The sequence below is a fragment of the Ochlerotatus camptorhynchus genome, unplaced genomic scaffold, assembly GCF_037179485.1.
Source record: "Ochlerotatus camptorhynchus isolate MF236.1 unplaced genomic scaffold, CSIRO-AGI_Acam_v1.1 ptg000043l, whole genome shotgun sequence".
NCBI classification, from domain to species: Eukaryota; Metazoa; Arthropoda; class Insecta; order Diptera; family Culicidae; genus Ochlerotatus; species Ochlerotatus camptorhynchus.
In genome coordinates this window covers 1,093,571-1,237,749 of record NW_027040534.1, presented here as the reverse complement: position 1 = coordinate 1,237,749, position 144,179 = coordinate 1,093,571, and the positions used below count along the sequence as shown (strand labels likewise).

At 38.5% G+C, this 144,179-nt stretch overlaps 4 protein-coding genes across 4 annotated transcripts in view; all 4 read right to left on the bottom strand.

Annotated features, from left to right (window-relative positions):
• LOC135714076 (protein croquemort-like) overlaps positions 1 to 5,157 on the bottom strand; it is a 13,393-nt gene extending 8,236 nt beyond the window's left edge. The window contains exon 1 of the mRNA XM_065237349.1: positions 5,048 to 5,157. The gene's annotated coding sequence lies outside the window, so the exon portion shown is untranslated. The remainder of the gene's footprint in view (positions 1 to 5,047) is intronic.
• An 18,847-nt stretch (positions 5,158 to 24,004) lies between these two features.
• On the bottom strand, positions 24,005 to 26,720 carry LOC135714052 (protein croquemort-like). The gene is made up of 5 exons (XM_065237323.1): positions 26,523 to 26,720; positions 26,155 to 26,460; positions 25,257 to 26,098; positions 25,097 to 25,187; positions 24,005 to 24,208 (listed from the first exon to the last, which is right to left on the bottom strand). The coding sequence occupies exons 1-5, from the start codon at positions 26,652 to 26,654 to the stop codon at positions 24,095 to 24,097; spliced, it is 1,485 nt and encodes a 494-aa protein (XP_065093395.1). The 5' UTR covers positions 26,655 to 26,720; the 3' UTR covers positions 24,005 to 24,094.
• Positions 26,721 to 86,075: 59,355 nt separating this feature from the next.
• LOC135714226 (protein croquemort-like) lies at positions 86,076 to 94,175 on the bottom strand. Its single transcript, XM_065237556.1, has 5 exons — positions 94,056 to 94,175; positions 90,216 to 90,737; positions 86,714 to 87,543; positions 86,263 to 86,353; positions 86,076 to 86,187 (listed from the first exon to the last, which is right to left on the bottom strand). Exons 2-5 carry the CDS (start codon positions 90,645 to 90,647, stop codon positions 86,077 to 86,079), a joined length of 1,464 nt encoding a protein of 487 aa, XP_065093628.1. The 5' UTR covers positions 90,648 to 90,737; positions 94,056 to 94,175; the 3' UTR covers position 86,076.
• Positions 94,176 to 99,931: 5,756 nt separating this feature from the next.
• On the bottom strand, positions 99,932 to 141,776 carry Reps (RALBP1 associated Eps domain containing). Its single transcript, XM_065237522.1, has 6 exons — positions 141,017 to 141,776; positions 111,679 to 112,484; positions 110,943 to 111,609; positions 110,722 to 110,890; positions 109,978 to 110,663; positions 99,932 to 105,337 (listed from the first exon to the last, which is right to left on the bottom strand). Exons 1-6 carry the CDS (start codon positions 141,164 to 141,166, stop codon positions 104,801 to 104,803), a joined length of 3,015 nt encoding a protein of 1,004 aa, XP_065093594.1. The 5' UTR covers positions 141,167 to 141,776; the 3' UTR covers positions 99,932 to 104,800.
• Between the last annotated feature and the right edge of the window lie 2,403 nt (positions 141,777 to 144,179).

Here is a 144,179-nt window from a genome sequence, read left to right as displayed (position 1 = left end):
ATTTATTCTATAATTATTATTTAATTGAGTAATGAAAATATTCTCGTAGTCTTACGTCAATACTTGAAAAAAGTTGGGTTGCATCCGTATTTGCAACCCGACTTTTTTCAAGTATTTTATTTTTTATTTTTATTTTATATGTGTACGATTTGAAATAGGGTAGAGCGCTAATTCGTCATAATTGCCCATTTCCGTTCTATAGATCAGAAAAGATCAATAATATAAATGATTTCACCCTGCACAAATCAATAATAGGTTTGTTCCGATGCGTTAGTTTATTAGCTACAACATAAATCCTATTAGAGCGCATTGTATGAATATTTACGCTCATTGTTCTCAAGACAAAAGAAGCGCTCCTAGCGCATCCCCTTTTTCTAATTTATCCGTAGCACAAAAAAAAATCTAATGGCGTTTCAATGCGTTTGGCCGGAATTTAAAATCGTAGAACAAATTTAGAATCATGAAGCATTATTAGATTTTAAACAATATCTCAATAATTTGTGACTCTTTATCAAATCTATGGAAAGGTGAATAAATTTTGAAGGCATCTTTGACAGAAATATTCCATTTTGTGTTCAAACCCGTTCAAAAAAGAGAGGTAAAACGCGGGTTGTCCTTAGTAGGACGGATTTTAGATCAAAAACCCTACTTGAATAGGAGTATTTTTTATTGAGATTTACCGGAGGTGTTTAAAATCTTATATGTATAAACTCGAGGATGCAGTTGTACTCAAGAAAATCGTCAGTCAGCCCTGAAAAAAGAATTGAACATTGTTTGTTTTGCGTTCATGACAATGAGACAATTTTTGTTTTTCAATAAAATTACCTACGAGATTTTGTCAGTGATAATCCAGTCGGCATCGCTATCAACGAGCAAAAATGATAAGATTATAATTGATAATCCGTTTTGCAAGGTGCCTCATTTCATTGGTGCTCAAATGTCTTAGCGCCAGAGCAAAGAATGCAAACAATAAAATAGATTAATGTCGTAAGCGGGTGTCATACGTTTTGCCTAATGGAAATTTGTCATATAAACGTTTGGCATAATCACTATAAATCGACATATTTTTGAAACTAAGAGTTAATTTTCAATCAATGGTTATTCCCTCTTTTAATTGCTACTCGTTCTTTTACAGAATCAAAAACAATATTTTGCTTCAAATTTCACGTTTGTTTTCCTTCTTTCAAATATGAACTGATCTTTTAGGGCTCGGAAGCATTTCTCACAAAATCTGCTGCTAGAATATTAGCTCAAGATGCCAAGTATCATTAAGCTATTCTAAGTGCCCTCACACAATGAATGAATATTCAAAGAAGGTAGTTTTTCCTACTTTATGAAATATTCTAAGAAGGGAACCTTCTAATATTTATGAAATATTCGGAGAAGCTTAATTAAGCACAGACTATTTTACGATAGATTGACAAACATGGGACGGACCAAAAAGTGCTACCATCAGAAGGAGAAGGGATAATGCGAGGTAGCGAATATTACCAAAAACCACAAGTATTAGTGAGTTTTATGCGAATTGTATGTGAAATAATGAACAGCAAATAATCATATTGTCGAGCAGTCTACCAGCGATTTTAGGAAAATGGCAATACATTAAAAAAAATCTACTTCAGCATAAATAGGAACCTATTTTCTCGAGTAGTTAAACGTCATGTTAAACTTCTCGAATAATGTGATATATATTAATCATAGTGTTGAGCAGTTTTGGGACGACCTTCTATGCCACCAATTTCAAGAAAATTAAGCAATAAATATAAGATTTTTCAATCTTAGCAAGACCCTTTTTTCTTAAGAATTTTGATGAAAAACAGGAATCAATCCACCTATGGTGAGATTTGACCCTTTATGCCAATAGAAATTCCAGCAAAAGTGTTCATATGATGTAAGGTGATTTGAGGTATCGTATGATGGATTTCGACCCTAGTCAGAAACTGGCCACTTTCCTGAACATGACCAGATGTGACTAACGCATAGTGGAACCTTTCTGAAAAAAGACGGTAAAAACCTTTTTCTCGCCTTTCTCGATGTTTTAGCGTTTTGGTGTCTTGAAATGTTGTTTTGCATCTCAAATGCATACATTTTTTATTAAGGTGATATTATTTACAAAAACTAACTTTTGTTTTTGTAATCACTATATAATATGTTTATGTCTTGGGCAAAGTTGTAGAACTATGAATTTCATGAAACTTTGCTGAAGACACCAAGTTTCTACGTCATAAGTCTAGCGAGATGTAAGTGAATTTTTATCAGGACATTAAAATAATTTTTATTTTACTTTTTTGTACGATAAATCTTAACCCCAATCGATTCGACATGTTTTACAAAGTTTTCAACATCATCAAAATACACAACTTTTCTGAAGACAGAAATGTAAATCGCTTCATTTGCTCTGTAAAGCGATTTTAAAGGTTACTGAAACATGGTCAGCTAAATTTCATGATTTTTTTCCTGTCGATCTTGTTTTCCGTGCTGAGCACCAATGCTACCGACGCCAGCTGGACCCTACCTATCGATCCATCAACTCATGAACCGGGGACCAACGGCTTTACTTCCCTTCCGAAGAAAGTCGTGATCAGAGATATTATGCCTCACAACATCCCGGAGGCGCCTACTGGGATTGAACCCAGGCCTGCTGGGGTGAAAGGTAATCACACTAACCACTACATCACCGGCGCCGCTACTAAATTATTGTTGTCATGAAGGCAATTATTTTCTTAGATTCCTCGCTTAACATTTGAAAAGGGCCTATCAAGAGCAAAATTTCATTATGTCGAAAGTAACATTCGCACCGATCCGAGAAAAATAAAGTTCCAAATATTTCCAATTAAACACATAACTATAACCTTTCCGAAAGTGGTATTGGTTTGCGTGGGCGTACTTTGGTTCATGTGTAAAGGGCCTTAGAAAGTTTTTTTTACAAATGATTTTGTGCCGTTATCAAATGTTATGCCTGATATAATCTAATAGTGATAGCAAAGTTTAACATATTAAGTAGGTTTTTAACCATACAAAGCAGAGCGCTAGCTTTCATGCTAAAATATACTGGTTTTTGAGTCAAAAGTTATTATAAGTCGTTTGGTGGCCCCCTAATGTTACTTAAATCAAAGTGTATTTACCAGGATATTCGGAAGAATTATCAATCACGTCTCCTTACGTGCAGCCTATTCATCATTTTAGGACCACTGAAATCATCTTAGCAACAAACAGTTCGATTTATCCACTCTAATAATGAGAGAGCGAAACGATGAACGTACACTTTTCACGGGTTTCTCTGCGCTGTTACTTAAGACAAACAGCCTCTCCATAGAAATCGGGTGACTTAAGTAACATCTAAAAATATTTTGATTGATGGTGATTACGTCAAAAAGCAATTTGACTGGTAAATAAATTTAAAAATAGGATGTGATCCTATATTCGGAAAGTATGTAGTGTAATAGCAGGAGCATCGATTGACACTGATAGCTCGACTTTGTTTAGCTTTGTTACTTTCGACGTAATGAAAATTTGCTCTTGCTATCATCTTTTGGGTAGGGGAAATTCTCCCATTCTAGATAGTATTCTTAGATTGCGTGGCCGTACTTCGGTTCGCGCGTAAAGAGTCTTACAAGTTTTGTTTACAAAAATGGATAGCCCATTTTCAAATGTTACGCGAGCATTCTTAGTTGTAAATATAATTAATCGATTAAGCTTTTATCTGCTCAACTACAATAGAAAACTACTATAAAACGACTTGAAGAGGTCGCGCAACACGTTACATAAGTTAATTCCACGACGCGACGTCACCTTAGGGGTAATTAAAAAATTACGTTAATTCTTGAAGGGGGAGAGAGCCCTTGCATTTGTGACAGTATGTGGAATACATATTCGAAAATGTGTGTCACAAAGAGGGAAACTGCAAAATAATCTTAAAATTTATGGACGTCATTTTTGAATCGCCCCTTTACTCACTGTAGGCTGACCGGTACGAACACAGAATAGGCAATAATGAATGTATTCTGCTTGTTTGGTACGTAGCAGCAGTCTCAGGTAAAACTAGGTCTAATGACCTTGACATGACGGGCAGCCAGACAGACACAGGTATACGTAGTCGGTGATATATTCCGGTTTTATAGTTTGAGTAGAAACAAATAAAACAAATGAATCATTCTCAAATCTCAAACATTTTCTGTTTGAAGTTAATATATGTTAATAACTGTTAGTGTAATATTTTTTTATTATCTTCTGTGTCTCGTGTACCCAAATTCTGAATGAAACTTGTTTATGAAAGTGGAGAATCTCTAGCCCCAATGGTGGTTCGGTTCTTATTGAAAGCAACACAACGAAGCACTTCTAACTCATAAGAAGATTAGTCTAGACTAGCTATGTAGCTTTTAAATTTTACGATGAGTAAAAATTCCATCATAAGAATTGCAAACATGGTTCAGTATGTTTTCACCTTACATTCTACCAGCAACCATCATGAGCTTATGGCATTGATCTACTTTGTTTGTATTCATTGCTTAGTGTAAGACAATTGAGTGCAAATCAGTTGATTCACCTTGCAAATCGAATTATCATTTCCTCCAATCTTATCATAGTTAATAACGATGTCCGTCGGATTATCACTGACAGCGACTGCTAGTTAATTTTATTGTAAAAAGTTACAAACCTCAAGATTTCCATTTGCCTTGCATTCGTCATGCACGCAAAACAAACGAAGTTCAATACTTTTATCAGGGTTGACTGATGATTTGATTAGCTTGAGCATTATTGCTTTCTCGCTTTCATACATATAGATTTTTATCAACTTAAAAACTTCAGTAAAAATTATTTCTAGGTTTTTAGTTTATTATGTTTCGTTGTTCTGCTGTTCTGTACACAATTTCATATAGATGTACTGCAAGATGATATGCGTTCTTTATCACTATCTACTTTTGAGTTTTCTTCACTGATCCATTATAGAACCCTTTGTAACGCAAACTGGCACGCACATCAACATTTACATTATCACTTTCGATTTTCTACAAAAGCAGTGAACCGTTTATTCTGCTTTACTTACATTTTTTACTTCACAACAAAAGCCACTGATTTCATTGAAACATTATATGAAATACAATCTACACACGGTAAGATGCATACAGCTTGATTGCTGCGAATGAAGTAAGCGGATTGTTGCAATCCTCGAATGCATCACCAATCTAGTACTTCTCTTATTTTGTTCTGTCACACACATACGTGTGCAGACTCAATGGGTTTTAGCTTTCCTTATTCGACCACAGTGAGTCGCTGGTGGTGGTGTGGGGTAATCGATTTTCTTGTTTAATGGCATGAATGACTTAAAAGCCTTAAGATGCAATTTACAGTCAAATTTCGCTCGTTGAGCTATGTTTAGGTGGGCTACGTTTTAGTTGGGCTTCCGTTAGTTGGGTTGTAGCCCACCTAAATCGAAGTCAAACGTCATTTTTGACAGTGCTAATGGTGAACCGCGGTCGTGGAAATGCAACGAAGTGCAAAAATGTGAGCTTTTCTTCCGGTTTCCGAAAAACACTGAACTTCGAAAAAAAAGGCGGAATTTTGCGGACTGCCGTCAGATTTTTCCCCAGAGGATTCTATGCGTGTGTGCAGTGTAAGCTACAATGATAATTATTGGGTGGTATCTATTTACTTAAAACTTCTTTCAGTACCACTTCACACACGCACTTGTATTTTGCTAAAGAATTAAGAGATATTGCTGGAAAAACAGGAATATAGCGTTTAGTGTTATTGCGCACTTCACACCAAACTGGACAAATAAGTGTGTTTTCTCTCTTATGTTAACATACGCATTTTACTGCTATAATGTTTTTCAAATTTATAAACGTTTTGTTTGAACTTATTTCACCCGATTACAATACTTTCCAACCCAATAAGAAATCCTCTGAATATTTTCTAATCAGAATCCTCGTTTGGCTCACATTTTGACAGATCTCGCTGCTCGATTGGCTCAAGATGGCCGCTTCCGCGAATCTCTATATTATATAGGATTACTAGGTTAAACGTGGTGTTGGACATAGTGTATTCACACAATGATGCGCTATAATGCGCACTATGTCCGACGTTATGTTTTGAACGAGAGTAAAATAGAGTGTAGCGTGTGGAGTTTTCCGGTGTCCAAATTGACCGACAATATGACGTTGAAAAGAGCTTTTAAATTTTTCGAAAACATCAAAGTTAATTGATCTTTGATGTTCCAATAATAGTGCTGTTCCTATCCAACTTTCCAGACTCTGTAATAGCGGCCTATACATGGCCACTGAAAATAACTCAGAGAGAGAGAGACTTACTTCTTCTCAGTTGTATGAGATATTTCTAAAAATTGCAGGTAACTCAGCGCTGAGTTCCTGCAGTTTTTATAAATTTCTCCATACCTCTGAGTAGAAGTGACTCTCATAAAAGTATCCTTCATTGTGCTTTTTGGCACTAAAGGGTTAAACGCAATGTGGGCGGAAGCAGAACGGAAACGGTAAGTTTGACAGTTGTCACAAATGGCATCAAGATGCCTAAAATGCTGTACAGACTGCCCGCATAAACGCAAACCATCACTTGACCTTACCGATAATGGTTATAAATTGTTTATAATCCCTTCTAAACTTTAACTGAAATGGTTTTGGAACCTTACATGAACGTTTGTGTGATAAAGTTTTAACCTTATGTATTATGGTTTTTAGGAAGCGGACCTTACAAATAATGGGTCGTTAAGAACCATTCCAAATTCTTGTTTTCTCCATACATTTTCGGAAAGAGAACTATATTAGAACGTTTTTACTTATGGTTTGAGAACATTAATGATTATGGTTATGGTAGTCAGTAAGGTCCATTAATCGTTTTGTATTATCGCTCAACTTTACGTGGAATATATCGCGAACTGATAATTATTAATTTACAGGCAACCAATTCGCGATATATTCCACATAAAGTTGATCGATGTTACAAAACCATTAATGGGCCTTACTGACTACCATAACCATAACCATTAATGTTCTCAAACCATAAGTAAAAACGTTCTAATATAGTTCTCTTTCCGAAAATGTATGGAGAAAACAAAAATTTGAAATGGTAATGGTTCTTAACAACCCATTATTTGTAAGGTCCGCTTCCTAAAAACCATAATACATAAGGTTAAAACTTTATCACACAAACGTTCATGTAAGGTTTCAAAACCATTTCAGTTAAAGTTAAGGTTCATTCAATTTATGGTTCGCGTTGATGCGGATGGAGAGTTATAACATGTTATAACGGTTGTCAAATAATTGCAACACAGAAACCACCATCAAGATAGCGCTATAACATGTTATAACTCTGTAGTCTGAACGTACTATTACCTATCATTGCGCTCCCTTTCCCTTTCCTACATTGCCAATGAGATCAACCAAAATTTGTGTTTAGTTTACTCATAAATCGCAAAAAGTGCAGGAACTTAGCGATGAGTAAAATTTCCTCAATGTTTTGTTTGGTTTTTCCGGGTTTTTCCAGGAAAAAAAAATCCAGAATATGAGAAAAGTAAAGATTTGATTCTGTCAGTCTATTGGTACTACTCCTAGACTGAGAAGAATTTTCTGTAATTTTCCTCATTTCCCGGCAGATTTTTGAGGTTTTCCACAGGAAAACACTAAATTATAATTTCAAAACACTGCCAGCAGACTTGAAATAATCAAGTTTTGTCATTGTGGTGAAGTTTTCCTTGTTTTGAAGTTTTAAAACTAATGCATTAATATGCCTGATTTTTACAGAACACTTCAGATATTGAAAGATCGATAAAAATTACCGAAGTCGGTAAGTAATAATTTCTTAGTGTTAACCATCCACTCATTCCTGTGTGCACAGTAATGGATAGTTAACACTAAGAAATTTAGTGTGCTACATATAGAAATGATAGAAATACGATTAATACCCTGGACAGACTATGGCTTATATCATGTAATATAAGCTATCTTGCAATGAGCACTCATACATCTAGTTTTCACTGGAAATCCTATGTATGAGTGCTCATTGCAAGACAGCCTATATTACATGATATAAGCCATAGTCTGTCCAGAGTATAACGTCAAAAAGGTCTATAGAAGCACAACATCTTCACGGCCAATAAGATCGACCCAAATTTGAGTTCAGTTTACTGCAAAAAGTGCAGGAACTCAGCGATGAGTTAATTTGCATGTTGGAGTCCTTTTTGATTAGGTCGTAAGTAACAAACGTAAACAAATTGAAATTTTAATGCTACCGCGGGAGGCAAAATTTTAATCCGCTACCACATTTTTGTTTCATTTTCTCATCAAAAAACTATTTATCGTATGTACACACAAAGAACAAAAAATGTTGCTATAAAAATAATTCAATTTCAATTTAAAAGTTTCGCAAAACTCGTAGTTTCAATTGCGAAAATATTCAAAATGAAAATTGATTTTTTGATTTAAAAGTGTTTCTTTCAATTTCGACTTGTAATTATAAAAGTGTATTTTTTTTAAATAAAAGTTGTAGTACTATCACAAATACTTCTTCAGAGCAAAGTTTTTGACAGCACTGGACTTCTGTTTACCGCCAAATTCAACTCAAAACAAGCAGATTCCCACACTTTACTTTCACCGGTTTCTCCCAGCCCCCGGAATCGCGTTTCTGGCATGCCTCCGCTAGCTTATTTTCGACGGATTGGAGGCAATTATCACGGCAGACGGAGGGAAACAATCCAAGCAATCCAGGAGGAAATCATCAAAGTGAGATGTTTTGGAAATGGTGCGATGATGGTTTTCATTCGTTTTACTTTTGCAGTACCGGAACCAGAATGCTGCTTCCGAAGACGGTTCGCATCAGTTCTGATCCTGGATTTGCTGGCAAATATAGCGGAGTTTAACGGATATCGGGTTCAAGATTTTAACGATTTTGATCTCATCGGATTGGATGCGCAATTCATTCAGAATCTAGTAATCATGTATTAATTTATTTCAAGAGTTTGTTTTAAACATGTTTATAATTTTCAGTGGAACCGATCATCTTCTGATCGATTTTCATTCCTTCATACTACATGGGACGTATTGTAGATCTATTGTAATAACAATATTTTAAATTTAATTGAATGATATATATATATACAATACAATCGATTGTTGGCAATAGATTTTGTTGTGATTTTATATTATTTTATGGTAATTGTATAGTTATTTTTTTCCGGGCATAGCTCAATGTTACATATGACACCTACTTTTTAATGAGGTGTCAATCGCCGTATGTAACAAATTAGACAGACGCGTCAAAACTGTACATACGACCCGTTGTATTCCTAATAAAAGTGCAAATTTTGCAAATCTTCAATAAAAAACGGTTGTGGGTGATCCACAAAATGATAACTACGCTTTCCGTAAGATATTACTCATTATAATACATTTTTAAACTGCTAAAATGCGCACGATCGAATGCAAAAGGTCGTATAACATTTATTGGTTAAAAAACGTTTGTTCGATAGAAGCACTTCACGCAAATTTGAAAGTACCCATTAATGAGTAAAAAAGACCCATTTTGAAAATAAGTGACTTAACCCATTAATGAGTATTTTGTTTACTTATTAATTAGTATCTGTTACCCATTAATGAGTAACAGTTACTCATTAATGGGTAACAGATGTTCATTAATGGGTAAAAAAAATTACTAATTTCATGAGTTAAGCCACTTTTCTTCAAAATGGGTCTTTTTTTTTTACTATTAATGGGTACTTTCAAGTTAACGTGTAGTAATTTTTTTTTTATCTTTATGTGTAGTAAATGGGAATTTTGAAAGAATTATCTATTTCTTTAAAAACAATTTTTTGTTCACCAAAACAAAACACCTCGTATCTCTAATTGACAAAAATGTTATATACGACCCAATAAAAAAATACTTCATTTTTTGTTATGGAAGACCTAAAAAATCTGCCGGAAAATGAGGAAAATTAACGAAATTTTTCTCAGTCTAGGAATCCTAGTACCATTGAGAGAGATTGAGAGAATGCACTTTTCTCATATTCGGGTATTGTTTCGTGAAAAAATTAAATTTGGATTGATCTCATTGGCCGTGCAGGATGTCTACTCATTTGGCTAAATCAAATTCCCTGGGTTTTCAAGGTTTTTACAAAACTTTAACGGATAATTTCCAGGTTTATAATAATGTCGTTTTCGTTTTTGCGGTGTAGCACTGGTGTAGTGTAAGCAGGAATAAGCGCGAGTCTTTGACAGCTCAACATCATTTATTTGTAAACAAAGGTGCATACTATATCTACACCCTAAAATATTTCGGTGTACGGCAGTGTAGCACCGGTGTAGCTACACCGCAAAAACGAAAACGACATAAGAAAGCTATTTTTGGATGCTTTAAAAATATGCCTTTTTTGTAAAACAAGAACACAGCAATTAACGCAAACGTTTTTAACAATCAATTTGAAGACACAGCTTTACAATCAAATCCATTAAATATTGAAGTTTAAAGCTTACTTAATTTTAGTAAGTCTAATATCTTAAAATATGCAATGTCTTGAAGCTTCGTATTCTATGTACAAGTTCAAGGTATTGCAAATTTCAAAGTGGTGTGAAAACTGCCATAATTAAGAAAAAAATAAATGTTTATTATTTATTGTTGTTGTAAAATGTTTGTACTTAATTTTATGAAAGATCGATCTTCAGTGAAGTCCCATTAACTTCACAACAATTGTAGGAACTTTACAGAAGATCTGAAAAATGAAAGGAAATGGTGAGAGATTCACTGAAGCTTCATAAACAAACTGCGGAAACATAAGGGAAGTTAACATCCTGAAAATATGGGGAACTAACTGGAAGCTTAAAGAATTTCAAAGTGGCTCTATTAGTGTCTGAAATATTTTTAGGAGTTCCACTTTCACCCGTGTCAAGAGAACCTCAGAAATAACATGAAGAAAATTGTGGAAGCTTTTAAGATATTCTAAGTACCTCAGAAAAGCTGATGATATTCAGCGAAGTACTTCGATGACGATCACATTACTTCAAAACAATCCCATTAACTTACGGAAATTTGCAGTGATTTACAAGGAGTTCAATGGAAGTTGCTCCGAGAATTTTGTGATTGTGATATAAGAAAATTTACCTTAATTTACCGGCAAATTTTCTGTTATATATTCAATCACATAATTCTCGGAACAAATTTAGAGAAAATCAGGTAAGCATAGAAAACTTCAGGGATGTCCACATAAGTTCAGAGAAAATCAATTATGTAAGCCAAAGTCCCGTGAGCGTTTATACTTAGTATATAAAACTTAAGGAAAATTGTGGAAACTTCAAAGCAATGCAATTAATTTCAATAATATTCCAGTTTTCATAAAAAAAATACTGAGAAATTCAGCGCAGTCTAGAGAACTTTAAGGAAATTCAGAAATTTCAGAAAAAAAAACATCAGGAAAGTCTAGACTATTGCAGAAGTTATGAATTAGTGTCGATAAATTAAGATTCCATGAATTGACTTCAGTTTAGAATCCCTTCGGATACGGTTGTGTTTTAAGTTTGCTCTCTGTTTTGTGTGTGCGTTCGCTTTCATAGTTTTCGGCTGCTTTTGCCTGATTGGCGCTGGTCCTCTGCCTCCCGAACTATTATACGTGTGTGGTGTTCTTGCTTTCTGGGAAGTTATAGAATCGTGAAAGAAAACTTGACTCATCATGTTTGCGAGAATCAGAAGAGATGTCGCTATCTGCGTTGTTTTTTTTTCTTTGCTTGTGCTCCCGGACCAGAAGTTTGAGGCATCGCGAGTGAAGGCCCACGCACATTAGATCCGGATCGGACGCGTTGCGGCAAAGTGACAGCATAATCTATTGTCTAACAGTCAAATTTACGTCAACGCAACGCAAACGGATCTAATGTGGGTGGCCCTTGATAGTTTTTAATTTCAGTCTATTTACGTGTTATAAGATTTTATGAGCTGTCGTGTATATTTTCTTTTCTTTTTTTCTGTGTTTGTGAACCGAAGCAGATGGAAAAAAGCGTTTTTGCATGTAGATTTTCTTGAGAATCTAGGGAAGGAACTGATTTTCTTTGATTTTTGATAAATTTTACCGGGATTTTGGGAAAAATGAAAACGTGTCGTAAAAAAAATTGTTTTCGGGGCGGTGAACTTCCCCTTAATTGCATCAATGCTTCGGTGTAAAAAGAAAACGCGTGCTGGAGAGTAGTGGCAAGAGTGATGCATGAAACAGATTCATTGCTCAATTCCGGGTAATGAGAAAGCGGGCTCGTTGGCTAAGGTGGGCGCTATGGAAGGCGATATTTTTGAGCGACAAATTGCCTTCAACGAATTTTTCTCCATTGCTCGTCAGCAAGTCCTCATCAGTTGGCAACAAAAATGGAAAGATGGTGATTTGGGAAGATGGTTACATTCTGTTCTCCCACAGGTGTCAAACAATCCATGGTTCAAGGGGTTGCACATGACCCGCTACTTTATACGCGTTATGTCAAGGCTAATGTCCAATGACTGTTCGTTAGACTCGCACTTATATCGAATTGGGCTCTCAGGCAGCAATTTATGTGCGTGTGGCAGTGGTTATCACGATATCGAGCATGTTGTTTGGTCATGTACCCTACACCGTGTTGCCAGATCTGAGTTATCACATCCCTCAGGGCCCGAGGCAGTGTTGGAAAAGTTCGCGATATTTCACGAAGTTCACCAAGGGAAAAGTTCGTGACTCATAGTGAGTTTTCGAGAACTTTTCCATCTCTGGCCCGAGGAAAACAACCCGCGATACCGGTTAGAGATGTCTTGCCTAGCCGAGATCATGACTATTTGAATTTAAGTTATGTGTTTTTAAAACGGATAGATCTGAGGATTTAGTAGTTAGTGTCATCTTGTGTTCTCCCAAGTTGTTAGCTGCCCATCGGTGTACCCCCATGTTTGTCTTTTTCATCAGTATGTCGCTTAGTTCGAGATCAAGAGCACATTGCTCTCAAAACCTTGTATTCTCAATCCCTACCCTGCCATCCATTTGTTACAATTTGTTACCCCTAACCTCGAGATAGCCGCGAGTAATCGGCCCCCGCTTTACTATTGTAAGTTTAAAATAATGTTTTGATCTAAACAATGAATATCGGCTCCGCAAAGCTGTAGCAAATGAGCCTGGAAAAATAAACGCATTATAAAAAAAAAATTTAAAAAATTCATTCGCTTTGTATTTTCTCGAAACTATCATGGAATTATTCTAGAAATTCAGTTGAAACTTTTCTCTGAATTCTCTAAAAAAAAATATCAGCACAATAAGTATATTGTGGTGATATTTTTTTAGAGAATTCATAGAAATGAATATTTCAATGGAATTACGAGAAGTATTCTAAGTATAGAACACTTCTCGTAATCCCATTGAAATATTCTTCACAATTTCGTTAGGCTTATCTTCCGAAATCATTTTCTTTGAATTTTCATTAGAATTACCTTAAAATTATCCCCTTTGAAAAGATTTTCAGAATTTAATTTAATTCATTTCAGATTTCCTTTTGAATCTAACTCCTTCTCATGGAATTCTACTCACATTGAAAGTCTCCTAAGAAATCATTTGCATTTCTCCTCACAAATAGCTTAGATGTCTCCTCATAATTTGTTTGGTAAGCTTTCCTGGAATTATTTTCCGAATTCCTTTGAAGATCTCTTGTAGTTATTCTCAGATTTAATTGTAATCCTCCTTTTAGCATCTCCCTCACCTCCTAAGTATTCTCTAAAAAAAATCCAAGGACTTATCCTCCGGATTAGTTTTCTCCCACAAACTTCATGAAATTATCCTTAGAATGCCCTAGGATTTTCGGTCTGAAGTTTACAGGAGTTCTGCCCCTCAGAACTTCCTATGAGTTTTCATTAAAATTTACTTTGTATTGAATTCAAGGGTTTCATGAAATTCTACTCAAAATTATCTCAGACTTCACATGAAATCTATTTTGTTTTTTTCAGGACTACCTTGAAAGCGATTGCACTTGATGTTTTTCTCAAAGATTTTTTTCTCCCTTGGAATTAGGTCCTTAGAAATTATAATAAAATTCCATGAAGACAAGGGAATGCAAGGGACTTTACTCCAGAGTCTTGAAAATTTATTGAAGTATTATAACTTTTATGTTCAAAATTTCAAAAAACACCGGAGCCAAAAAAAAAAAACATTTCAAGCCTGTGAATTTTTAAAATGTATTTGTTACAAGAATCCACTCTGGATCTATAAAGTTCAACGTGTGAATGTTTTAAAATGAACTATTTTCATTAAAATATCCATAGCAAGAAAGTTATTAGATTCCCTGAGTAATGATGAGATTTTCTGAGACTTACTGGTATTTTCAGGAAAAATGAAATTATCTGAGATTTTTCCTCCCTGGCAACCCTAATAAAAAATAACCATAAACGAACGATAACCCAAATCATTGAACTATTCCACAAATTGTTTGGATGATGCCCAAAACACGTCGTTAAGCAAATTAACCATACAATTTTTATTAGGGAAGCCCACAGGCCATGAACTGTCAATTGAATATTTCATTTTAAAGGTTTTTATCGAACATAAGTGTTTATGAAATACTAATTGAATGAGTCTAAAACATCAATAATTTATTTGGTGTGCCATCAGAACGACTACGTTTCTTCTTTTAGGTCACTTTTTAGTCACTTCTTTTACAACTATAAGTCCCTGGCCAAATAGTGACTTATAGTTGTAAAATAAGTGACTAAAAAATTTATTTCTTCAACATGGTCACTAAAATCACTATTTCTGACAGCATTGATCGCTACCAGTCCTGTACTGGAATCCATAAGAAACCGAACCAAAGCGTTCCACTATTATAGGAACCAAAGTTAGCATACAGTAATTTTTACCGAAATCTCAACGGCTGAACTATTCGGTAAAATTGAGGCAGTTCAACACATGTAATTTTTTTAAAGCTACTTTAAAACAAAATCTCCTTTTAATAACCCTGGAGGGATTGGTTTTGCTTAATGTGCAGAATATGATGGGTTTAATCCCAAGCTCTCCCACAACATAATTAACCGCCATCGTTGGGTTCCGAGAGAATAAAACGCAGTTAATAACCAATAGTTGAATTGTTTAAACCATGCGTTTCGGAAAGGGTGTATACGTGAGCTAGTTTGGAAGACATTGTTGGCTGCTTTCAGAGACGATAGTTTTTGCAGAACTGCAGAAAGATATAAATCGTCGTGAGTACGAATTAATCTCCACGACTATCGACTGTCGTTGGAGTAGTCCTCAGAACTGGCCAAGTGGCCCCCCAGAGTACATCAGTGTTTTTATCACATCAGGCGTAACATTTGATAACGACACAAAGGTTGTAGGGCCCCTTACGCGCGAACCGAGGAGCGCCCACGTAGACCAACAACATCATCGGGTGGGGAAAATTTTCCCCTTCCCTATAATTGTGTTGGTTTGCGTGGGCGTGCTTCGGTTCGCGTGTGAAGGGTCTTGCAGCTTTTGTTTACAAAAGTTTTTGTGCCGTTATCAAATGTTACGCCTGACATATGGCTGGAGTAAATTGGATTATTGGGGTGAGACGGTTCCTTTTTGTTTGTTTAATTTTATTTTAAACAGGATTGGAATTTAAATTTAGGAGCTTGGCTAGCTTGGCAGCTGCCGCTTTTGCTTACTGAGTAGAAGATATCGTGAGTTCACTCCCAAGCTCCTCGATAACGAAACAATTACTATGGTCGCATCGCCTGCTTAAGCGAATCCTGACCCATCTCCTAACAAACTATCCAACTCCGTAGCATCTATGGGGACGTCGGTGAGTCGCTGGCCTCCCGTTAAGTAGATGTTACATCAACAATATCCTTCCTTTCCCCGTAACGGACAAGATGGGCGTGGCCGGAAATGGTAATTATCATGCTTTTCCTGTTCTGAACTTCGATTGGAGAACTATTCACTCCCAAATAGTTTTCCTTAAGCAATCAGAATAAGAACGTTAAAGTTGATACATGACAGTTGCCAGTATGCAATATACGAATTACTTTGTTACACACGCAACGCATGCAACGCAACATCATATTTCCTCATGGACTATAAGAATAAGAATAATCCATCCATTAAAAAAAAAAAACCAGAACGTACTTCAAACATTGGATTTATCGATATCAATTATTAATGTTATTTTAGCTCTTCGATTGAATACAAAAATTAAAATAATTAATCAATATTAACTGGATTATTTATATATTTTAATTATATTGCATTACACATCCAAATTAAAATGAAGCTGATGCAGCAGAGCAAGCAACAAGAATACATAACATTATATACATATATTTATTTTACAGGTTATAGGTTTCTTGAAATATATCAAGTATCATTCGTGCTAAAAATATTTTTTTACATAATATAACCTGGAAATTTCAGTGTTACATCCACCTTATATTGGGATCTGAGGAGACATAGAGCTGCATCTTATTGTATGTAAAATAATTATTAATTTCATTGCAGAAGACCAGATTTTTATCCATATAAATGGTTTTTTCATTTCATTTTATTTCTCCATTACATATATTTACTATACATAAATAAATACTGGGTTGGGAGGGAGCATCAGGGTATCATTTGACCGGACGATTGGAGTGGTATGACAACCGGAGTCTAGGAGGGAATAAACACTATCATTTTCTTTATCCTACCGATTCGATATTGATGGTGTGAATTCTACTCCAACAGTTTCAGGAAAATTGACGCGCCCTTCTTAGCAAACCATCCTGTAGGAAGCTTAATAAGTATTGCGAATTGCGTTATTAGATTTTTTGGATCGTATCGTTGGAAGGAGATTATTAAATTCCCGTGTATTTAGCGTAAGTGTCTCTGATTACGGGTCCACACCTCCGTTTTGGCCCTTCATACAACGATATTGTGAATACAGATCGGTAGCTTAAATTGATCTTGCTATTAAGTGGAGCTGCATACAAGACAAGATCTTTGAAGGGATGGTGGCTACCTTACATACATACATACCGTATGCGTGATAATTTTTGCACCATTGAGCAATGTCAAAATTTTAAAAAATTGTCAAAAATTTCGTTTTCGAGTTTTTTTTTTATTTATTTATTTAAAGGGAGGATGTTTCTCAGAGTCTTAAACTATGTTAATCATCGATCGAGTTTCCACTTGCTGCAATTACGGCCTCCACACGCTTCCGGAATGCACGGCAGGTTCTAATAATGTAGTCTGGATCCATTTCTCTCCAGGTACGGGTCAATGTTTGTCTGAGGCTTACTGTACTCGGGTGGCGGTTTGAACAGGCCTTGGCCTTCATGACGCGCCATATAAGTAATCCAGCGGATTAAGATCGGGGCTGGATGGTGGCCACATATCCTTCGCCTAAAACGGAAGATGTTCCTGCAACCACTTCTGAGTGCGGTTCGAGGTGTGGCACGGAGCCCCATCTTGTTGAATACAACATTTGGCTTCGGACCGTACTGTTCTTTGATCCACGGAAGAACATACTTACTTAAAATCCCGATGTAGACCTCCGTGTTGACCTGGTCGCCTTTTGGAATGAACGTCGGGTCCATTTTTTTGCCATCGGAAGCCACCAATCCAAACACCATAACGCTAGCAGGATGCTAGGTCAGATACACGTTCTTGTGCTCGTCGGCCACGTCTTTTACCGGAAAAGAACTAATATACCGGTCGGTTCTGGAATTTGATACGGGATCGACGGTAAACATGCTCTCGTCGGTGAACAGGATTACCGGATTTTTTCGCTTAAGGAAGTTCAAGATTTTCTTGCATCGTTCGACTCGTAGCTCCCGGATGCGGTTGGTAATCATGTGAGTTTTTTTCCGTGCCCTCGAATTCGCACCGCAATCTTCCTTTACGATCTTCCGTGCCGTAAAGTCACTGATCCCGTGTTCCTTTGCCATTTTCCTTATTGAACGCACTGGATTCACCCGAATCTTCCTTTTGATAGCAGCGATAACCCTCCCCAAGTAACCAAAAGTTCCGCATTCAACACTTCCAAGTTCCATAAAGTTCAAATAAAGTTCCGACAGAACATTCAAGTTCCATAAAGTTCAAATAAAGTTCCGACAGAACTTTCAAGTTCGATAAAGTTCAAATAAAGTTCCGACAGAACTTTCTAGTTCCATAAAGTTCAAATAAAGTTCCGACAGAACTTTCAAGTTCCATAAAGTTCAAATAAAGTTCCGACAGAACTTTCTAGTTCCATAAAGTTCAAATAAAGTTCCGACAGAACTTTCAAGTTCCATAAAGTTCAAATAAAGTTCCGACAGAACTATCAAGCCACATTAAGCAATCCGCACAAACCTTTTTTTGTTACAAAATTTAATGTACGTAAATATGAAATAATCAGTGGCCCGAATAAATCATAATTCTTATATTTATAGAATGTTGCATAATCCAAAAATAAAAAAATAAATTAAAAAGTAATTTCCTGGATTCGAACCCGTGTATTCGGCATGTGATCTACGATTGCTAACCTCTGCGCCACAAGTGTGATGGAATACCATGCGGGCAAACACCAATTTAAATTCATCAAGGTGTTGTGTTTCGTATTCAAGTCATTCAGCTGGCTCAGAAAACTCCAACAATAGGCGGGACAACAGCTCACTTTAATATATTTCAAATGACGTAGTGGTTCGTGCTGAGACTCTCACGCAGAAGGACTGGGTTTAATTCTTTCGACAGCTCCATTACTACTACTAATGCTGATAAATCAATACACATCAATACCTGCCTTTAGGAATAACTTTCATAAAAGTGCGAACTAAATATAGAATTGGTGTAGAGGACAAAAACCTTTTTTAATTTATTTTCTAAAAGTTCCGTTCAAGTTCCGCCAGAGGCTGCTTAGAATGCTCTTCAATTATGGTACCGGAACTTTCAAGTTCTTATAACGACTTAAAAATGAGGCTGCTTAGAATTCTATAGACCATCTTCAACCAAGGTGCTTAAGCCATAAATAGCCTTTTATCAGAACTTTTGGTTACTTGGGCGGAACCCGAGCTGACCTCGGACGACCTGTGGCCACCTTCGCGGATAGTTGTCCTATCTTTTCTCGGTCTAAAACCCTTTTGACGGTCCACCGGGACACTCCCACGGCGATTGAAATGTCTTTTTGCGACATTTGCGCGTGGGACAAATCACGAATACGCTGCCACTTCATCATGGTGCAACTGTTACACTAAGTAAATCATTTTATTTTATACGCAGCCTACTACCATAGAGGTAACTCTAAGACCACTGGGTCCCGAAGAAAATCATTATTATTTTTGGCTCACTCAGTACCAGAACAACGGTCCCAAGCAGTCCCAAGCTATTTCACTCACCCCTGCATGTTCTGCATGAATCCACACACCCCTGATGTTATCTGTCAAACTTTCATAGCGAATCAAAACAAACATAGTGTAGTAATAGAATTTCAACTAGAATAGGGTACGTTAATCGTTTGCTTGGGACCAATAGGCTACTAAAGTGGTGAGCCTATTTAAAATCGTTAGTTTCGTATTTATTGTTGCTACTACGGTATGAGCTATAGGTTACGTGCATGCAAAGAAAACCGAGGGGGGCGACACATCCAAATCTCAAGTTTAGATGCTCAACAAATCTCACACCAGCGAATCAATCTTCGAAAAATCTTCTTTTATTTGGCGCATCTACTTGCATCGTGCAGCATCTTTTTGCAGGAAATCTTCAGAATCGTCATCAATCTTCTTTCTGTCTACTCAGCGTGCGCACAGCTAGTCACAGCAAAACACAATCTTTTCTGCATCGTAGATAGAGTCGTCCCCCTCGAAGAAAACCACAGGTGCACAGGTGAAACGGGAACCTTATTTGTACGTTGGTGCAAACATTATCACGCATACGGTACATGTTTTGTTATTGAGCTCGTTGTTAGTTATTTCGATAAAAAATATCGAACACAACTAGCGGCGCCGGTGGTGTAAGGGTAAGCGTGATTGCCTCTCACCTCAAAAGCCCTGGGTTCAATCGCAGTCGGCGCCGCCAGGATTTTCTGAGGCATAAAATCTCTATCACGCACGCCTTCCTTCGGAAGAGAGTAAAACCGTTGGTCCTCGGTCCATGAGTTGATGGGTACTCAGTACGGAAAACAAGATCGACGGAAAACAAGATCGACGGAAAACAAAACAATGAAAAAACAATAAATTCTCGGTGTTCAACTACCGCAACCACTGGAAAAGTGTTCCTATTAATGCAAAATACAGTGTTGCCTACGGAGCAGCTGCTTGATCATGTCATAAGTTTACCAATCTCTTAAATAATTAATAACTATTTTCTGTCTCGTTTTACATAGAAACGATCTTCAGCAAAGTTGTAGCTGAGAAAATTTTCTATAAAAATAGCTATCGAGCTGTTTCGCATCTCAATATGGAAAATAATTAGAAGGCAATGAACAAAAAGTTAAGATTTCCCATAGTAATTAACATGTAAACTTCAAATGGTTTGTGCGAAGTCTGTTTCTAACCAAATGAGTTGTAACTTTTGGAGGCTAATCACGACCCGATTTGAAGTCATTTAAGCACTGTAGAGCGAAAAAGTCAAATTTTGCATCAGTCTAATGGGTTATATTCCAAACCCCGCTCAGTTGGAGACTTTTCTTATGTCTCATCCTAAAAGTTTGAGAAGAATTTCACAAATCCGTACAACTTGCCGAAGATATTGCTCATTATACAGCATCCAATAGTTAATATTAACAAGAAACATTATTAACCTGATTATTTTCCTATGGATCATATGGGCCCATCGATAAAAATATCCGTGTTCATATTGCGTCATCTGGATAATACATAAATATCAGGCATAACATTTGATAACGGCACAAAAGCATTTGTAAACAAACATTCTAAGACCACTTTACACGCGAACCAGAGTACGCCCACGCAAACCAATATCACTTTCGGAAAGGTGATATTGCCTTAAAAAGTTTGTTTACAAAAAATTTTGTGCCGTTATCAAATGTTACGCCTGATATGCTTGGTAGCTACTGTGTTACCTGACTTATAACGAATAAACCAATTTTCATTGATCGATTCTCTTCATCGACTCTCTCTTTCATAAATAACCCGGCTACAAAAACGTTTCCTGTCGTCTTTGTCCTATTAGATGCTAGATTGTTGCTTCTTCCATTCAATTGTGTGTCAAAAATATCCGGTAATATCTTAACACGGAGAATCGATCAATGTCTATTGAAAAGTGACGCGAGAAATATGGATACCGATAAATCAATAGACAGGGGGAAATGGATGTAATGTCGGCCTAAATGCTCCTAATTTGGGCCCATACATAAATTCTGCAATCGACTAAATTTTCAATAGCGACCAAAAATATCCATTAGTACCGCCCCAATGACGCGTTTATCTGGATAAAATTGATAAATAGCAGATTTTTAGCTATGGGCCCAATCATAGATCCATAGGCCAACATTACAGCCATTTCCCAAAGTTCAGTGCCAATATTTCAAAGATGCGTAATTGATTTTGTGAACAATGGCTTTAGCCGTCGATTTCTCGCAAATGAAATTTGAAATTTTGGCACTGAGTTTTTCTATCACAAGCCAAAAATTAAAAATTCTACCTTTTCACAATCTTTCAAAAAAGATACGCTTAATTTGGCGATACACTGTACGCCATAAATCAATCTGGTTGTTGTGTGGTTGGAGTCGGTGGAGGAGGAATTATTTAGGGATGACTAGAGAAAAATATGCGTGAAAGCATCGGGAATGCGCTCCCGGGTGTAGTGATTTGGTGGAGTACCCCAACAAACAATTGCCTATTGAAGAAACGACTTCTTGACGATTTTATTCCACTTCATGCTTAATAATACTTGTACTATTTTTAATAATAACTTGTGATCAGGCTTTGTTCACACAAATCTGGAGAATTTATTCAACCACAACATCGAAATATTTGGTGTTGAATAAGGTGTGTCGAGAAGCTTTTATTCGACTTACAAGAGTTGTAACAGAGCTTATTCGATCAAATTTTTGATTATTCAGCGTTTATTAGACATCATTCCTTCCTTAAACAGCGATGGTATAAAGGTGTATATAGACGCTTGATTCTCATGTGAAATAATGTTTAATAAGACACATTATACATTTAATTAAACGATTATTCAACTACGGGAAAATTAATCCGAAAATGAAAACGGCACAGAAGAGCAGAGTTGTGTTCTCGTTAGTGATTGTTGTGTCATTTATTTCTGTCGAAGCACGCACCCACCACACATATAGAAAATTTATTACATACATACATACACACACACATGTCGTTATATGGGATTCGAACCATGACCATCCGATCACCAGCCGCTTGCGTTGCCATCTGAGCTATCCTAGATTACATCATTTAGGCAGCTAAATAAGCAATAAAAGCTTGAATCTGAAAACCTATCAGCACTTCCAGCCGTAACTCTAGCTAATTCAAGGAGATGTGAGAATGAATAATTCATTCATAGTTGTTCTACATGAGACCAACGTTACCTCTCCATCTCTCTAATTTCGATGGAAAGGATGCTATTCTTTTCGATAGATCTATGAATTGGTTGTCGTGAGCGATACGCTTTATGATTACGATTTAAATTAATTAGGCGTAGAAAATAAATTAAAAAAGGGTTGAGGTTGGGATTGAACTCACGACCTTCTACTTGGAAAGCGGAAACGGTAACCACTATGCTACCAATTTCGGTTTGTTGTTAACCTGAAAGAGTGTTGTGGAATAATGAATGAATACGCCGTTTGTGAAGCATTTACAAAGCATGCAATTAAAACATGGACGCATAGTGGTATAAGAGCTATTATACTGACTTTATTCACCTTTATTCAGCAATATTGTTAAGCAATGCAATGAAATCTAATAATGGAGCTAGAAAACATTTATAAGACGTTTAATAAAGTATTTTATTAAAGCAATTGAAAACAGTCAAATTAAAGCGACAATGTATGCGCAAATTACACTTATTCAGTTTGTTATTAGATCAAACTTCTGGTTCTGAATCAGGAAGACAGTCAACGTTTATAAAGCTTTTAATAAGTAAATTAATCATATTAGAGCAAACGGCGGAATAAAGGTGCATCTATCGATCTCAATGAGCTTTTTTCAGCACATAATTCGACATCCTGTTTTATTCAGCATTGTACACTGTTATACAGAATTTATTCAATGTGTATGCTTATTTATGACTGTGAATTGTTTGTTGGGACGTTCCAGTTGAAGACTGTTGAAAAGTGTATTTGTGGTGATGCAAATTATGGTTTAGATGACGCATGGCTTCAAACATTTTATGTATCCAAATAAAACATATTAAATACTAAATACGCACAGGGCATCGTCTGCTGACCATTGCCGCGGATATATCGTGGGAGTCCCAGGTACCCGGTTCAAGCTTTAGTTGGCGGCGGTGGCTCTTCTTGACCTTCTACCCCCTGAGTAGTTAGTGTGAATAAGGGCGTCTATGTGATGTTTTGCTGTACCTGTTGTGGACATCTAGTGCATCCTGTTCCCTTAACTTGTTGAGGACACCATGTCTTGCCTCAAAAGTTACCCCTTTTTGAAGTACTAGTCTTCACAACATAAAGGACACCATTACGGAGCATGAGATTTGATCAAATTATTCGCAGTTCTACTTGTACAACGGCCCCGGCACACACACACACACACACACACACACACACACACACACACACACACACACACACACACACACACACACACACACACACACACACACACACACACACACACACACACACACACACACACACACACACACACACACACACACACACACACACACACACACACACACACACACACACGCGCACTGTACGCCATAAATCAATCTGCGAATGATGAGAGAAAGTAACATTTTCTTATCATCTGAAAAAAAAAACTATAATACAAGACATTTTTACACCACAATGCAACAATGCATCTTAAGACTTTGAACTTTTATTTCTCTAAATTATTTACTATAAGAATAGAAAATTTTATTGTGAAAATAATTGTACTTTTTATTTACAACCAACCCTAGACTTAAACCTAAAACAGTGTTTGCTGGTAACCATGTCATGTGATTGCTAGATCGAACTCATCAGTTTTTCCAAACGAAAATGGAGAAGTAGAGCGCCACTCCAAACATCAGCACTCCTAAGCCGAGAAGTGCGTACGCGGTGTAGATTCCTGCTGACCGTAGCGTATCGATGTACTGTTGGTGATAAGCGATTCAAGATTAGTGAAGCTCGGAGTCTATCAGTTGTAAATATCAGCTTAAACTGAAGTTTATTTATATAGAAGCAAACGAAGACCATAAAACTGATTAGTTCACTTGTGTAATTACGAAATACTGTTCAAGTAAACTCTTCCAGTTTTGCTGTGAATTAATCTAACAAATCTACTGTTGTAAAATCAAGCGACGGCAAGCCTTTCAAACCTCTATGCTATTTACATAGAACTATTTTTCGGCTCGTAAGTCCCAATTGGAATTTGTGCCCTCAACTTAGTCTTATTTGAGCGCCTATATGCCTTTCAAGAATAATTTGAAAACAAAACAAAAATCGGCATTCACGAAACCTTCACTGTTCAAAACAGGGCACTTTTCCCGTCATTTTGAAACTACTAGGTACTTATTTTTTATTGGGGACAGTTTTTCATGCAAAACATAGGTCAATTTGAGCGTTTATTTCAATAGATATTTTTTTTTCTGATCCTGTATGAAAAAAAAATAAAAAAAATTGTTCCAGACTTAAGTAGGGTGAACGCTCCGATAGTTGCGGTAAGTTAGAAGCGTTAGGTTCCTATAGTTGTGTATTGTGTCTCCATGCACAACTATAGGAACCTAACGCTTCTAACGTAACGCAACTATAGGAGCGTTTCCCCTAATAATGTGAAAATGACGGGAAAAATTCCCTAGTTTGAATGCAGAAAATTTCGTGAATGACGAATTTTTTTTAAATTAAAGTTATTGATCAAAGACACTGTGCTATACTAACTACGCTATCGGGAGGCCTTAACTACCATTATATAGGAATTCCACAGAACGTGGGACCGTTATGCGAATAGCGGAAGTAATCTAAACTTTCTAACACCGACTTACCTGTAGATCATCGATTACATCTTGAGTTAGAACTACTCTTTGCTCAACCCAGAATGCGGGTATAACAATATCAGGTAAACCGTTAGTAATACTGAAATAGCAGAATACGAATTAATATTGATATGACAACAACTACAACAACAACAAAACCGTAACTCACTCCAATCCATAGTCCTTCACATGTACATTGTACTGTAGTCTTCCGTTGACGGTCATTGGAATACCCGAGAATGGATGGATGGCGTAACGGAACTCGTGTGCTTGACGCATAGGACTTAGTCCTGTCACAGCATTCAAGTAGCTAGGATCAGCTAGATAAAAGTGTGGGAAGCTAACCAAAAGTGGTGAACCAAACTTACATCCTGATACATCTAGCACACCAGGAGCAAGAACAGGACACTCGTCAACAGCAGCGGTACATTGGCACTCGGTTTCTGGGAAGTTGTGGCCGTTATCGAAGACTCTATTATCGCCCACCCAAAGTTTTCCTTCGAGGCCATTCAATACAAAGTCACCTTCATACTTCAAGGTTATGGCTTTGCATAAATCGGTAATGAACAGGTTAAAGTCTGGAGGATTTCTTGTCTGCGCACTGGTCATCGGAGCATTAACTGCACCAGTTGAACCCCGCACTCGTCCGCATAGTCCACGATAATGTGGAACTATTGGCTCTCCGTTCCAAGTTCGCATCTCTCCAGTATTTGTCCACATGTCTGTGCCAGTATTCATACGGAAAATTCCATCGTACTCTGCACTGGTATTACGCTCAATAAAGTATCCAAATCCATCCCATTGGGGTATGTCCAGGCCTTCTGTTAATTCAGGTACTGCTTCTGCTAGGTTTATGAGAGCTGCCAACAATCTATCTTCAGTTCCGTCGAATAGGATATCCTTAACCAGGACATTTTCGTAGGCGATGCCATCTACTAGATCATTATTGTTGAGTAACGTATTCAAGAGAAAATTAAATGCAGGATCATGTTGAACCACTTTTCCGACAGTCTGGGGAAATGATCTCGTTAGTACACCAGAACAGATCATTAGCAATGAATACCTACCATCAACATCATATGCGGCGTGGTGACTCTGTCAGTGTGGAAGTCTCCAGTCGATTGCTCTGGAATATAGTGCCAAACTCGCTTCTGTTGGAAGGTGATGGTATGATCGTTGTTGAAAGTGTGATTCACTCGTTCCTGAGTCTCACTGAAGACATATGGTCCCTTTTGGACAAAGTTCGGTCGAACATTCGGATTAGTGATTTCTTCGGGATTCGTCCAATCCCATAAGTAAAAGTCGAAATACATTGGCACTGTAGATTCCATCCAATTTTCGTACACTTCGGTACCAGGCTCCATCACAAATTCCTGAAGCAAAAATTTGTAATATAACACGAATAGAGACATCACTGAACTTATTTAGTACTCACACTTCTTGCCACGGAATCTACAATCGCTGGCCATCCGAAACCGAAAAACGCTGCAAGACCAAAGATTAACACCACACCCATGAAGGACCAAACCTTCTTGGCGGTGTTGGAACAGTTGCAGCAGCAACACATGTTTCTCCAGCTTTGGATTGACTTTCAACTTCTCAACTGTACGTTATGCTGATCACTGTCAAAATCAATTTGGCGGTTAATCTACAGTGCAGTTTGGTTCCTTTTGGTCTCAACGCTTAACGCCCTCTTACCCCCAGCTGTGATAGCGCTGTAAAGATAACACAACAATTCTATCGTTAACCTTTTGTAATCTTCCATATCCTTATCTACGAATTAAGTACGAGATTTATGTTCGGTACAATGTCATATAACGCTTTTTAATGGCCAAAATCCACATACAAATCACATATCGTTGCACTGTACTTGCATGATGAATTGCTTTGATTAGTGACCGAAAACGGGTTTTAAATAGCATCACAGGGTGATAAAGATGATTGTACCACATCAATTGCGATAAACACCATTGTATAACATTGCGACTGTAAGCTGTATGTGGCTGGGGTTAAAGTTCTTTTCGGTTCACTGAAAGGGAATTAGGGATCTGGTATAAATTTTTGGCATTTTAATTACACACAACACTTATTATGACGACTTTTTGGATCTTAAAATAATAAAAAAAAACTTCAGCTTACAAGGTTTTAGCTAGATACCTAGTATGTTGGAGACTGCGGATGGTGATGGTGTCGTGGCACCGAATCTCGACCTAGTAAGGGATGTGGCCGCTATCGACGGAAAGCCACCGATACGGTAGGTGTCGGCGGCGTTGGTAAGGCTGAAGCAGGGTATCCAGTCTGTTTGAGGCTATGGACAATAGTGGTCTTGTGACACAACATTTTGACTTAGTAGAGGATGTGGCCGCTCTCGACGGAAAGTTACCGAGGTGAGGGCGAACGCTGAATGGTTGCACACGGGAGGAGCATGGACGACGGTGAACTCGAAACGCCGAATAACCGTTTGTATTGACTTCGAAAATGGAAGTGCGAAACCGTCCTTGGGCGAAATTGCCAATCTCACCAAGACACTTCGCTGCGATGGAAGCAAGTTTTCAGGTATCAGAGCAGAAAGCTTTATTCATCAAGTTTAAGTCAGAGGAGTCTGCGCGTTATGCACTAAGTAACAACAGTGTTGAATTAATTTTCCATTATGCGGATGGAAAGTCAATGAAGGTACGTATGTCACCACCGGAGGTCCCGAATAATGCTCTAGCGTTGGTGTTGGGGAAATACGGAAAAGTGGAGCGTATCGTTCGGGAGAGATCCCTGCTGAACTGGGCCTTGACAAGCACACTGGTGTGTATATGTACGCGAAAAAGAAGATTCCCTCATCGGTCCATGTCCTCAATCAGAAGGGACACATATTTATGAAGGAAACAAAAACAGGTGTTATTTATGCAATAGGGAGGGCAAGTTTGTCTAGTATACATCAGTAAGGCTGGTAGGGTAAGTCTCGAGGTAGGTACACACTTAGTGGACAGTTGCACAAACAATTATTTTTATTATAAAATCATTCACAATTTTAGACCCCTTTGTTCATTTTGATACCGTAAGGTACTGTAACATGTTCGTTGTTTTTTTTTTGTGTACAAACAATGTCGTATGACAGAGATTGTGTTATGATATTTTAGTTTGGTACTAAACTTTGATAGCTTGTTTTGCATGTGTCGGAAGCAAAGGCAGTCATTTATCATAGAAAATTCGTCGACTAAAGTGACCGCTTACAACACTTATATATAAAAAAAAAACAAATGTTACCGTTCGGTAGCAATTCTTAGTCTCTTATCCAGTAGTCCTATCCCTACCTCCCCGTGATTGCCTTGCCGGCCAGGGTTGTAGTAACCATACAGATGCGTAACTAACCCCTGTGGAACCTTGGTCGTATGCTGTCAGGGAAGGGATAGAGCTGTGCACGTTGGTCCTGAGCCGAGTTGGAATATGCCCAGAATTAATAACAAATAATCTTCGACGGGCTTTAACTCCGCAACTTCAAAGTCGTTGCGCTGCAGGAACTGCAGGAACCCCTCTTAGAAAATATGGAAAAGTATCATCTGCGGCATAAACGCTCAGGTAGGACGTGAGGTAATGTACAAGCCGGTAATCGAACCGAACAACAATGGGGTGGTAGTCCGAAGTACCTTCTCACCCCGCAAATAATGAAGCCAGTTGGATAAAGCCACTAAGAGCCATAAAGCCACTTGAAGGTCATATGACCTAATTAAATAGCAGCAATTACTGCGCGATCACACTTCTGAGTGCCGCCTACAGGGTTATCTCTCCAATACTATGCCGCTGTCTATGGACGATAGCAAAAGAGTTCGTGGGGCCATGCCAGGCGGGATTCATGGATGCCTGCACGGCCACGAACCACGATTCGGCTGGTTTTGTAGAAATGTCGCGAATGACGCATTTCGCGCCAAATCGAATCGAAGCTGGCAGCACCCTCTCAGATTTCAATAAAATTTTCTGGATGTGTAGACTTTGACTAAATAAACACTTTTGCATACTCAGTTTTTCCAAAATTTATCTAGACTAACATTTAAGAAGGGCCAAACTTTTTCTGCCGATTTTTTTCTAAAAAATATTATGGAAAAATGACAACTCCAACAAAAATATATTGTATGGATGACTTTTAAGAAATTGACCAAATTATCGAAAAAAAAAACTGAAAAAAATTTCATTTGGGACTTACGCTGAAAAAAATCGATTTTTAAATTTTAAAGTCGATTTAAAAAAAATGGTCATGTTTGATTTGAATGAAACTTTGCCTCAAGATAGGTAATTATGTTTACTACCATCCGTCGATACATTGCGAGATGGGCACTTTTAAGGAAAAAAAAGTTTTTCTTACAAAAACTTTTTCATGTCTGAAGTGATTTTTTTTTATTTGCCATTTTCACACAAAACTAAACCAGTGAAGCACAAAATCATCTCAGAACCCAATGAAGCTCCATTTGTGATTCAATTTTGTCTAATCAGCAACTAATCACTTGGATTAATCGAGAATTCCATATGAAAAGGGCTTATATCATTAGAAAATAATATAATTGATTATATAATCAATTATATTATTTTCTAATGATATAATGATATATATTGTCTACTAATATAATATAAATATAATGATATATATTGTCTACTAATGAGGCAAAATGCGATACTCCTATTGCAACTTAGAATTCTTAGCTCAAATTATCCATAAAGAATTAGGTATGAATAAAATTTAAATTGAGATCTTCTTTCGAATCAACAACGATTTGGGAAGTCAACGTATCGTATCATAATTCTATATGCCCTTCTGTTATTTATACCTAAACCATTAACATTATATACCTACCACTTAATTCTACCTATGAGCACTATAAAACTAAGGTTGATTTCATACAAGCAGCAGTCAATCTGATAACGAAAGTTGTGAAGACAAGTTGTAGTAAAATTATTATCATGGACCAAAGTAGTAAATTAATGCTCAAAGGATTGAAATGTTGTGCAAATATAAATAATCCGAGATGCAACCGAAATAAGTTACGGGCCATATCCTCTAATAAACGTGTACCGTATACTGACGATATCTTAGATGGTGCGACCATACCACATAAAATTGGGATGATATCCCGAATTGGTGGTTAGGCGCATCTTATGGTTATTGTTTATGCGGTTCGTCAACGATGGTAGAAAAAATACATTCTATGGGATATAACCATAGAGGTAACTCTAAGACTAGAAGGTCCCGAAATAACGTGCTCAACTTTTTGGCTCAGCTCTGGTACTCTCTTCGGTCCCAAGCTAATCGATTCACCCCTCGAAACATAGGAAAATCCTATAACCTCTCATTTTATCTGTCAAACTTTCATAGCGAATCAAAACAAACATAGTGTAGTACATAATGGGGTACGTTAATCGATTTGCTTGGGACCAATAGGCTAGTCAAGTAGTGAGCAAATTTAAAATCGTTAGTTTCGTATTGATTGTTGATATAACCACCACGAAATTGATGAAACGATGAGCATTTGTGAGTCATGCCGTAGCGTGATATCTCATAATAGAAGTCCAGTTATGAAAAAACGCCGATCGGTTGGAAATGAAGTAAATATCCAACCGTCAACTAGTGGGCAGCAGCATAGTGATGAGCCAGATCCATCAATGAGTGGCCATCAATCCGTAGATGAGCTAGGTAAGAACAGTCATCCTGAGGATTCTATCAACTTTTAACTGCAACCTCCTAATTGCACTTATTAATTATTTTTTCTTCTTCTTTCCTTCAGATACGGTACCATCGGTTCCATCATTGGAGTCAGTTCCATCAGCAGATGATCTGCAACGCCCATACAATGTTGAGAAGTTTAATGGCTTTGTGGAAACGTTGAATTTATCTCCAATTTCATCGAGGAACATGAGGAGCATGGATTATCGTTCAATAAAATCTCTAGAAATTACACAAGCAGTGCGAAAAAATATATTTGGCCTAGATACAGCAGACGTTAGCAAAGTAGAGGCATACGAAGAAATGATTGTGCAGCTAAAGGAGAAGTTCAATTCCCCTACAGCTGACAGAAAAGATCAGATAACAGTATTATCAGTATTGCCAAAGTCTTGGTCCGTGAATAAAGTTGTAGCAGAATTCAACGCACCAACGTACATGGATAGGCAGGTGAAGAGCCTTGTTAATGAGCAGGGTATTCTTAGCACACCCTACAAAAGAAGTGGGCATGGGATCAACGATGATACAAAAAAAAAACTAGTTAGGGCATTTTTTGATGACAATGATATTATTAGACCTATGCCTGGAACAAATGATTTTGTTTCCGAGTTCAGAAATGGACGAAAAGAACACGTTCAAAAACGCCTGTTAATGATGTCCCTCAAAGAAGCGTACATGATTTTTGTTGATAAATATAAAGATATTAATATTGGTTTCACTGTATTTACACAAATGCGACCAAAACATTGCATTTTGCTTGATTCTACTGGTATACATTATGTATGTATTTGTACAATTCATGAAAATGTAAAATTAATGATCAACAGTTTAAGAATTATGTCACAAGATGCAATAATAGAAAAAAAGCTTTGTAATATTTCTACCAGAACAACTGATTGCTTTTTCCGTGCTTGCGAAAAGTGTGCTTCCAATGAACATATTGAAGAGGAACTTACTTTGCTATTAGAATCAAATGACAAACAAGATGTTGTGTTTCAACAGCGGCTGAATACTGATCGTTGTAATTTGGAAACAATTATCAAGCCTGTTGATGAATTTGTTCCGTATCTCATTGATAAAGTTAACAAACTTATAACTCGTGACTTTATTTACAGCTTAATTCTAGCAATTTGTGATTTTTCTGAAAATTATTTATTCATTATCAAAAACGCTGCTCAAGGATATCACTGGAATAATTCTCAAGCAACAATACATCCATTTGAAGTTTATTATAAGAAAGACAATAAACTTGAAAATGTTAGCTTCATTATCATATCAGAAGTAATGACTCACGATACAGTTGCAGTTCAGTTGTTCATCTCAAAAATGATAGATTTTATTAAACAATCGATAGATTCTCTAAAATTACTTTTATGTCAGATGGAACAGCATCACAATACAAAAATAAAAAAAAAACTTTGCTAGTTTGTTTAGATTTCAGTCAAAGCATGGATTAGAAGAAGAATGGCATTTTTTTTGCAACGTTTCATGGAAAAGGTCCCAGTAATGCCATTGGTGGCACTCTCAAGCGAATGGCAAAGAGAGCTAGTCTTGCTCGAGATTATGGAAACACCATAACAACTCCACGAGAATTATATAACTGGGCAGTTGAACAAACAGATAAAAATATCACAAAACTACATTTCGAGTACATATCCACTGAACAGTACATCGAAATGTCAGAAGAACTCGAAGAATTATATAACAGCACAAAGACAATATCTGGCACACAGAAATTCCACAGTTTTGTGCCTATAACTGGTGACAAAGTAGCGGCAAAAAGGTATTCTGATTCAGAAGATGAACCAAAAATATTTAACTTGATTGGAAAAAGGCAAAAATAGCACGTTTGAAAAGGTTTAAAACATTGAAAATATATAAATAAATGATATATGAAAAATCTTGTCTTTTTTTCTCTCACATATTATCAAATTTTGCATCAGTAGTAGACAACAGAATAAGGGAATGATATTTTTTTGACAAGGTCTACATGTACAAATAGTTATAAATAGAGTTCAAGAGAGGGTGCTGCCATTTCCAAATACGATTTGGCGAGAAATGCATCATGAGTCCTTTTCATATGAAATTCTCGATTAATCAAAGTGAACTTAAGTGCTGATTAGACAAAATTGAATCGCAAATTGAGTTTCATTGGATTCTGAGATGATTTTGAGCTTCACTGGTTTAGAGTTTTGTGTGAAAATGGCAAATCAAAAAAAAAATCTGTTCAGACATGAAAAAGTTTTTGTAAGAATTTTTTTTACTTAAAAGTGCCCATCTTGCGATGTATGGACGATTGGTAGTAAACATAATTACCTATCTTGAGGCAATGTTTCATCCAAATCAAACATGGCTATTTTTTTTTTAATCGACTTTAAATTTTTTAAATCGATTTTTTTTTCAGTGTAGGTCTCAAATGAAATTTTTTCCAGTATTGTAAATAAATACTGAATAAATACAGTTAATTGTCCAACTTGGACAATTTCCTAAAAGTCATCCATACACCACATTTTTGTAGGAGTTGTCATTTTTCCATAATATTTTTTTTGAAAAAAATCGGCAGAAAAAGTTTGGCCCTTCTCAAATGTTAGTCTAGATACATTTTGGAAAAACTAAGTATGCAAAGTGGCATATTTAGTCAAGGTGCACACATCCATAAAGTTTCATTGAAATCTGAGAGGGTGCTGCCAGCTCCGAATACGATTTGGCGCGAAATGCGTCGAATACAACGTGCCCGCACATAATTTGTTCATCGATTTTAAATGCGCATACGACACAAACGACCGATTTCCGGATAAACTGACACGATTGATGAAAACGACGATAGATCGAGCAATGTAACCCCTTCGACATTCTCCCTATGATGTTGGTGAAAGAAGTCATTTCGTTTTCAAAGCCCCACCTAGGAAGCGATCAGCCTGGTAAAGCCTCTTGTATTGATCCTCGAGTTATCTTGAAGAAATCAGGACATTGTGGTTATGTTCCGAAATCCTCTCCACCAGGTTCTTTCAAAGCTCCAGATGTTCCAACTTTACAGCCAGGATGACATAAATCCATTTCAACGTTTTCTGACATTATGGATAGCATTGTCGAATTATTGAATGTGTCTGACTACATGAGGAACATAATTAGATTGATGATTCCAATGACGAAAAGTCTTTTATAGCAATTGGCTTCTAAATGGCCATTGTTTACGTCGATCATCAACTTTGATGGATAAAATTACTAACGTTTGAGAATGTTGTACTGTAGGTCCCAACCCAAGCCCATCTTTTTGTATTTCGGTCTAGTTGCCATTAGAAACACTGGAATAAGAGACCAGCGGAGAAAAAAAAGCAATCCTGGCATCACTTGAATTTGTAACTGCCTGCGAGTGACTTCGCCAATGCACCGACGAGCGAGTTCATGAGTGATTGTTAAACGATTTTAATACTCCTCCCTAATTGAAGCAAACCATTTCTAAACATTGCAGATTGGACCGCTTTTGACAGTTCGATTGGAATCATAACAGTGTCTCCGCTAGTCTCTTATTCCAGTGTTTCTAGTTGCCATCAACCATCAGTCATTTTGAGAGAGATTCAGAGCATTTACCCTTCACCGTAGTGCATCTCCCACGGTCAATCGTCGAAAAACAGCAATTCAACGGCGGTGGAGATAAATATATCAATCCCATCCCTGTGTACCTTTTCCTTGATTCCCTCCCTCTCTGTTGATAGAGTGTAGCCCGTAACCTCGAGTAAACCGCGAGGATTAACATTTCTCGGTGCATTTGTTTAAGCTTTTGATACAACCTAATACCAACAATCAATACGAAACTATCGATTTTAAATTGGCTCACTACTTGACTAGCCTGTTGGTCCCAAGCAAATCGATTAACGTGCCCCATTCTAGTATAAACTCCAGTACTACACTATGTTTGTTTTGATTCACTATGAAAGTTTGACAGATAAAATGAGGGGTTAGTGGATTTTCCTATGTTTCGAGGGGTGAATCAATTAGCTTGGGACCGAAGAGAGTACCAGAGCTGAGCCAAAAAGTTGAGCACGTTTCTTCGGGACCTAGTTGTCTTAGAGTTACCTCTATGCTAATACAGCACTGTAGGGTACACGAAACGAAAATCAATTATTTTATTCATGTTTTTCACTTATAAATTTTTGCCAAAACATCAACCTTATACATTCCATAAGACAAACCACATAGGTCCTATAAGAATGCATAAAAGGTATGTGGGTCCGCTTATACATTTCATTTGACACATGATCTTCATTAACTTTTTGCAAGGCGTCTGCTTATTAGTTGACTTATACATTTTATGAATAATCAACAATAGAAATTTGCCAAAAGGTATGAGGAGATTTCTATCCGTGTAGGATGGTGCAAAACGCACCGTTTAAGCAAAATCGTCAATTGCTGGCGTATGGAAGCTAAAATCAAGAAGGCAGTAATTGTGTATGGTTCATTGCCATGTTTTCTACGAAGATCAAGTGATTTTGAACTACAAAACGACGAATTTTCATGATTTTCTAGGTATTTTATAAATTGGTTCCAAAATTATAGCGGGGTAAAATGCCTGATTCATGGTGCAATATGCAAAGGGGTGAGGTATTTCAAATGATTATTCCTTTATGTTACATCAGAAAGAAGGTCTCAATAGAATGTTAAACCATAGAGGTAACTCTAAGACTAGAAGGTTCCGAAATAACGTGCTCTACTTTTTGGCTCAGCTCTGGTACTCTCTTCGGTCCCAAGCTAATCGATCCACCCCTCGAAACATAGGAAAAACCAATAACCCCTCATTTTATCTGTCAAACTTTCATAGCGAATCAAAACAAACATTGCGTTTGCTTGGGACCAATACGCTAGTCAAGTAGTGAGCCAATTTAAAATCGTTAGTTTCGTATTGATTGTTGGTTAAACTGTGATTCATGAAGTAAAAAATCTAAAAAATATACGAAAAGTGAATTCGTTCAATTTTTTGCTATATATGATGTTAAAAGCTTAATTTGCAGTAGACGATTTTAAAAACTGTGTCATATTTTGCACAAAATGCTATTTTCTAAGGGAATCAGTAAGTCAATATATGATTTTATGATCAAGAATTATTTGTGAAACCTCCAGTTGAAAACAAACGCAATCCGTTACCCGGAAAATGCATCTGAGGAAAAGTTATCGTTGTTTTTCTATAAGTGGGCATTTTACCCCAGGGGTGCATTATGGGCTGTTCTCCCTTACTGCCGGCAACCGCAGGTCAGTCCCATCTGCATTTTTATCAATTTCGAGTTAGGGTCGTCATTAGGTTAACTTTTCATGTATTTTCAGCTATGCTATTCAAAAAGTAAGTTTGTTCTAGAATAGGGGAAAACAACGCCAAGTCAAACTGTCCCATAGTGCAAAGTAACCGCAAGTCAGTCCCATTAGAAAAAAAATACGATTTTCACGAAATAATCAAGAGAACAAAGTGATAACTTTTTTTAAGTTTTGTTTATTAAGTAATAAGAATGTTTGATAACATTTGGTAAAGAAAACCATTTCCGCTGAAAGTTTTCGAAGTGTTTCTATGCATCTACGACTAATTGTTATATATCCGGTTAAGAAGAATGCTGCTCTGGCAAATCAGTCCTGCACGATTTGCTGTCGGCGTAGATGAGTGGTGTAATAACTTTAAGCAAAGCAGCTTCTCTATCTTCAGTTATTCCTTTGGGCAAAACCTTCCGTTTCAAGGTGTTTTCCAAAAGAAATCCGTCACACTGAATCTGCTTCCTTTGCTTTTTCGAAAATAGAGTACATCATCGATTCATCAGTTTGCTTCCGTCGACCGCATTGCTGTAAGAAAGCTCGAAGCTTCCTTTCTTGATAATAATGTGTTTTATATTTTCAATATACAGTCGAGGTTTGTACTGAATAATTATTTTATGGTCGTGCAGAAAAAGTCGCTGAACTTCATGTTCATTACCTCCACGTTTTTCTTGGCCTTTTCAACTACTGCTGAAAAATCTGGAAATGTTTTAGCTGGTTTGCTATAGCGCATGCTTTTTTCGATAGCAGCATGGACGCTATCTGCAGCCATGAACGTATGTCCAGTTTCGAAAAACTTGACATAAACTTTTCTAACACTAACAGCATTAGAGTTCTGCAGAAGTATCACGTGTTGGAACATATTCCAATTTTTGTGTTGGGCGCTGCAGTTGTCCAGCCAGAAAATTATGTCCTCATAGTCATTGAATTGCTCGATTACTTGGTGGAAACAGCTAGTTATATCGGAAGCGTGACGTCCTGCAGTCGTTCATCCCATAGACATGTTATCATAGGAAGAATCTTTGCGTATTTTCCCACGCAAAAGTTTCGTTGTAAGCCAACAAACGTTGAGAAAATACAATGCTTTTAAATCCATCAAGCCTTGGTAATTGTATCACCTAGAAAATACCAACTTCTCTCGACAGTTGGTTTATACCTGAATTGACTGTTGTTTTGTGTGCTTTACTACAGCTTGCTACCGTATACGTTCAGATCTGAATTCGAAGTGTATTGGTAACAGCACACGCACCAACGAATGAAAGCTGTATTAGAATAGTCGCATCTATACCCGATATGCTAAAATCATCGTGCTTGGAACGTAGTGAACCGAATGGGCTGTAGGATTTATACATTTCTTTATGACCAGATTTTCAATGTTTCTGTCGTCATGACAGCCTTCACAAACTGACATCCCTCAGCTTACCCAAGTGGCTGTCACGAAAAGGCAGTCACGAGACATTATATAAAATTGTTATACGGCAGTTGAGTATGGAAGAAACCCAGAAAAATGATCCCGAACAGACATGTTGGCCCGATGTCGGATCAATCGCATATGATGTTAAATCTACTCGTTTAAAATTAAATTTAAATTTGCACGTATATGGCCTCCACTTTTGTACGTACGTATTTGTACGTATTTCTTTGCATTCTATACGATTTGTTGGTTTGTATATATGTTTGTATATCGTGAAAACAACTTTGAATATATGTGCATTCTGGTTGTCTGGGTGGGCTGAAGGAATTGATATGCACCACTCTTGAATCTCTCTTAGTCGAATCCCAACTGTGCCTTCCTCGCTGTGACAATCTTCGGTTTCCATCCTCATCACCATCGACGCTTCGGTACACGACATTTCTAAAATAAATAAATATATCATAGATACAAATGTCTACGTTTAAAAAAATACTTCTTACCCGCAACTCTCGCTGTACTCGATTGTACTTTCGGCAAACTTCAACACGCTCGATATTGCTATCCGTTAAATGGAATATGTAGCTGTTTTTCTTCTTCGGTTCCTCCAGAATGAACTGATATTTAATTCGTCGTTTCAAAGGCGCCAGCTGAACTGTCTCGCTAAGAAATTCAGCTTGCCCAGAACTATCCTAATCCCAGCATCGTCCATGAATTTGGATCCTGTCATCCTTGCCGATTTTCTTTGCGCATTCTGTTTAGCATTTGCAGTCTATTGGTTTTACGCCATTAGACTTGCGCCTCTTCTTAGCAGAGTCTTCCTTCTGGATTTCTTTCTTCGTTCGCTTTTTAACTTTCGTAGCTCTTGTCGAAGATTCCTCTTCATCGAAAAAACTTCCATCTGAATCAATGGGCTCATTCGGGTAGCTATCTGAGACGGATTCTTGAAGCTCGGATGGATTTTCAATGCCACTGGCTTTGCACTCCGCTGAAATGGAACTGCTGGAACTGCTGGAACAACGGAAGCTCTTGATTTATCCACAAATTTTTCTTTATCGTTACCAAAACCATAAAACTCTTCATCAGAAAATTCATTAGACGAGCTTTCATCCGTTCCGTACATCGAAAGATAATTGAGCACCGATATTTATCAAACTTTTCAAACGCCACGAATAATCGAAACATAGTCGCTGTCAGAACACGCTAACAAACCATCGCTCATGTTGAACTCAAACAGCGTCGCTATTGGCGTTGACGACGACTCTGTAGCTCTTTACTCCTATGGAAAATCGCGTAAGCAAACGTCAGACTTTGCGTGAAACATGGCGGCTTTTGTACCATCTCTTTACTCCACCGAAAATTCCCGTAAGATACTGTCATTTTTTGCTAGAAGAGACGATTTTTCAACGGTGCCGTCAAGGCCAATTGAGATTTTTACGTCCGGTTGTATTGGTGCTATATGTGAGAACGTGTTAGTGAAAATCCGAAGAAAATGCATAACAAATCACTGTCAAACTCATTTTGATTGATCTAATTCCATACAATTTTTAGGTTAGCCAGAGGAAAATAATAAACAACTTTACACCGCGATGCACCCGCTAGTCACTAATCTCTATGCACGCTAACTCGAAAGTACCCATTAAATGAGTTTCTTGTATTCATTATTTTAAGTTATTCTAAACTGTCAAAAAATAGGTATTATCCAAAAACGAAAAGCGGGTACTTTTTCCCCATTTTTGAAAATATATTCTACTGTTTTTTTTTTTTTTTTTTTTTATAATGCGTTTATTTTTCCAGGCTCATTTGCTATAGCTTTGCGGAGCCAATATTCATTGATTAGATTACAAAATTACTTAAAACTAACGTTAGTAAAGCGGGGGCCGATTACTCGCGGCTATCTCGAGGTTAGGGGTGACAAATTGTAACAAATGGATGGCAGGGAAGGAATTGTGAACACAAGGTTTGGAGAGCAATGTGCTCTTGATCTCGAACTAAGCGACACTCTGATGAAAAAGACAAACATGGGGGTACACCGATGGGCAGCTAACAACTTGGGAGAACACAAGATGACACTAACTACTAAATCCTCAGATCTATCCGTTTTAAAAACACATAAATTAAATTCAAATAGTCGAGATCTCGGCTCGCCAAGACATCTCTAACGGGTATCGCGGGTTGTTTTCCTCGGGCCCTGAGGGATGTGGATAACTCAGATCTGGCAACACGGTGTAAAGTACACGACCAAACAACATGCTCGATATCGTGATAACCACTGCCACACGCACATAAATTGCTGCCTGAGAGCCCAATTCGATAGAAGTGCGAGTCTAACGAGCAGTGATTGGACATAAGCCTTGATATAACTCGTATAAAGTCGCGGCTCATGTCCAACCCTTTGAACCATGGTTTGTTCGACACCTGTGGGAGAATAGAATGTAACCATCTTCCCAATTCACCATCATTCCATTTGTGTTGCCAACTGATGAGGACTTGCTGACGAGCAATGGAGAAAAATTCGTTGAAGGCGATTTGTCGCTCAAAAATATCGCCTTCCATAGCGCCCACCTTAGCCAACGAGTCCGCTTTCTCATTACCCGGAATTGAGCAATGAGATGGGACCCAAGCTAAGGTGATAGTATAGGAGCAGTTAGATAAAGCACTCAGTTTAGATCGTATTTCAGGCAGGAAATACGAGGAGTGCTTCATCGGCCTCATTGAACGAATAGCCTCCAATGAGCTAAGACTATCCGTAAAAATGAAATAATGGTCAGAAGGTAGTGAGGCAATTTGCTCTACTGCGTAAAATATAGCTGCGAGTTCCGCAACGTATACTGAGCATGGTTTCTGCAGTTTATAAGAGGCGCTATGAAATTGATTAAATACACCAAATCCAGTGGAAGCATTTATGGTTGACCCATATGTGAAAAATCTTTTATCGTTACTTACATGGTGGTACTTGATTGCAAAAATTGAGGGAACAACCATCGACCGATGGTGATCTGGTATTCCATGGATTTCTTGCATCATGGTCAGATCAAAATTTACAGAGGAACTATAGAAGGCTTGAAAGCAATCACGATTGGAGATTAATGAAGAAGGGCCAACCTCCAGCGTCATGTACTCATAGTACAAACTCATGAATCTTGTTTGAGGATTTCGGTCGAGCAGCTTCTCAAAGTTTTCTATTATCAATGGGTTCATTACTTCACAACGGATAAGAAACCGGAAGGACAGTTCCGCGAAACGATCTGTCAGTGGGAGAACACCCGCGAGTACTTCGAGGCTCATCGTATGTGTCGAGTGCATACAGCCAAGCGCGATTCGGAGGCAACGGTATTGAACCCGTTGTAGCTTCAGGATGTGTGTTTTTGCCGCGGATTGAAAGCAGAAGCTACCGTACTCTAGGACCGACAAGATGGTTGTTCGATACAACCTGATCAGATCTTCCGGGTGTGCTCCCCACCAAGTTCCAGTAATTGTACGAAGAAAATTGATTCTTTGTTGGCATTTTTGTTTCACATACGCAATATGTTTTCCCCACGTGCTTTTGGAATCGAACCAGACACCTAAATACTTGAAAGATATACTTTGAGTGATTGTTCTACCCTTTAGTTGAAGCTGTAACTGTGCAGGATGATGCTTCCTAGAAAAAACAACCAACTCAGTTTTCTCCGGAGAGAATTCGATACCCAGCTTCATAGCCCAAGTAGACAAATTGTCTAAGGTATCTTGCAATGGTCCTTGCAGGTCCGGTGCACTTGGTCCTATAACGGACACAACGCCGTCATCTGCAAGCTGCCTTAGCGAGCAATTTTCATCAAGACAACCATCAATGTCTTTTACATAAAAATTATAAAGAAGGGGGCTTAAACATGAACCCTGGGGGAGACCCATGTAACTAATTCGTGAAGTTGTCGAGTTTCCATGAGAAAAGCTCATATATTTCTCAGACAACAAGTTGCTCAAATAGTTGTTCATAATTGGTGAAAGCCCACTATCGTGGAGTTTATCCGAAAGGACATCGATACAAACAGAATCAAAAGCCCCCTTAATATCCAAGAAAACTGAACCCATTTGCTGTTTTTGCGCATAGGCCAGTTGAATTTCAGTTGAAAGCAACGCAAGACAGTCGCTCGTTCCTTTGCCTCTCCGAAATCCAAATTGCGTATCTGAAAGTAAACCATTCGACTCGACCCATTTGTCTAGACGAAAAAGAATCATTTTCTCCAACAATTTCCGTATACAGGACAGCATCGCGATGGGACGGTACGAGTTATAATCCGACGCGGGTTTACCGGGTTTTCGAATGGCGATAACTCTTACTTGCCTCCAATCATCCGGAACAATGTTGTGCTTCAGAAATTGATTGAATAAGTTCAACAAGCGTCTCTTCGCGACGTCTGGGAGATTTTTAAGCAAGTTGAACTTGATTCTATCCATTCCTGGAGCTGAGTTGTTACATGAGAGGAGAGCAAGTGAGAATTCCACCATCGAAAACGGGGAATCTATTTCGTTACTACCCGACGGACGATCACGAACGTTGGTTTGAACCGACACCGAATCCGGGCAAACTTTCCGCGCGAACCTGAATATCCAACTGTTTGAGTACTCCTTGTCTTCGTTGACCGGTGATGACGCGTTTCGCATTCTCCTGCCGACATTCCAGAGTGTTCTCATGGAAGTCTCTCGCGACAACCCATCGACGAACCGACGCCAGTAACCGCGTTTTTTGGCTTTAATCAAGCCCTTAAAAGTTTTCTCGAGGTCGGTGTACCGCTCGAAATCCCCGACCTTACCGTGTCTGCGGAAGCGTTTAAACGCGGCGGACTTCTCGCTGTTCGCGTCGGTGCAATCCTTATCCCACCACGGAGTGGGAGGTCGTTTGCGAACGGAAACACCCGGAACACGTTTCGTCTGTGCTTGCAGCGCACAATCGATGATTAGACGCGCGAGAAAGGAGTACTCATCCAGTGGAGGAAGTGTTTCAATCGATTGACTGGCATCAATAACCGCGGACGCAAATTTTTGCCAGTCAATGTTTTTCGTAAGATCGTACGCGATGTCAACCGAGCGAGTAGAAGATGAACCATTGGTAATATAAATTTTGATTGGCAAGTGGTCACTACCGTAGGGATCTTGGATTACTTTCCACGAGCAATCCAACGATAGTGAGCTCGAACAGAGGGAGAGGTCTAATCTACTTTCTCTTGCTGGAGGTTTGGCTACTCGTGTTACTTCCCCAGTGTTTAGAATTGTCATATTGAAGCTATCGCAAAGGTCGTATATCAACGTTGAGCGGTTGTCATCGTACAGTTCCCCCCAGCCTGTACCGTGGGAGTTAAAATCTCCTAAGATCAACCGAGGCTCAGATAAAGCTGAGCAGATATCAGAGAAACCTTGGCGAGAAATCGCAGTTCTCGGAGGAAGATATACTGAGGCAATACTGAGACTTTTACCTCGAACATTTACCTGACATGCAACTACTTCAATGCCTGTCACGGAAGGCAGATCGATTCTATAAAAGGAATGGAGTTTGTTGATCCCGAGAAGCACCCCTCCATACGAATCTGCTCGATCAAGGCGAATAATGTTAAAATCGTGGAAAGGAAGATTTGTGTCTGAAGAGAACCATGTTTCACAAAGAGCAAATGCATCACAAAGTGAGTTGTGAACTAAAAATTTGAATGTGTCAAGTTTATGTATAAGACTTCTACAGTTCCACTGCAGGACTGAGATCATATCCCCGACCTCATTTGGAGAATTATCCATCAAAGGATATGATCGATGCAAGGAAGGACCACTTGGAAGCTAGTTGCTTCAAAAGAGTTTTCACAATTGGAAGCACTAAATTAATAATGTTCCTCGTTGAATCAGAGACATTGAATATATTGAAGATGCTCTCCACAATTCCAGAAAACGTGAACATGGGAGCATGTTCTTGCTGATTTTTCAGCTGTTCTTCTGGCTGAAAAAATGGGATATCTGGGGTTTTAGATGATCCCGGAAGTGGCGGAAAGTCTTTGTTAAAATTACAAACTTTAAATCCCGGTGGTGGGGGTTTTGGTACATTTCCGCTACCTCTTAAATTTGTCAAGGTTGGTTGAGAGTCCAAACGAGAGGCCTTACGAGGTTTTTGGATGACGTTTGTTTTGCATCGCTTCCTCGGGTTGCCGTTAAAGACAAAGGGACGATCCTCACCAACCTCTGAATCAGAGCCCTGATCATCATGTGGCAGGAGGTGGAATGTGTTGTTGCTTTTTTGGGTAGTTTGGGAAGATGAAGCGGTCATTTTCAAAATTTCTGCTAGTGAACGCTTAGAGCGAGCTTCCAATGACCGCTTAAGTTTTTCTCCCTGCTGTTTGTACTTCGGGCAATCACTCAGAGCATGCGGAGTATCCTTGCAGTAAACACATTTTGGGGTAGCACCACAAGGACCTTCCGTATGCACCTCCCCACATTGATCGCAGCGCGGTTTGTTTGAGCAATAGTCTGCGGTGTGACCTAGTTGCTTGCATTTTAAGCAATTCATTACCCTCGGTACAAACAAGCGTACAGGTAGTCGAACCTTCCCAATTGTGACGTAGTCAGGTAATGCCGATCCTGAAAAGGTCACACGAAACGAGTCTGATAAGGTATACCTTTTTTTCGTACCTATGAGCGACACTGACTGCAGTTGAGTGCAGTCCAGTATCTTGACTCTTGGGAGGCAACGATTTTTGAAGATGCCGAAGGATTCGGCGTGCAAGAAATCTTCGCAAGTTAGACTCGCTTCGGTGACCACTCCTTCAATTTCTACATCACAACTGGGGACGTAGACTCGATATTCTATCGAAAAACGCTCGCATGCAACGATCTGGTTGGCCTGCTTCCGGTCGTCAACGGTAACTCGCAGTTTGTTTGGCGTCACCTTAAAAATGTCGGTAACGGCCGAGAAATGTGTTGTCAGATCTTTAGAAATCCGAGTAATATTCAAAGGTTTTTGTTTGGGCCGGAAAAATACAACCCACGGACCTTTCGAGTCATCAGGGTATGCCTTGTGGCGGGGGGTCGCAGAAGTTTTTGGGGGAACGGGTGGAGTAGGGGGAACAGGTAGACGAGGTGGCGATGGTGGAGAAGGGGGAGTAGAAGGAGAAGGAGGCAGTGGTTTGACACTCCCTTTAGGGTAGGCTCCAGTGTTTTTGTTGGTGAGCAAATCAAGTGATTCTTCAAGGATATCCATTTCCTCAGAAGAATCGAGCTTTTCAAATGAAGGAGACTTAATTGACTCATCATCTGAGATGTCAAGCGACAATCCCCCGCCTTTATTTTTGTCATCCATTGCGGTGCCTTAAGGTATCACCGCAATGGAATGTATAGAAAACTTTGATGTTAATAATTCAAATATTTTCCTTGCCACAAATTTGAAATCAATCAATAATTAAAAATGAAAAAAGAAAAAAAAAAAAAGAAGTATATGGGATAGAATCTACCGCACTCTAGGTAAATTGCTCAGCAAAAAAATTAATAATAATAAAAAAAAAACAAATAAAAACAAGGGAAACTAATGTATATAAATTAAATAATAAGCAAGAAAGGGTAAGCAACGCTGTAGGGGAATTAATCAGATCTTAAAAATCGAAAAACAAACCAAACAGAGAAAAAAAAAAAAACTTCTGATGAAAAAAAAAAATTACTTATCTCTCTATACCGGGATGGCGCGTCTTCCCAACGGAGAAGAAATCCACTATGCGATGAAGCAGTGGGTTTTCTATAGATGCAGGCAAAAACACGTGCTGGCTAACAAAGGGCCCGCTTCGATAGCCCGAATCTGTTGTTGTGTTGTGGTACGGCTGATGACCTTGCTGTTGAACGATGCAAATGTGATAGTGCGATCGGATGATGGGATGACTCGGTTGATGGCGTTAAAGTTGGACGGGCGAACCTCCGGTCTCGCCGAGGCCGCTGCTTCCAGAGTAGAGCGTCTTGGTCCGCTAGTGGTACTTTTTGCTTTAGTCACTAGCAGGGGAGTGGATCAAAAAAACCCCGTTCGGGGAAAAAATCCAATATACACAGCGCAGAAAAAAAAACTTGTGACGATGGAGAGTAGCACAAAGTGAACTTGATCAGCCGAACGTTCGACAAGGAATGGTATTCTACTGTTAAAATGGTTAAATATGTGTCTTCAATTAACTTCAAGACATCTCTAAAGAACTGGAAGCGCAGGACAGAATGTGTAATCATTTTATATTGCGTGCAAATCGGTAAAAAATCACATTTAAAATATTTAGACGAGTACTGCGATTATGTGACGGAGGTCCAATGGATATCGAGATGGATATAGTAGTTTGATCCGGCCAATGTTTATTGTGGTGGAAATGTTTATTGGTAATAGTGCTACGGCCAAGTGTTTAATTTTTTCTTCACTTCAGACAAAGATGATGAGAGTCAAACCGAAAGACCCGGAATAGCGAAGACACGATCTGGTACCAATTGTTACGAGGTAAATATTAAAAGTGCAATTATGATGTAAATTGTATATGTTCTACAAATGTGTTCCGTTTTAGGTCAGTGAAAATCATCTATAATTAAAATGTGATTTACATGCAGAAGGGTCTGTTCGATCAATAGCATCCCTCGCGGACAGCTCCCAGACCGAATGTTGAAACCGCTCTGGCGGAAAATACTACGCTTGAATGTCTGCAATCGTGCCTATTGGTATATTCTACTTATTTGTGTAATATGTATTGTGATTATGATTAAGTGTTTATGTGCAATAAAGAATATGAAGTATTTTTATGATTTGAAATTTTTTTAAAACGTTTGCTGAAAAGCAGTCTGAAGCAAAAATACGAATCAATAAAATGGGTACTTTTTACTCATGTGCAGAAAAAACATGATGGATAAAAAGTATCCATTTTTTGACGTTTTCGCTGAATACTCATTAATGAGTAAAATAGGTTTTACTCATTTCATGAGTTAAGCCACTTTTCTTCAAAATGGTTCTTTTTTTACTCATTAATGGGTACTTTCAAGTTAGCGTGTGGCGATGTGACTGACTTTCGATTACTTTTCTGATTTATGTGCAATGCACACTGGGCCAGAAATGCAATCTAATGGAGCAAAATTAATAACTCCGAAACGAAGAATTTCCGCCACTTGGTGTCTTCGGCAAAGTTTCTCATCATAATAAGAACCATCTATTGACATAAACAAATAGTTCAAAACTCTTCCGCAAAGATGGCGCCACAATCTAACTTTTTTCTCTGACGATTTGGAGACTTGGTGTCTTGGGCAAAGTTGTTTGCCTAAAAAAAGTAAACAACTCTTTTGAAGACGTAAAATTTCCACATCCTACTGGTTCCGATTTATATGGAGTTAAAGAAAAAAATGTCGAAAACATGTTTTTTTCTTTCAGTTTCGGTTTTTTTGCTTATAACTGTATAATTTTATATTTTTCTCTTACGCAAATGCATTAAATAAATAACTTTTGTGAAGAAAAACACTGATTTAAGCTTCAAATTTTAAAGATATTGTTGAAAAACAGAAAAAAACAACAATTTTTGAACTTTAATATCTCCCAAAGCGCAAAAAATCGCAACCTGACATTTTCAGCAAAAATTAAGCAATACTCGATAAACAAAATATCAAAATTTGAGAGAGGAATATTTTGGTGTTTTTGAGATTTCATCATTTTAGTGGAGCATGTATTTTTTTCTATAGCTTTTTTAAAGGCATTAAAAGTGGCGTTTTGAAGACTTGACGACAAAGACAAAGTTGTTTATCTTGATAAAATAAACAACTCTTCTGAAGAAGGCAAAACTCCACAGCCTACTGTTTTCGCGTTATTTGCATTTAAACAATATACTTAAAATTAAAACGCTTTTCACATTTTTTCTGTAATTCGGGCCCGCCCCCAATAATAGCCTTATCCGATAAAATTTGTGATGCAGTATGATACAAAAATGAATGATTGCATACAAGTCGGAAATTTGCATTCTATGTGATTAAACATAAACATTGTGCGATGTATGTATTTCATTCTTATATGCAATGTCGACTGAATCTGTAGTAATTTACGATTCTATCTGTATATTGTTATATGACTTTTGGTTTTATGGGTTATACGGCTGATATACAAAACTTATGAATCCTACAAGAAGCACTATATAGATAAAAGTCATGTTGCTGGACTATTGGTTAGCTGTGTGTGGTTTGACTCATTCCCAATATATCCAAGTATACCCGCTAAATAAAGATGAAAACCTTAAAAAAAAATTCAATTAATTTCCTCGCGTACATCTAGTTAGCGCTAGATTTGGCGTAAGTTTACACGATTTCTCGCGCAAATTCGGTAGAAATATCTCATAAATGAGTAGTATCGTATTCAAGCTTTTTTTTCTGAGGCTTCAAAATCTCTGCTCATCTCTGGTCGGAAGGGAAGTAAAGCCGTTGGTCCCGACCCATGTGTGATGAATGGGTGCGATATCCCACGCAGGTGTGGAAACCGCCTTGCTGCACATTCGATTGTCGTTAATGGATGGCAATCGATGTCCGTCGGTGATTGACACTAGATTGTGGAACAGAGACCAACTTTAAATAAAGGAAAGAAAAAAAAAGTTTTCAAGGTTGCTAACACAAGTGTTGTTTTGGTCCAGTTGTGTTACAAAATGCACAAAGGAGGTTACACTCGTTGATTAATATTCACATCTAGATAGAGCTGGAATTATGGCGTAACAGCATTTTTAAACAATGACTTCTCTCTATGATTTCTAGAAATTAAAGGCGCGCCTACATAAAGCAACATATCCATCGAGTAGGGAAAGTCTTCCCCTGCTGTTGTTCATGGCTTTCAAGAAATCATCGAGAGATATCATTGTTTACAAAAGCTGTTTCGCCCTAATTCCAGCTCTATCTAGACATTTTCTTGTGTGTGTATGACAGCCAAAAACGTGAATAAGCGGGATAATTGATAATGTGAGTTGCATGTTCGTTTTATGCTGGCACGTAAAAATACCGCATTGTTCATTTAAATCATTTTTTGTCAACACTGGTAGGGTTAAATACCCCATTTCCAGCCTATTAATCACTTCCGCACTTAGTCTTTCTTAATGTAGCGCAGTTTAGCACCAAACGGAATGTTATTGTTACTGATAGCTTCCAAATTTATTTACCTTTCCGTACGTACCAAAAGATTTGATAAAGAGAAACCAATCGTTGAGATATTGCCAAAAGTCTAACACTGCTTCTTGACGCTAAACTCGGCCTACGGATTCTAAACTCGGCCTAACGCATTGAAACGCCATTGAAATGCCAATGAATTCACTTCGGCCTATCGGATGAAGATAAAAATTGATTCTGTCGGAGCGCTTCTTTTGTTTTTGAGAATAATGGGTGCAAATCTTTATATCACGCGTTCTCATTGACTTCGTTCGGTAGCTTATTAACTAAAGTATCGTACCAAACGCATAATTGACTTGTTAACTCTGAAATCATGGATTTATTTGAAGTTTTCTGCTCGATAGGCCCAAAATGGGCGATTAGGCCGAAGTATGTAGTTCTCTACCCTATTTAGGATGTAATGCTGAAAACGAGTCGTTTGTCACCGCACTTTGTATTTGACTGATAAGTATTGTAACAATCAGTCGATGTGATATACCACGCGGCCTGTCGGTTTTTTCCAAAAGAATGTTTGCACCTAGCTTTGCACAAAGTCCACACCTAATGAAAAGCCGCAATGTAATTCCCCATAAAGACCCACGCACATTAGATCCGGATCGGACGCGTTGCGGCAAAGTGATAACTAAATCTATTGTCTAACTGTCAAATTTACGTCAACGCAACGCAAACGGATCTAATGTGGGTGGCCCTTAAGGATCGAGTAAGGGGCTGTTCATAAACTATGTAGACAGTTTAGGGGGGGGGGGGGGGGGTTGACAATTATCCACGGCCCATACAAATTTTAAAATTGTTGTATGGACAATTGTCTACGCAGGGGGAGGGGGGGGGGTCAAGAATAACAAAAAAACTGTCTACGTAGTTTATGAACAGCCCCTAAACGGGAGCTAAAAGCACGGCGCGTCGTTTTCCTAGAGCAAAGGCCGCGTAAAATTTTGAGGAAATACCTTAATATGCATATCAAAATCACGCAACTTCACCGCGATACTTTTCAAACAAATTTTATAGTTGTTTCTTAACATGTTCTTCACTTTAAAATATCGCACTCACCATTTATTGAGCTATTCGCCAAACTGTTCTTCACATTCGCTAAACTACGTTTTTTACACTAGTGAAAGCGTCCTATATCACACGACGAGTGTCTTTCAAACACTGAACCCGCATGGTGTGTTATTTTCTGGCATCCAGTCTAGTCCAGTCACGCAAACGGTAGTCGACTAGAACAATGAAGGTTTTCGATCTTATCGTTGGAGATCAGCGTCGCAGCGTATCGATAAATCACCATTCATGCGATAGGTTATCTCTGATTTACTAAATGATATTCAATACTTATTCACCGGTCAAAGTAAATAAATAACAAGAAAGTAATTGCTGTTGTCCGTTGTAAAACTTGCGTTCCTTTTGATAAATGTGGACGTATCAGTAATGGCGGGCCTCCTTCAACCAAACAGGGGCGATTATGAATCCGATAGGGGAACTGGCCAAGGATTTTTATGGCTGCAAATTGAGTTGAAAGCCGATGCAAAATTCTAGTGGAGACGTAGTAGCCAAGAAGAAGAAAATCACTTTAAGGTGAAACTCTATGAAAGCCTTAGTGTCAAACTTCAAAAGCACAAATGTCAGCTTCCACAAAACATACAATTAGAAAATTGCCACTCTCTGTCTGTTGTAGCGCAGCAACCAAGGAGTAGCAATTTCATATTTATATCTTTTGTGGAAGCAGATATTTGTGCTTTTGAATTTTCACGCTAAGGCTTCCTTAGAGTATCACCTTAAGGCTCTTGTGGTGAGAATCAATAAATGTCTTATCAAAATTAACAACAAGATACCTATATATTTCCTACCTATATATTTCAATGCAAGCAAATAACATGTTTTTGCAGTGTAAAGCCGATTCGCGATAGATAAAAAAAAATCAAGTAAGAGAAAGGTTATTGAAAAAACAATTATAATGTCTGTAGGGGAAACGCTCCTATAGTTGCGGTACGTTAGAAGCGTTAGGTTCCTATAGTTGTGCATGGAGACTCAATACACAACTATAGGAACCTAACGCTTCTAACGTACTGCAACTATAGGAGCGTTTACCCTAATGGTTTTCCCTGCTTTCTTTGCAATTTTCTCCCAATGTGAAAATTTTCATGTAAAATATATTTCACTTAATATTTTTTTGTCTACGGTACTTGGCTCATGAGTTTGGATTTTCAAAGTATGTGAATATCGGAAAAATCGAAGAAGTTGAACCTAAAATCAGATCATAAAATTTCGAAACCCTCCGTCCCAAACCTGTTTGATATTTGAAAAAAAAAATCTCCAAATGCTTGTTAAAATTGGTATACATAAAAGGGTAACGGGGAGACAAATCCGCCTTAGGCTGAAAGTCTTGAAAATAAAGCAAAAAAAAAGCCAACTGAAATATGTTCTCTAAAGAGATTAGTGACGTTTAACGCACGTATACTAAGCGGCATTGGCGTAGCTAATGGGGGTGCCAGGGTCAGTGCTGAGATTTGTCATTGTCATTGACAGACTTTTGCGCGATATTGACAAAATTGTTTTTCACATAGTCAATGATAGACTTGATCCTCAAAAAAATCTTTGTCAAAATCTCATTCATTTTTTCGTCAATGACAAAGATTCACCTGGTAACAGAAAGGGTAATTTCTTGCATTCTGAGACACATTATTGTTATCCAAGCTGTTCAGGCCGTAGATGCTTGTTCACTTTAATGGCTCCATGTTATTGTTTTCCTCAAGCCATTTAATTTCATTTTAAATTTAGCTAATAAAAAAATCAGCACATGTTCATCACTGACAAAAATGCCACTGACAATTGACATGGTTTGCCTTGACGATGACTGTTAGCTCAAACGAGTGACCAAAGCAGAATTTTGAGTATCACCGTGTATTGTCGAAATTGTGCAGCACTGGCCAGGGTACCAGGCCCCCTCCAGAATTATCTAGCCCCCCTCCCCCTCCAGAATTATCTAGCCCCCCACCACCTCCAGAATTATCTAGGCCCCCTCCAGATAAATTGTCTAGCTACGCCAATGACTGAGCGGGTGCATCGCCGTGTAAAATTGTTTATTATTTTCATCCGGCTAACCTAAAAAATGTATGAAATTAGATCTGCCAAAATGAATGTGACAGCGATTTGTTATGTATTTTCCTCGGATTTTCACTAACATGCTCTCATATATCGCACCAATACAACCGGACGTGAAAATCTCTATGAACTGCGGGCAAAAAGCGCATATTGATTTAATTCCATGGAAGCATGCATTCCAAAGATCAACGCCTGATGATTATACTTTCCAAACTACAATTTATCGGGCGCAAATTGATAATTTTGATAGTGTTCTGAGAAGCCAGTCGTTTCAAGAGATTGTTTTTCTTGCGTAGTTTTCTGTCAAAGTTTTACAAATTTCAAATAACTTTATTTCAAAGATTTTTTGCTTCCAATCCGTTTTAATTTCAATTGGCGTTGACGGCGACTCTGTAGCGCTTTACTTCTATAAGAAAATCCATAAGCAAACGTCAGACTGTGCGTGAAACATGGCGGACTTTGTACTATCCTTTCACTCAACCGAAACTTCCCAGAAGAAACAGTCTATATTTGCTGGAAAAGCAAATTTTTCGACGGTGCCATCAACGCCAATAGAGATCTCCAAGCGCAATCCCACGAACACTAAAATCCAACATCCATATATAAAAAATGAAAAAAAATGGAAAACCAAAAAAATGTGGGGTTGTGTACAAGACACGACCCATGGTTGACGTAGACTACGTTAAGCTGTGTACTGCACTTCAGCAAACATGAAGTTCCAGTTTCTTTGTTATAAGTTTAGCGAGAGCTGATATTTGGGTTATTGAAATTTTTATGTGGTAATGAGATTGATCAGAAATAAGCTTTCCCCAGCGATTAAAGTTCAAAACGCTAAAAAAATGCACACACAAAACGGAGTGCACAATTTTGCACCAATTTCATGCAACATTTCGTAGTTGATCGGGAATATCTCGATTAGCCATAAATCCCTCCAATAAGTTCTCGGTACATCTTTTACTAAATATTGCTGTTTTTTTTTAATTTCGTTCACGTTTTGTAGACGCACATGTATCATTTGGCATAAGAACACGGTGGTGGGTAAAAAAGTGACTGTCATATCTACCACATATTACAAATTCGACAGTGAGCATACATAAGGACGTAACCGCGATGATCGACTTTCTCTTTTGTTAATGACTCGCTTGGATTAACATTATTCGGTGCATTTGTTGTTGCTTTTGTTCGAGCTTTTGTTAGCCAATACAACCTGTTACAGGACTACACTCAAAAAATTCCACACGCCATCATCATGTGTCTCACACTTAATTTTGCGCTTATTGTGAAACACATCCATTTCATGTGTGAATCTTATGCTATGAACCATGCCTGAACACTATGGATTTGAATTGTGACACACTTGGATTCTATGTGTCTCATATGGTGATATCAATAGCTTTGCACACCATAGTTCAATATTCTACAATATTCTACTTTATTGAGTTCTACTTTACCGACACGAAAAAATTGAAACGACAAATCGGCACCAACATTTCAAAAGGGCGAAACTGACAATTGTAAACAGACTGCGTTTTTTATTTAAGTAGAGAGCTAATGCTCTAATGAAATACATATTTTCATCAAATTTTATTAAAATCGTTTTTTGTCACCAAGGATTTAGTATAAACAAAAGGGCGTAATTGAATTTATGTGGGAAGTCATAGTGAGCTTTGTTTCGCCCCTCGTTTTCTTTGTAAACAAAAAGGCGAAATTGACAGCTAGGTTTGCAGTACGGCTAAAAATTATTTTTTTGTAGTTTTGTAAAAGTTCATGCAATTTTAGGCGTGTTTTTATATGGTAAAATATCGTTTTCAATTTGAAATCATTGAGAAAACTCTTTCAAATGGAATCCTCCAACTTCCAGGAACTTCTAGGTAAAATTATTGTGTTGATGCATTGATGCACAGAATACTAACGCGTTCCAATATTTGAAAAATTAAATTTCAGATGCAGCAGCAATGTTTATGCACGAAGAAAATGCTGCATGTAATGAAGAACATGTTCCTTCTGCAGGATATTTTGAAGAGGTGGATATGGTGGACACATCCAGAAACGAAAACCCAAGAAATCGAAGTGAAGGAGAGAAGGACAGAGCTCCATTAGCAGAATGCTTCAAGTCACCGGAAATGTTTTCGGAATCCAACATCTTGGAAGAGTCTAATGTATCGTTCTGCAATGTACAATGCTCCACTCCAAAAAAAAACACGAACGGAAATGCACTACGGCTTTCCAGATATTTTTGATCGGCAAACCTCACTCGAATCCACTGAATTCTCAACAGACCTGAGTGTGAGTGCACTGGACCTTCGGACGAATAGAAAATCTGACCATTTGAGCTTGAGCTGCAGTGTTTCATCTGTTTCCAATAGGAGTGTGCTAAGTGACATAGGGAACTGCTCCATTTATAATGATCCTCGTGAATTCTTGCCCGCTTCAAAGCATTTTCGTAGCCAGAACATTACCCGGAACCGGTACGGAAAGAATGATCGACGTAAGCATTTATCTCATTCAAGCCGAAGTTCACATGCGCCCGCGATACACCATGATGGTGCACCTAGCTGCGTATCAGTTCAATCGGATCACAACTATTCACGGAAACACGAAACAAGTCGCCTATCCTCCTCAAATAGAAGATCGCTTGCAGCTAGAATGCACCGTGGTGATGCACATGGCGATGCCATGAATCGACCTGAACACCGTAACTCTCCGAATCTCCTGGATACATCTCCATCTATCAAAAACGGACATTCGCATGCGGCTGCTATGCACCGTGGTGGTGCGCATGGCGATGTTCAAAATCGTCCTGTCCACCGTAACTCTTCGAATCTCCTGGATACATCTCTATCTAACTCAAGCGGATATTCGCATGCGGCTGCCATGCACCGTAGTGATGCGCATGGCGATATTCAAAATCGTCCTGCCCACCGTAACTCTCCGAATCTCCTGGATACATCTCCATCTAACTCAAGCGGACATTCGCATGCGGCTGCCATGCACCGTAGTGATGCGCATGGCGATCTTCAAAATAGTCTTGGCCACCGTAACTCTCCGATTATGCTGGATACATCTCCATCTAACTCAAGCGGACATTCGCATGCGGCTGCCATGCACCGTAGTGGTGCGCATGGCGATGTTCAAAATCGTCCTGCCCACCGTAACTCTCCGAATCTCCTGGATACATCTCCATCTAACTCAAGCGGACATTCGCATGCGGCTGCCATGCACCGTAGTGATGCGCATGGCGATCTTCAAAATAGTCTTGGCCACCGTAACTCTCCGATTATGCTGGATACATCTCCATCTAACTCAAGCGGACATTCGCATGCGGCTGCCATGCACCGTAGTGGTGCGCATGGCGATGTTCAAAATCGTCCTGCCCACCGTAACTCTCCGAATCTCCTGGATACATCTCCATCTAACTCAAGCGGACATTCGCATGCGGCTGCCATGAACTGTAGTGATGCGCATAGCGATGTTCAAAATCAACCTAGGCACCGTAACTCTCCAATTCTCCTGGCAACATCTCCGTACACTTCAAGCGGACATTCTCATGCGACTATCATGCATCGTGCTGGTGCGCATGGCGATGTCCAAAATCGACCTAACTCTCCCAGTTCAGATGTTGGAAAGTGTTCTGAATCAGAGCTCGGAGATCTGGATGAAAATGGTGGAGAAGTGTGTATCGGGGATAACACGGAAATGAATGATTTCGATATGACGGATTATTTTGAAAAATTCAGGAATCAGGGTCTTTTGAGTGAAGACAATGAGTATGTTCCCGGAGCAAATCATTCCAACCAGATAAATGACGGTAAGTTTTAAAATAAATTTAAACTAGGGTATATGAAATAAAAATATTCCGTTTCTTATTAATTGCAGCTTCATCATCTGAAAAGTTACCAGGAGATCTTGGTTTTCAAGAAATTGTCGAACCCGAGGCAGCACGATGTAAAGGATCAAGCCGTCGGCAGATTAATAAAATTGCAAAAACAAAGGGACAAAGCTACGTCCGTACTGATGGTACAGTGGTTCCTGCAAGAGCTGTAAGGCCCGCATGCAGTTGTACGAAACTTAAATGCAAGGAAAAGTATACCACCAATGTGCGATGTCAATTGTTAAAGAACATGTTGCAACTGTCTGCTTCTGGTCAAAACCAGTTCTTGAGTAACCATATGGCATTGAGAATCACTGCTCGACCAACGGTAAAGTATTACTGCAATACTAGTTTAAATCCAAATTTCCAAAAATCTTTTTTTTTTTGTAACTTTGTCCCAGGTTCTGAATTCAAGAAGACTTTTTACGCGATCGTATTATCTTCCGGCTGTAAACGGTAGAGTTCACGTTTGTAAGGAAATGTTTATGGCCACATTCGATATTACAGACAAAAAACTTCGAGTGTTGGCCAATAAACAGTTGAAAGGACTCGGAATTTCAGCTGATGATATGCGGGCTGAAAACAGCAGCCGTAGAAGCATTTCTAATGAACAACGAAATCATATAATTGACCACATTAAATCCTTTCCTGCTTATACCTCTCACTATAGCCGAGAGAAAACTTCACGCTTATATTTAAGCAGTGATTTGAACGTGATGAAGATGTACAATTTGTACAAAGCTAAATGTGCTAAGGATAACATGCATCTTGTGCACTTCAACACTTATCGATTACTATTCCGCTCTATGAAGCTGGCGTTCAGGAAACCGAAGGCAGATACTTGTTGCCTGTGCGACAAACTAGCTGTCCTACTAAAGCAAGCAGAAGCATGCGCCGAGAAGGAGGCGATTCAACGCACACGAGATGACCACCACGCGGTGGCTCAAACAGCTTATACGAGTAAGAAGGTCGATGTTTTGGCTGCAAAAACCAGTATTGAAGTCAGGACGGTTTCCTTCGATCTTCAGAAATGCCTGCCAACACCACATTTGCTGTGTGGCACGGCATTTTACAAACGGCAGTTGTATACCCTTAATCTGACTGTGTACACTACACACTTAAACAGAGACCCTGAGTTCGGTAAAAAAAATTACCGTCTTAGATCGGTAATGCTAAAAATTACAGATGTTTCGGTATTTTCTCGCTTTATTGCTGAAAACTGTAAATGAAATGACCGAATTTCGGTAATTATATTTCAATTTACCGAAAATGGTAAACATTTTTACCGGCAGGTCTGTAAATCAGCTTCATCACTGACTTCGGTGAAATATTTTACTGAAGTTTCGGTAAACAAAGCGTTCCATTACTGAGTTCGGTAACGGTCTAGGTAAACGTCAAATCCACCATATTGTTATTTTCGAAATACATTAAAAGCGTTCGTGCTTGTGAAAAATAGAAAAGGTGAAATTATGGAGGCTGTTATGCAACCGAGCGATGATCGAATCGTAGATATTTTCCGTAAATAATTAATTTTCGTTATCTAAATAAATACCGATGTTGTTGCTTGTTTTTTTCTGTCGGTCCAAGTTCCATTCCCGTTGGCGACGATCTGAAAACAGCATTTGAAATCTTCTTCCAATGCTTCCTTGATCGTCGCCAACGGTTTTGTTCATTGGTGGTACAATTTGCAACACTAACTTATTGATCACGACTGTAGCCAAATTTTTGCATGGGTTGCAGTGACCGCCACCTTGAAACCAAGGTTGCAAAGACTCATTTCAGCTAAAACAATGTTTTTCTAAATTATGAAATAATTAGATGCCATGATCAAATTTTAAATTGGTAGGATACAAGAAGAGGTTGCAAAGAATGTGTTTGACATATTAAACCTGTTTATTTCACTTCACGAGAGTCACAATCAGCGATTTTTCACAAACTCACTCACTCACTCACTCACTCACTCACTCACTCACTCACTCACTCACTCACTCAGCGATCAGCAAATCGCTGATTGTGACTCATAGAAAGCAAAATTTACAGGTTTTATGTTTCCAACGCATACTTTGTAACCTCTTCTTGTAAGTTACAAGTAAAACATGCCATCATACCATCTTTTGGTTTTATTATTCCGAAAAACATTATTTTAGCTGAAATGAGTCTTTGCAACCTTGCTTGAAATAATATTAAAGCAAATTACAGTTGAGTCGGTGCCCTTTTTCAAATATTACAGATCTCTCGGTAATTTTCGATTTGCATATCGTCCTTAAAATTACAGTTCTCCGGTAAAGTCAACTACAAATCAAGCAATGCACATCGGTAAACGTTACCGATCGTTCGGTAAATTTGACAGCTAATTTTTTTGATCCAGTTTACAGATTTTTCGGTAATGTTCTAGATTACCGAAAACATTACCGACCGTTCAGCTGTTGAGAATTCGGTAAATGAATTACCGAAGTCGGTGATTTTTTCTAAGTGTGTACCTGGAATGGTGAAAATTCAGTTGAATGCTATTTGTGGGACGAATCGAAAGCGAGAAGGGGATCACAAGAGATAGCATCTTGTATCCTGAAGGATTTATCAAATACAAACCAAAGAGTAAAGGTAATTAACTACTACTCCGACCGTTGTACAGGACAGAATCACAACATAGTGATGTGCATGATGTTTTCACATTTTATCGAAAAATGTAGCACTGAAGAACGACAGCTGACAATCTGTCATAAATTTATGACATCCGGACATAGTCATATGGAGGTGGACTCGGCCCATGCTTGTATTGAGAAGGCAAAAAAGCGATGCACTACTAATATAGAGACGCCGAGGGATTGGGCTGTCTTTATATCGTCCATTCAACGGAGAGTGCCCTTCCAGGTCACCGAAATGGACCAAAACGAATTTTTGGGATTCAAACAGCTGGAAAATTACTACAAACGACCCAAGATGAACACAGATGGAGAACCTATTCGATTCAAGAACATTTCGCATTTCGAATATAGGACTTCAGCGCCAGGGATTGTGTACTATAAGTATGAATTGTCTGCTGAAGAATATAAGAGATTCGATATGACTAATCATGACACGAAAAATGTTATCGTAACTCCTATCACCAACGAACCAATTCCACTTTCCAACGAGAAAATAGAGGACTTAAAAAGTTTGATGGATTTTGTTACCAACAAAGCATACTACGGCACTTTATTGAAGCAACTAGCACCAAAAAAGCGAGGTCGTAAGGCTAAGACTGATATAGGGGACCATTTCGATGCAGATTTGGATGTTTCCTTAAATATTGACACATAAAAGGGCGGTGCAAAACTTCATTATTCAACTTTCTTTATTAAAAAATATTTGAAATTAAAAATTTGCAAGTGATGTAGTTATTATTTGTTACTGCTATTTTCCATTCGACAATTAGATAACCGCCCATATTCTCGTTTTCGTTCGAACCATATTTTTCATATACATTTTTTTGTATGGAAAATACGGTTCGATCGAAAACTAGAAAAAGAGCGAAAACCACTAGACTTGTACCAAAGAGGGAAGGTTTTCAGTTGGCCTAGATGGCATACGGAAAATGGTATGGAATGACAACTGTTGGCCGATTAAAACGAATACATCCTTAAATACTGATTTGCCTTCAATTCTCAAAGTTTTCAATCAACTCCGGTAAATTATAGTCATCCAAAACTACGGCTGCACTGACCAACCTCTTTAGCACATTAAGTCGTTGTGGGCTCGCTGTACCTGTTCCGCTGCATATCTGGGACAATGATGATGATGAGTCATGATCCATGGTAATAACGTTTCACTTTCTTGCTGCACACCCCAGCAGCGGCGGACACCGAAAGGGATGGATTGCACCACGTCCACGGTTGGAGAAATTCAACAGCAGTTTCAAACTTTTCAGTAACCCGTCGAAATTTTGTATCTTTTTTTCTTTACCAGTCCAGTAAATGATCCAGGTGTTCTGCTTGCTTACCAAGTTTTCGTGGACGATTTTCACGGTATATCCAATCTTTGGTAGTTGAAGCACTGTCTTTGAACTAAAACGAGAAATTTTCATGTATGAGCTAGACGTTCGGTTCGGTGATTATTTTCCTTCCTGTCCAAGCTGGGAAGCGATTAACTATTTTACCGGAAGCTAGCAAAGTCTGTCTTCCGGTTGTTTAAGTGAATGACCGTTCTTGATGGTGTTCACGCCGAGATTTTTCACTAACAGCTAAATCTTTTTGTTATCCTCAGTGGAAATTGTGTACACAATCTTCTCATCTTAAATTATCCATAACATAACATATCGTTTAGATGCAGACCCACAAAAACAAACACAACAAAAACATTAGTTCCTTATTAAATAATAAATTTATGATTTTCCCGATTTTCCTAATCAAAGCAGCAGAAGGGCGTAGTTAAAAATCCAAAGGCAACAAGGTGCTGTCAGTGGGGCCGAATTGACAGATTGTAAAAAAAAGGTACAAACCGAAAGGGCTTAATCAAAATTTACAAAAAAATACAGGCGAAACTTGTTTTTAAGCTTTTTAGAGATAAAAAAAAGAAAATAAAAATCGAAATTATTATGTATTGGTAAACAAGGAGCATTAATACTGCACTGTGCAAGTATGAGGCCTGCATAGCTTACTAATTTGAAATAATTTCAAATTTTCGCTTTAGAAACTTTGACAGCGTTTTTCTCAGTTTGCCATCATTGTCAGTTTCGCCCTTTTGAAATGTTGGTGCCGAAATATATAATCAAAACTTCCAGAGGCCAGAGCTATCACATATCTTTTTAATGGGTCTGATTTGGGATTCGATCATGGACTGTTGGGGTGTGCTGCTGCCGGAGTCTTCGTTCTATCTCACTGTGCCAGGGTTGTTCTCATATATGAGGCGGTTTAATAGGATAAAGTCACAACTCTTGTTTTCGATGTTTACCTTTCTGAGCAAGCAATTCACATCGTATTGAAATGCAAAACACTTTAAATCCATCTGTTTTGAACAGTAGCGTGATTCAATGTGAAATACACTTGAATAGAAAGTGAAATTTTTTCAACATTTCTAAGTTTGAAACACTCTAAATTAACGTGTATAACACATAGAACCAAGGTGAAATACACTTAAAGTAAATGTGATTCTGCATTTAAAAAAATCAAGTGTTTAAACACTTCGATCAAACGTGTGAAATTTTTTGAGTTTACATTGAACAAATCAAGCTGAACATTGCATTAGGTCCTAAGTAACATTGACAGATTCTCTTCGTCGACTTTCTCTTTGTATCCCCACAGCCATGTAAAGACATTCCTAGGTAATTTCAGCACACAGATCGATAAAAGATGCTTTTATCCAGCATTTAATACGACAAACACAACAAGAAACGGTTATATCACCGACAAACCGACATAAAACTTAAACTTAACTCTTGATCGAGAATCCATAACGGCGGTGCAGCGATCCCATCTGTCAAAACCATAGACATTTGTTATCTAGATAAAAATAATTGGCACGGAATAGATTAGACACGAACCAACTCATACATTTTGTATGCGTGTTTTGTGGCTATGATACACAATTTTCGCGAACACGGCGGCAGATGTCAGTTTTGTGCTTTGATCATAAATTTGATGATACTTTGTATGATCATTCATGTCGGTTTGTCGGTGGTTATATGCTCAAGTTATTAAGGAAAGAGAAAGTCGACGAAGAGAATCGATCAATGCAATGTTCAGCTTGAAATTTTAAGATAATATTCAAGCTGAACATTGCATTAGGTCCTTAGTAACATTGATAGATTCTCTTCGTCGACTTTCTCTTTCGTTAATAACTTGAGCATAAAACCGTTTCTTGTTGTGTTTGTCGTATTAGATGCTAGATAAAAGCTTCTTTTATCGATCTGTGTGCTGAAAATACCTGAGAATGTCTTTACATGACCGAGAGGATACAAGGAGAAAGTCGACGAAGAGAATCTTGTCAATTTTACTTAGGACCTAAAGCAATTTTGAATTGTTTAGCTTAGCTGTAGCAAAGTAAAGAGAAAATCGATGAAGAGAATCGATCATTGCAAGTAGGCCCTGTCGAATTTCAGTACCTATCACTGAAAAAAATACTCGACGGTACATAAATTTATGCTCAGAGATTAGTATTGTAAGTCCCCCATACTTGGAGAATTATGTAATCGAACGGCTTGCTATGCCCCCATCAGCAAAAAATCCGTGATTTCATAAACCGTTCTATAGCATAATTTTCCAAGCAGAATGAACTTTCATAGCTAATCTAAAAGCATAGATAGAGGTACCGTCTGATAGTTTCAGTGCTTGGTACGGAAATCTGTAATCTGTGTAGGGAAATCCTTTTTTCCCACCACAGAAACACCCCGTTTTCTAACGCAAAATAATGGATGTGCGTTCACAAAACGCACGGATTCTTAAAAAAATAAACAATATTTAGTATTTTTTCAATTCAATCAATAGATAAAAAAGATTTAACGAGAATTATAAGGAGGGATTTCAAGCTAAAATTTTCTGATGCGAGATATTCATGATCAATACCTAAATTTCGCATGAATGTCCAACCCGTTTTGTGTGTGTGTGTGCTGCTGATTTTCACTGTTGCCCAATGCTTAGGGAACTTTCATTAATCTAGAGAGAGCTGGAATTAGGGCGTAACAGCCTTTGTAAACAATGACTTCTATCGATGATTTCTAGAAAGTTAACCAACGCAAATCAAGAACTCCAACCGGTAGGGGAAGACTTCCCCTACCCGACGATTATGTTGGTTTGCGTAGGCACCTTGAGTTCCTATAGACTGTTCCAGAAAGTATAAGCACACTCTCAAAATAACAAAAAAGTCATGTTTTTTTAAGTTTTAATAGTTTTATTTGGTAAATAATATTTGTATTTGTATTTCAAATGATATTTTATTCTCGTTTAATCAACATATTTAATCATAGCCAAGACTCCTAACTTTTCCTCGAACATGACCCATTAGGAACTCAAGGTGCCTACTCAAACCAACATAATCGTCGGGTAGGAGAAGTCTTCCCCTACCCGATGGAGTTCTTGATTTGCGTTGATTAACTTTCTATAAATCATCGATATAAGTCATTGTTTACAAAAGGTGTTACGCCCTAATTCCAGCTCTATCTAGAAATAACGTAGAAGTTGGGTGGAGAGAGAGGTTTCAGAAGTTGTGGCCGGCCATGTATTAGGTATAGCAAAACACCAAAGATATCTAATTAACAAGATATCCCACTAATCAATTCCTCATACAAGGCATATAGTTACCACCCTTATATGATCTCAGTGCTATCTGTTGATGGCACATTGAAACTGCTGGGAATTCCTCGCCAACTTTACCACCAGGGCTCAATAACTGACAGGTGTCAGCATGACAGATGTCAACGCGGACGTTGATGATCAGCCGAGGGAAGAGGACGATATCATCCTCGAAGTCATCATCATTATATCATAGAGGTAACTCTAAGACTAGAAGCTCCCGAAATAACGTGCTCAACTTTTTGGCTCAGCTCTGGTACTCTCTTCGGTCCCAAGCTAATCGATTCACCCCTCGAAACATAGGAAAAACCAATAACCCCTCATTTTATCTCTCAAACTTTCATAGCGAATCAAAACAAACATTGCGTAGTACTAGAATTTCGACTAGAACGGGGTACGTTAATCGTTTGCTTGGGACCAATAGGCTAGTCAAGTAGTGAGCGAATTTAAAATCGTTAGTTTCGTATTGATTGTTGATTATATTGCGATAGCAAGATTCTTACTTGTTTGTGATTGCTTCGATTTTTAATCATTACCACTTTATACGCAACAGAAACAATTGAGAAGACAATCACATATCCAAGCGCGCATCATGATGTGCTTGTAATGTGTTTTGCTTTCGAGTGAAAGAGTTTCCAATATACCACCGGTATCAGTAAGATGCAAATCCCTAATAGTAATTGATGATTTACGGAGCTATTGTTCAACATAATCTTAATAAGCATAGAAGTAAACATAGGAAACCCTTTCTCTAAAGAATTATTCCAACACCCCAGCTACTGGAAATGCAACGTATCGAAATCATTGCTAAACGTAATAAAATATGCCGTCTTCTTTGGCCAACGCAGCACGCAAAAATTACGTTGGAATAAACATTACTTTCCTATTTTATAAAGTCGGAAGTATTTGACAACGCCGGTGAAAACTAACGCAAACGGGAGTAGCTAAATGATGACGATGAGTGATGACGCCGCTTCATTTTTTTAACTCTTTATTTGTTCCAAATTCAAAATAAATTACATACATTTAATTTTAACCTAGGTGCCCCAGTTACTACAGTAACTTACCAGCCTTAATTGTTATTATATATATCTAAGTGTTTTTACATTGTTCCTGTCTTGGCAATTCAGTATTTTAAACAGGTTTTTTTAAACCTGCATGTCAGTATAACAATTGATATCTTAAAACTAAAAACTAAAATTAAATCTTATCTAAGTATAAAGAGAATTAATCGTTGCAATTGAGGAATGCAACGATTTTTGCCTGAAATTATTAATTATTTTGTTGGACATTTGTTCTAAAGTCTCAACATTCGAAATTCTATGTACCTCAGTAGTACCAACAATCAATACGAAACTAACGATTTTAAATTGGCTCACCACTTTAGTAGCCTATTGGTCCCAAGCAAACGAATAACGTACCCTATTCTAGTTGAAATTCTATTACTACACTATGTTTGTTTTGATTCGCTATGAAAGTTTGACAGATAACATCAGGGGTGTGTGGATTCATGCAGAACATGCAGGGGTGAGTGAAATAGCTTGGGACTGCTTGGGACCGTTGTTCTGGTACTGAGTGAGCCAAAAATAATAATGATTTTCTTCGGGACCCAGTGGTTTTAGAGTTACCTCTATGGTAGTACTGTACCAGGGAGGCAACTTCAAAATCATTTTCAGCACTTTGTTCTGAATCCTTTGAAGTGCTTTTTTCCTGGTAACAACAAGTGCAACAACTAGACCATATTGGCACAGCGTAAAGCATGGCCGGTCTAAAAACTTGCTTAAATTTTAGAAGTTTATTCGTCAGGCAAAGTTTGGATTTCCTGTTTATAAGAGGATACAAACATTTTATATATATGTTACATTTGGTTTGAATGCTCTCAATGTGATCCTTAAAAGTTAATTTTTGGTCAAGTATTAATCCAAGATATTTCACTTGGTTTGACCAGGAAATTGAAACTCCATTCATAGTGACTATGTGACTACTACTAGGTTTCAAAAAGGAAGCTCTAGGTTTATGTGGGAGAAATCTTCCATTTTTGTAAATAAGAAGAGAAAATATCTAATTAGGTCAGTCTGCTGCAAATAACACGAAGACTTCTTCCTTTAGCGGAAATGCTTGTGTCATCAGCGAACAAAGATTTGTGGCAACTCTGAGGCAAATCAGGGAGGTCCGAAGTGAAAATGTTATACAATGTAGGCCCAAGAATGCTACCCTGAGGAACTCCTGCTCTAACAGGTAGTCGATTAGATTTGGAATTTTGATAATGTACCTGCAGAGTTCTGTCAGTTAAATAATTTTGAACTAATTTCATAATATAAAGTGGAAAATTAAACTTTTTCAATTTAGCAATCAAACCTTCATGCCAAACACTGTCGAATGCTTTTTCTATGTCTAGAAGAGCAACTCCAGTTGAGTGGCCTTCAGATTTGTTTGAACGAATTAAATGTGTAACTCTTAAGAGTTGATGAGTAGTTGAATGCCCATGGCGAAATCCAAACTGCTCATCTGCAAAAATTGAGCTCGTATTGATGTGAAGCATCATTCTATTTAAAATTATCTTTTCAAACAGTTTACTTATTGAAGAAAGCAAATTTATCGGACGGTAGCTAGAAGCTTCAGCTGGATTTTTATCCGGCTTCAAAATTGGAACAACTTTTGCATTTTTCCATTTATCAGGAAAGTATGCCAAATGGAAACATCTGTTAAATAATTGGGAGTTTTTTGATGAGGATATAGAAAATTCCATCATCACCACGCTTTCATATTATGAAACTTTTTAGTCCAAATCAGTCCCCCAGGAATCATCAAAAATATTTTCCCGAGAGAAAATATTCAGATAATCCCGAGCAACCTGACTCTCAATAGGACTAGTAAGACCCAAACTGAAATTATGGGAACTCTCGAATTGCTTAGCAAGTTTCTGAGCTTTTTCCAAATTTGTGATCAAAATTTTACCACCTTCTTAAAGCGCTGGAATAGGCTTTTGAGGTTTTTTCCAATTTTTTGTGAGTTTCCAAAAGGGTTTGGAACTCGGGTCTAATTTAGAAACATTATTTTCAAAAGTTTTGTTCCTCAGGGCAGAGAATCGTTTTTTAATTGTTTTTTGCGAATCCCGCCAGATAACTTTCATGGCAGGATCGCGTGTTCTTTTATATTGTCTCCTACGGACATTTTTAAGACGGACCAAGAGCTGAAGATCGTCGTCTATTATAATTGAATCGAATTTAACCTCGCATTTTGGTACTGAGGCAGCTCTTGCTGCAACTATAGAAGTAGTCAGAGATTCAAGAGCATAATTAATTTCATCTCTGGTTTGCAAAGGAATGTTTGGATCAAAGTTATATTCCATAAATGTTCGATATTGCTCCCAATCAGCTCTATGGTAATTGAAAGTAGAGCTGTTGGGATTGCAAATTATTTCTTGGGATATTTCAAAAGTTACTGGAAGGTGATCAGAACCGAAGTCAGCATGGGTAACCAATTGGCTACAAAGTTGACATGAACCAGTTAAGACCAAATCAATAGTGGAGGGATTTCTTGCAGAAGAAAAGCATGTTGGGCTGTTTGGATATTGAATAGTGTAATAACCTGCAGAACAATCACAGACAAACAGACGTAACTCTTTGATAAACTTGTTCTTGAAAACATAGTATCTCAAAACATATAACCTCAGTAGCGACATCTATCTGGCTTCTCGCGGAAAACAAGCTTGTTCGATAACTCGTAAACAATATTGCATAAAAGTTCTATAGAATGTATAGAAACGTCAAAGTGATCCGATGCCAGCGCTGCGGCGAGTAGTTCGCGGAACTGATAATATTCAAATCAACCGTTAAATGCATGAACGAAGATACACAATGAAGAGTTACGTCTGTTTGTCTGTGGAACAATCATCAAACAGAATATTACCAACAATCAATACGAAACTAACGATTTTAAATTGGCTCACCACTTTAGTAGCCTATTAGTCCCAAGCAAACGATTAACGTACCCTATTCTAGTCGAAATTCTAGTACTACGCAATGTTTGTTTTGATTCACTATGAAAATTTGACAGATAAAATGAGGGGTTATTGGTTTTTCCTATGTTTCGAGGGGTGATTCGATAAGCTTGGGACGGAAGATAGTACCAGAGGTGAGCCAAAAAGTTGAGCACGTTTCTTCGGGACCTACTTGTCTTAGAGTTACCTCTATGATATTACCATTGGAATTGCTTTGAGCATTATTTCATGAGCGGTGTTTTGCTTTAAAATCACCAATAATGAAGAATTTAGACCTATAACGGGTAAGTTTCTGAAGGTCACCCTTGAGAAAATTCTTTTGCTGGCCTACGCATTGGAATGGCAAATAGGCAGCTATAAACGTAAGTTGTCCAAATTTTGTTTCATAAACTTTGGTTTCAAATGAAGAAAGAATTTTATGTTTGATTCGTCTATGAACAATGATGGTAACGCCACCACAGGGTCCATCAAGACGATCATTTCTACAAATGAAATAATTTGAGTCCTTGTTAACCTTATGGTCAGGTTTAAGGAACGTTTCAGTTAAAACGGCAATATGCAAGTTACGAACTCTCAAAAAGTTAAATAGCTCGTCTTCATTATCTTTAAGAGCGATCTCTTCCAATTTAATGCTTTAAAATCCATTACTGAATTTTAAAGTCATGACAATATTATTTGCAAATTTGACTCCAGTTTGAATAGCATCAAACATGGAGTTAGATTTAAGCATATTAGAAATCATGTCAATTAATGATTTCTGTAAAAATTCCATTTTAGGGGCAGTAATGCTTCCTAAGACAAAATTTTCAAAATTTCCGTTAGAATTACGTTGGTTAGTATTTGGATTTCTACCCGCTGCAATAGCAGCATAGGTAGCTCCATTAACTCGCTGAACATTGTTAGCAGCGAGGGGAGTAGGTACAGATGAAAAATTTGAAGCAGGGGTGATATTTGTACTTGCGGGTACGAATGTAGAATTTGTTCCTCGTTGACCGTTGTTAACAGCAGAGTAATTTGTACCTGTTGGGGAACGTGGATTTTAGAACGAGATTGAAGGATCGCTTTGCGACTCTTACATTTCCAAAAATGGGATTTGTGGGTTTCACCACAATTTGAACATTTAAATTTCTTCACAGGACAGTCGTCCTTTGCGTGAGAGGAATCACCAAAAAATTCATGCATTTAGCTGGAATGTAGCCATTTTTTGTTCCTTGGTCCATGGCCCTTACGGTACTGGGTGAGGTTTTGGAAATTTCCGCCAGTCTTCCTGAAGTGTTCCCACTTCACTCGGACATGGAGCATAAGGCTAGCTTTTTCTAAGGCCTTACCCAAGTAACAATTTTGGTTTTATGAGGGTTCTGTAGACCATGATGTAAAACTGCAATGTTACTTGGGTAAGCATGTTTAGTTCAATAGGGATTTCATTTTCATTTTGATTACTTGGACTGGCACAACTCCACGTAATTTTGTAAGTTCATGTTTGATCTGATCCAGGGATTCACCACTGGGCAGAGCTTTCAAGACAACCTTGAACACAAGTAAAAAAATGCTGCTTCTCAGTGAGATACTTGAGAAGCCGTTTGAATCCGTCCAAGGCTTCAGCTAATACATGACATTCACCCCGACGACCAATTTGAAGTGAAACGTGTATTTAACGAAGTTCTAGATAGAGCTTGAATGAGGGCGTAACAGTATTTGTAAACAATGACTTCTCTAGAATTCTAGAAACTCAAGGCTCGCCCAAGAAAATCAATATCAGCATCAGGTAGGGGAAGCCTTCCCAGATGGTTATGTTGGTTTGCGTGGGCGCGCCTTGAATTCCTAGAAATCATCGAGAGAAGTCATTGTTTACAAAAGCTGTTACGCCCTAATTACTACTCTATCTAGAGTTCAAAAGTTCCATGGAAATCAGAAATGGTTCTCACAATATGGGGAATCTTTTCCCATTCTTGGCATTAAGCCGGGAAAGCTTACTGGAATTTTGTCTGGATGATGGATCATTATCATCATCCGTGACCATATCAAACCGATTTCTCAAATAAATTTCATTAGAAGGGGATCAAGAGATTGTCCTTTTTGTGTTTAGGCGCCATGGCGGTAGTAAAATATTTCTCCAAATCAACTTCCAAGCAGATTACTATGAGAATCTAAAGGATCGATGAAGAATTTTACAAATCGATGTCCAAGCAGGATTACCTCGGGTAGGGTCCAAAAAATACTCGAAGAGAAATAAGAGTCGAACAAGGTAGAAAAGTTGCAGGTCTGAAAGGTGCTGTTTAAATTTTTGTTGCAGCTTTAGGTAGCAGTATTTTGGAGTTTTTAAATCGCTACAATCCCATTCTGTTTTTGGGTTTCAGAAAATAATGCAGTTTGAAGGTTTTTTTGCGTGTGTTTTGAAGCCATTTTGAATTTTTTTAGGTCTCTTTGGCTATACAACATCTACATTCAATATTGGTGGGGATGTAAATTCGTCCTATCGAAATAAAATTGTTGTGGACCATATAACAGATCAAAAGAGCAGTGGGGAGCAAGGGGTTGTGATTCGCCATACAAACTTGACCCACCCCCTTATGTACACCTAATTGTCTTCTTCTTCATTTCCTTTATTTAACGTCGGTCTCTGTTCCGCAATCTCGTGCCAATGACCGACGGACATCGATTGCCATCCATTGACGACAATCGAATGTGCAGTAAGGCAGCTTCCACACCTGCGTAGGATATCGCACCCATTCAACACACATGACACATGGGGCGGGACCAACGACTTCACTTCCTTTCCGAAGGAAGACGTGACCAGAGATTTTTATGCCTCAGAAAAATCCCACCGACCTCGGCTGGAATTGAACCCAGACCCATTGGGGTGAGAAAGCAGTCACGCTTACCACTACACCACTGGCACCAGCTACCCATAATTGTCGTTGTTTCATTTCTAAATGGACCATGCTTTACTACGCGTGATTCACAGATTGAAGAACACGAAGTTAACCTGTAAATGCAAACTAGACTGGGCTGAGCTTTAAGTCTACCTATTTTTTTTTTCCTTTGGTTTTGTTTTTTTCGTCGATCTTATTTTCCGTGCTGAGCACCAATGCTACCGACGTGCCAGGAAGGCAGCTCCCACACCTGGACCCTACCTATCGACCCATCAACTCATGAACCGGGGACCAACTGCTTTACTTCCCATCCGAAGGAAGGCGTGATCAGAGATGTTATGCCTCAGAACATCCCGGCGGCGCCGACTGGGATTGAACCCAGGCCTGCTGGGGTGAGAGGTAATCACGCTTACCACTACACCACCGGCGCCGTTAAAGTCTACCTAGTACGATTATTCATAATCTATGAGTGATCAAATTTCTTCATTCCATGTTCCTAACGTTAATTTTAGCATACACCCACTGCAAGAAAGTATGCCTGCAAGTTACGTGACGTTTGCTACCAATGCAACCGACTTGTAAGATTGTTGTCAAGCGAAACTCTTATCCAGATTCACACTTTACAAATTACGTATGGCAGCTTGACCTATGACTATGAGCGCTCGTGCTTGAACGCTGAACACTGATCGGAATAAGCTGGTTACTTCGTACTCTTGAAACAATACTAATAAAAAGCTAGATTCAGCTGCTTGCTTCGCTAAAAGGCAAATCTTTGAGAGCATTCAATCAAATCCATGAGTAGCGGTAATGCTTAATCTTATAAATCGCTATTTTGCACAAGATAAGACTTGTATTAGTCGTTGATCATTCGAACAATGCTGTGTAATCTTATAGTATTCATCAGACATCCACAGTCGGTGGATGGAAGTAGGTAGGTACATAGGGGAAAGTAGGGATATGTGGCAAACCGCTTAAAATAAGTTGATTTTTACTAAAAATCTTTTGCAGGCTTAATGCTTGAAGCCTACTTGAACTATCCATTTCATTTTAGCCCAAAAAATTACTTTTCTCTAGTGCGAATATTTGAAAAATGTTAGAATAGCTCAAAATGAACATGTTGTAAAATTTCTGAATAAAAAATAAGGTCTATCAGTAGTTTCTTATAACTTATCGTTATTATTCCTTAAGTAGCTATATAAATGGTCATTGGTTTCTTATATGATAAGATGTTTTTTTTATAGTTTTCAATAAACATTAAAGTTTTTTCTTAACAAAATATTACTCAAGTCCATTCGGGGCAATATGAGTAATGATATTTCAAAAAAAAATCTACTCAAATTCTTAGATTTTACAATATTACTTTTACAAATATGACCCCACTTCCTCTACCTACATATCTTGGATTTTGGCAAAGGTGTTTCTTTCTAAATAATAAAATAGATTTTTACGTTAATAGTTGTGCATGTGTTTTACTATTTAATTTCTGACCTTTTTGTATGGGAACAGAGAATGCTACACTCAGCTCACCATTTTTTGCGATGATGGTATTTCCATACAAATTCTATCGGCTGTGTGTGTGTGTTTCAGTCGTTTACCAAACTGAAGAGGCTCCTACTCCAGTAGATTTCGTAAATTTCAAGCCTATCCGTTTCCATATTTGCCAAAAATGTTAGAAGCTTGGAAAGTATTTTAATCACCAAATAGTACGCGCTGAAGTATGTATGTATGCGTGTGTAAATGTATATTTCCTCCAAATTGATTGAGATTAGACAGTTTGCACTTCTAAGGTGCACGTTCCTTTAGCGTGACAACGACGTGATTTTACTTATCTTGTTTGGGTATGTTTATTGTTCGTTTTAGAATTAGGGACTTGCTCGTTAATTCCCGAAATGTAACACTTGATTTGCGCTGTACCTCAGCAGTTTCTCGGTTTGTTTCGAAAAGTAGGTAGGGTTAACTACCCCATTTCCGGCCTATTAAGCACAACCCGCACTTAGTCTTTCTTAATCTAGAGCAGTTTAGCACCAAACGGAATGTTATTATTTCTGATGGCTTCCAAATTTATTTACCTTTCCGTACGTACCGTAAGATTTGATAAAGAGAAACCAACCGTTGAGATATTGTCAAAAGTCTAACAACGCTTCTTGACGCTAAACCGGCCTATGGATTCTAAACTCGGCCTAACGCATTGAAACGCAATTGAAACGCTAATGAATTCACTTTGGCCTATCGGATGAAGATAAAGATTGATTCGGTCGGAGCGCTTGTTTTGTTTTTGGGAAAAATGGGTGCAAACATTCATATCACGCGTTCTCATTGACTTCGTTCGGTAGCTTATTAACTAAAGTATCGTACCAAACGCATAATAGACTTGTTAACACTGAAATCATGGATTTATTTGAAGTTTTCTGATCGATAGGCCCAAAATGGGCTATTAGGCCGAAGTAGTTCTCTACCCTAGCTTTATGTTTTTAAAAATAGGTTTAAATAATTTATTCAGTGGTGGTCTTTAAACTAGCACAATAGGCCGATTTTCATACAAACTAGCCAACTTTGGCATGTTGCAACTATGTTTTGTTATGATCAATTGAGCTGAAATTTTGAAACAGAACTACAAATATGCTGAATTTTGCGTGTACGTAATATCAAATTATTGGTAGCGCTTGCCGGAAATTGACGGGCTGGTTGAAAATGGCCAACTAATTTGCACATTTATAATTCGAAATTTCCGGGCGATTAATTCATATTTTTTTAGTAAGATTTACTGCTAATTAATTCGAAAGATTTCGATTCTTAACTTATAGAAGTGGACAATCTGCATCTTCTTCTTGACTTTTACGCCCTTAGTTATAAAATCAAAAAAATGATGAGAAAAAAATACTGAAGCATCAAACTGAGATGCTGAGGTGCTTTCTCCCACTTATCCAGCTCATCCATCAATTAATCTTCAAACACTGGATTCTCTTCGGTACCGGGACACATCGGACAAAGTTCTTTGGAGGCCCTAGATCTCACCGACCTGGATGTAGAGAGTGGGCCTTCCAACCTGCATAGCTTGCATAGCTACTATAAAAACTAATAATCACATTTCTAGCACAGGTGTCTCGTGACTAAAAGATTTATATATTCTACAAATTCCATGTTTAAAAAAATGCGGCAAATAAAGTGTTTTCTTTAAAGCGTAGGGTGAATGCAAGAAAATATAATATACACAAATAATTAGTGATGTTAAGAAATTAATTGATTTTCTATGTAGTTTCTAGACATAATGCAATATACTAATTTGCAATTTAATTACACCACGGAAGATAAATATTGAGTTGTATCGCCGCTGCATGATGAAGACAAAAAATTAAATGTACATATTATTAAGTCTAAGCAGTTTGTGCAGGGGCAGGGGAGGGGGGTTCCCACAATTAAAATTAATTATAAAACATAATGGTTTTAAAATGGTGTATGCTTAACAAAATTGAATATTTCCAACATGCAAATAAAAAAAAACATCCTGGAACACGTGAGCCATTATGTGACAACATGCAATGTGCATACATAGTTGAGATAATAATCTGTACCGACTGTGTTTATCACAAGCATAACACCTGATAAAACTTCGTGAAATACATAAACCAAGAACTGTCATAAGACCACAATTTAGCAAAAGTTAAGTGCACGAATGCTTATCAAAGCGGCATGTAAAAACAAACTGCTTGCAATTCTCGTACACGGTAACGGCAAAATACCCAATAATGAGTATAAAAGACTCGATATTGACTACAAAGTAAGTATTCTCGATGGAAACTGGGACTACCTATTAAATGAGTAAAAAAATCCATTTATGAGCATTTGTTACTCATAAATGAATACTTACTACTAATTTTTGTAGTTGTAATTACTCATAAATGGGTAAAATTTTACTCATTTAATGGGTAGTCCCAGTTTCCCTCGAAAATGCTTACTTTGAAGTTATTATTGGGTATTTTTCTATATATACTGCATAGGATTGACAACGCTGCCCATAGGTTTCCGTAAATGGGCGAACGTAAACCAAGCTGAACAATTCATTAGGACCTAAGTAACATTGATCAATTTTCCCCATCGACTTTCTCTTTCGTTAATAACTTGTGTACATAACCGCTTCTTGTCGTTTTTGCCGTATTAGAAGATAGATAATAGCTTCTTTCATCGATCTGTATGCTTAAAATAGCTGGGTATGTTTTAAGATGGCCGTGAGGATGCAAAGAGAAAGTTGACGGAGAAAATCTGTCAATGTTACTTACGAGCTAATGCATTGTTCAGCTTGAAATATGAAAACTATCTACCCTTCTTCTAATGTTTGGGGGCAGAATAACTCGGCGATTTACGATTATACCTTTAAGCGAATTGTAATATCAGAAATTTACGCGTTTCATTTTGATGGTTAATACCTATATAGGCTACCTTTAGGCGAAATTTAAGCAACGGCAACTAGGCTTTTTGCCTTGTTGGTTTATTCACAAGGCGAAAACGCTGTGTTTTCCTATCTTTTTTCGCAAATTGTAATGGTTTAGTAAACAATACTAATTAGCGGCACCAGTGTTGTAGTGGTAAGCGTGATTACCTCTCTCCCAAGCTGGCCTGGGTTCAATCCCAGTCGGTGCCGCCCCGTTAAAGCCTTTGGTCCCCGGTTCATGAGTTTTATGGGTCGATATGGGTGTAGGGTCCAGGTGTGCCCAGCCTACCTGGCGTCGGTAGCATTGAGGTAGCAAACGTGAAGTAAAAGTAAAAGGATTTGTTCGGCCTCTCTTCGTCAATGACGAATGATGTACGGAAATGATAGTTTTTGTACCGCGACAATTTATTTTTGGTTTTCGTCAAACGTCACTGACCGAACTGACCGTTACCAACTCTGATTCATGAGAACTCGGTTCGCTTAATATGTTTTTTTTCGGATTTCCCTTGGAACTCTCTTTAGAATTCATTTGAATATATCCTCAATAATCTGCAAATAATGTTTCAGAACTCATCCTCAGAACTTATTGTTATTTACTTAGAGTTTTCTTCGGAATTCCCTTGGATTGATTGCTTGATTAACATTTAGAGGCTGTCTATATACACGAATTTACCATGCCGGTAATACTTTTTTTTACCTTTTTAGTTGTTTCTATTAAACCGGGAAAACTATGTTGAAAAAACGGGAATTTAAATTCTTAAATCGAGTGGCCACCCTGAATGTGTACTACCAAGGTAAGAGTCGTGTTCAACAGTTTAGCTAAAAGCAGAAACAAGCTTTCTTTGACCCAGCTTGACAGTTTTCTAATAGCACTACAGTGTTACCTGTCACATAACGAATATACGTTGTATCCGGAATAACATGAACTCGTCTAATGTTGCATTGCAAATGCTATGTTAAATTAGACGATGTATATATTGTATCCGGGACCCGCGGGCACAGCGTGTATTCGTTATAAGTCAATTAATCATATTGTCGAGCAGTTTTGGGACGACCTTCTACCAGCGATTTTACGGAAATTAAACAATCAATTTCAGAATTTTCAAGCATTTTACAAATAAGACTCTATTTTCTCGAGGTTGTAGAAGAAAAAATATTAAAATATTGTTCCACGTTAAAGTTCGAGTAGTAGGAAACGTCATTTTAAACTGCTCGAATGATGTGATCCATTAACACAGTAGCATTTGCAATGCAAAATTAAACGAGTTTATGTTCCCCCGGATACAATGCATATTCGTTATGAGTCAGGTAACCTGTAACAGACATGATTGTAGTACCGTTGTAGTACGTCGATTGTGGACCTGAATTAACGGAGTAAAACGTCATGTCTGTCGAAGATATAAGGCAGTAGTTCGGCCTTAAATGTTGTGCATCGTCGTCAACTCTCGCTTTCACCGGTTTGTCATGTGGAGCATGTTGAGGAAATGTTTCGGCAAGCTTTGCTTCATCAGGACGATCGGCGATTTTAAGGAGAGTCAATTTTCAGTAAAATTTCCTGGTCTTGCACAGCTAAACTCATTATTCTGTTAGAAATGTTGCAGCTATTCGACTCTTTTGGGACTTATCGATCCAGTCCGTTCAGCGGCTCTATGGTGTTTTCAGAAATCTTCGAGTTCCAAGCAACGACTTGCTCTGTTTTAAAGAATCTTTTCCAAAGGGTATGGAACATGCATATATGTCGTATTCTAAGGATCGACCGCCACACGAACAAGCAATCTGCTCATTATGAATTGAATCATATTGTTGAACAGTATTGGGACGACTAACAATTTTAAGAAAACAAAGCAATAAATTCCAGAAGAAAAAAATTAAAGGGTTGTGTCCTAGACACGACCGCAGTATGACGTAGAACCACACGATTATCAGACTTGTGCTTTCTCCACTGCTCTCTCCATGCTTCTATATGACGTAGAACCACACAAAATTGATGTTTTTCATGCATTTTTGCCTATTATACTTTATCTTAAAATTTTCAAGTATTTCAATGTTGTGGTTTGTTAAAAATTTATTTCCCGGAAAAAAGTGATCGTCAAAGTTCATGTTGAGTGTTCACTCGGCTGTCGACAAAAGCAGGCCACTCTCGATGTGTGCTACGCGATCGTCTGTTTTCTCGGCAGCAACCGTTGTGTGGTCCTCCTCATTGTTCTTCATCAGCAGTTCTTTCGGTCGATGCGTCGTCGACTTTGGAAAGCAACCGTTTCGTGATGAGTGTGTGAGTGCGTCCATTGCTGCAATGGACGCGCTCTGACCCTCGTTGGCGTACAACAATTTGCCATACAATGAAACCACTGGAAGCGGCTCCAGTTCTGATGGAGGAGGCTTTTTGGATAGCGGAAGATAAAGTGTTTATTGTGTTGTACCTTTTGACTATAGTTTTAAGATGTATTGTATAGTGACCAAGAATCCTCGGCTCTGTAAAGTTAATTCGGTTGAGCCTTATCAAATAAATTAATAAACAAAAAAAAAAAAGTTCATGTCTTTTTCGGGTTAATGTTGAGGGGGGGGGTTGTTGAGGTAGGGGGGGGGGAGGTTTACAAACATTGCTTTTCCTCATTGTGTCGCATTCCTCATTTCACGCCGTGAATCACCTTTAGCCACTGATTCGGTCCTGCTTGCTGCAGGACCAAGTGCCACGCCGTCCGAGGCGACAATGAGCAAAAGCACGACAGCAGCGCTGTTTTATATCTTTTCAGGATCAAGCAGAACGATGTGCAACCGAACCTGATCGGATTTCCCGCCGTTTTTTTATGAATGGGCGGAGCAGAAAGTTTCTTTTGTACAGAATATGTAAAATAGGATGGACTTTGGATGTTAATATAATTGCATATATAGAGGTACCAGATACGTTTTACAGTCAGTTGTTGGTAATCCATTGAGTGTATGTCCCTGTTAAGCAATTGTTTTTTGAAAATGTTGGCTCTGCATGTAAAAACTTAAATTATTATACATAATTGTGGTTTGCTTAAAATTTATTTCCCGGAAAAAATGATCGTCAAAGTTGTGTCTTCCACTGGGCCAAGGAATCCGCCACCCGGCTTCCGCGGTGCCGAGGAATCCGCCATCACGCTCCGCGTCTGGGAATCACGTCTTACCTCTGCTGCAGCTGGAATACGAAAGAGGCCGAAGCTCGGTGTTGCACGATCGGGTCGATTGCCGGAGCGAGTGTCGGGCGCGATCTGATGGGTGCCATGACCGAGGTGTATGTATGAGGTGGGAACAATGGGCGAAGCGTGACAGGGGCAACGGCAGTGCTGCCGATATATATTAAGGCAACCACACAAAAGTCATTTAATAGGGAGGGGGAGAGGTTTTTTAAAGTCTCATTCCTCATTGTGGTGGACACGCCATGATCCACCTTTAGCCGCTGACTTAGTCCTGCTTTCTGCAAGACCTAGTGCCACGCCGTCCGAAGCGGTAATGAGCAGAGACAGGAGAGCAGCGCTGATTTATATCTTTTCATGTTCAAGCAGAATGATGTGCAACCAAGTGGTATTCGTTTATGATGACTGGGTTTGGGAAAAAGGCTTATTTCATGAAAACAGTGATAAAATTATCATTTGTACATTTTCAATAGTTTAATTACAGAAAAATTGTAAAAATATTTATTGTAATGTAACGTAATGTAATATCCAATCGATTGGCGTATTTGGATTTTAATTTCATCTATAAATGACAAAGTTACAAGCGTTCAAAACCTAACACTCCTTCACCACACATATTTTTTGATTTGCACTCGAGGGGGTGACACATCTAAATCTCAAGTTTAGATGCTCAACAAATCTCACACTAGCGAATCAATCTTTGAAAAATCTTCTTTCATTTGTCGCATCTACTTGCATCGCTCATCATCTTTTTGCAGGAAATCTTCAGAATCGTCATCAATCTTTTTTCTATCTACTCAGCGTGCGCGCAGCTAGTCACAGCAAAACACAATCTTTTTTGCATCATAGATAGAGTCGTCCCCCTAGTTTGCACCCCAGTATAGTCGACAAAGACGTAGTTCTACGTCAAAATATCAAAATATTGTTCCACGACAAAGTTCGAGTGGTACGAATGTCATTTTAAACTTCTCGAATTATGTGATCCATTCCGAGTCGCTGTTATCAACGGTTATTACTAGAAATACTCAGAGGGAGAGATGGGCGGAGATTCTAGACTAACATTTGAAAGGGGTGGAAGAACCAAAATGTAAACAAACCATATTTTGCCACATATAGAGAGAATAGTTCACAAACTACTCGATAAACACGAAAAAGTAGAAGAAAATATCACTTCAAATCATCAAAAACGTTTCTTCTTACATAGCGTATTTCCAACTTTCAACTCTATGATGAATCTGGTTGTTACGCCTTGCACCAGAACTACGAATTATATCGTTTTAATACGATTCTGTAGTATCTAGTCACGCCCGATTCATTTGAAATGCATCCGATTGATAGTTCACGTGTAAACAACGAACAAAAAGAAGACCAAAAAAATCTCCGGGCGTAATTCCACTCTCACAAAATTTTCGAACGAAGAACCAAGGCGGAACAACAAACAAAAAATCCCGAGGGTGTACTTCCACGGCGTATCACCAGTGTTGGCAGTTCAAAGGGTGGAAGATCTGGGGGGTAACAACATGTATGAAATTATCAGGGCGTATGATGTTTTCTTCTCAATTTCACGACAAAGAAAACTTTTTTTGAGTTTTTAGTGATGCATGATGATATATTACACTATTAACTATATGTCAAGCTTATAAAATCAACCAGAAAATGGAAAGTCGTGAAATAGGATTAATTTTTAGGTCAACAAAATTCAGACGCGATTTTCTCGATATGGTCATTTTGGAATTACGCCCTTTTCAAATGTTAGTCTAGAGATAATGCCAAATGAACTGTCAAAATCTGAGGCAATCGAACATTCCAATTAGAATTTTTCCGATGATTTCTTATTCTTACTAGAATAAATTTGAGAGTATTTCAATCTAACAGAAATTCAATCTCCTTTATGTTTTGTGTGCTTCTCAAATTCAACTAGTTTTTGGAACCGAAAACAATATTCTAACTCTATTGATTGATTGATCTTCGTTGGTTAATGCATGGCAACAAGAAATGTGCAAAATATTGCGATGCAATCAATTCAGTGTCAACATTTCAAAGGGGCGTAATTGCTTTTGTAAACAATGGCCTTATCCGTAGATTTCTTGCAAATAAAAGCCCACCCCTCCAAATTAGCAGTGCTAGCTGGTAGAGGAAACATTCATCTACCTGTTGGTGTCATTAACTTTCATGCGTGAGTATTTATTCGCAAGAAATCTACGGCCAAAGCCATTGTTTACAAAATCAATTACGCCCCTTTGAAATGTTGGCACTGAATTATTATTTTGCACGTAAATCGAATCAAAAATAAAAGTCATTTGAAATACTAGCTTCTAGCAAGGGTTGCAAGATAATTTAGGAACAAATCCCTGCTGCCGAATTGTATTTTGTTTTCTCCGCCTATCTCTCCCTCTGAGTATTTCTAGTTATTACTAACCACGCTTGGCATTGTGTACTGCTGTTATGGGAAGTTAGTTGGCAAACAGGATCCTTAAGACCATGAAGTTTAACCAATCAGCTTCCAGTCGGAATCGACGCTCGTTTTGCACTGGGTCAGCTCTACACCGTCGTTGTGGAAAATATTCGTAGCCAATCTAGTTGGCGTTGATGGCACCGTGGAAAAATTGTCTCTTCTAGAAAAGATTGACAGTTTCTTATGGGATTTTTCGATGGAGTGAAAGGATAGTACGAAGTCCGCCATGTTTCATGCACAGTTTGACGTTTGCTTATGGGTTTAACCATAGGAGTAAAGAGCTACAGAGTTGCCGTCAACGCCAATAGACCTTTTTGACGTTTAATCATCTTTCTCTATCTAGCACGCATGGATGAATGGACGGTTTGTTTTCCCACTAATCTGTTTCCCTCTTGCTCGCACTCGTGCGCTTTAAATGGTAAAGTAGTGTGCGCCGATTAAACGTCAAAAAGCTCTATAGTGAAAGTCCATAAAACCACCGAAGACCAATTGGTCGGTGTTATGTCAGACCGTTAAGACTAAGTTAACTTTTTTTTTTATTTCGAGAATATCGAATTTAAAGTTTCCTTACTAAATTTGAGTTGACTTCACTCATAATTGCCAAAAGTGCAGGAACTCAGCGTTGCCTCATGGTTTCTTGCGGAAAACCTCACAAATCTGCCGGAAAATGAGGAAATTGACGAAAATTTTATTCAGTCTAGGAATAGCATCAATAGACTGAGTGAATCTAATCTTTACTTTTCTCATATTAGGGAATTTTTCCCCGAAAAAACCTGGGAAAACATGAGGCAAATTTACTCATCGCTGAGTTGCTGCACTTTATGTGATTTATGAGTTAACTAAACTCAAATTTGGATCGTTCTCATTCGCCGTGCAGTAGCTTGTTTCAACCCGTTTAGCTGTTTTCTAGAGTCGGTGTATAATGAGTCACGCCAAGAGTGAAGCCAAGTCTACCTATCGAACTGTCAAACCAGCTACCTATCGTGCAAAGTAAACAAACATTACGATGCTATGAAAGATCCGCGAAAGGTATTGCAATAAAATATAAAATATAATCGAAGAAATGATAATAAACACGCAGTGAGCATTCAATTTTCATAGGATACGTTTGGTAATGATCAGTAATGAGAATTTCTACTATTTTTTTGTTAAGATAATTTGACAAAATCACTGATATAATGATTTACTACAACCGCGATAATTTTTCCTCGCTAGAAGTCATTTGAAGTTGATGTAAAAGTCCTCTGTTGCCAAGTTAAAAGAAAGGGAATCTTTCGTAAACCGTGATGTGAGTTCAACTGTTTTTCTCTTGGCGTGACTCATTATACACTGGTCCTTTGTTGTTTGTAACATTTGCCAAATCTGACAAACGTGAAATGTAGCTGAGGAAATTCTTGACCTAATACTACCATTTAATATTTTTTTTTTTAAATTTCGCTACTTAGTCCCCTTTGACATAACACCCACCAATTGAATAATTTGTTTGGGAAACTGTAAGAAAACGACCTTTTAGCAGTTTTTGTATTAGCTTAGATTAATGCAGCTCTCTTACAAATATCATAAAAGTTGAATGAGAGAGACCTCCTTAAATTAGGGTTCAACATATTAATTTGTTGAGCAACCACATACTCGGTTCGGTTTTTTGCTGTTTTCCAAAATTAGCATCGAATTGATTTATGTGATTCAAACAAAAACATATTAAATTGCTTCCAACACTTTTTTGGATGTTCTACACATCTATATTTTCTCTACTTATAAAGACATTAGTTTTCCCTTAAAATATATCTCAGAGTCATTTTGATAATAAGTGACGATTTCTTGCTGCGATTTTTAGAGAATACCGAATTCGGCATTTTGAAAAAAAAAAGTTCAAGATTCAAAATGACCGAATTTTAGCACCAATGTGAATGATTTCCCATAACCAACAACGTTTAATGCAAATCGGAGTCTGATCGATTAGACATTTGGTGTGGAACTGCTCAGTTCTACCTAGTTTTTAAATTTCAAACTTTTTTCAAGTCAGGGATCTTAGCAAGTTTTCGATGTTTCAGGACCTCGATTTATTCTTTTTGCAAAGTCAACAATTAAAAATAGGAATCTTAAGAATGTTTAAGCTTCCAAATCTTAATTTAGACAACAACGGAATTTGAAAAAAAAAAATAATTTCTTGCATTTTTTTTTCAAATCCCTAAGTAGGATCTGAAATGTTATTTGGTTCAATTATGAAAATTTGTGTTGAGTCAGGATATTTTTGTTTTATTTAAGCTCCGGAATCTTAAGATTTATTCTGTAAATTTTTGTTTGAGTGTGGGTTCTTGAACAATTTCTAGGTGTAGAATCTTGATTAGATCAGATTTGAAAATTTGACGTACAAATATCCAGGGTATAGGATTTTTTTCTGAGGTTTTGCAAATTTTTCTACATGCTGAATATTAAATTTATAGAATTCAATCTATGTTTTATTGAGTTTTCTAAAACACCAATTTTTTTTTGCCCGGAATCATGAAAAAAAAAATCAAGAATATAAAATTATTCAAGGTAGGTTCCATTTAAATTGAGACCTTTTTTTCTGTGTTCTTTTTCGCAATGCATGATTTTAATTCCAGTTTGAATTAGAGACCATGATTTATTAATCCAGCAACTTTAAGCTTTAAGTCCGAAATCTCGATACAAGCCACTGAGCATTTATGGAGATTGCTGTGCTGAAAGCTATGAAATAAGCATGACGTTATACTTTTTCTGGGCGGTCTGTAACTTTTTAAGATGATCCAAAACTGAGGGGAGATTTTCCAGCATGAAAAAGCGCTTTTAAAAGAGCCGCCGTGTTCTGCAAGTTGAAATCAAGGTTGCAAAGACTCATTTCAGTTAAAATAATGTTTTTCGGAATAATAAATCCAAAAGATGGTTGATGACATGTTTTACTTGTAACTTACAAGAAGAGGTTACAAAGTATGCGTTTGAAACATGATACCTGTAAATTTTGCTTTCCATGAGTCACAATCAGCGATTTGCTGATCGCTGAGTGAGTGTGTGAAAAATCGCTGATTGTGACTCTCATGAAGTGAAATAAACAGGTTAACACATTCTTTGCAACCTCTTCTTTTATCTTACCAATTCAAAATATGATCATAGCGGGGGAGAGTTAGCTCATCGATTCTTCCGGTTCGCCTCCTAGCATCGTGCTATAAGGTACCAGGCGATAACCAGGGTAGTTGATCGATAGCTCGATGACGTCATTTCGTTGGCGTCTGCAATGGGAAATTCTCATAGCAGGCGCTGACGATGGGACGTTGTCGAGTTGTTGAATAGCAACTATCGTGGTAACTCACCGATTACCTGTCGATCTGCCAAAGTTGGAAAGATGTCTGCATTGAATTGTCTCATATAATAATATTCCGCCCACTATATCACAAGAAATTGCGAGTAGCTGAGTGGAATGGAGATAAGTTAAGCATTGGGTACAGGACCAAGTCTCCCCTGGGTGGTGCCAAAAGATGAGCGCAATAGAATCATCAAGTTGCCATAAGGCACGGAATGAGACTATTGCATGGCTGGGTAGTCAAAGTCTTCCATTCGTTAGTCATTTCAGGTGGATTAGAACAGGTTTAGGTTTAGGGTGGGCGTTGGCCAGATTTGGATTTTTCAGATGTAATCCTGGATAGGACCCTGTCATTGAACGTCGCGTGAAAGTGGAACTTAATGAAGGCCCAAGTACTTTTTCGTAGTTTTTAGTTTTCGGATTTGAAAGATCGTCGGTTACAGTGGCCTGCTTACTGAGCAGAAAAACGCGGTCCCAGGTCCTTACATATCAAAGAGATTTATGGTAAAATCGCTTGTGTATCGTATATTTTGCGAAACTCGTTGTTGTCGTTGGTTCCGGGTTTGAATGGATACACAGATTTGAGCAACGGTATTATGTGATATGAGGGGCTCGGTGGCCTTAGAGCAACCGTTTTTGCTTACTGAGCAGATCATCATGAGTCTAATTTCAGGCCCATCCACATTCAAGATTCGTCAATCGTTTTATTTATTAATATGACTACATGGTAATAACAGCACCTCGGTGATTAAAAAGGTGCTCGTCTGCCTAGTGGCAAACGTTTTTGCTTACTGAGCAGAAGACCGTGGGTTTAATCCCAAGCTCCTTCGCGTTATATGATCGTTTAGACATCAATTCAGCTTATCGTTTACCAAAACAAACCCTGCTGCAAACCCAACCCTCTTATCCAACATCCCAGTGATTCCTCGTGGAAGTGCAGAGGTGTTCTCGGCTTCCATCAAAGCGAGTGTCATGTCAACACAATCCTTCCCATTCCTTTCTTGACCTGTGTTCGGGCGCGGCCGGTGCTGGTATTGCCTAATTTAAGATCACCAGTTTTTACACATTGAGGATGATTGCTAGTCCCAAGCATCGTCTATTGGTTCTCTGTGTACTTACAGCTGATCTGGCAGTAACAGAGTAGCAACCGTGGGCGGTCAATCAAGCTCAAGCTCAAGCTCCAATTCAAAATATGATCATAGCATCTAATTATTTCATAATTTAAAAAAAATGTTTTAGCTGAAATGAGTATCTGCAACCTTGGTTGAAATCAACCCGACAGCACGCGAGTAACTTTTTCGCAATTTTCGGTCACTTTTTTGGTAACCTTAAGTAACTTTTTTGAACTATTTGGCCACTAAAGTCACTACTTTTTAGGCACTATCCACTGCCAGCTTTGTATTTAGCTTAAACAAGAGTTAGTTAAGGTTATCATTCATCGTAGACAAATCTTCATCCCTACTCTGGTTCAGTATGGAAAGTAGCTTATCGGCAGGAGAATCAGGCCCCTATTATCATAGAGGTAACTCTAAGACCACTGGGTCCCGAAGAAAATCATTATTATTTTTGGCTCACTCAGTACCAGAACAACGGTCCCAAGCAGTCCCAAGCTATTTCACTCACCCCTGCATGTTCTGCATGAATCCACACACCCCTGATGTTATCTGTCAAACTTTCATAGCGAATCAAAACAAACATAGTGTAGTAATAGAATTTCAACTAGAATAGGATACGTTAATCGTTTGCTTGGGACCAATAGGCTACTAAAGTGGTGAGCCAATTTAAAATCGTTAGTTTCGTATTGATTGTTGGTGTTACTTTAATAGTGAAATACGTTCCACTATGATTTTCCTAAAGAACGTAAAAGTGTAATAAAAGTACCCGTTTCCGTCAAATCGTTTTGGTGTCTTCGAATCACTTATTGCTGCATCATAAGGAATAAGTGCACCTAAGTCATCAAGACGATTTGACGCGAAACTTTTATCACACTTTTTATTAAGTGAAAACACGTTTATTTGTCCAGTTTGGTGTGAAATGCGAAATATTTATTTTGTAATAAATAAATTGTCTTAGTTCCTCGACCCTATAAACGTGAAAGGCGGCGAAAGTTTTTCCTTAATACCATCGACAGACATACAAAGCCAAAAAGTTGAGCACGTTTCTTCGGGAGCTTCTGGTCTTAGAGTTACCTCTATGGTAGTACCATAGTGGTAACTATAAGACCAGAAGGTCCCGAAGAAACATGCTCAACTTTTTGGCTCAGCTCTGGTACTCTCTTCGGTCCCAAGCTAATCGTTGCACCCCTCGAAACATAGGAAAATCCACGAACCCCTCATCTTATCTGTCAAACTTTCATAGCGAATCAAAACAAACATTGTGTAGTACTAGAATTCTTACTAGAATAGGGTACGTTAAAAGATTTGCATGGGACCAATAGTGAGCCAATTTAAAATCGTTAGTTTCCACCGGTTGGTTGTACAACACGAGGGAGGCGACACATCTAAATCTTGATTCTAGATGCTCAAAAAATCTCACACTAGCGAATAAATCTTCGAAAAATCTTCTTTCATTTCTCGCATCTACATGCATCGCGCATCATTTTTTTTGCAGGAAATCTTCAAAATTGTGATAAATCTTCTTGCTATCTACTCAGCGTACGCGCAGCTAGCCACAGCAAAACACAATATTTTCTGCATCGTAGATAGAGTCGTCCCCGTCGTACAACAGCATACTTTGTATGCCTGTACAAGGTCTAACGCTTATCTACTTAGTTTTCTTTTGGATCGCCTGATCATGGCAAAGGGAAAGTGTAAGAATGGGAATATGAGTGTGTGGGTAAGTGAATGATACATCCGTTCGTGATACGTGGATGGGTGAAAAGTAAGTGAGGCGTACGGCAATAATAGGAGTATTTCCCCTACTATAAAACGAGAATTAAAAAAGCACGTGCTGTTTATTTCCAGACTTTCAGAGAAAAGTAAAGGGATATCGCAAAACATACTATTCCAACAACGCCGATGCCTATGGCAACGTAGATTCCAATGTTTGGTAGGCTGAGTAACAACTAAAAAAAAAAAAATGTTTCCAAATTATACAAATTACCATTTAGTAGTAAATTGTGCATGAATTTTTTTCTTACCTTCAAATCACTGGCAAGGTCCTCTGTGACTTCCGCCGTTTGTCGGAACCATAAGACTGGAAGCATCACCTCGGGTATACCTTTCAGTACGCTGTGAATACAAATCGTTAATAGCTTCACATAGACGAGTGCAGTGACGAATTTGAGTTCATACACTGATGAAAATTTGACAAGAGAGCGGGAAAATGTTTACTAAACATGAACTATTTAGTGTATATGTCATGTGTATAGTGTCATGAATAAAGAATAATGAGCTTTTAGTTTAGTTTAGTAGTTTAGTGCCCTGCTCTATTGTCAAATGTTTTTGAGCTCAAATTACTGGGTACACTTGTCTATGTACTTTTACTTTGTTAACATTGGCCCACTCTCCTGCAAAATTTTCATCAGTGCTTGAACTCAAATCCATCGGTGCACTCGTAGACTTACTATGTCATAAAATATTCAAACTCACGATAATCCGTATGACTGCACTTGAAGGTTGACCTGTAGTTGAGCCTTCACCTGAAGGGGGATACCGGTATGAGGCTCCAAGGCAAACACAAACTCGTGCTCCTTTTTGCTCGGATTCATGCCCTCCACGGCATTCAGATACGATTCATCAGACAAATAGAAGTGTGGATAAGAAACGGTCGCCGGAGCTCCCATTTTACAACGTGAAACATCTAAGGTTCCCGGCTTCAACATTGGGCACTTTTCTTCGGGAGCAGTGCATTGACACTTGGTTTCGGCGTATTTATTCCCATTGTCAAATACATGGTCATTTCCTGTCCACTTGAAGCCATCCACTCCAAGTAGACTGAATTCACCGTCAAACTCCAAACTCATAGCGCTGCAAATGTCAGATGAGAAAACCGTAACATTCGGTTGTCTACCTTCCTGAAACGGAGGCCACAATTCACCAGTAGATCCATAAACTTTTCCACATTCATCTCTGTAGAAATCCGTCTGGTTAACACCATTCCACAGCTTCATGACACCCATGTTCTCTAAGCCATCGACCCCTGTTCCGATTGTGAAGTTTCCATCATACGTCTTGCTCTCGTTTCGACCGTAGAACCATCCAAATTTGTCGTATGGGGGCAAATCGAACATGTCTTGCAATTCCGGAACCTCGTCTATAATTTCCAACAGTGATGAGAGGAAGTAATCGTCATATCCGTCGAATAGTATCTCTTTCACTCGAACATTATAGAATGGATTTTCGACGATCTGTGGATTCATACTGATCAAAGCATCCAGAAACCGCAGTAGAGGATTATCAACCAAAGTGAACCCAACGGTCTAGAAGAAAAACAATGGAAATAAGTGTATTAGGTTATGTTCAATCTACATGGGCTAATACAGTGCGATGCATTTGTTTAGCCGCACTTCAAAAATATAGCCGTACGCTTTTTTTTTCAGTGTAAAACATCTCATTACGTATGCACGTGGTAGTGAGATGCTCAACCATCTTTAAAAACTCTTTGCGACAGCTTCTACCATTGTCAGTAGGAAGTAGATTTAATTTTGACATGTTTTCTGCTTTCGGCGCGTTGCAAACGTTTAGACGCAGTAGATGTTTGCTTCATATCTCGCAAAAGTTTGTACTACATCTACATTGAAGTAAGTCTCCTCTTTGTTATTTTTGCAGTAGGTACATGTCATTGATTTTTTAATTTTTTCAGGCATGGGATGGATAAAACGATTTGACGATATCGAAAAGGACCAAATCCGGGTTCTGGCAGATTCTGGTCGATCTAATCGTGGGATTGCTCGGAAGATCAACAGATCAGAAAAGGTTGATCGGACTTATCTAAAAAATCCGAAGGAATATGGATTCACCGTAGGTACCTAGGGGAATCCGAAATTGACAGCCAGACAAAAAGGACAAATTTGGTCAATTGAATTGCCGCCAGATTATTACCAAACTCGATCTTCCAGTGCACAAAAGTACTGTTAGTTGCGTAATCAATGCGTCTTCACACATAAAATGGACAAAACGGAAACTTACATCCCAGCATAAAGTCAATCGATTGAAATTTGCACAGAACCGCATGCAGTGGACTAACGAATGGAACCACGTAAGTTTTTCTGATGAGAAAAAGTTTAAATTGAATGGTCCTGATTGCAATAGCCATTATTGGCACGATTTAAGGGATAAAGAGGCCATTCGATCCAAGAGAAATTTTGCAGGAGAAACGGTGCATTTTTCTACGATGCTAAGCTTCCTATTTACTGGATATCCATGAGAATGAACTCAACCACTAACGATTTGGCTATTTTCAGCATGATAATGCCTCAATCCATGTATCACGCTAACCAAAGGCATGCTTTTAGACAAATAAAATCACCGTTTTTGAATGGTCAGCTTGTTGTCTGAATTGTAAACCTATCGAGAACCTTTTGGGAATAATGATATCACAGGTTTACGCAAATGAACGCAGTTCAACCACAAACGAAGTGACAGACGGAGCGGCTCGAAAACTTTGGTGACTAACCTGCTATTGCAATTTGTACCACATGGCAACACCACTACTACTGGATTGTACCACATGGCAACACTACTATTAGATTGAACTAGCATTTTCACCAAATGTACTAGAATGTTTTGGTTCTATCTCATTCACTCTACTCAAAACTGAAATGCATACAAAAATTACAAAATGATACGCACTCTTTGCACACTGTCAAAGAATCATTGTACACAAAATAAACTTTGTTCAAATCAAAACAAAAAAACTAACCCATCTGGTGGATGATGGCACAAGCTTCCAAGAAAATTCTATTACAGTGAACCACATTATTTTAATGGATTTCTTCGCCAGTTAGTCGTCTGTAACTTCGTTTGTGGTTCAACCATAGAGGTAACTCTAAGACCAGAAGGTCCCGAAGAAACGAGCTCAACTTTTTGGCTCAGCTCTGGTACTTTCTTCGGTCCCAAGCTAATCGATAATCACAGATAAAATGAGGAGTTAGTGGATTTTCCTATGTTTCGAGGGGTGGAAACATAGGAAAATCCACTAACCCCTCATTTTATCTGTGAAACTTTCATAGCTAATCAAAACAAACATAGTTTAGTACTGGAATTTATACTAGAATGGGATCCGTTAATCGATTTTTTTTTGGGACCAATAGGCTAGTCAAGTAGTGAGCCAATTTAAAATCGTTAGTTTCGAATTGATTGTTAGTTCAACACCGCGAAGGACCTCAAAGCGTGCATAAGGGAATGCTGGGAGCAAATCGACGCACAAACAATCCAGAATCTTGTTACCTCAATGCCCAAGTCAATCTTCGAAATCATTGAGAACAAATGAGGAGCTACCAAGTACTAAACAAGTTCATGAAAAAAATGAATTTCTTTTACTTTTTCAACAGTGCTGTTAAACGAATGCAATCCCTTGTTTATTTACTTTTGTTATGATTCGAACTTTTTAAGAAGAACTATTTTTGAAGAAACTATGTTACGTGTTTGAGCTTGTAGAGAGAAATAAAATAAGGAAAAGCCGAAGCGATTTGGATTTAAATTCAAAGAGAAATATAGCAATATGTTGGTGCGACTAAACGAATGCATCGCACTGTATAATGAATTTTAATTTGCAAAAGCTTTAGATCCGAGTTTAATAATACCTATAGTCGATCAAATTAAATAAATTCATCAAAAGAATAAATTTAAAAAAAAATGTTTTTTTTTTAGGTTTAGTTACTTCAAGATTGTGTACGCTCTGATATCGTAACATTTTTTTAGTATCAGAATTAAGATTTCAAGTCCGAGATCTCAAATGTTTTTCAAAGTTCAAGTGAAATTTAAACATGCTTCAGCTTGAAAACACTTCACATACTTAGCTCAGGGCAAGTTCAGGGCAAACAACCTTATCAAAAGCAGGGACATCAATAGTGATCAATTTTACGTGGAATTAATTAAAGTGGAAATACTTGAGTATGTTGATGAGGGGATCTTAACACTATGTTCTTACCAGCAAAATAGGATTGATGGTCACAACCTTATCATTCTCCAAATCTCCATTAGACAGTTGTGGCTCATAGTGCCAGATGCGCTTCTGGTAGAAGGTAAGCGTGTAATCGTCGTTCCATTCTAGCCCAACACGTTCTTTTTCCTCTCGGAACGTGTACGGTCCCAGCTGCTCGAGCCGAGGTTTATAGTCTTCGCTAAGATAATCCTCCGTATTGGTCCAGTTCCACAGGTACAGCTCCAGATAGCTATCGATCGGTGGATCGATCCAAGTATCGTAAATCTGCGTTCCAGGTTGCAACACGAATTGCTTTTCTATCTCACCCGGGACGACCAATGACCAAGCGACACCGAGTGCAATCGCTATCACACAAATCAGGACTGAAATTCCTAATGACCATCGCCGCTTGGCTCTGTTCGAACATTTGCTACACATTGTCACCGTATGAATAGTATCACCACAATCCACTTAAGATATGCTTGTTGATAGACGTTTCCCGTCTGTGCGAACTACACCTTTCCAATCCTGCAATCAATAACTGTAGATATAGTATGGAAAATTTTGATTGAATTTAATTGAATGATAAGAATTTTTATTTCAATTTGAGTTCATTCAGATTATTCATTCGATGCCCCTCCACCTTGCATAAGAAACTTTTTTTTTCATCTAGCATATATAGGGTAAAATTACTTTCTCCACGGGCATATATTCTAGGGTGGTTCAAAAGATCGATTTTCCTCCATCCTTTATTTAACGTCGGTTTCTGTTTCGCAATCGAGCACCAATCACCGAAGTGCACCGATTGCTATCAATTGAGAGCTCCAGATTTTACTACCATCACGTACTTTCTTGATTTTACTTCAGCAAACAAAACATCTAGGGAGCTGTTCATTAACTACGTAGACAGTTTTTTGGGATTCTCGAACCCCCCCCCCCCCCTTCTCCTGCGTAGACATTTGTCCATATTCAATTTTTTTAAATTTGTATGGGCCAATCCCCACAACCTGTCTACGTACTTCATGCAGCCCCAAAAAGATCAACAGAGCACACCTGGTACTGGTACCAATATTGAATTTTAGCCAGTAACAACGGCTGGGTGTATCCTACACTCAATAATAAGTGAAATCAAAACAGCTTAAAAAGTATGAAAATTGCCGCTTCACCTTATTGAGCCCGAGCCATAATTACTTCGGCAATAGTCATGCATGATTAAATTCGAAATAATCACTTGTTATAAAAATTCATCCTTGCAGTATTAAATTTTATTCTTTTAGATATTAATATTAAAATTCAATCAAACATTAATAAAATAGAATCAGTGGCGTCGGTGGTGTAGCGGTAAGCGTGATTACCTCTCACCCCAGCAGGCCTGGGTTCAATCCCAGTCGGCGCCGCCGGGATGTTCTGAGGCATAACATCTCTAATCACGCCTTCCTTCGGAAGGGAAGTAAAGCCGTTTGTCCCCGGTTCATGAATTGATGGGTCGATAGGTAGGGTCCAGGTGTGGGAGCTGCCTCCCTGGCGTCGGTAGCATTGGTGCTCAGCACGGAAAACACGATCGACGGAAAACAAATCAAGAAAAAAAATAGAATCAAAAATGATTCAAATGTATTCAAACAAGATAACATTCAATTTAATAAGCCATGATTATTTTTTTTTTCTATAGTCACTTTAACACTCTTGGGTCATTCGTGACTTGTCCGGGGGTGAGATTTGAACTCGTGACTTTGGCGTGAGAGGTATGGATGTTAACCACTACGCCGGGGTCGCCCACAGCCATGATTAAACTGGGTTTAATATCAGATGATTATTTATATATTTGTATATTTATGTTATTTATATATATCTGACGGAGATGAAGTAGCCTACGGCCAAAAATTTTCTAAATAAGAATTATTCATTCATTCATTATTTATTATTCATGTGACCCTTGTGTCACTTTTTGTCGAGTAAGTGAACTAAAATCCATCCGTGCACTCATCTATATGAGAATCACGTAACTCTGGGTTTAGACTAGGCAAGTCCTTTGATCAACTCAGTTGAATTCAATTGGCTTGAAAAGTTGAACCTGGTTCAACTTTTTCAATTCAAGTGAGTTGATCAAGTCAGTTGAATGGCATGGTTTACACGTTCAATTCGCGTTCAAGTCAGTTGAATTCAACTGACTTGATCAATTGACTTGTCCTGTCTAAACTCAGTTTTACGTAAAAAGTATTGTAGCATTGACGTGAAGATTCTTTTGAGTGTAGACGACTGGTACCTTCTCCCCCACCGATGGCCTCTCGGAAACTAGAAATAAAACCGGAGCCACTTGGCCCATCTGTTCCAATTTTCAGTAGAGCATAATTTCACACATTTTTCTACTCACTGTGGAAATTTCAGCCAACTTCATGGTAAACAAGAAAAAAGTTATACCCATGCAAACATTGCTATTCTTATGCCTGTTGGTAAAAACAAAACCACACAAGCGCGATAGGTCCTTACCAAAAGTAAGGGTGTTCATTTGAAATGCTAATAACTTTTCGGGGTTAACTCGGAGTGACATCCGGTCTTCAGCAAAGTTGTTCCCAAAACTCCAAAAGTTCTATATTTTGTACTTGAGGAAAATCAGATTGACCTTGTTTGAAACACTTGTTCAGCCTTAGTTCTGTTAACCCCATTTAACGATAGTAAATAAAATTTGTCGATTTACTTGATTGCTTACTGATACCGGTCATTTGAATTGGTACCGATTTTTTTTTTAAACCCAGTAAAATATACTAACTCCTATAAAATAAGGATTCCGTAGGATTCCGCTATCCTTTGGTACAGTTTGTTAACGATATTGAGCTTTTATTCACGAGAAATCGGCTATTGACTTGTTTGTTTACAAAAGTAATTAAACCCAAACCTCAAATCCTTCCGGACATGTGAAAAGTTTAGCGCAGCATTTTCAACGCTGTCAGGATCGATGATGCTCTGCCAGTATACGCTAGACAGCACCGCAACCGTAACTACCAAGGAAGGGTGAAGATGAACTTGAACTTGCTTTACTAGTGGAGAGACGGTGGCCTGAGCGCTTCTAAAACAGAGGTCTAAGCTTCGGTTGTTTTCGTTGACTCGAGAAGGCTGATCGATCGTTCATGAAATACAAAGTGTTCGGAGTTTTATGGCTATCTTGGAGTATTAAAGTCTTTAGAATCCCATTCTGTTTTTGGGTTTCAGGCAATAATGCAATGTGAAGGTTTTTTGTGTGTTTTGAAGCCATTTTGAATTTGTTAAGGTCACATTGGCTACACAAGATCAATATTGGTGGGTAGCGAGTCAATGGAATGTCTCAATGTGGGTCTCAATCAACAAAAGTGTTACATTTTTCGCTGATCGCTGATCTAAGCTTTATCATTTTGTTAACAATTGGGCACGAAAGAAGTTAAACAATTCACCATTATCACATGATATTTTTGGAACATGGATATCATATTTGCCCACAGTCACCATTTTAGGCCGATGAATGGATGTAAATTCGTCCTATCGAAATAAAATTGTTGGGGACCTCAAAACAGATCAAAAAAGCAGTGGGGTGCAAGGGGTTGTGATTCTCCATACAAACCCTAATGTACACGCAATTGTCGTTGTTTCATTTCTAAATGCATCATGCTTCACTACGCGCGATTCACAGATTGAAGAACACGAAGTTAGACCTGTAAATGCAAACTGGACTGGGCTGAGGTTAAAGTCTAATGATTTTTCGTAACCAATGAGTAATCAAATTTCTTCATTCCATCACTGTATTCTTGTACAACATCCAGTCCTAACCTTACCTTTCGCATCGACCCACTGCAAGAAAGTATACCTGCAACTTACGTGACGTATTGGAACCGATACACCGCACTATTGTCGTCAAGCGAAACTCTAATACAGATTCACAGTTTACAAAGTATGACGGCTCGAACTATGAGCGCTTTTGCTCCAACGCTGAACACTGATCAGAATTAGCTGGTTACTTCGCAGCGTACTCTTGTAACACTACTAATAAAAAGCTAGATTCGGCTGTTTGCTTCACCAAAAGGCAAATATTTGAGAGCATTCAATGAAATCCATGAGTAGCGTTAATACTTAATCTTATAAATCGCTATTATGCACAAGATAAGACTTGTATTAGTCGTCAATCATTCGAACAATGCTGTGTAATCGTATAGTACTCATCAGATATCCACAGTCGGTGAATGGAGGTATGTAGGTACGTAGGGGAAAGTGGGGCAGTGGCCACCTGCTTAAAATAAGTTGATTTTTACTAAAAATCTGTTGTAGGCTTAATGTTTGAAGCCTACTTGAACTATCCATTTAATTTTAGACTAAAGAATTACTTTTCTCTAGTGCGTATATTTGAAAAATGTTAGACTAGCTCAAAATGTACATTCGGGGCAATTTTCAACATTTTCTATTTAAATTCTTCAATTATACATTATTCCTTTTATAAATATAACCCCTTTTTCCCCTACCGACTTATCTTGGATTTTGGCAAAGGTGTTTCTTTCCAAATAATAAAATAGCTTTTTATGTCAATAGTTTTGCACGTGTTTTACTATTTAATTTCTGACCTTTTTGTATGGGAACAGAGAATGCTACACTCATCTCACCATTTTTTGCGATGATGGTATTTTCATACAAATTCTATCGGCTGTGTGTGTGTGTGTGTGTTTCAGTCGTTTACCAAACTGTAGACGTTCCGATTCCAGTAGATTTCGGAAAATCCGAACGTGTTTGCTTCCAGATTTGTCAACAATGTTAGAAGCTTGGGAAGTATTTTAATCGCTAAATAGTACGCGCTGATGTGTGTATGGATGTGTGTGTAAATGTATATTTCCTCAGGATTGATTGAGATTTGACAGTTTGCACTTCTAAGGTGCACGTTCCTTTAGCGTGACAACGACGTGATTTTACTTATCTTGATTGGGTATGTTTATTGTTCGTTTTAGAACTAGAGACTTGCTCGTTCATTCCAGAAATGTAACACTTGATTTGCACTGTACCTCAGCAGTTTCTCGGTTTTGTTTCAGAAAGTGGGTAGCTTTAGGTTTTTTAAAAATAGGTTTAAATAGTTTATACATCTTTATAAAAATAAGTATCTCTGTTGTGTGTTTTCCATCGTGCACATTAAACAACCATCTCTAGCGATACCGTTCTAAACTCTCTGCATCCAACAAATAGAAAATAAACGGCACAGTACGTCTGGAAATATATCGCTACAAGTGAACTTTTCAACATTTTCGTGGAAGCAAGGCAGATATTTTGATCATTATTTGGTTAGTGGAGAAGTAAAATTTGCACATAATATCTTTGAAACCTCATTTTATTTGACAAGTAGGAGAAATGGAATACAACTTACCTCTTTGGTCGAATGTGATATAATTCGAAAGATTTCGATTCATAACTTCATAACTCATAGAAGTGAACAGACTTGCTTCCACTCATTTGCTATAAAAAATGATTTTCGGAATATCGGAATCATTAGATGTTATAATAATATTTTGTACTTGTTAGATACAAGAAGAGGTTGAAAGGCAAGTGTGTGACACATAAGACCTGCCAAATTCGCTTTCAGATAGTCACAATCAGCGATTTTACGACTGGCGAGCGCTCACTCAGAGTGAACGCTCACGAATCATAAAACCGCTGATTGTGACACTCTGAAAGCGATATTGACAAGTTTCATGTGTCAAACACATACTTTACAACCTCTTCTTTTAACTTACAAGCACAAAACATCATAATAACATTTAATAATTTTAGAATTCCGAAAAAAAATATAGCAAGTGAGTGTAAGCAACCCTGGAAGTGAACAATCTGCATCTTCTTCTTGGCTTTGACGCCCTTACGGACAATCTTATTGTCATAAAATCAAAAATTTGATTAGAAAAAAAAACTAAAGCATCAAACTGCACTAATCCAGGTCATCCATCAATTAGTCTTCAAACACTGGATTCTCTTTTCACATCGGGCAAAGTACGTTGGAAGCCCTAGATCTCACCGACATGGATGTAGAGAGTGGGTCTTCCAACCTGCTCCAGAAGGCAAGTACCACGTAAACGTAAATTGCCTCTTCATGGTGTCTGTTTTGTAGGAATATTATGCATATTGTAAGACCATTGTTTCAGTATTTCTTCTTACCATAGGCCATTGCTCGAACTTTTCTTCGTACACGTTTTGCACCAGTCCTGTTCCCACTTGTTTGGCTGCCAAATTCCATTTCCGCTTGAAATCCTTCAGGTCAATTGCTGTTCCACCCGTTTTTCTTCAGTATGTGCTTCACAATTGACCAGACACAATTGTGCAATCCTTTTTAGTTACCTATCTTTTTTATTACATGTTCGAATTCCGGTGGTATTGTTAGGCCTATTCTGCGCGGCGTGTGAGTTGAGGTGACAGTGAAGTGATGGTGAGGTGACAATTGTCACCTCGGGTGAGGTGAGTCTCCATGCAAATCAAATGGAGAGTCACCTCACCCGAGGTGACAATTGTCACTTCACTAGTGATAGTGAGTCACCTCACCTCACACGCCGCGCAGAATAGGTCTATGTATGCAGCTATTCACCTTCCATCTCGGTTCCATGATTCAACAACGGATCTGGTCCAGTTAGCACTGTGAAAGTAGCGGATCTCTTGCATAGCTGCTATAGAAACTAATAAATCACATTTCAAGCAGAGGTGTCTCGTGACTAAAAGTTATACATGTTCTACAAGTTCCATGTTTAGAAAAAAGGCGGTAAATAAAGTCAAATAAATAAAGTGCTTTTTCTAAAGCGTAGGGTGAATGCAAGAAAATATAATTAACATAAATAATTTGTGATGATGTAGTTTCGAGACATACTGCAATATACTAAAATTTAATTACACCACGGAAGATAAATATTGAGTTGTATCGCCGCTGCATGATGAAAACTAAAATTAAATGTACATATTTTTAAGTCTTAGCACGTTGTGCAGTGGGAGGGGGGGGGGGGGGGTTCCCACAATTAAAATAAATTATAAAAAATAATGGTTATAAAATGGTGTATGCTTAACAAAATTGAATATTTCCAACAGACATTAAATACAAAAAAAAAAACAAACTTTATACAACGGTGGACCTATGGTCTACGGATGTATTTGGCTAATGTCATTTAAGTTTCGAATCCGTTCCCGACCCTAGTCTTTTTGCGCAAGCGTTCTCTGATACACAACAATTGTCTATTATCGACGATATGTGCTTGTACCGCAACCAGTCAGCATCAGTCGATGTGAACAGGACTGTATGGACTGTATAGGACTGAATAGAAATGAAAGCTTTTGGCAACGCTGCCCATAGGTTTCTGTAAATGGGCGAACGTAAATCAAGCTGAACATTTCATTAGGACCTAAGTAACATTGCTCGATTCTCCACATCGACTTTCTCTTTCGTTAATAACTTATGTACAGAACCGCTTCTTGTCGTTTTTATCGTATTAGAAGGTAGATAATTGCTTTTTTCATCGATTTGTGTGCTGAAAATAGCTGGTTATGTTTTAAGATGGCCGTGAGGATGCAAAGAGAAAGTTGACGGAGATAATCTGTCAATGTTACTTAGGACCTAATGCATTGTTCAGCTTGAAATAAGAAAACGATCTATACCTCTCTTCTTTCTGTTGGCTGCAGAATAGCTCGCCGATGAATGAGTATACCTTTAGGCGAATTGTAATATCAGAAATTTATGTGTTTTTTTTTTGGATGGTTAGTAAAGCTATAAAGACTACCTTTAGGCGAATTACAACATCGGAAATTTAAGCAACGGCAACTAAGTTTTTCGAGCGGCGCCGGTGGTGTAGTGGTAAGCGTGATCACCTCTCACCCCAGCAGGCCTGGGTTCAATCCCAGTCCGCGCCGCAGGGTTGTTCTGAGGCATAACATCTTTGATCACGCCTTCCTTCGGAAGGAAAGTAAAGCCGTTGGTCCCCCCGGTCTATGAGTCGATTGGTAGGGTAGGGTCCAGGTGTGGGAGCGCCTCCCTGGCGTCGGTAGCATTGGTGCTCAGCACGGGAAACAAGATCGACGGACAACAAAGCAAGGAAAAAAATAAGTTTTTTGGCTTATTGGTTTATTCACTTAGGCGAACACGCTGTGTTTTCCTATCTTTCATTAATTTTAATGGTTTAGTAAACCAATAAAAAAAATTGCATACATACGATTTCCATGAACAGGTTGCACATGCGGACGACACGCCTCCGATTTCTGAAGCAATTTCAGGACTACATACGCTAAATGAATTTAGTTTCAAAAAGCTAGTTATCATTGGTGGGCATTGGCCAAATTTGGATTTTTCAGATATAATCCTAAATAGGACCTAGATTATTTAATACTCTAGTAACCTCAAGTCCGTGCTCTGTCACAATGTTTCATTGTGATTAATCAACACTCAAAGGGGTAAAATATAAAATTTGGGGTGAATTTGAAAGAAAGGGAACTTGCACTGCCCACTGGACGATTCTGAAGCCTGGCCAAGTGAGTGGGGTATGGGTTTATTTGATTGAACTTCATTTCCAATTTATATATTGATACAATCAAACCATTGGCATTTGAGATAAGACAGAGATAGAATGCGGAGGGCCCGCTTAGGGGGAGCGTTATGGTTTCCATTTATTAAATAGTTCAGAAATGACAGGTTCATAGTGAGAAAATATACCATATGGGGCCCGTTCACTGATCAAAATCAGATTCACATCGTCAGGCCCTGCCCAAGAAAAAGGGGATTGACGATGTTTTGTCAAGTTTGATTTTGCATTTGCATTTTGCATTTAATACTCTAGTAAATCTCACGTCCGTGCTCCATCACAACATTGTGATGTGTCAATACTCACTGGGTTATATGTCTTAGACCAGTTCCAGATTAGGTTGCTATTAATACCTTCTGCATCGCAGTTCGCGAGAGATTTCTGAATATGGGTTCTCTTTTCCGACCATAATAGTGTGAGGGAAGGGGGTGAGGTAAACGTTGCGATCTGAGAGCGAAATAGAGGCATATAAATAGGGAACACAACACCATGACCCAAATAAGTAACCAATGCATGCGGCTCACACTTAACTTGTTCTATTTCTTTCTTTCTTCCTATCATGTACTAATATTAACTGCCTGAGGTCAAATGGTAACACGACCAGAAGTTCAATAGGACCGGCAAGAGGAAGCAGACAGAAAGGATCATGCCGGTTAGAGACAGCCAATGTATACTGGACGAAGCTTGTATCTAGGAAAAAGTCGTATGTGCAGGAAACCCAAACGTATCAAATGATCCCCAATGGAAATTGTTGCTAGCAGCGAACTGGCAGCCGAAAAACAATATAAAAATAAAAATAATATACAACCGACAATATCACTGCAGGCAAGCGTGTGGAGCATGTGAATCAAATTCATCAGTACGTCACAACAAAGGCACAGGGGCTTATGGCAGCAAAACCCCAACAAGGAAATCAAGCAAGCCAATAGGAATTTGACCTGGGCCCAGGTCAAGCAACCGCTCGGAATGGAGGTTTCTCATGTTGGCCCTCTGCACCTCTGGAGGTTCCCAGGATACTTGAGTGAGTGAGCACGTGAAGAGGGACGTAACCCGCAGGAGCGGGAATGAAAGCGGACATAGCTCATGCAGCACAACAAGTCGGTGTGCTGTTTTTGTTCTTTGCTTTTCAGAAAAACAACAAATACTCCATCGCTCTTCTCTATTCTATTATTCTCTTACTATCCCCTATAAATCTGAAGCTAGTGGGACTGCCTACGGGAGCATTAGGCCTGCTGGTGGAAGAAAGTCGTTATGCTATACGGTCTAGCATAGGTCACGACCAAAATTTCCGTAGGTTCATACCTAGCTTAAGTGCAGATGGGCGGGCGATAGTCGACCAGGGTGTGAGCTGAGTAATTACAATAACAATAACAAAAAAGCTAGTTATCATTGTGTATCATCTTCAAAGAAATCTATTCCCACTGAGGGTGCAAGTCAACCGATTCCACGGCACAGTGAGCCTGGAATTAAATCTAGCAGTAAAGTAACGTGGGTAACGGGTTTTCAATAAAAAATGAGAATGATTTCAGTGCCGTCCAGCGCTCTTGTGAGAGCATCGCGACTAAGTTGCGTCGTACGGCTGACCAGGGCCCCTTCTCCAATATTCATTGGCGTTTTTTTGAAGAATAAACATTGTTTTTAATAAAAAATACTGAATTCGTTGAAACAATTTTTTTTACTAGGTATATGACTGAATTTTTTTTTATTTTTTATTGAACACCCGTTAGAACAACTTTTTGTGATACGTTGTGGGATGTTAGATCTACCACCGATTCCTAGTGCTCACTACTTCGAACAAGGGGAACAGGATTTTTCTGTAATCAAAGGAACACATCTTAGTCCTTGTTACTTTTTATGCCTTGTTGATAGTGAAAAGACACGGCTCTGTCCACCAAGGATGATCATGAAATAAGGAAAAAATAAGTTAGTTAATTTATCTATATGATCCCTAATGTTCTATTCATTGTTGTCTAGTTTGAAGTGCTTAAGACTAGGGTTCTGATGCATGGTCATTATCGGTGTCATTCCTTAATTTTGTTGCTAAGGAATTTAATTTTGACAAAGGGTTGCGCCTTTTGAGGGTGTTTCAACACTCCGAAGGGCATAAATAGCGGGACCTTTAAATTAGAGTCGGATGGTCGGATCCTTGCGATAAATGCAATAATGACCACTGTAAAAAAAATCGAATACTTCGTCATTTCTCAATAGTGATGGAGTAATATGACATGCACTAAACTAAGGACACAGGATATACTACAATAGATCAAATTACTGGTTGCAGTGGTGTTTGGTCCCGAACAAAGGGAACAAAACAAATCGAGCAGGAAAAAATAATATCGCTCTGGGTTGAATCCAATTGACGTCTTCAGTGAAGTTTCTTGGATTAATTAGAACTACAATTTGGTATTTAAAAATAGTTCAAATTTCGGCCGCAAAGATGGCACAGCGATACAAAAAAACGTTTCACAAAGTAAAGGTTTCCTGTCTTCGGCAAAGTTGTAGAACGTAGAATTTTATAAAAAACGCCCAAGACATAAAAACTGTATATCTTCAATCAACTGAGATACACGAAGTTTTATAAAATTTATCTGAAATTCACATGTTTAGTATTATAGTCTGAATAATCGTTCAAAAGAATACTTTCATAATTTCTCCTTAATCTGTACTGATCAATCCAATCTTTCCAGATCACTGCTATTATTTTTAGAATACTGAAAATATAGATCACATACAATCTGAAAAAAAAATACATTATTTTCTGAATCATTTTCTAAAAAAATGCGTATAGCGCCGGTGGTGTAGTGGTAGTGGTGTAGTGGCAGTGGTGTAGTGGTAATAAGCGTGATTGCCTCTCACCCCAGCAGGCCTGGATTCAATCCCAGTTGGCGCCGCCGGGATGTTTTGAGGCATAAAATCTCTGGTCTAGCCTTCCTTCGGAAGGGAAGTAAAGCAGTTGGTCCCCGGTTCATGAGTTGGTGGGTCGATAGGTAGGTTCCAGGCGCGGTAGCATTGGTGGTCAGCACGGAAAACAAGATCGACGAAAAACAAATCAAGGAAAATAATAATAATAATAAATGCGCAAGTGAACGCAAAATGTTATCAATTATTCCAAGTTTACATCAAATAGACTTTAATTCCTCAAAATATCTCAGAGATATATTGTTTTGAGATTTTTTAATTAATTAAAATGTATTTTATTAAAATATATTGTTTGATTCTCTGTTAGGTCTACGGTCTGTCCCGACATTCAACGTCTCTGGGTTTCATCACAATGTATGAGGTCTTGTACAACACCTGCTCCCTGTCAGGTAGACTGCTATATGTCTTGCCCCTAATGTTTGTGTAACACATGGTTCCAGTTTTCGAACATCTGTGACTGCGTTTTAACCGGGTTTGCTGACCAAACGTCCATCACCCCTGGTATCATCTGCTGCCTATCAGATCTCTGTCAGTTCTCGAAGATCTCCGGCTCCGTTAAAATCGGGTTCGCTGATCAGACATGCACCGTATACGGGATTCTTTGTTAGGTATATGGACTGTCCAGGCAGTCTCTGTGTTTGATCATCAGGTCTGCGGTCTGGTAGAACACCAGCTCTCAGCCAGGTAACTGGTATATCTAGCCGAAGACGCCAGTGATACGCCCCTAATATCGTGCAACATATATAACATTTAAGTAAATAGACTATGTTAAGCAGTGTCTGGTTTAACACTGTATTATTTGTGTGTTTCTTAATTACTCCTTTGAGCTTTGTATCCTTCATAGTACTAGTTTTGGATAACCCAATTTTCACTAACACCGTTACCAAAAATGGATTCTGGCCCAGTTTTGTCAGCGTTGCCCCATTCGAGCCTCGTCTTCGGAAGTAGCAATCAGCTACTGAGCAAATTGTATATGTCCTGCCGAAGCAGGAAATGATCACTACACTACCGTTAAAAGTCCTTTCGCAGTTTCAGCCGATTCTCACCAGGATGACTCTGATTGCAATGCTCAAGTCGCTGAGCTTGGTTTCTCAGGTAATTGCACGAACAGTATATGTCCTGCCGAAGCGGGAAATGATCACTACACATCCGTACATAGTCCCTCGACAATTTCAGTCTTTCCCCACCATGATGACTCAAATGACAACCGTAACGCATCCATAATTCAGGGAGCTGAAATATTGATGTATTACCCAAACGTTGGAGGCATGAATACAACTGTAGCTTAGTACAAATTGGCCTGCTCGAATGCTTGTTACGATATGTACACCTTCACCGAAACTTTGTTGAACAACAACACACTTTCAAAGCAAATAGTTAGTTCGGATTTTACGGTCTACCGCACTGATAGTTCTCGAGCTCCTAGCCCCAAAGCTTCCGGCGGTGGTGTCTTGCTAGCAGTTCGTTCTACTTTTAACACTCAGTTACTTCATCCACCTGATTCACTTTTTTGGGTTGTATCCAAGATGAATGCGCTTTCCTTGTTATTGGTAATTTCAATCTTGCTTCAGTCAACTGGTCATCGAGTGAAACAGGGTTCTTTCATCCTCGCTTTAATGGCTCATACATTACACCTCTAGTAGCATATCTCCTAGATTGCTACAATACTGCTAATCTACAACGGAACGGGATCTCCAATTAAAATCATAGACTGCTTGATCTATGTTTCCTTAGCCGTGAACTCGCCTCTAATTGCTCGGTTCAAGAGGCACCCGAACCACTAGTTAAACGTTGTAGACATCATTCACCTCTGCAGTTATCATTACACTTCTATCAGGCTTGCACTTTTCAGGTTACCGTGGACAGCGTATCGTATGACTACCGTAGGACTGACTTCGAGGGAATGGCAACCTTTTTCGAAAACATCAGCTGGGACGATGAACCGAGATCGTGACGCGAATGCTGCCTCTTCAATTTTCTCGAATATTGTCGTGTATGCGATCGACCAGTTTGTACCCATGACAACTCCACCCATATCTAGTAACCCTCCTTGGACCAACCACCGACTCAAGCGACTGAAGTCATCCAAACGAGCTGCCTTGAAGACATTTTGTAAATTTCGAACGGATACATCCAAGAGGAAGTACAACCTCGTTAACAAACAGTATAAGCGGCTCAACAAACAGCTTTATCAAGCCCATCAGCACCATCTACAAACTAAACTAAACTCAAAGTAAGGTGGACAGCGTTGTATCAATGTTGATGTTAGATCGTAGAATTAGTGCATTAATGTGTGTATCTTGGAAAACTGGTGACATACGGAAATTAGGTTATGCAGCTGCGAATTGCATAACAATTTCTCTATACTTTGCAGACAACATTAAAACTCACTTAGTATGAGACCTAACAATACTTACCAACATTCTGGAACAGCTTTTTATCATTTGAACGAAGGAAATTAGAAATGCTGAAAAGCTCACAAGTGGCGACAAGGTTTTCCCTGCAACAATGAGTTGCTAGCTTTTTGTATTTATATATTCTATATCGTACAAATAGATCAACCAATTGTTTACATCAGACAAATGCGTAGGATCGAGCGTACAAGTTTTGTAAGATTTCTTCGAACATATTATACTTTCATATTTATACTCATAAAATGTAATATATATCTTCGTTCTTAAATATAATCAGATATAAAACAAATATTTCCACGCAATAAAACACATTGTCTATGAGTCCCCGTTCAGTTACGCACACATAACACGTGTTCTGCTTTAGCTCACCTCCTATCCAATACGAATGACTTTATAACTTTGCTTATAGCCCACTTCGTTACGTTATTTGTTGCAAAATCTTTCTCTGTGAGTCGATTTTAAAATTTTCGTTATTATCCTTTTTTACAATTGTATGTTTTTTCTAACAATGATTAAAAAAATTCTGCCTTACTCGAGTTGTATGGGTACGCAGTTCATTTGCTACGAAGCGATTGATTTTTTTTTCTTCAGGAAACAGCATCCAGCATCAAATAAAAATTTGTGTCTCTCAACAGTACAATCAATTACAATAATTACACCAATGGTTCACATTCGGCTTACCTACGAACAATTATCAACGATGATGATCTCATACTAGATGTATAGAAGGTCCAACATTGCTGCCTGCAACTTGTGGACCCCCGCTGCCAACAGTTGCCCCACTAGCTCCTAGATTCTGTTCCTGTAGTTCTATCTTTATCCGTATATCTTCGCGCTTCTGCTGTATCTGCAATAGCTCCTCACTTAGGTCGCCGCATATCCGCAGAAGTAGCAGATTCTGTTCTTTGAGATGTTTCAACACATCCGGACCATTGGCAACTTCGGCATTTTTAAATCGCACCTGTCGTAGATTATCACTGAGGGCCGAAATGCGCTTCTCGTAATCCAGCGAGGACGATTCGACACTCCGTGATGCCACCAACGGTGGAGGCGGTTGTGGCGGGGACTGGGATCCACGCGAGTGGTGCTGCTGCGGTGGTTTTCGGTAGACCTCGAAAGCGCTAGGACCACTGACGATAAACCAAGAACTGGAAAGACTACCCCGCGGAGTTGTTTGCTGATGAGCCGTGGTCATGTTACCGCTGGCGTCTAAGTGGATGGTCGTGACGTTGTTTTCGGCGGAAACCTGCGGGTAAATTAGATGGTAAGATGATCTTACATTAAAAGGCTACAAAAGTAAATTGAATATGATTCAATTATGCAAATTCCAAACATTAAATACGCTCCACATTTGATAATAATTTATTTCTGAATCAGGAAGATTGGTCACTGGAGCTACAATAGAACACATACTTTGACACACAACCAACCAAAAACATTGAGTCCCAATTGTAGCAAAGTTTTAGGGGACAACAAGGACAACAAGGGGAGGCATGTGACACACCTATGAAGAGGAAACTGGAGCCAAATAACAGACGACCCTCATAATAATTGTGAAACTAGGCACTCAGCATCCTCGATACAAACTGTCCCATAGCAGCCAGAAGAACTCTTTATGGGCTGTTTACACTTATGCTAGATTACGCTTGGATTACGGCAGGGGTTCTTCAAGGCTCCATTGTTGGTCTAACGCTCTGGAACTACAACGGCGTGCGTGCTGATGCTTAAGCTGTCAAAGGTTTCGCGATCTTTGCTGATGACGGAGTCTTAACAGTAATATACTGCCGTTATACGCATAATGCCATGTCCCATGTTCTATGCAATCCTTATGCACCGTGGGACTCTTATGCGTATAACGGCAGTATAGCAACAATCAACACGAAACTAATCTATAAGCGTACCCCATTCGCCTTATAGAATCTGTCAATGTTTGTGTTTGTTTTGATTCGCCTTATAAATATGACAGAGTGGATTTTCCTACGTTTCGAGGGGTGCTTCAATTAGCTTGAGACCCAAGGTCTGATACTTCCTGAACCAAAAAATAGAGCATGTTTCTTCGGGACCCCCTGGTCTTAGTGTTAGTCTATGGTAATAGGCGAAACGAGTGAAGAAGCCAAAGCGTTTTTGAATTAGGGTCATTAGGCTTATTGGGTGACGACCTGTTCGGGCCAAATTGTGCCTCTCAGAGAGCCTACTCGACCTCCGTCGGCCATTAATGGAGGGTTTCTTAGCCTCTAAACTAATGGTGGGGAATTGTTGCTAATGCTTTGTCGGTGTTGAACGCCATTATCATTTGGAAACTGTTCAAAGTTAGAGGTTCCATCTCGACAACCACGAAGAAATTAAAAATTATGTTATACATTTTGGAAATCCCACAGCCCAGAGAATAGCTATGGACATCTCCGGGAACTCTTAAAACCTCCTCCAAAAAGTCCCAAGAACTCTCCAGAGAAGCGTAACAATTGTGATTTTAAGAGTGTTAACCATGGTTTAGACAATTGTATAACACTCACCCGAATGATACTAGCCCGAAAATAATAATTTTAAAAGATTTTTTCATCTTTAAAACATGCTCAGTTCTTTCGAATAGCACTGTACTGCGAATGAAGCTTTAATTTGAGATTTAAAAATGGAGTTTGGGAAAATTTGTCAGTTCAGTCAGAATCTAATATTTTACAGAAGATTCTTCCTATTTTAAACATAAGCAGTTCTTTCGAGAACTTCAAAATATTTCTGAATTCTAGTGTCGTAAACCTACTTGTAGCCAATTGTTCCTGCTCTCAGTAAACACATAACGACAACCACACTTAATCCGATCCATGTGCAAGGATCCTATTTCATTACTGTATGCCGTGAGCTCAACATCATATCAACGTCACATCGGTAACCGCGTTCCCACCTACCGATAACATACAATTCTGAGAAAATGCATTTATATACTCCAGGCGTCTCACCGACATAAAGTTAATCTTTAGGAATTTGGATAAAAATGCGTGACGTGATTGCATTGTTGAATTAAGGATGCGATATAAAAACTAGTTGTTGGATCGCACCATCGGTGCCGGGCTCTGCAACATTTGAATATGAAAGCGGCCACAAACAAATGCCCTCATGGCGTGATTGTAGCGAAGCGATGACAGCTACTCTGCTCCTTGCTTCTGTGATAGCATTTTTGTATGTTTTGTTGTACTTTTATGTTTTGTTTATATTTAGGAACTGAAAGCAATATTGTTTTGTGATTTTTAGTTTGATTATTTCGTGTTAGTGGACATATTATTTGTAATTATATATAAGTAACGTTCTACCCTACAGCCAGGCCTAATTCCTGTCGGAGGTAATCAAAAGTGTCTAGTGTCCGCCGAAATCTAATTGCCCGTTGGCTAATCTCTTCCAGTCGTCATCAACACAACGTAAAGGGTGTCCACGATGAAATTGCCACACACAAAATTGATTCGCAAAATTCGAGTTTTCATCCGATTGCCATCAAATTTTCAGGGATTGAGAAATAACTATTAAACTTCATTTTACCATTTTACTCGTATTTTATTTACAGTCCATACGCAAATGCCCGCACCTTGGCCTTAACCCCGGCCATAAGATTCTGCACAACCTGTGAATCAACCGTTTTTTGCATGTAAACCCATACTTTCTTCAGTTCCTCGACTGTCTTCACTATCTTAAGTCGTTTAAGAAGGTGCTGCTTCATAATCGCCCAGTACTTCTCGATGGGGCGGAGCTCCGGAGTGTTGGGAGGGTTGAACATTTTCGGCACGAAATTGACCTTATTGTCCGCATACCACTTCAGCGCGTCCTTGGAGTAGTGGCATGAGGCCAAATCCGGCCAGAAGATTGTTGGGACGTTGTGGGCCTTCAGGAGAGGAAGCAGCCGCTTCTGGAGGCACTCTTTTATGTACACCTGTCCGTTCATCGTGTCCTGGGTCACGAAAGGTGCACTCCGCTTCCCGCACGTGCAGATGGCTTGCCAAACCAGGAATTTCTTCGCAAATTTGGACATCTTCTGAGTGCGGACATGCTCCGGAACGCTGAACTTATTCTTGGCCGTGAAAAACAGGTTGCCGGGGATCTGTTTGAAGTCGGCCTTCACATATGTTTCGTCGTCCATGATGCAGCATTCAACTTTCGTCAGCATGTTGAGGTACAACTTCCTGGCACGGGTTTTGGCGGACTTGTTCTGCTTCTCGTCGCGATTAGGGGCCTTTTGTACCTTGAACGTTCGAAGCCCAGCCTTAGTTTTGGCCTTTTGTACCTTGAACGTTCGAAGCCCAGCCTTAGTTTTGGCCTTCTGGACAAAACTTCGGCTTAGGTGCAGCTTCTTAGCCACATCCCTAACGGAGGCGTTCGGATTTCGGTTGAAGGCCCCAACTACGCGGTTGTGATTTTTGGTGTTGTACGGAATACTTTTTCCTTCACTTCTGGGCTTCCGATCGGTGGTCAACCGTTCCTCGAACCGCTTAATCACTCGCGACACCGTGGAATTCGCGATTCCCAACGTTTTAGCGATGGAACGATGCGAGAGATCCTTGTTCTCGTGATAAATGCGCAAGATTTTATCACGCACGAGCTGTTCTTTCGACTCCATTTCCGCGAGTTTTGATCACAGGACTTTAAAACTTGCAGTAAGTTAGAGCAATTTCATCGTGGACACCCTTTAGGGTCCATTCGCATCCTGGCCAAACACTAGTATTTATGTGATGAATGTAGATGAATAAATCAATCTTGTTCTAACTAATCAGCAAAACTCCTCTTTTATTGGGACCCTCGGGCTATCTAATAATAATAAATCCTCTTGCCTTTGTGCCTTTGACATAGCCAGAATTATGTTCTCGCTTTCGGACTTTGCCATGCGCCTCTGACCTGTCAGAGCTACACTTGCGTCTGGACTTAGTCTGTAGGGAAAACAACATTCGCGTCGTGATGATTTCCACCTCGTTCGCATTGAAGATTCCGCGCTGGGACTTAGTATGAAATGGTCAAAGTAAGTAAAAGTAACAGAGTTGGTAATAGCATAGTGCTTTATAAATAATTGGATATAATTTTATTCAATACTAGTATTTGAATGTTTGCTGGTAATCAGAATTGTGAATTTTCAACAAAGTTACAAATACTACCGTGCCAGCACTATATCTGACGCGTCCCTAATGGTGACGCACTCGTTTAATTTTAATCGCATCTTGATTTTGACAAGATATTTTTTTTAAACTTGTAACACCATCATCCCTAATACCCCGTTCACATTACATCCTATATCACGCAATATAGGCTGTCTTGCAATGAGCACTCATACATAGGATTTCCAGTGAAAACTAGATGTATGAGTGCTCATTGCAAGACAGCGTATATCACGTGATATACACTGTAATGTGAACGGGGTATAAAGCACTGGAACTAATATATCAAAAGCCACATGTGAAAAGGGCATACAAGCTTTTTGTAAACAAACCTTTGTATGCTCTTTTCTCGCCAACCGAGGGTCGCCCACGCAAACCAACAACATCATCGGGAAGGGGAAAGCTTCCCCTAATGGTTTGCGTTGATGCGTTGATGTCAGATGGGTGGCGAGAAAAGGGCATAAGAAGGTTTGTTTACAAAAAGCTTGTATGCCCGTTTCACATGTTGTTCTTGATATGCAGAAGTAACATGTCAAATATAATGATTGAAAATAGTTGAACAATTATTCAGTGCGTCCATTTAGGAACCGCTTCGAATATGGTGCCTCCACGGTATGCTCAAAATCAGATTATTTTCAAACGATTCAGGCTTGTGACATTCGGGCAAATGTTATAAAATTGTCAGAATTCTATCAAAATATTGAATGTGGCTGCCATGACAATAATGCACAAATAGATAGTTCTGAGTTTCACTTACTTTTCTTGCTCCGCCCGCGGTTGGTGCATTCGGGAAATGTGCAAAATCAGCAAATCCAGGTGCAGCAGAATTTTCGGCCGTTGGTGTGACGCGCGGTGGAACCTCCGGCGGTGGTGGCATGCGCATTTGGTCCTCTATCTGCTGTTTGGTCAGAGACGCGCTTCCACTGCTGGTGTTCATTTTTAGTTTGTTCAGATCTAAGCTACTACTACGGGTGTGTCGATGCTGCGATGGCCGTGGTGGTGGCAATGGCGGAGGAGGTTGGTCCTTTTTACTGGCACTGTTTGTAACGGTACTGGTAACTGGATGACCAGCTGTACTGTTGATGACACTGTTGAACGTGGCCGTATCGAGCGAAGTAGCCATCGAATCAACGCCTGCCACACCGGACGAAGACGTAATGCTAGGTTCCCGCTGCGGTGGTGGTGGTATTGCTCCGACACCTTTGGAGGGAGGCTTCTTCGGTTGGGGTCGCTGAATGGCTCGAAGATCACCACTTGTCAAGGAATCCCTCTGAATTGAATGTGGCGGCAGCGGCTGCGTTTGTTGTTGTTGTTGTTGTTGTTGTACGCTTTGTGCTTGCAGCTGCTTTGGGCTGGAATCATCCCGTTGAACTATCAATATACCGCCACTCCCGACGGTTACGTCACTGTAGACTAGATTGCTATTGTCAGCTGCTTCGGCGCCTATGAAAACGAATCAGTATAAGTCCACATTCAGATGAAATCCACCGGATACACTTACCAACGGGTGTAACTCGTAGTGGCACTGGATGTAGAATTTGAGGATCAGACACTATTGCCTGTGTTGTACGCTGCATATCGAAATTGACCGGCTTCGGTCCGGGACTAGAAACATTTGAAGTAGGAGATTCGGTGAATTTGGTCCACTCTTTGCTAGCCGAATTCCAATCCTGCAAACGAAAGCGTGAGACATTCATTGGCATTTTACTTGATGAATCTTACCTTATTATTATTTAACGTATTTGGAGGTGTAATCGGTTGTTCGTTCGAGGGCTTCGACTTCTGGGAATTGTGAGGAGAAGATGCCAGATTCGTGGGCGTCTTCCTGCCACTAGTCGTGTTGATTATCTTCGAGCAGCCAGTTGTAGAAGATACCGTTGGAGGACTATCCGATCCACCAACCGTGACTAAAGTAGCTGTCACGGCGTTGTTATTCGCAACCGAATGACCGAGCTTCAATGGCTCAGTATGAGAAATAATACGTTGATAATCTTTTATGTCGATGTTGGCCCTACTGCCACTATCGGTATTATCATCGCTTTCGAGATGCAGCAAATCTGCTTCCTCCGGACCGGTTCTTTCCCGGGCACTATTGCCAGTTTCCGTTACGGCTGCACTCCCCGTACTAGCACCTCCTGTCGAACCACCACTGTGCTGATTCTGGAGTGCTCCACTAGCATTTGCGGAGAACAATGAATGTTGCAACAGGCTGGGCATCAAACAAGGTGGAAGCGAAGTAGGGACGGGGATATTGTTCCGTCGCAGCACCACCAGGTGCATGGCGGCAGTAAATTCGGCTAGGTTCAACGCCCCATCGCGTGTAACATCACACATCTGCCAAATGTGGCGAAGTTCTTCGATAGGAATACGAGATTTTTCAAAAAATACCCTAGAACCAGAAATATTATGCATGAATGATATTGCTTTGTACATCTTTGAAGAATAAAATAAGTCTTACCTCGCTAATTGTCCACTAACCAACCCATGGATATCTGGCTGTATTGTACGAAATTGTTTCAGGTAGTAATCTTTCTGCGTCTGAGAAATCTGGTAAAAATATTCAAGATCAACTTCCTGATCTTCATCACTACTGTGACGATCGGAAGATTCTTCTTCCGTACCTAATAGTTGCCGTTGTTCTTCGCAGACCAATCCCTGCCAAAGATTCTGATTGGCCCAAGGCCGTTCCGCCACACTATTGGTTGGCGTAGGGCTATCACTAGCAGTGCTCCATGCTTCCGGAGATCCGCCAACGCCACTGCTGGTTCCGCCGGCGGCTCCCCCTATCAATTTTACTCCTTTATGGCCTTTCACTCCGACCACGTGATGGCGTTCGGCTGACCGTAGCATCGTATCGTCATTGTGTTCCACCTCAGAATCCGTACTTGGTTGATCCGAATTGGTTATATCACCACTGTTCGAGACCATATCCACCCGTTCCCGACTGCTACTGCTGCTAGCAGCCGTCAGCTCGATGAGATCTCTACTATTTTTAATCGGCCCGCCTACGTATCCATTCCGTTCGGTCATAGCACTGGTGACATTGATGATGCCGGATGAAGATGACCCACCGACAGAGGGCGGAAAACCGGTCGGTGAGTCTATCCAGCTGAACTGAGGCAGAGGAAGATTCATCGTGGACGTCAGTATCTCTTCTCGCAGTGGCACCGACGCTTGATAGGCCGCTATTAACTTTAGGCATCCGTAGAACTGTTGTCGAGATAGGTGAAGTGCGGTTTGTGGAATACCAACCAGAGAAGTTATCTGGAATATAAAAGCAAAGAAGTTAAACAGGTAATAAGGTAACAGTTTTTGAAAAGATTTAGACTTCCCCTCGCTAGCGTAGAGAATCGTCAATACATTTTTTTTTTGAAACTTATATGATCCGTAGACGCTTGGCAAATCTTCTACCCCCTTAAGTGTCTACGTAGTTTAAAAATAACATCTAAAATGAATTGGCCGTTCTCCTATTCCTGAAGGACTGCGCCCACTTTTCGATTTTCAGCGTCAGACGATTTTAAAGTGTAGGCTGTGAAACCCACGAGCTATGAGCACGGATTCGTAAAACATTAGATCCGGTAAGATGTCTACAGAACTTAAAGTCTGAACCTAAACCTGAAGGTGGCTATAAAGAATCTTGAGAACTTCCATTTATGTCTCCTACGTACATGATGCAATTTGTTCTTTCTTAGGCTCATATTGTTGCATGATAATGTGGCTTCCAAACACACATGATATAAAATTCCTCTGATGCTAAGATTAAAGTGTCCTTATATTATTTTTTACTAGTGTAGTTATAGTTTTATAACTTTCTTTATTCTTTGTTCTCTTTTCTTTCGAGAAAGATTGTATACATATCGTAAGATGTTCACATATATTCTTGTTTTTGTTCGAATCAAAAAAACATAAGTAAGTTACTCATACACTGAGTTACCGACGCTTTTAGAAATGTCTCCAAACGAATAAGTAAAAGTGACTCACTCTCTGAGTTAGTTTCGTTTTCAGTGTACAACGCAACAAACACCTATTTACAGCAGTCAAACGATGACGTCAGACAAATTTTCTACGTTTCCCTTACTTTAAGCATTAGAACAGCATATTTAAGCATTTAGATTAGCATTCTAAGCCCCACCTTTTCTCCTGTATTTTGCTGATGTGGGTTAATGAATAGGAAAAAGCAAAGAAAAAAAAAACATTGAGTATTGAGTGGTACCGGCTCTAGATGGATAGATGTAACGGTGTTCAAGAACTCACGGTCTGCTAATGTTGGTGAGTTATTTGCCATTAATGTTCATGAAAAGTTAACTATTTTACCATAAAAGGTGCCAAAACAAAAAAGTTTATGGGCGAATTTTTACCGATTTGGACCTTTTTCATACGACCAGAAGTTGTTTGCTATTTCACAAATGCCTTGCCAAATTGATTTCTTATGCAAGTGATGTGAATTTCACGAATGAACGAGAGGAGGATTGATTATAGCAAATCTTGCCATATACAATCGTCATAGTTCATTTTAGTAAACAAACTAACACTTCTCTCTCGATAGCCATAGCAAGCGAGCATAGTTAACCATTGATAAACAACTATTATATTCATACCCAAATTTTTTTTTTATTAATTTATTTGATATGCTCAACCGGATTAACTTTACAGAGCCGAGGATTCTTGTTACAATATAATACATCTTAAAACTATAGTCAAAAGGTACAACACAATAAACATTTTATCTTCCGCTATCCAATAAGCCTCCTCCACCAGAGCGGGAGCCGCTTCCAGTGGTTTCATTGTATGGCAGATTCACCAACGGGGGTCAGAGCGCTTCCATTGTAGTAATGGACGCAAAACGTGGTCAGCACTCACACATTCATCATGAAACAGTTGCTTTCCAAAGTCGACGACGCATCGATTGAAAGAACTGCTTATGGAGAACAATGAGGAGGACCACACAATGGTTGCTGCCGAGTAAACAGACGATCGCGTGACACACATCATACCCAACAAATCTTACATTCAATCTGAATAAAAGGGTGTCATTAAAGTTGAATTTCGTTCATAAATGACCATCTTAGAAGCGTTCAAAGCCTTACACTATTTTGTCACACCGTTTTGTTTGATTTGCATCCCAGTATACTACCCATAAGTTCCATCTTTGCTTGATTTCCTATCCATATGGGTTTGATATGCGATTATGGGCAGTATAGTCCACAAAGACGTAGTCCTGCGTCAAAAAAGTAGAGGCATTTTGTGATATTTCCATTTAAAGTTTTCAAATGAAAAAAATCGCAGAGTTGGCAACACTGTAGAAGAAATACGATCACAAAATGTTATTGTACGTTCAAGATGTTTCAAAAAGGGTACCAAATCAAGAGCCACATGTGAAAAGGGCATACAAGCTTTTTATAAACAATCCTCCGTAGGCCCTTTTCTCGCCAACCGACGGTCGCTCACGCAAACCAACAACATCATCGGGAAGGGAAAAGTTTCCCCTACCGGGTGATGTTGATGATTTGCGTTAGTCTCATATGGGTGGCGGGAAAAGGGCATAACAAGGCTTATTTACAAAAAGTTTGCATGCCCTTTTTCCTCCCCTTGGCTAGTTTTTAACCTGGACGTTGGTGGGCGGGCCTAATCTTATGCTTCATAGTGGAGTGTTGGAGACGGTTGGTTTGGGTCCGGCATTGTTGGCTCATGCCGTGACAGAATAGCTTCATGAGCATGCGATGAGGATTACTGAGCTTCCCCTCTCTGATGAACCATTGCAGGAGAGAACCAAAGTTCTAGCCTGAAGTGATAGTATCACACTTGTTACTCCTTTGTTTGAAAGCCGCGTCGTAGTACGCTTACGTATACGCACTGACGTTGGGTGCGATACTGGTAGGTTTTTCCGCAAATCACTCTGATTTTATTTATTTTTACGCAGGTAGATTTATTTGGGCTTGCAAGGGAATTATACTATTGAAATATTTCAGAAAGTGCCCAACAGTGCTCCTTCTATTTGCGTGCCAAGCTTTCATTGTTGTTTTCATTGAAGCATTACTCAGGGAACAATGTTAAAAACCATTTTTGTACATGGTATTGTAACTAATCTTATATGTGCTTCATTTTGATTTGGGATAAGTGTTTGAACTATGGCTCGGAATTTCCACTGTGGCGAGCTTCTATTGTGACATATCCATACGTTATTTTGTGGGACGATATAATGGAAACGTGTGAGTGTAGTTGGAGCATATACTCTGTATAATTTAAGAATCAGCTAGGAAACTAATTTCAAAGTGAAGCATTTTAGTCACTTGAAGGTGTCACCTGGGTCGATCTAAGATATAATGATTATAAATCAAAGTCAAAATTACTTGAAACACGTTAAATTTTAGATTACATAGCAGTTTAGGTACTTAATAAAGCATGAGTTATGATTGATTAGGTAAATTAGAGATTTCAATTATTTATTAAATTAGACTAATGAGATATCATAATCATCAAACGAACTTAAATAAGAAAGTTTAGACAGCCTAATAACATTAAGTAGATTAACAAAAGAGTTAGGATGCGGGGGGTCCGCTTAGGGAGGCAACTAGCCTTTTCATATATTGTCTGTTTATTTTGATGGTTGCTTTAAAATACCAATTTGGTATATATGTGTAGGATGAATCAGTGGGAGATGGATTTTCGGTTTCTTTACATTTTACTGCACAAATCTAGTACTATGTGTCATTTCCCCAAAACCCCCCAATAACCGACCTCTTCAATCTCTTCCTTTTCCCATGGCGTTCAAGTGGTCCGCATAGACTATTCAGCCATTACCCTTCCTTTATCCTCGGCTTTGGATTGACTTGCGCTCCCATTGTCCCACCAAACGCTGCAAAAGTTTGCATGCCCTTTTCACGTGTTCTTCTTGAAATGTGACTTGTATCTGATATTAAATTTTGGTGTGTGGAGAAAACTGAGGGCAATCCCAGAGCCAGGGGTTCGATTAACATAAAATTTTGGATTTTTTAGTTTTGGCCTTAAATAAGTAATCACTTGAGATGAAATGACTCATATTCGTTATGGGTCGGCTTTGGATTAAAATTAAAATTTAATTCAAATCAATAGCCACAGAAAACAAAACATAACTACATACATACACTACCGACCAGTGCTGATAAAAATCATTCTTTTACACTCAACTTAGCTGAAAATGAAGACAACCTTAACAGATAGACCAACTACCTGCATGAATTTGAAATTTGACATTTTTGATCAAGGTAACCTCTGAGTATCGAAGTCAACATTTTGTTTTTGTTCATTCGTGGCTGTATCTTCACTATCGCCTTGGCTGTTGTCAATATTAATATTCAACGCCCGGATAGGCTTCATAAACTGGACGACGCTTTTGACTGATTGTGACGTTGACGATGCTGTTTTCCGGTTTTATGGTGCCATTTTCGATATCATCCACGAATATACTCCTATTCGACGACATTGCCTCCGTGTTCACTACAATCAACCATGGTGGACCACGGAACTTAGGAACCTCCGAAACAGTTTACGGAAAGCAAGGAAACGTCTTTTAAAACAACGGACTGAGGAAAACAGGCGATTACTTCACGACATTTAGGAGCACTACACCAGCCGGTTGAACACAGTTTTTTATAAATATGTATTGCGCATTGAGTCGGAGGCAAAGCGGGATCCATCGTCTTTTTGGACCTACGTGAAGAAACTTAGGCGGAATCGAGGGGGGCGGCACATCTAAATCTCAATTCTAGATGCTAAAAAAATCTCACACTAGCGAATAAATCTTCGAAAAATCTTCTATCATTTCTCGCATCTACTTGCATCGCGCATCATCTTTTTGCAGGAAATCTTCAATATCGTGATAAATCTTCTTTCTATATAATCAGCGTACGCGCAGCTAGCCACAGCAAAACACAATATTTCCTGTATCGTAGATAGAGTCGTCCCCCTCGGGCGGAATGGCGGTATACCACTCGATGTGTCCTATAAAGAAGCTCGTGCTGACTCCGCGGAAGAAGTTTCTGATCTCTTCGCAAAATTCTTCAAGAATGTTTTTTCGACTACCCCTCCCGCTCATTCTCCGGATGATCGTCGTGACTGGATGAGCAGCATAGCTCATTACAACTTGCATTTGCCGCAGTTGGATGTATCTGTTGAAGAGGCGATGAAAGTTCTTTCATCTGTAGATCCTTCTAAAGGCCCTGGTCCAGACTGTTTGCCGCCATCGTTCATTAAGAAATTTTCTGCATCTCTGGCTTCACCTGTGTCGATTATCTTCAATCGTTCGCTAGTTAGTGGTGTTTTCCCCACAATGTGGAAGGTTGCGTCCATCACACCTATTCACAAAGCTGGAAACATCCACAACGTTGAAAATTATAGCGGAATTTCGATTCTAAGCTGCCTCCCAAAAGCTCTGGCGAAGATCGTATATGAGGTCGTTTATCAAGCGGTTAGGCTAATAATTACCGAACATCAGCACGGCTTCGTGAGGAAACGCTCTACAACAACCAACTTAATGGTGTTTGTCAACTCACTGATCAACTCCATTGAAAAACGACGACAAGTTGATGCGATCTACGTGGTCTTCAGTAAGGCGTTCGATAGGGTTCCACATGTGCTTGCAGTGGACAAAATGAGGTGTATGGGATTACCTAATTGGGCCACGAAGTGGCTACAGTCTTAGTTAACTGACCTCTCAGCCTATGTGAGCATTAACGGTGTTAATTCGCCTAGTTTCGAGATACCCTCTGGTGTCCCCATGGTAGCCATTTGGGGCCTTTATTTTTCATCCTGTTCGTGAACGATCTGTGTAGTCGACTGTGTTCTTCGAAACTTATGTTCGGCGATGACTTAAAGATCTTTCGTACAATTAAGTCAAGACTTGACTGTTGCGCACTCCAGAAGGATATTGATTCCCTTTTCCGCTGGTGTACATTGAACGGTAGTTTGCTCTTCGTTTCTTCAGTTAAGTATTTGGGTGTTATCATCGACTCTAAAGTCAGATTCAATGAGCACATCTCCATGATAACTGCTAAAGCATTCGCCACATTAGGTTTCTTGAAACGAAACACAAACGCATTCCAGGACATCTACGCGCTGAAATCACTATACTGTGCTCTCGCCCGCAGTCTTCTAGAGTATGCTGTTGTTGTGTGGGCACCCTTTCACGCTATTCAAGCTAACAGAATCGATGCCATTCAGCGAAACTTCGTAAGATACGCTTTACGTGTTCTGCCCTGGAACGATTCGGTAAATTTGCCGCCTTACGAAGAACGGTGCAGGCTGATTGACCTGGACACGTTGGCAGCAAGGAGGAAACTACTTCAGCGACTCTTCGTGTTTGGATTGCTTAACGGTGACGTGGATTGCAACTCTCTTGTGAGCCAAATCTACATCAATGCTCCTCAAAGAGTTCTACGTAGTTACACGCTTCTGTGGCAACCTACCCATCGGACCAACTATGGATTCAACGAACCGTGGACTTTGTGCTGTCGTGTGTTTAATGAAACGTACATTATGATGTATATGATTTTAACATTAGTAAGTCTACTTACAGACATAGAATTCGACACCTAGCCTAGAAAATATCTGTACAACATTATGTTGAAGATTTAATTAAATTAAAAAAATATAAAGCCATTATACGAAGAATAGAAACATTTTTTGCCTGAAGAAGATGCTAACCGGCATCGCAACGTTGAACAAACTTTAACCATCTGTTCTAAAGTAAAAATACTGCTTAGCCAAATATCACCAAAATCATCACTACAGTCGAATATCCATTCATAAAAAAAAGTTTTAAAATATACTTTTAATACTTTATTTTACTTTTATAATTTTTGACCAAAATTTGAGATTTTTTTTATATTTTTAATAAGTATACATATACTGTAGTGTATATTAAAAAAAAGTTATATAATTACCTACAACTTTGTCTCAGACGTCATTTCGGTTAGACGAAATGTTTTGTGCTACGATTTATTAAACAATAATTGAATACGCTAGTTTGAAAAATGAAGCGCGAGTCAAAATAGCCGAATTCCAGCACAAATTTGAATGATTGCCCATAGCGAACAATTATGCAAAGTTTCATGGAAATTGGAGAGGGTAAAATCTGATCGATTCGTCAGTTGGCGTGGAAATGCAAAAATAAAAAAAATGATAGTTGAGATAGAAATCCATAAAGAAAGAAGTAGATTTCCTGATTAATAAACCCACCCCCCCAACACACCTTTCTAGCTGCGTCACTGATCACGCTATTCTAATTGACCTTACTTATATTACCTGAATCAACTTTTTGTTCTGGGACTATAAATTCAATTGATATTCATTTACAGTATCGTAAGGTTCCTCGTTCAGATACATATGTTACATATAATGAGCTAGCAATTGCAACCAATATGGATGGCTTAGTTTAATTCGTAGAAAAAACATTTAAAATGCTTCACGCTATCTGCCTCAATTTATGATTGGTTCACCTATCCCACATTATGCGGTACACTGCTGTTGTTTGCTCGATATCTCTTCTCTATCTCTTGAATGTTTCTACACCGGAGATGGTCATTCGAAACGCACAATGTGAATAGAGGAGTAACGACAACAGTGAGTAATGAATACCTAGCACTCTAGCAGGAACATAAACTGACGCTATCATTCAACATTTGGACTTCAACAATGATTTAGGCACATTTTACCTACGTATGGAAGAAGTAGTGTGAAGGTGGGATATTTCGCGCACCTAAGGCAAAAATGAAGTATTTCTCTCTACAGAAACTCTGGAAGAAGGGAAAATTTACCATCTGATGTATCATTTAGTAGATTTGATATCGTATTTTAATAACAATATAATACAAGATTGAATAAAATCAGTTTCAAAATTTCAAAATTCACATTGAAACATTTTGTGACACAGAATTCCGCACAATGATTTGAGCAATATTTTTAATTCCGTTCATTTATGCACCTAATTCTGCACAGCTTTATGCATCTGGAGTTTAAACCCTATGCTGGTTTTCAATTCGCTTGAAAGTCTTGTAACACTTCAAGGATGCTATTTGTCATTAAAAGGTTCTGAAAATAACCGATTCTGTAGTGAAAATTGTCAATTATTTATTAATTTTATTGAAGCAGTCAATCACAGAATGTAAACATACAGCTGCTGTATTATCAAATTATTGAACATTACTTGCTGCCTGCATGCATCTTAACTGCATTGTGTATTGAACCTAGTATTGAACAACCTTTCCTCACCTTTTCCATTTTTTATACGGACATAACTCTTATGCAAGGGAGCGGAATTATGAACACCGAATGTTATTTCAATCTTATTGCTTATCGCATTTAAGCTTATTGCGTGCTCTCAGCTTAGAGTTCTAGATGCACTTCCACAGTTATTAATTGAGAGCTTTCGAGGTATGTACCATTTTTGCATTCGTATAATTGTGTGGCAAGTACAATCATACTTTATGCCCAGGGAAGTCGAGAAATTTTCCAATCGATAAAATTGCCAAACCGGACCGGGAATCGAACCCAGCCCCTCCAGCAAATTATCTATTGCTCCTTTTTCCGCGCTTATCTATTTCTGCAATTAAAACATGATTTCGGAACTTTTTGTTGATTTATGATAAACATGGCAGAGAACAATTGTATTCATTCAACACATCGATGAAACAAATAATTATTTACGAGGTAGGATCGAATGGAATTAACATTTTTATTACAATCTACAAAAAGCTGTATGTTTTTGACAGATTATATATATTTTCACGTTTGTTTTAACCATTTGCATGAACAATATCAAATTGATTGTCAAGTGCGCGGAATAACCTACGTTCATGGTAACTATGGTACTGGAAGGTGAGCTTCGGATCGTAAGGAAAGGACATTATAAGTTTTGTTTACAAAAGCTGATAGACCCTTTTCAATTGTTGACACATGGGGATGGCCCAGGCGTAGTGGTTAACATCCTTACCTCTCACGCCAAAGTAAGGAGTTCTAATCTCATCCCGGAAATGTCACGAGTGACCCAAGATTGTTAATGTGACTATAGTAGAAAATTAAAATAAAAAATAAACTTTCAACTCTCAGACGACGAAAACAACTAAGTAGGGGAAATCGATATATTGTCGGCCTAAATGCCCCTAATTTAGGCCCATACATAAATTCAGCGATCGACTAAATTTTCAATAGCGACCAAAAATATCCATTAGTGCCGTCTCAATGACGCGTTCGTCTAGATAAAATTTATAAATAGCAGATTTTTAGGGATGGGCCCAATCTTAGATACATAGGCCAACATTAAAGGGTGATACGGTCAAAATTTGGTCAAGGGAAAACGCGTGTAAATCGGTGAAATCGTTTATTTAAAAAATCAAATTAAATTTCTTTTTCAAGTTCAATTAGTATAAAATTCAGGAAAAATATTCAGTTAGGCTTCCGCTTTTCCAAATCCGAATTGCCGGGCCTTACGCTTGACCCCTGCCATCAGATTTTGTACAGCCACCTTGTCCACCTTCTTCGCCGCAGAAAGCCAGTTTGCCTTGAACTGCTGCTCGCCCTTAGCAGTTTTTTTTGTCTTCTTTAGGTTCCGCTTGACAATAGCCCAGTATTTCTCAATTGGGCGGAGCTCTGGCGTGTTGGGAGGGTTCTTGTCCTTGGGAACCACCTGCACGTTGTTGGCGGCGTACCACTCCATGGCCTTTTTACCGTAATGGCAAGATGCCAAATCCGGCCAAAACAGTACGGAACAACCGTGTTTCTTCAGGAAAGGCAGCAGACGTTTATTCAAACACTCTTTCACGTAAATTTCTTGGTTGACAGTCCCGGAAGCTATGAAAATGCTGCTTTTCAAGCCACAGGTTCAGATGGCTTGCCAAACCAGATATTTCTTTGCGAACTTTGACAGTTTCATGTGCTTGAAAACATCTGCTACCTTTCCCCTTCCTTTTGCCGTATAAAACTCCTGTCCCGGAAGCTGCTTGTAGTCGGCTGTGACGTAGGTAGGTTTCGTCGTCCATTACCACGCAGTCAAACTTCGTCAGCATCGTCGTGTACAGCCTCCGGGATCGCGCTTTGGCCGTCGTATTTTGTTTATCATCGCGATTTGGAGTCACTACCTTCTTGTAAGTCGATAGTCCGGTTCGTTTTTTGGCTCGATGCACGGTTGTAGACGATACACCCAGCTTATTTGCGGCATCTCGGAGAGAGAGAGGTTAGGGTTTCGCTTGAAACTATCGGCAACTCTCTTTGTCGTCTCAGCGGCTTCCGGTTTTCGATTTCCCCCCGATCCAGACTTCCTGGCTGTCGACAAACGTTCCCCAAACACTTTAATTACATTTGTAACGGTTGATTTGGCAACTTTTAGCGATTTTGCCAACTTTGCGTGCGAGTAGCTCGGATTTTCGCGATGCGCGAGCAAAATTTTGATACGCTGCTCTTCTTGCTTGGACGGCATTTTGACAACTGAAGAGTGAATTCCAAAATCAAAATAGGAGCAACATTCTACACACACACACCTTCAAAATGAGGGGTGTTCAGGTTTTTTAAATGCAAAATTGAAAGAAATACGTCAAGTTGATATTGACCAAATTTTGACCGTATCACCCTTTAGAGCCATATGTTAAGTTTCTAGTAAAAATTATGCGGCCTTCCTTAGCTCAATCTGTAAAGGCGCAGCTATAAAGTAAGACCATACTGGAGGCAGCAAGGTTCGATTCCTGGTCCGGTATCGACCTCCCTGGCCATAGAGTGTGATTGAAATTGTCACACAATAATACTAATGCAAAAATGTAAAGGTATGCGACATATCATACCATAAATACCATAGGCCAACATTAGAGCCATATAGGTACAAGAAATATGCACGTAGATATGATGAACATAGTTTTGTTTGTGTTTGTAATTGATTTTTAAAGCAATGATTATCAAAAATACAAATTTGGGAAACAATTCACAATGCGCACTAGCGCCGGTCATCTTAATAGCTCACTGGTCCCCAATCCTTTTTTTCGATCTGTATTAGCACTCCGAATATGTATTAACACACCTTAAATCTATTGATACCAAATAAATCTTTAAATGTAGTTTCAAACGGCGCCAATAAATTTGAAATTTGTCAATAAATAGCTGAGCTATGATTTTTTAAACATTGTAAGTTTGGCATTACAAATTTTACAAATTTTTTTATGCTCACTTTTTACCAAACCTAGGACTTGTCAAAAATTTAATAAAAATCGATTGCGGAAACTATGCAGAACAACATTGTAGGACATTTCACTTGAGTTGTTGAGCAGGGCCGGGAATAGCGACAGTCATGCTTCTGTTACTCTTGTTTAGATTGGAACCAATGTTTACTCCTCAGCATTATTCCTGAAAGTAGTCTAACTGAGAATTTCAGAAGAGACGTGAGTGTCGCTAGTATCCAATCTACGAAGTATATCATAACAACGCTAACGCTAACGCTAACATGACGTGTATCAAAAATGATAGTCCTTCATCGCAGAAGATAAGATTTGTTTGATTCCCTGGATATCATCCATTTTTCAAAATAATAACAATCTGAAAAGGTGTTTGAAGGTTTGAACCCCTTGTTACTACATAGAGTCCTTCGATTTAGCTTAGCTATAAACATCTCTTTCTAGTTTCGTAACTAGAACTATCGATTGGTGTAACACATTTTGTTTTATGAATCTCGAACATCTAGTGGCTCAGTTTCAGCAAAACGGTAGACTCAGTCGAATGAACACTCGAAAGCAAAAACAGTTGTTGAGAAAAGGGTGTCTCACCGTCGACAACTCTCCCCTACATGACAGTGACGGAAAATAATAAAACGGCAATAACAATAGACAAACATAGTAAAAGCAGACGATTATGTATGTAGAGCTATATCGCAGTAAATACCAACAGATACCTATGTGGTAACTTTTGCATCATCGCCGCACCGGTCACAGCTTGCGAATAAAATAAAAACACACGAAAAGGTCGCAACATTGACCCGCCTCAAGTCTGTCTCTCTCATTCTCGAAGCACCCAGCTCGCAGCCACTGATCTGTTTCTATCTTCCCACTTCCGTTACGTTCCTAGTCATCGATGTTTATTGCTGCATCGACATCAAACTTCCCCGTCGTCGTAATCACACAGTGCGAGATGAGAGATAGAACAACACGGTTAACTTGGTACACTCGACGACCAACGGTGGCTATCGGATGGCGCTCTCGCAGCTTCCTTTTACATCATCACATGTGGATTTGGCGAGCACAGTGCACCAAAGCATGGGGTGGACGCACGCAGGAAATGATCCTCATCATAGCTATTAGGTATCATCATCGTACAAGTGATACCAACATCGATTTTTCTAGTTGTTGTGGTTATTATTATCCATCACTGAGAAACTCGATGAGCTGCGTGTCATGTTCTGACTTTTAATTGCTGCTCATGTGCGCGTTTCCAGTTTTTTTTTCTTAAACGAACGCAATCTTATCGTTGTCTTGAATATACTTTCTTCTTGTACTTAATTCAACGAGAAAAAAGTATATCTAACGCCTTCCACGATTCTCGAACCGGTCCATGATTTTTTCGGGTTGGAAAATATCGCGATTTCTCTGGGCATAACGTGTCATTAAGATGGGTATAAAATATAATAATGCAAAAATGGTACATATAGACTCAATTAAAGCAATCAATTAACAACTGAGCAAGATACCAACATAACTAATTGAGGGCAGGTGCAGAGTTCTATTTGAGACGTAAAAACCAGACGCAAGGTGGCCACTTAATAGTTTTCTCGCTTTCATATAAACAGCTAAATTGGTACGAAAGGAATACCAGCATTAGGGGAGACTGGACACACTTGATTCCCCTTGGTTTTTTTTAGAAATTTTGAGCAGATTTTTTTTTTCCGATAAGTTTTCACAATGTTTTATCTAGACGGATGGTTATGGTGACATTTGCGTCAGATTGTAGAACGAATATATTTTTGAGAGCAGTTCGTATGTAGACTTTTAGTTTTCGCAGCTCAAAGCTGTAAATAAGTAGAATCGATTATAATCATTGAATATTGGTGCTGTTTCTTTTGATTTTTTTTTATATAAATATGAAAAATCAGATAAGGTATACTTGATCCCCGTTCCCCAAAGTTTACACACACTTAAACCTAAAGGGTGGAACGGTCAAAAATTGGTCGACTAAAATTTGGTGTATTTTTTTAATCGTGCACTTAAAAAGCTTGAACGCTCCTCATTTTGTAGGTGTGTGTGTACGGAAACTTGCCTCTATTTTGTTATTGCCATTTACTATTCAGTTGTCAAAATGGCGTCGAAGCAAGAGAAACAGCCAGGATCAGGAAGAAACCGGAACCAGGATGCCGCAGCGACCGTTAGAAGAGTTGCCAATGTTTTCAAGCGTAATCCTAACCTTTCCATCAGAGATGTCGGAAAGAAGCTGGGAATATCGCACACAACAGCGCAAAGAGCTAAGAAACGAGTCGGACTGTCAACCTACAAGGTCACAGTGACACCCAATCGAGATGATAAGCAATACACCACGGCCAAAGCAAGAGCACGTAAGTTCTACACGACATTGTTGATCAAGTTCGATTGCGTCATAATGGACGATGAAACATACGTGAAGGTGGATTTCAAGCAGCTCCCACGTCAAGAGTTTTACACGGCTACCGGAAAAGGATAGGTTCAAGATAATTTTAAGCAGAAAAATTAGTCAAAGTTCCCGAAAAAAAACTTGGTTTGGCAGGCGATTTGCACATGTGGGCTCACGGTGTGTTTTGTAGAACAACTTCAACATAAAAAAATCGGTATGTCTGCTATTTGCACACATGTATGATAGGTTTTTAGCTTTATTTGCGAACTCAATTGAAATAATCGGTCGGGAGGTCTAGAGTAACTTTTTTAAAGTTTTTTTTAGCATTTAACCGTGGTTTTACAATGGTAGCATTTGAATATCTAAGACATTGGTAGTAAAAACCCTCATCCTCCCTTTTGATTTAAAAAAGGGGCAGCAGAGCGGTGGAAAACATGTAAAACAGAAGAATAGAGAAACCGAGGTAAGTAGATAAGTCAGATGATAAGTAGGATATAATCAAAAGATTGTGTTCAAGTAACAATTTTACGCTAATGTTGATTTGCATTTAAAGATGTAGGGTAAATGATGGCTTCGGCAGCCATCGACTGTTTTCGGCAACCACAATTTAAACGTTAATTTCGATGTATTTTCTCACTAAAACACTTCGCTGAATGTATTTAAACGATTCCTTAGTCTTTCAGCTTCAATCCTAATACATTTTTACGACTGAGCAAACCTGTTATGCTAGGTGTTTCTTCAAAAGAAACATAAGCACATCAAAATACGGCTGATTTCGAGTTGCCGATAATAGAACAGCTAGTTAACACGCAGTTTAAACGGAAAGGTTGCCGAAGTAAAAGAGGCTGCCGACAATAGTCACACTCACATGAGAAGTTTGGAGCGCCTTAAAAACGTTTTCAAACCGTTTTGGACAGTTTTGTTGATTGGAATGGATAGAATAGCTAGCAGCAGATGAATGTAAACAAACAGATACGTCATATGTGTGCGTGACACTGAGAAAATGCTAATAGAAGTGCGGAAGCTGCTTAGATTGACGAGAATACGTAAATTCCCCTATTTAGATAACAAATATAAATGAATGATTTGTTGTTCGGAAATGCTATAGTTTTTACAAATGAGCACTGATGTATAAAACTACGGAACGGAGCAAATGATCGTCCTAATGTTCTGATGTCTCTGGAGCTTTCCCCAACCCTGATCCTACGAAGTTGCAGAACTCTGGAACATGGAAGCGTAAGATATGGAACTTGGAGCTATTTGGTAGAATCCAGCTCCAATCCAGCTTCAATTCTTTGAAGATATTGAGAAATTAAGTTTTCTTGAAGGCAAGATTTGAACACCTCAACAAAACGGTCAAGTACCTTCAAATAGTCGTAACTGGGCATCATCCTACTCGAAATTTGGCTGGATTGCGCTACTTATTTAAATAAGAGGGCTTTCCGTGCCAAGTTCTCGATCGTAGTAGGCTGCTGGTATTTGGTGATCGGTACTCGGTGGTTGCCTTGGTTACCGTCGACAGAGGGCTCGCTTGGGAACTCTCGCTTCTAAAAGAAGAACGGAAGGGCTCCCTTCACGCTAACTCTAAAGTACCCATTAATGAGTAAAATTTGACTCATTTTGAAGAAAAGTGGCTTAACTCATGAAATGAGTAAAAGCGACTTTACTCATTAATGAGTATTCGAATAATACTTCATAAAATGGGTAGTTTTTAATCATCTTGTTTTTTCTGTAAATGAGTAAAAAGTAACCGTTTTATTGATTGTTTTTTTATTTGCTTCATTGGGCTGGCTGCCATCAAATATAAGCACTGAGAAATATAAGGGATTTGAACATTTGTAAAAGCTAAAATCATTAAAACACTTCATAGTCTTTATTAAACATAAGTGTTGCAGTAAGTTGTAGACATTATTGTTATTTTTGTAGGGTAAAGAAGTTGCCCCTATTCGTTCCAAATGTACAATCGGATTTGGATTCCTGGGCATATAACCATCGTTTTATTCTCCGAACCCGCTATTAATCTGCTAACCTGAAACGGGACCGTCGGTTTTTAGAATACATACCTAAATTTAATCATAATTACATTCTTCGTAGCAATCGGGTCTTGAAAGCACACAGAAATGCCGTGCTGATCTTCTCTCGGATCTTCCCCAACACTTAGGTTTGCGGTTTGACTCTTATGGAAATAATGGAACTACCCGATCACCCTTTTCACCAGAATCAACACCGGCCGGAAAGAATCTGCTGCCTCCGCCGCATATTTTTTTGAAACGCGGTATTTATCGCTCGAATTCCGATCAATTTGCAGGACATAGCACACGCGAAATCCGTTAACTTTCAAAACACTTTGCTCTTCCATTTCACCAAACCCTTTTTTACCCATTTTTACCAAGAAGAGAATTTTAAAATGATTAAAAATTACCCGCTTTTCATTTTTTGAAAATACCCATTTTTTGACAGTTTGGAATAATAGCATAAAATGAGTCAAATTTACGCATTTAATGGGTACATTCAAGTTAGCGTGTTGCTCGTCGTTCGGTCGGTTTTCTGCAGTTGCTTGGTTGATTTGCTGGTTCTGTCGGGTTGCCTTGGCTACCGTCGGTCGGTCGGTTGGTTATCTAGCTGCTGTTCCTTCCTGCTTTCGAAGTAGATGCTACCTTTCAGCGTCAGAATGGAGAATCAGAGTTAAATTTAATTCTTACATTTATGAAAATACTGAGTGGTCCATCAGATTTCAATAAAGTCCTCTTTTCCAGTAATTTGTGGCAGTTTCTACCTGTAAAGCCATACTTGCTATAACGTTGAAATGAACTTAGCTTCAACCACTGTTCAGCAGTTGTTGGATCAACAGCTTCAAAACCTTTGTAAATGGCATTTATGATCCCAAGTACGATATGGAGCACGGGTGGTGGACTAAGAAGAACAGTTCTTTGATTAGGAGCTCCACACAACATTGGTTTTTGAACGCAATTGTAAAAATGCTTTGCTCGTTTATCATCAGCACCATCAGTCTTATATTTTACGTAACTCGTGCTCTCTTGAGAAAGCATGGACTTACTTGTGCAGCAATATGGACAAGGATAAGTTGAACTGTGACTCATGATACCTAGCAAAAGATTGATGATTTTAGGTCACCTGCGACAACCGCTTCCAATTTGTCCAACGCGAGAAGTGTCGACCAAACTTTTACAATATTGGTGTACTTTCCAGAATGCTGGGTATTACTGCAAGATGAAACAACTTCTTCTGGGGGCCTCCCTTAGCTCATTCGGTAAAGGCGCAGCTACAAAGCAAGACCATGCTGGAGGTGGCTGGGTTCGATTCCCGGTCCGGTCTAGGAATTTTTCAGGTTGGAAAATTTCTCGACATCCCTGGGCATAGAGTATGATTGGACTTGCCACACAATTATACTAATGCAAAAATGGTACAGGCATCGAAAGAGCTCAATTAATAACTGTGGAAGTGCATCTAGAACACTAAGATGAGAGCACGCAATAAGCTCATATGCGATATGCAATAAGCTTGAAATGCGAAGAAGAAGAAGAAGAAAATTTCTTCACTCCGGTATCTTTAGGTCCATTCCCCTTTTTTCGCTCCTCTGCAACGATAGATAACGTAATCTTGAATGAGCCTACTCCCTCATCTGCTCCTATCTTATAGAATACATCGGTATTAGATAGAAATCTTTCATGTTCAACATACTCGATTAAAGCCTTCACGTCGTTACAATATTTGACTGGTCTCATCAAGACTCTTGGAGAAGACCCCTTACTGGTCTGCTCAAATTCGAATGGAAGATGTGTAACAGAAAAGAACTCCTTGAGCTTCGGGTTCATATATTTTATCTTTTGGGGAAGATAAGAGGGGACTTCGATGTCCATTCCTCGGAGGGCACTGCTTAATTGCAATGTTTTTCTTGTGCTCAAATTGCATTTGGTTTTTATTAGGAGCAAGTCATCAACAGATATAATTTTATTACTAAATATGCTGTAACAAGCGTGGAAGCACAACAAAAAGATCTTTGCTTCCGCGCCAGACAGCAAAGCTGTCGCAAAGTCGCGATGTTACGAATGCCCGATGAAACTCTGATATAGGTTCACTTCCGAACACCTAAAGACACGTGCACTCAATGAACCAACAAAAACGTCCAGAGACTAATTCAAGTCACTTCGATTATATTTAAAATAAACCAACAAAACTACTTTCATGGATTCGATCAAGTTAGCCAAGACGCAGTATCGGTTTCGCCTGCATTTATTCTCCCTAGCCTAACATACTCTAGTTCATTTCGTTATGGTTCATCTTCTCTTTACTATCCGCGTACAGTGCTTGTCCGATATCTTGACGGTGGATTTCAACTTGATGTCTCACACCAAGCGGAGATATTCGCTGAGGGGACCTTGTAAGTTATCGTGGTTCCTGTTCGTCGTAGGAGAGAAAGCACTGCCGGGAATCCTACTTCGTGACGTCTCACAGGTTCTTCGGGGCCATACGGTAGTACAACTGAACGGACAACGGTAGTTTTGTCGTTTTCTTCGGTGGTGACGAGTAGGAGATTAGGTATGTTTACAAAATGGAGTTGAGGCCTTTTCAATTGTTGGTCTTGATTTAGATATAATTCATTTGAATTCAAATTAGTTTTTCTTAAATTTAATTTTAATGTGATTAAACATGTTACGATGTAGTTTGTTTACTTGGGGGGAACTGTAACAAACAGGGTGTCCATTCAAATCCAATTTTTCAATTCCCGGTTTTTTTCCCGGTTATTAAAAAACAAACCCAACACAAAAATCACTCTGCCTTAAACTAAAAAGGCGACCAAAAATAACCGTTTATAGATAATCATATAGCGGTGGTGTAGTGGTAAGCGTTATTACCTCTCACCCCAGCAGGCCTGGGTTCGATCCCAGTCGGCGCCGCCGGGATGTTCTGAGGCATAACATCTATGATCACGGAAATAAAGCCGTTGGTCCCTGGTTCATGAGTTGATGGGTCGATAGGTAAGGTCCAGGTGTGGGAGCTGCCTCCCTGGCGTCGGAAGCATTGGTGCTCAGCACGGAACAAATCCAAGGAGATAATCATATATTTTTTCAGCAGAATTGCTACAGAATTGCTCTACAATACGTCTATTTTGTAAAAAAATGAGATAAGATTTGTATTGATATGTTTATGATCTAGATCTCCAATCATGAATTTGTATACAATCAAAGTGTCTCCTGCAAAAAATGAGCCTAAATGTTGTAGTTGGATGTCGGAAAAAGCAAATCTCGATTACTTTTTCGAAGGGATATATCAGCTTTTGTAAACAATGTATTTGATCGTCGATTTGGTGTAACTGGTCACTCATGCATGCTAACACTACCATCAGATATGATACATTTTCCCCCACCTGCAAGTGGTGTTAGTAAGCGTGTGCGAGCTACCAGCTACGCCAAATCGACGATCAAATGTATTGTTTACAAAAACTGATACGACTCTTCGAAAAAGTAATCGAGATATATCAAAACAAGTTACCTGAACAGGAGAATCGCAATATTAAAAGTTCTTAAATCTTTCTAGTTCTATAAGCCAAATAACATTTGATTGGACACAAAGATGTGTTACCAACATATGCATATTTCTCCAAATTGTCTAGGAGATATTTTACAGGTTAACCATTTTGAGCACTTTTGAGCATTTTGAGTTCATAACATCATTTAAAATTATCAATTTTGTAAAAAAATATTGTTGGATTATCAAAATCATCCCAGATATCTGCTCTTGAAGTTCTGCAGACTCAACAAGGTATACGATTATTCGACTTAATGATAGAATGGGTAAACCTTCGTGAAGCCCGAGGGTGAAGCCCCATCATTTTTCACTTATTCGACCTTAGGATGCATGTAAAAATTAATATTCAAATGTATATAATAAAATTTTAATTTGTGGCAAATTAAAAAAAAAAACGTACATTTAAGAATGTATACATCATGTCAGAAGCTCGAGAGCATTATAAAAAAATCTATGAAAAGTCAATGAGTCCACTCTCCTTTAAAACAATTCACAGTGGTCCAGAAGGATGAATTTCAGGAAAAAATACATAAAAAGTGCATGAAGATGTAGTTTAATTAATTTGGTGTCTTCATAGATGTTCTCAGTTGAAAGAAGGCACATCTGATAAAGGTGTCGTCCATAAATTATACTCATTGGGATGCCACTTGAAAATTCTAATTTTTTTGACTGACGTTTTTCGATATTGAAATGTACTACCAAATTGTAGAACTCATGATTCTCATGAATTTACTAGCATGCATACTGAAGACACAAATTTACTAGCATATTATTTTCATTGAGATATAAAGCATTCTTTATTGCAGTCCCCTTTAAATCAACGTTTTGACTTTACCTTTTTTCTTTGATTTTGCCTAGGCATACTATGTTCAGGATTTTTTTTTACAAAAACACACAACTTTTTAGAAGACAGCAAAACGTTATCTAGTAATCCACAAAAGATACATGGGTTTATTTCTGCAAAACATGATATTTCACGTAAGTCAAATCTCAGATAATTTTGGAGACTTTTGGCTATGCAAAACACCACATCACCACTCTCCCCTATTGATTTCAACATTATGCTACGGCATTTTATTTTAAATACTGAAAGCCGGAGAAAAAACCCCCTCCTCTCTTCTGTTTAGAAATAAAATAAATGTTCAGAATCATGACAATTTATTAGGTATCTAAATCGCATCAAATTGTCAAATTAGGTTCCATAACTTCAGTGGCGTCGCGTAACCTCACTTTTTACCTGTGCAACAACGTTCAAAATTTACCAAAGTTACATGTAAATTATTCGAAGGGCACTACGCTGGATTGATAGATTCAGCTTAGAAATTCTTTCAAAATAGTGAAAATCGAAGGAATAACATTTGAATTTCTGACTAAGAATACTTTGAAAAATATATATTACATATAAGAAAATTTTATAGATTTTGAGGCTAGTCCAGTTTTTCACATTCTTGAATTTTCTTACATTAAATATGCCGTATTTTAAAGATCTCAGTTAAAAAAATTAAGACGAGTTTTAAAGATAATTCTAAAGGAATTCTGGGGAATTGTAGAATTTCAGGTGATTTCGAGTAGTATTTCTAGGCGAACTAAACGTGAATTCCTCAATAGTTCCATAGAACACTATTGAATATTTTTTAAATCGTTCATCTGGTTCCGGATATATCGCCAGGTTTTAGTTTTAGAGACTAGAAGCACTCTGAAACGTGCCAAGCCCATGATACGGCCCCTCAAATCACATTAGAATTCTAAAACAAGATCAATGGTAGTCACACTGAGTGTTCAGGATCAAATCGGCATCATGCAACTTCAATTTAGAAGCAAGTTCAATTGTAGTAATTTAGGATTACCAGGACTACATTGGCCACATCCGGACAAGTTCAGGGTGCCCCGGGAAATTGCCAGTCTTTAACTTGAACCTAAACACGCCATGCCACCCCTTAATCACATGAGAAAACAAAAACCACATCGGATGTCAAGGATCACTTTGGTCACCCCCCGGATATGTTCTGGATGCCTCCGGGAAAGTGACCGGCAGGCTTGTTTTTCCTCATACATTGAGCGCAAAGAGCAAACTTTATAGCTTATCACATTGAAGAGAACGCTTGCACAGCTTTATGAAAGCATATTCACATTGAGGCAAACACAAAACGAGACGGAGAAAGAGTGATGCACTTAGACAAAAGTTACTTTCCTCAAAAAAGAAAGCTTTTGAAATTGCTCCCGGTGGCGAATGAAGTAGAACCAAGGACTCTGGGATCCAAAGACGCGTACCTAACCAGTTAGTCCAGCTATGCTTGGTGGAACACTTCGATAGAAACGAAATAAGAAGCATGCATTCCTTGATTCATCACATCAACGGATTCAATCGAGCCAAAAAGTTTCTCAAAGAGGAATAAAATGTGGTTTCCTCAGTTTTATTTGCGCATTGCAGAGGCCATCCGACCAGCCGTCCTAAGTTTTAAAGATAAAAGTCGAAGCAAAGCTGAGAAGCGCGCATGGTATTGAAAACTGGGTGAAGTTGGAATTTGTCTTTTCTCTTTTTGTGCAGAGTTGATCGGAAACAAAAAATTAAACAGGCAGCAAAGTTCATCATATGTACATTAAATGGACAGCACTCACAAAGCACCAGGACAGAAACAATTTATAATTTATATCGTTACCTATTCAGCAGATTAAGTTGAATCCGGTGACGAAAGATTTTCGCTGTGTGGTTGAAGTTGAAAAATGCATAGAATTCATTGAAACGTGCAGACATGAATCGTATTGGACCATGTATTTCATAATTAGCTTCTCGGGGTCCGAGATACAGGAAACTCCTCGATCGTAGAACTCCTTAAGGTGCATAGATTTCGAATCCAGTCTCCCGGGATGAGTTGATTTCGCTTATCAGCACTTTTGCTACAAAAACTAAATAGTTAATCTTCCACCAACGTTCAAGAGGTTCAATGCCCAGGAGTTGGCAACGATCTTCGTAGGGTGATAGTGTCGTTGTATAATTCCAAGGAAGGTGGCAAAGAGCGTAACGAACGATTTTCCTCTGAACAGACAAGATCCTAGCCATGCTTGAACATGCTCATTACAGCTAAAGTACTTTTCAAAATTATGAAACTATGAAATATTTTTTTTTTTTTTTTGTAGTGATCCAGTGGCAGCAACTTGCTAAAACTCTACACTGAACCCCTTTTATTGATAAATTTTGCTTCTATGAGCCTCTATTTTAAATCAACACACAGACGTTCCTAGGCTATGGTGCCCGTTTGGTCACTGTTGTTTTTGTGCTGATCCAAATAGTTTTGATAATATAATTGCGCATTCTTGTTTTTTTAAAAGGTTGATTTTTGTCCTAGTCTTGTCTTCTGTCGTTACTTATTTTGTCATTTTCTCTTGTGTATTAACCCCCACTTGTGTCAACTTGTGTCTATTGTCCTTCCCCATCTGTTACTCTGTCATTCATTGATATATAAAAATAGTAATATCAATTACAGGATAATATGGTTATTTCTCGATTACTTTTTCAAAGGGAAGCACCAGCTCCTGCAAACAATGCATCCGATCGTCGATCCGGCGCAACCGGCAGCTCGCACACGCTTATCAACACCACCAGCAGGTAGAGGAAAATTTCCCCTATCTGATGATAGTGCCAGCCCGCGTGGGCGAGCCACCAGTTACGCCAAATCGACGACCAAACGCACCGCCTACAAAAGCCGATACGCTCCCTTGAAAAAGTTATCGAGATTTCTACTAATTAATGAATTATTGACAATTACCTCTCATGATCCTTGGCTCTGATTTTAACTTACCACTTTTTGATTATTTATCAAATACCTCTCCCAGAATATATAACTCCCCGATGCTTTGTTGGTTTCTGGTCTCATTTGGATTGGTCCTGAATTTGTTTGACATCCTGTTCGAAGTAATTCTTTGAGTTCCAGCTTGTACGTGTCTCAAGTCATATGATTCGCCATTCATAAAGATAATGGGTTAAAAGGGAGTAAAACATACATAAAGGTAGATTAGTATTAGTTGTACTTGATCCAAACAATAGAAAGAAGCATAGATGACTTAGTAGAAAAATAAAACTAATAAATAACTAAAGGTGCAATGGATAAGTGTTAGTTCCGGGATCATTTTAGTGTTAGTAGTTATGTTAGTTTTGATCCGTATTCAGCCATGCCGGCCCCTCCAGAACTATTTACAGCAATTGTTATCAGATTATGCGACACTGCTACTACTACCATGTTAGATGTATGACTTGTCAATTTTTGCAACGCAATGTCTTTCAATAAATCACTCAATCAATTTGATGTTTGAAAATTTGCTCAAAAGGGCTTTGTTGACACATCATACCTTACTGAAAACTAAAGCACAACAATCCTAATTCTTATTTCCAACCTATCAACATATTTAACACATCTTTCCTAAAACTTCACTTGTTCGTAAGCGCCTGGTTGAAGATATGACTTTCGCTATTGACATTGTCTGTAATTAACAAATACACTAAATAGGAAGATTTATTATACAACTTCATAGGCTAGTCGCCTCCCTAAGCGGACCCCCCGCGTCCTATCTCTTATGTTAATTAACTTTCTGAATTCTCGCGTCACTTTTCAAATAGACCAATGTAACAAATGTAAACAAACCGAGTTAAGTGATACAAACTGTTGCTCTTCTATCATTGTATGCCGTACAAAAACATCCATCCAAAATCACTTTCATTTATATAAGATAATCATAGGTAAAAAATTGTCCAATGTACAGTTTGAAATGATGGGTACATGATTGTTACTTCGGTCATTCGGACTGCCTAACATAATTGGTGCTCATTTTCCAAAGGCGGGGCCAATCTAAAGTTAGGTACTATACTCTGAAATCTGTGAAAGGGAATCTAGTATCATGTAGACAAAACGTCCAATGTAACACTCATTGATTATGTCATTGAGAAAAATCGTCCAATGTAACGTGTCCGATGTACAACTCGACTTGTCAAAACGTCCTATGTGGTTTTTTCTATGTTGTAGCATGAAATTCAAAGTAAAATTGTGATTTTACCGTTTCTTCTGAATTTTCTACGATATTATACACTGACTACATTAAAAATAGTATTGCAAAATGTATTGTTTTTAAACAGTTAAAATAATAATCTGTCGAACTTCAACTTCGATTTTCTCAAAATGGTGGATATGTTACATTGGTCTATTTGAAAAGTGACGCGAGAATTCTCTAATTGAAGTTTATTTAATAAATAACTGAAATCTCTAATCTACCTACACAGTCATAACCCATGCTTTTAAACTACAATTTAACGTGTTTCAAGTACTTCTGGTTTTTACATATATTAATTATATCTTTGTTCGTCCCAGATGACACCTTCAAGTGACTCAAATGCTTCACTTTGAAGTTAGTTTCCAAGCTAATTTTAAATTGTATATTGTATAGGGTAAATGTTCCAACTACGCTCTCACGTTTCCACATATGGGTATGTCACAATAGAAGCAAACCACAGTGGAAATCCCGAGCCATAGTTCAAACACTTATCCCAAATCAAAATGAAGCACATATAAGATTAGTTACAATACCATGTACAAAAATGATGTTTACCATTGTTTTCTGAGTAATACTTCAATGAAAACAACAATGAAAGCTTGTCACGCAAATAGAAGGAGCACTGTTGGGCACTTTCTGAAATATTTCAATAGTATAATTCCCTTGCAAACCCAAATGAATCTATCTGCGTAAAAATAAATAAAATAAGAGTGATTTGCGGAAAAACCCGCCAGTATCACACCCAACGTCATTGCCTATACGTAAGCGTACTACGACGCGGCTCTCAATTAAAGGAGTAACAAGTGTGATACTATCACTGCTAGACTAGATCTTTGGTTCTCTCATGCAGTGGTTTATCAGAGAGGGAAGCTTAGTAATCCCCATTGCTTGCCCATGACTCCATTCTATCGCGGCATGAGCCAGCAACACCGACCATAAACCTACCGTCTCTAACACTCCACTATAAAAAGCATGAAAGTTAGCCCGCCCACCAACAGCAAGGTGCAAAAACTAGCCAAGGGGAGGGATGAAACTATGAAATATTATAATAATAATGTTTACAAGTAAGATGCAAGAAGAGGAGGTAACGTTTGTGTATAACGCATAAAACCAGCCAATTTCGCTTCCAGAGTGTCACAATCAGCGATTAGCCATAACGAATAGTACTCACTCGTCGAGATTACTCATTACAGCTAAAATTGCTAATTGTGATCCTCTGAAAGCAAAATACACAGATTTGATTTGTCATACACAAATACCTCCTCTTTTTGCATCTTACAATTAAAAATTATTAATATAATATCTCACAGTTTCATAATTTCGAAAAGTAGCATTTTAGCTGTAATGAGTATTTCCAAACCTGATCCTAGCTATCCAAACTATTTCATACGGACACCTTACTACTACACTAAATTCCAAGATCGATCGCACCAGAGAACAGTATAGAACTGTCAGGCAAGTAGGATCCCGAAACTCATCAGAGATCTTAAAGATGAATCCGAGTTGCCTGCTAGCTTTGCCTACACTGAGAAAACTAGAATTAAGATTTTTATAATACGTTTCGTATGAACGAGCATTTTGAACTAAAAAATAATTCCATACGACGTATGTTTTCCATAGCAGGCTTATACAAATTGTAATTACAATTATGATTTTCATACGAAACGCGTTTGATGTTCATACGAGACTATGATGAACTTTATTAGTTTACCTTGTGTGAAAAAAAAATAATACGTCGTTCGTATGAAACGATCTGTCGATGATTGTCTCGTGCTAATATAAACTAATGTCTTTTTCAATTGATTTATTTTGGCTGCAGGTTAAATCAAATAAACAATGCAAATCAAATTATTTAATTGTTTGTTTTACTAAATTAAATTCATTTCACATGAAAAATAAAACTAAATCTGAAGGAGCATAAATATACACGATTTCATATTTGATACTATTATATTCCGTATTCCTCTCATTCAAAATCCATATGAATGAAATATGGTTTTCATAATCATAACGTACTATTTTCATACGACAGCTTTATGAAACTCATATCAATATATAGTGAAAATCATAAACGATAACGAAGGCGTGCGTTCATAATGCTATCGTATGAAATTCAAACCAAATTCTTTTGGTTAAAATCCATAAGCATTTCGTATGAAATTCGAACGAATTATTTCCTCAGTGTAGTGAAAATCATAAACCCAGAACAACATGTGAAAAGGGCATACAAGCTTTTTGTAAACAAACCTTCTTATGCCCTTTTCTCGCCACCCATATGACACCAATGCAAACCTTTAACATCACCGGGTAGGGGACACTTTCCCCTTCCCGATGATATTGCTGGTTTGCGTGAGCGACCCTCGGTTGGTGAGAAAAGGGCCTACAAAGGTTTGTTTACAAAAAGCTTGTATGCCCTTTTCACATGTTGTTCTGGAAACGATAACGAAGGCGTGCGTTCATAATGCTATCGTATGACAATTAAAACAAAATCTTTTGGTTGAAATCCATAAGCATTTCGTATGAAATTCGAACGAATTATTTCCTCAGTGTATGATATCCGTGTAATGTAGCTTAAATTTCAAAGCAGAATCAAGTATAATTTCTAGATCACTAGAGGTTGGTAATCGATCGTATAATTGAATGCAATAGGTTTTAGTTTCGGCAGCCAGTTGGAAGTATCAAACCGATTTCGTTAATGAATACCGAGAATAAGAGCGATCCCAAATTGCTGCCTTGGGTAACTCCTGAAATCCTAATCAATTCGTAATCGTATCCCACCGGTTGCTATAGTTTTATTTTTAGCATTTTTTTCACATACAGACACGTTTCCTACCGATCACGTGTGCTTCGCTAATCAGCACCTTTTAATTTTTCCAAAAACCATTAAAAAATAACTTGACTGTCGACAGTTAGCTTAGTTAGTTTTCATTATTAACAAGCAATTTTAGTAAAGCTCTTCTTATGTGAGAACCTTTTTTTTAAACTGCTGTATATTTAAGAACAAGGAGGTAAATGAGCTGAAATTTTGCTCATTTATGAAAAAAACCATAGATCTTCCATTTGGCTTCACTTCTATTAAAATACGTTTAGTACGAACAAATTTACAATAGTTTAATTTTGTTTGTATAAAAATGGCTATTTGTTGACATTAATATTTACATTTTTTGTGGCTCGAAAAATACGAAGTGTGTGTGTGTGTGTATTCAATCTAACCCCCACTGGCCGGCAGTGGTATTATGGAAGAAATTTGCTTACAACAATCCTTGATGTAATAATTTAAAGCAAGTTTAGTCCGGGAGTTAGAAAGCGATAGCTCTACTGCAGATTCAGCAACCCATTTCAGTATGCCTGGTAATTCACGTCCATTTCGAGGTTACTTTCACATACAATAAGCCCCGCATGTAAACACTACCATTATCATATGAATAATGGTACTGCAAACACACTTCCAGATTTCGAAATGTGATGTTTCGAAATCTGGCGCGTATTTAGTAATATATGGAAATATGCATTTATGATTGATTATAAATCAGATGGATCTCACCAAATTCTGGCTCCGAAAAAGGACCGGTTTGTTCCCTCGCGGTAATCGAAAAAATCTTCCGCGTTGTTTTTACAACCCAACACGACATTTTGAATCACATTCGAAGTATTTCATTTGCACCGAATTTTTGCTTGACACCTCATTCGCGTGCATCCTCCGGAAGGCAGAATGCCAGCACCAAGAAAAGAAAAAAAAATACCCGGTAAAACTCTTCTTGGGAGGGAGGCAAAGCAGTAAACTAATAATTACATATTTTGTGAAGAACTCGTTAGACACTCCTCTCTAACAAAATTCATCTAATGTACAGTCATGTTACGTAAAATTTTGCTTCGATAAAACGTAACTTTTTAAAAGTCTGAAAATAAAAACGTTATATTTTCCAGGAAACTGGTTCTGAGGAAGTGAAACTATGTTTAGACTGTATCTTAAATTTGTCGGGTTGTAATTGACTACTTTGCAAGGAAATATGAAAATATTCCATTGAATCAAATTTACGCAGAAAAGTCGGTACGGACGCAAAATTTTAGAATCTCTATAATAGTAATAAAATATTTAGGGAGGAAACAAAAATTAATGAACTTGTAAGCATAGGTTATCATATTTAATTTGGTGGCACTCTGCTAATTAGCTGTTTTTTTCTGCTGTTTCACGCGGCGTTCGGAACTCACTCGGTTTACGGAACTCACTTAGTTGAGATATGTTATACTTAAACAGATTTACTAATCCAATAGGAGTACTACGCGGACGTATCCTTTGACGCATTATTAAGTTTATTCAAATTCAATTTTGTCAAGTGCATTTTTAACTTTTCGCGGCTGTCGGATTTAACGTAGTCTACGGAGGTGTACTCAAAGATTATTATCAGGAATAACTGGTAAATTAACGAATGAATAAAAATCCTCGAAAGACATGCTTCCTAGGAAATTTAATTAGATAGGTAAATTATTAGTGCTTCGAGTCGATTCATTACATTATTACAAAATTGACTAAAAATAAATACGGATTTCTATAATAATTACCAGACCAAACAAATAAAAAACTCGTAACGATGCAATCCATCCAAACCTACCTTGTTGATAACTTCGTTGGACAGATTGGCCGACCTGAACAGTGAAGTCGCCTTCAGAGCCGGAATCTTTCCACTACTGTCCGACGATTCGCTGCAGATCTTGAACAGGTCATTGTAGTAACGCAACTCCGCTTCGGATAGCTCATCCATCGTCGTTTCCAGAAATTCACTGCACCGGACAGTAAATACACGGTATCTTCCTTGTTCCTAACTTATCTTTACACTGACGAGCAAAACTGAGTACTCTCCTCCGTATTTTGGGCACTTTCTCCCTTTATTCGGGCTGCTGCAGTGCGCTTAATAATTTACACTCGTTTTTCTTCTTTTGTGGGGCTGGTTTTCTCAGCTGTTTCAGCTGCTGCAGTAAAGCATCTACAACGCTAGGAAACACCTTTTACACCAGTTGCACCTCGTACAACAATTTATTATTTGGGATTATATGTCGCGGACGCGATGACGCCTATTTTTAGCACGATAATCCGTTTGCTTCTAGCACGACCGGATAATTTTTTTATGGGCAACTATTTTTTCCTCAAAACATTAAATTTTGATTCTTTGCTGCTAACACTTTTTAATCGAACCGCATACACTAAAGCTGATAATTTCCTTCCTCCTTCATCCACTAACTACACCAAAGTGGCCGCAGTGTACATTTTGAATACTCTCTTAAAATCTCAGTTTAGTTTACGGACAAAAAGACGACGAAATTTCACACCATCAGCGAAGAACGAGACTGATGAAAATGCCCGACTTTGCGAATGAAAACGAAAAAACTCTTCTGACAAATTTGACAGCTTTTCGTGGTAAATTCGAAATAATTTGAATTTCGAAAACAAACAGAAGGATAGGAATGGGATGGCATTTGAAATATTGCACAAGACTGATTCAAGGTGGGAGCTTTTTCAGGCTGTGAACCATTTGGCGAGTTAAATTAAACTCGGGGTTAAAAGTGACATTTTGAAAGTTATTTGCTATGTTCGAAAATCCCCGTGCTGTCGATCGACCGGTTTTCGAGCCACGGTTGTCAAAAATTAACTTCTTGTCTGTCAGAAATAACCATGCTCGGATAGCAGGGTTCATCGATAACTTTCCATCTGTCAAATTTTAACCAAAAGTTAAAATAATCCACCAAATGGTTCAGAGCCTCAGTGCGGTAACTTTTCTGACTTTTATAAAACAAACGCCTGCGTACACAGAAAAAAAAAAGTTGTTGAATATTACATCCAGACTGCTGCAACCAGGTTAATCCATCGGTTGTGTATACGTATACGTATAATATAACCATAGAGGTAACTCTAAAGGCCGGCGCACAATAGGTACGTTTTCGGGTTTTTTGACAGATAATGCATGGGTTAACTGTCAAAAAACCTGAAAACGTATCTATTGTGCGCCGGCCTTAAGACTAGTAGGTCCCGAAGAAACGTGCTCAACTTTTTGGCACACCTCTGGTACTATCTTCGGTCCCAAGCTAATCGATTCACCCCTCGAAACATAGGAAAATCCAATAACCCTTCATTTCATCTGTCAATCTTTCATAGCGAATCAAAACAAACATTGTGTAGTACTAGAATTTTGACTAGAATGGGGTACGTTTATCGATTTGTTTGGGAACAATAGGTTTACCTTTGTCACCTTCGACGTAATTTAAATTTGCGAAATTTGCTCTTGATATGTTACATTGGTTCTTTTTAAAATTTACACAAGAATTTTTCGGTAAAAATATCGTTTGCTGTTTTTTAGCAAAGCATTGGTTTGCTGATCATGATCCTGCAATCCGTTTTACTGATATTGAAAACTTAAATTTGGTACACAGCAAAAAAAATGTAAAATCGATCAATGTAATTCAAGCTCACTGATAAAATTTCAAAGATTGTTTTTATGTGTCCCACACATGATCTTTTGCAATGTGATTGTTGGGATTTGTTTGCGCACCCCTGGCGCGCTCTGAATCATTTCAAATGTCATACAGTAAGATGTTTAACGATCGTCATCGTCACCCAGAACGAACCGACCAGCCGAAGGGCTCGAGTATATGAAAATACACCAGACGATTAGTCTGTTCTGAAACCTCGAACGAGAAACATATCTTTTTCATTTGTCCTCAACCGAAAACTCGCGAGTATAAAAGTGACCAACAAATGATATCTATGTGTCAGGCACATACTTAATATGTGTACACATAAAAGCCATGTGTAACCACACATACTATTCATTTGACTCATAAATTTCATGTGTGCTTCTGAGTGGATTCTGTTTATGTGTGGTCACATGAAAATCATGTGGAATCCCGCATAAACGCGAACCATAAATTGACCTTACCGATAATGGTTATAAATTGTCTATAATCCCTTCTTAACTTTAACTGAAATGGTTTTGGAACCTTACATGAACGTTTGTATGATAAAGTTTTAACCTTATGTATTATGGTTTTTAGGAAGCGGACCTTACAAATAATGGGTTGTTAAGAACCATTACCATTTCAAATTCTTGTTTTCTCCTTACATTTTCGGAAAGAGAACTATATTAGAACGTTTTTACTTATGGTTTGAGAACATTAATGGTTATGGTTATGGTAGTCAGTAAGGCCCATGAATGGTTTTGTAACATCGATCAACTTTATGTGGAATATATCGCGAATTGGTTGCCTGTAAATTAATAATTATCAGTTCGCGATATATTCCACGTAAAGTTGAGCGATAATACAAAACGACCTTACTGACTACCATAGCCATAATCATTAATGTTCTCAAACCATAAGTAAAAACGTTCTAATATAGTTCTCTTTCCGAAAATGTATGAAGAAAACAAGAATTTGGAATGGTAATGGTTCTTAACGACCCATTATTTGTAAGGTCCGCTTCCTAAAAACCATAATACATAAGGTTAAAACTTTATCACACAAACGTTCATGTAAGGTTCCAAAACCATTCCAGTTAAAGTTTAGGAGGGATTATAAACAATTTATAACCATTATCGGTAAGGTCAAGTGATGGTTTGCGTTTATGCGGGATTTTACATGGATATTCGTCAATAAAAATGTGTGTAATTTTATGAGTGCTGATGTATGAAATAATGATGTAATAGCAAAAAGCAATGGATGTAATTTTGTTCGCAAAATCGATGTACATCGTACAACGTTATGTCAACAATCAATACGAAACTA

Bases quoted from the DNA above. Each gene is read 5' to 3' on its own strand.
- LOC135714052 (XM_065237323.1), bottom strand. From the start codon at position 26,654: ATGTGTTGCTGCTGCAACTGTTCCAACACCGCCAAGAAGGTTTGGTCC. The intron at 26,461-26,522 runs GTGAGTACTAAA...TTTTTGCTTCAG, and splicing joins TAGATTCCGTGGCAAGAAGT to GAATTTGTGATGGAGCCTGG. The intron at 26,099-26,154 runs GTAGGTATTCAT...TCATTTCCCCAG, and splicing joins CGCCGCATATGATGTTGATG to ACTGTCGGAAAAGTGGTTCA.
- LOC135714226 (XM_065237556.1), bottom strand. From the start codon at position 90,647: ATGTGTAGCAAATGTTCGAACAGAGCCAAGCGGCGATGGTCATTAGGA. The intron at 86,354-86,713 runs GTGAGTTTGAAT...TTGTATTCACAG, and splicing joins GTGCAGTCATACGGATTATC to CGTACTGAAAGGTATACCCG. The intron at 86,188-86,262 runs GTAAGAAAAAAA...TTTTTTTTTTAG, and splicing joins ACCTTGCCAGTGATTTGAAG to TTGTTACTCAGCCTACCAAA.
- Reps (XM_065237522.1), bottom strand. From the start codon at position 141,166: ATGGATGAGCTATCCGAAGCGGAGTTGCGTTACTACAATGACCTGTTC. The intron at 112,485-141,016 runs GTAGGTTTGGAT...TTTATATTCCAG, and splicing joins CCAACGAAGTTATCAACAAG to ATAACTTCTCTGGTTGGTAT. The intron at 105,338-109,977 runs GTAAGTGAAACT...ATTTACCCGCAG, and splicing joins CCGCGGGCGGAGCAAGAAAA to GTTTCCGCCGAAAACAACGT.